Genomic DNA, 116,645 nt, shown 5'->3' with positions numbered 1-116,645 from the left:
CCGGCTTTTCCTCCTGCCCAGGGATCGCACGGAGCTCTCCAGGGCAGTGCGTGATGCTCCTGGCACGGGGCTGGCACAGATCCCGGTTCTGAGAGTCCATTGGGACTGGCACAACTCCCAAATCCAGGAGCTCACCAGGATTGACACAGCTCCCACACCAACAACCCACCAGGCCTGGCACAGCTCCCAAATCCAGGACCCCACTGGGACTGGATCATTTCCCAAATCCAGTAGCCCACCACGCCTGGCACAACTCCCAAATCCAGGAGCTCACCAGAACTGGCACAGCTCCCATCTCCCATTGGGACTGGATCATTTTCCAAACCCAGCAGCCTACCAGGACTGGCACAGCTCACACTCTGGCAGTCCATCAGGATTGGCACAACTCCAAATTCCAAAAGTCACCAGGCCTGGCACAGCTCCCAAATCCAGAAGCCCACCAGGACTGGCAGAGCTTCCAAATCCAGAAACTCACAAACTGGGATTGGCACAGCTCCCATCTCCCACTGAGACTGAATCATTTCCCAAATCCAGGAGCCCACAAGGATTGGCACATCTCCCAAATCCAAAAACCCACCAGGACTGGAAAAACCCCCACACTGGCAACACACCAGGATTGACAGAGCTCCCAAATCCAGGAGTCCACTGGGACTGGCACAGTTTCCAAGTCCAAGAACGCAGAGGACTGGCACAATTTCCAATTCCAAATTTCAGCAGACCTGGCACAGCTCCCACACCAAGATCCCACCAGGATTGGCACAGCTCCCAAACCCAAGAGTTCACCAGGCCTGGCACAGCTCATACACCAGCAGTCCATCGGGATTGGCACAACTCTAAATTCCAAAAGTCACCAGGCCTGGCACAGCTCCCAAATCCAGGAGCCCACCAAGATCGGCAAAAACCCCCACACTGGCAACACACCAGGATTGGCACAAGTCCCATTTCCAAGAGTCCTCCGGGATTGGCACAGATTCCAAGTTCAAGAACCCACAGGCCTGGCGCAGCTCAATTCCATGGTCCCACCAGGACTGGCACAGCTCCCAGCTCCAGGAACTCCCTGAGACTGGCACAGCTCGCACACCAGGACCCCACCAGGACTGGAACTGCTCTCAAATACAGGAACCCAGAGGCCTGGCACAACTCCTGTTCTAAAAATCACCAGGATTGGCACAGCTCCCAAACCCAGGAGCCCATCAGGTCTGGCACAGCTCCCAAGTCCAAGAGCCCCCCAGCATCGGCACACTTCCCAAATCCAAAAACCCACCAGGCCTGGCACAGCGCCCAAATCCAAAAATCCACCCAAACTCACAAAATTCCCAAATCCAAGGGCCCCCCAGAGCCGGCCCAGCCCCACCCCAGTAACCCCGGTGGTCTCTGTGACCCTTTCCCAGCGGGTGGCACTGCCGGGGGGGCACCGGGGGCCATGGGCATGTCCCTGCTGACTCAGCATCCCACAGGGCACGTTCCCACACCGCCGGGGCACGAGGTCGGGCACTGACCCCGAGGGGTCACCACGGGCCGGCCTCACCCTGTGCCACCAGTGCCACCACTGCCACCAACCCAGGGGTTCGCACCAACTCCAGGTGCCAGAGGTTGGATCTGAATCCTACTCCAGCAGAGCTGGATCAGCTCTACATCCCCACAGCCGCTGAGAATTCCTTGGGGAATTTCCTCTCTTGCCTATGGGGACACCTTCTACTATCCCAAGGCCCAGTGTCCAACCTGGCCTTGGGCACTGCCAGGGATCCAGGGACAGCCCCAGCAAATCTGGGAATTCCAGCCCAGACCCTCCCCACCCTCCCAGCCAGCAATTGCTGCCAAAAATCCCAGCCCAATGTCCCCTTTCCCAGTGGGAAGCCATTCCCTGTGTCCTGTTCCTCCAGGCCTTGTCCCCAGTCCCTCTCCAGCTCTCCTGGAGCCCCTTCAGGGACTCTGAGCATTCCCTGGATTTTTCCCTTCTCCAGGTTGGACATTCCCAGCTCTCCCAGAGCTGAGCTGCTCCAGCCCTTGGAGGGTTCAGCATTCCCAGCACAACCAGGATCCCTTTTGGTGACAAGGGAGGACAAACACCATCACTGCCAGCATTCCCCTTTTTCCTTCTCTCTCAGTTTATCCGCTCAGCATGGAGCCCACCATCCAGGATATCCCATGGCTGGGTTGGGATCAGTTTTCCCAGCCCTGTCCCCCTACTTCCCAGCAAAATTCCAACCCCATCCCTGGCAGGGTGAGGGCAGAGCCACCCTCGATTCCATCCAAGACACAACAAAAAACATTCCTGAATTATCAGCACCAAATACCAAAATGTTCCCGCAGGGAAGAAAAACACCAACCCAGCCCCACCAGCAGCACCCTAAACACAGAGGAGGCCTTGGAGCGCCCCCAAATCCCCACCCTGGCCCCCCAAGAAACACGGAATTAGGGAAAAGCTGCTGCTGCCGCCACTTCCCAAAATCGGGGCAGAGATATTAAAGAGGGAAGTGCTGCGGTTTGGGGCTCCTCACCCTCCTCCCCTCCCTCCCTGCTGATAAAGGGACGTCCCTGAGCGCAGGGACAGGCGACTTCCCGATGTCACCGCTGCCGAGGTGGCACCGCCGCAGCCGCCGCCAGGTAACGCCCGTGGTTCTCCAGGGAAGGGAAATCCCGGGAATTCCGAGTGGGGTCTGGGATGAGGGGTGGGAGTGGCTGGTGAAGGATCCCTTTGGGACGAGCCTCGTGCATCTCCAGGAGCCAGGGAAGCACCTGGAATTCTGGGAATCACATCCAGGCTTGGAGAAGGGTCACATCCATCCCTTATCCCCAGGAATGGTGTCCCGCCACCCCCGTGGTCCCTGTTTCTCTGCTTTTTTGGGATGCGAAGGGTCCCACACCAGGAATGTCCCCTCTCCATGCTCATTCCCATGCCAAAAAGTGACTTTTAAACTGCAGGGATGAGTGGGATGTTGGGAAAAAATTCCTCCCTCTGAAGGTGGGAAGGTCCTGGAATGGAATTCCCAGATTTGCTGTGGCTGCCCCTGGATCCCTGGAAGTGTCCAAGGCCAGGTTGGACAAGGTCTGGAGCCACCTGGGATAGCAGGAGGTGTTCCTGCTCATTCCCTTGGGATTGAGACGAAATTTCATCCTCTCTCATCCCAACTGATTCCCTAAATCCCATTTAGGGACACCAGGGACACCTTTCCCTTCCCCAGGTTGCTCCAAACCCCATCCAACCCCACACCAAAAAGAGTTTTCTTAGAAATCTTCACAACCCCTGGAATTCCAGGAGTGGCAGGGCCCCACTGTCCCTGCTGGGTCCATCCTGAGGGATTCCTGAGGAACCCCCAGGAATCGAAACTGGGACAAACCCGGGAGAAGAAACGAAACTTAGCCCCAGCACAAGTCGAGGGGCTGGATCCCGGCTCTTCCTTCCTCTTCCGGCACCAATCCCGTGACAATTTCTGGCTTCACATCATCCTCCCCTTCTCCTTCCGAGCATCCAGGGGCCACCCCGGCTGGGGGAAAAAAAAAAATCTCAAGCCAAGCTCTGAGGAGTGGGAAATGCAGCCCGAAATCCAAAGGAGCGGGGAGGAGGAAATTGGATACAGATGTGGGGAAAAGGAGGTACCGGCCAAGGAGGGGATGGTAGAGAGGGAAAGGCGGAGAGGGGGGCTGGGAGAGGCCCCGGAGTGCTCAGGGAAGGATGGGAACTGGGCAGGGATCTGATCTGTGATTTCCCTGGCTTTGGGAAGCAGTTCAGGGGGAAATTATTCTCGTTTGTCACGGAACGATGAGGGGAGGAATGGAAAGGGATGTCAGGAGTTTGTCTGGAGCTGCAAAAAGTCGTAAAATGTTTTAAATAGTTCTCTGTTTATTGGGGGGGGATTGTCTTCTTTTCCTTTTCTTGGTTTCCATTTCTCCTTTTTCTCCTTTTTCTCTTTTTCTTTTTCTCTCTTTTTCTTTTTCTATTTCTTTTTCTTCCCTTTTTGCTTTTTTTTCCCTTTTTCTTTTTCCTTCTCCTTCTCCATTTTTCCTTTTTTTTTAAATTCCTTTTTCTTTATATTTCTTTTTCTTTTCCTTTCTTCCTTTCTTTTTTCCTCTTGCATTTTTCTTCTTTCCCCTTTACCTTTTCCCTTTTCCCTTTTCCCTTTTCCCTTTTCCCTTTTCCCTTTCTCCTTTCCCCTTTCTCCTTTCCCCTTTCCCCTTTCCCCTTTCCCCTTTCCCCTTTCCCCTTTCCCCTTTCCCCTTTCCCCTTCCCTTTTGTTTTCCATGCTGCTTCCAGCGGTATTTACTCCACAGGGATCCACCCACACCCATTCCAAGGTCCTCAGCCACCTCCTCTTGTCCCCAGAGTCTCCTGTGCCGCCGTGACGCCGTGTCCTCCGTGTCCCCCGGCAGTGCCACCATGCATCTGCCCCGCTGTCTCATGCTCCTGGCCAGCCTCGTCCCACCAGGTATGGGGACAATGACACCCTTGAGATTGTGCCCTGCGGGACTGGAGGCCAGGATTGTCTCCACGTGGGTGGGAGTAGGAGTCCGGCAGGAATCTGGGGGTTCCCAAGGCTGCTTCTGGCACAGGGGAGGATCCTGGGGGGATTTGCTGTGATCCCACTCCTGACAGGCCAGGGACAGGGTGACAAGGGGACAGCCAGGCCATGGGAACAAGGACAAGGAGCCAGGGTGAGGAAAGGGGGTGAGGAAATAAATTCAGGCAGCCAGGAAGTGGCTTTCCCCTTTTTCCTCATTATTTAGGCCCAAAAGATCCAGCTTTTCCCAGTTATCTCCCCCTTTTCCACTCCAAAACCTCCTCTTGGGGGAGTTCACCCCAAATCCCTCCTCCCACCTTCCACGTCAAGCACAGGTGACGTGTCCCCAATGTGTCCCCAAAAGGGGACACTTCCAGCTCCCTGATCCCGATTTTCCCTGGCACAGCCCTGGGCTCCTGGGGGGTCTCCTACCCCGAGTCCCTCAAGGCCAGCGGCGGGTCCTGCCTGGTTGTCCCCTGCACCTTCAGCTACCCCGCGGAGGTGACAACCGCCGATGGCATTGTGGCCATCTGGTACAAGGACTACGACGGCCAGCGGGCAGTGGTGTTCCACTCCGCCACCCCCCAGGACGTGGATCCCCGTTTTGGGGGTCGTGCCCAGCTCTTGGGGGACCCCAGGGCCCGGAATTGCACCATGCTGCTGCAGGGGGTGACACCAGGGGACAGCGGGCCCTACAGGTTCCGCTTCGAGATCGTCAACGGCGACCGCTGGTCAGCATCTCGGGACATCATCGTGAGCGTTTCAGGTGGGTAAAAAATGCCAAAATTCCATAAAAAATTCCCGAAAAAGATCCCATTCCTCCCCGCTCCACGTGGTCATCCTGCTCTCTGCTCTCCATCCCAGAGGATCTGGATCCTCCCAGTGTCACCAGCAATGGGGAGCAGACCGAGGGACAAAAGGCCACTTTGGAGTGCTCCACGCCTTACGTTTGTCCCACGGGTGACGTCGTCCTGCGCTGGGAGGGTTACGACCCCCGGGTGTCCGAGGTGTCCGGCCACGTCCAGCTGGACACCACCGGGGTTGGCTGGCAGGTGAACCTGACCGGCTCCTTCTCCTGGAAGGACCATTCCAAGAAGCTGCTCTGCCAGGTGTCCCAGGGAGCCAAGAGGGCCAGCACAGAGGTGGTGCTGCGGGTCAGGCGTACGTGGGGTGGGGGCATGGGGACACCTCTGCCACTGCCACCTCGGCCAGGTCCCCTTCCTGCCACCCCCTCCTTCCCTGCAGCGTTTTCTCCCTCCCTTTCCTGCTCCCCGGCCACATTTGTCCCTTAGGTGCCACCTGCTGTCACCCACCTCCCCTTTTCCCTGGTGCCAACCACATCCCTCTGTCCCCTTTCTCCTGGTGACAGCGCCCTGTACCCATCACGTCCCTCTGTCCCCACCATATCCCTCTGTCCCCTATTCCCGGTGACAACGCCCTGTACCCACCATGTCCCTCTGTCCCCACCGCGTCCCTCTGTCCTCTTTTCCCTGGTGACAGCGCCCTGTGCCCACCACGTTCCTCTGTCCCCACCGCGTCCCTCTGTCCCCCCACAGACAGCCCCAAGGACACCCAGGTGTTGCTGAGCCCTTCCTCAGGGAACATCGGCGTGGGTGACACGGTGACACTGAGCTGCCAGGTTGGCAGCAGCCACCCCCCAGTCTCGGGGTACCACTGGTACAAGGACGGGGTGGCCGTGGGCACCCAGAGGGTGCTGGCCCTGCAGGGAGTGCGCCGTGAGGACCACGGGAGGTACCACTGCGAGGCCCAGAATGTCCTGGGGACAGGGGTGTCACCTCCTGTCACCCTCCGCGTGTTCTGTGAGTGCCACCGGAGATCTGGAGGGGTGGGATGTGGCTGAGTGTCCCGAGTTGGGGTGGCATGGACTGGGATTGAGATCTGGGAATTGGGGTGGCCATGCAAAAGGAGGGTGGTGGCCCCATTGTGCCACACCCGTGTCCCTTGTCTTCCCAGAAAATGGGGAGGGATTTCCAGCCAGGGAGAGAGCAGAGCTGGGAAAGGGGTTGGGAGCTTGGGGAGATCCAGAGCCATGGTGGGAAGGGGCAACTCCTGCTATCCCAGGTAGATCCAAATGCATCCAACCTGGCCTTGGACATTCCCAGGGATCCAGGGACAGCCCCAGCAAATCTGGGAATTCCAGCCCAGCCCCTCCCCACCCTCCCAGCCAGCAACTGCTGCCCAACATCCCAGCCCAATGTCCCCTTTCCCAATGTCCTTTCCCTGTGTCCTGTCCCTCCAGGCCTTGTCCCCAATCCCTCTCCAGCTCTCCTGGAGACCCTTCAGGGACTCTGAGGATTCCCTGGAATTTTCCCTTCTCCAGGGGAACATTCCCAGCTCTCCCAGAGCAAAAGAGCTCCAGAATCCTGGAATGGTTTGATTTGGAAAAGACCTTAAATCCAAACAATTCCACCCCATCCATGGACAGGGATAATTCCCACTGTCCCAGGTGATCCAGCCTGGTCTTGGGCACTTCCAGGAATCCAGGGGCAGCTCCAGCAAATCGGGGAATTCCAGCCCAGCCCCTCCCCACCCCCACAGGGATAAAGACCAGATACCCACCAAATCCCGCAGCACAGACCAATTCCAGCCTTCCATGCCTGAGCATCCTCCCTCAGACCCCCCCTAACTCCCCCATGCCTACCCCAAAATGTGACAGACCCTTCCCTACCCAGCATGAGTTTGGCCCCCGGGGCTTTGCTCTAAAGCCAGGTGTCCCCAAGCTGGTGGCAGGGGACAAACCCAAATGTCCGCCAGCTCTGTTGTCACCCCTGAGGGGCTCCCATCTTCCCCCAGGCTCTGGAATGGAGGATTTGGGGCGGCAGGGTTCTGTTTTCCTGTCCCCAGGGCCACCCTGACCGTGTCCCCTCTCCCTCAGCTGCGGAGATCTCAGCCAGCCCCGCAGCGGAGGTGCTCGAGGGGACGGCCACCACCTTGTCCTGCGATGTCCCCGGGCGGGAGGGACACCCCGAGGAGCTCACCTACACCTGGTACAAGAACGGGGCATGGCTCCAGGAGGGCGCGGCCCACACCCTCATCTTCCCCGCGGTGACCTCCGGGGACGCCGGCTACTACTCCTGCCAAGTGACCAACAGCCAGGGCAGTGACACTGCCCAGGCCATCAGCCTCAGCGTGACGTGTGAGTGCCACCACCTCCTGCCACGTGGGGCCGTGCAAACCCCTCAAAAATCCAGGAAATCCCCCCAAAAAATTAATGGCAAAGCCTCTCCCTGAGCACCCCAAGGGCAGATGGGGGAATAGTCAGCCCTATGGTTGAGTTTTATGGGAATACAATAAATTTTGGCCATGAGCCGGGTGTGAAGGTGACACTTAGTGACATTTGGGACATGTCCATCACAGCATCTCCCTCCGTTCTGTAAGATCTGAGGAGGTTTCTCATGGAGAATCCAGCGGGATAAGAACAGCTCAAGGAGGTTTTGAGGGGGAAAAATAACCCAGCCACCGGTCAGTTGTGACAATTTTGGGCTAAATCTGACCTGGTGACACATGGCACAAGCAGATTGTGACATCCAGGTTGGGTGGGGGGACATTTCCCATCCCTGGAAGTCCCCAAGGCCAGGTTGGATGGAGCCACCTGGGAGAGCAGAAGGTGTCCCTGTCCATGGGATCATGTGCAATTTAATGTCCCCTCCCCCCCAAACCACTCCGGGATTTTTCCCAAGGATATCCCAACCTCAGCCTCCTCTCCCATCCCACAGATCCACCTCGAATTCCCACCCTCACGCTCTTCCAGGACACCCAAGGTGGCCGGCTGGTCATTGTCCTCTGCTCTGTGGACAGCCACCCTCCGGCCACCTTGACTATCGACCACGATGGCACCGTGGTGGCCACCAGTGGAGCCGAGGTGGCCCTGAGCAGGCGGCTCCATGTCACCTCCTCCCGAAATTCCCTGCGGCTCAAAATTGAGGAAACGGGACCCTGGGATAACGGGAATTATGGCTGCACCGCCAGCAACGCCCACGGCAACTCCAGTGCCACCAAGCTCCTTGTCACCCATGGTGAGTCCTGGGGTGATGTGACACTCCTGGGTTCGGGGTGGGGATGAACCCCCAAATCTGGGGACGCGCACAGCCCACAGGGCTGGAGGGACCCCTGTGGTGGCACTGGGGACATTGGTGTCCTGGGGGCTCTCTGGTGTCCCCTCCTCAGCTGCTTTTGGAGGGTTTTGTTTCCCAAAAATGCCAAAAATTAATAAATCCATCCAAACTTTTTCTGCCCCATCCTTCCCCACCAGTCACTGACCCCCAGGTTTGGATAATTTGGGGTGACAGAGGCAGCAGAAGGAGAGAAGAGTCCCCCAGATCCATGTCCAAGAGGAACGTCCTTTAGGTTCCCCAAAAAAAAACCCAAAAGGGAGAAAAATCTCCAATTCCAGAGAAACCAAACCTGGATTTGGGTGTCCCAGTGGGGAACTGGAAGTCAGGCAAGGCCCAACCAGTGGGAAGAGGAGACTGGGAAAAAATCACCTGGATAAAGCTGGCACTTGGAAAAATGTGGGAAAAGGTCAGGAGAGGGTCAGGAAAGGCCCTGTTTGAAGCGTCCGCAGGGAATGTCACCCCACAAAGACCCCACGGGCTCTGGTGAGGAAGGGGACTCAGCTGGATGGATCCATGGGAAGCATTTCCCTCTTTCTCTGATATCCCACCCCTCCTGCAGCCACAGAGCTCCGGATCCAGCCCTCGGCGGAGGTGACGGAGGGGACTGCGGTCACCCTGACCTGCCTGGGGACAGAGGGTGGGGCAGAGAAGCCGCTCTACACCTGGTACAGGAATGGCCGGAGGCTCCGGGAGAGCTCCTTCGCCACCCTGGAATTCCAGTCCGTCCGCGGGGAAGACGCCGGCGCCTTCCAATGCTGGGTCCGGAGAGGGAACAGCAGTGACATGTCAGAGGTTGTTCCGCTCCGAGTGTTCTGTGAGTGTCCCTGAGGGAATTCCAAAGGGTCCTGGGGCTCAGATGGGGGTGGTCCCACCCTGAGGTTTCCCCCCGTCCCCACCAGGCACGGAGATCTTGGGTGGGGAATGTGAGGAGGGTGAAAAATTCCCTTTGGTGGATAAATCTGGGAGTTTGGGAGAGGAGGAATTTGGGGGATTCCCACCTTCCCAAGGGTTTTAAAACAATAAATGGTGATAGAAGCATGAATGGTTTGAGCTTTTGGGATCAAGGGGTCATTGTGACCCCTCTGCCATGGTAAGGGACACCTCCCACTAAACCAGGTCCAACCTGGATGTCCAAGAGTTTCTCAGGCAGCACTGCAAGCATCAACCCCTTGGATCCTGATGGATTTCCCAATGGATCCAGAGGTGTTTTGTCCCTGCTTTGGGTTCAGAGGGACCTCAAAGCCCTTCTTATTCCACCTCCTCTCCCCTTGACAGAGACATCTCCCACTTATTCCCAGATTATCCTAAACCCCATCCAACCTGGATTATCAGGCAGCACTGAAAGCATCAACCCCCTAGATCCTGAGGGTTTCTTGATGGATCCAGCCATGTTTTATCCTTGATTTGGTTCAGAGGGACCACAAAGCCCTTCTTATTCCAACCCCTCTCCCCTTGGCAGTGACACCTCCCACATATTCCCACTTTATCCCAAACCACATCCAACCCAGATGACCAGGCAGTGCTGGAAGCACCAATCCCTTGGATTCTGGGAATTCTCCTAACCTCACAGATGCTATTTTCCCCCACAGACCCCCCAAGGGAGCCGGTGCTGAGCTCGTTCCAGGGCGGGCGCCTGGGCGTCATCCAGTGCTCCGTAGAGAGCGAGCCCGAATCCAACCTCACCCTCTGGAGAGGGGACAAGGTTGTCATCTGCACCCAGGGCTGTCCCCAAGCTGCCAGCCCCAGGGTCCTCGTCACCAGGTACTACAACAGCCTGAGGGTGGAAATCCGGGATGTGGTTGTGGAGGACGAGGGGATTTACGTGTGCCAGGCTGAGAATTCCCAAGGAAGAGCCAGCGCTGTTGTGGATTTCAAGGCTGACAGTGAGTGGGGACAGGGGACATGGGACAAGGGGACAGGGGACAAGGGGGCAGGATGGTGGCATCAAGGAATGTTCTGGGAAAGAGCAGCATGGGAGGGGAATGCTGGGGAAGGGGGCGAGCTCAGGAGGTGGTGGCAGGAGGGGCAGAATTGTCACATGGAAATGGCACATGGAAATGACACATGGGTATGACATGTGGAAATGGCACATGGAAGTGACCCGTGGAAATGACATGTGGGTTTGACACGTGGAAATGGCATGTGGAGATGGCACATGAAAGCGGCACATGAAAGTGACACATGGAAATGGCACATGGAAATGGCACATGGAAATGGCACATGCTCATGAATCCAGACGTGGTGGCTCCCCCATGATATTCTAGCCCCTGGTAGGGCTTCCCTGGCAGTGTGTGACAGGAACATGGCAAAGGGACGTCCCTGGGCTGGTGGCACTGCCAGACTCAGAGCCGTCCCCACCGTGGCAGTCTGGGATCAGCTGGGATTTGCCCTCTGGGGTAGCCAAGCTGCCCTTTGGTGGCCTTGGGGTGTTGTCACCCCACTGTTGACACCAGACCCTGTTTCCTCCTGCCCACAGCTGCCAATGTCACCGTGTCCCCATCCCCTCGTGTGCTGGAGGGTGACAATGCCACCCTCACCTGTCACCTGAGCAGCGGCTCCACAGCTGTCCCCAATGTCACCTGGTACCACAACGGGCAGCGGGTCACCATGGGCTCGGCCACCTCGCTGGAGCTGCGGCCGGTGCTCAGCAGGGACGCCGGGCTCTACCGGTGCCAGGCCGGCACTGCAGGTGGCAGCCGGAGCTCTCCCGACATCCTCCTGGACGTGCTGTGTGCGTACCTTTCCCTTCCTCTCTCCCTTTCCCTTTCCCTTTCCCTTTCCCTTTCCCTTTCCCTTTCCCCTTTGCCTTTCCTTATCCATATCGATCTCACTTCTCTTCCCCTTCTCCCTTTTTCCCCTTTTCCCTTTCCCACTTTTCCCTTTCCCCCTTTTCCCTTTCTCTTTTCCTTTCACTTACCCCTTCCCTTCTGTTTCCCTTTTCACTACCCATTCTCTTCCCCTTTCCCCATTTTCCTTTCAGTTTCCCTTTTTCCTTTCACTTTGCCATTCCCTTTCCTTTTGCCATCCCTTTCTGTTTTTCTTTTCCCCTTTTTCCTTTCCTCTTCTCCTGTTCTTCCCCTTCCCTTTTTACTTTCCCTTTCACTTTCACTTTCCCATTCCCTTTCCCATCCCTTTCTGTTTTCCTCTTTCTTCTCCTTCTCCTTTCTCCTCCTTTCCTCCCTTTCATTTTCCCCTTTCCCCTTCCCCTTCCCCTTTTCGTTTTCTGTCCATCTTGCTTTCGCTTTCACTTTCACTTTCACTTTCACTTCCCTTTCCCTTTTTCCTTTTTCCCTTCTCCCTCTACCTTTCCCCTCTTTCCTTTCCCTTATCCCATTTGCCTTTTCACTCTCCCTTTTCCCCTTCTCCCCTTCTCCCCTTTTCCTCTTTCCCATTTCCCATTTTCCCTTTTCCCTTTCCCTCTCCTCTCCCCTCCTCTCCCCTCCCCTCTCAGCACACCAGAGCTGTGACCCCTCCCCAGGACCCCTCTCCCAGTGCCATTCCTGGCCTCTCACCCCATTTCCCCCTCACAGACCCCCCTCGGGACCCTCTCCTGGAGGTTTTCCTGGAGGCCCAGCGCGGCTCCCTGGCCATCTTCCAGTGCTCTGTGGCCAGCAATCCCCCGGCCCAGCTGGCCCTGCTGCGGGACCGGCAGCTGGTGGCCACCAGTGCTGGCGGGACCAGCCCTCGGGTCACAGTCACCGCTGTCCCCAACTCACTGCGGGTGGAGATGCGGGAGGTGACGCCGACTGACGATGGCAGCTACCAGTGCACGGCCACCAACGCGCACGGCTCGGCGGAGCGGCGGCTCTACCTGCGCGTGCAAGGTGGGGAGTCCGGGATCCGGGGATTGGGGGGGTTGTTGCAAGGGAATGAGTACATATGTGTGATCCCAGTGCCACCAGATCCCTTCCAGTGCCACCAGAGCCTTCTCAATACCACCAGATGCCACCCAGTGCCACTGGGTCCCGCCCAGGGATCGAAGTGGTCCATCCCATGGAAATGACCATGTGTGTGTGCTCCCAGTGCCACCAAATCCCTCCCAGTACCCCCAGATTCCTCCCAGGGATCAGAGCAGCCCATCCCACGGGAATGACCACGTCTGTGCTCCCAGTGCAGCCAGATCCCACCCAGCGGCTGGAGTGGCCTATCCTGTGGGAATGACCATCTGTCTGCAATCCCAGTGTCATAGATCCCTCCCAGTGCCACCAGAGCCCACCCAGGGCCACCAGGTTCCCCCCGCAGTGCCACCCCCTGCCTGTTTTCCAACACCTCAGCCCTGGGCACCTCCAGGAGGAGCTGGGGACACTCTAAGGGGACAGGGAGCACCAGTATGACATCGGAGCTGTCCCAAATCCTCAGAGTGGGAATGTCACACCTCACAGGTTATGGGAGTGACAAGGGGACACCGGCAGTGCCCAGCTCTGCCCTGTCCCCTCTGAGCTGTCACTGTCCCTGCTCCAGCCACCCGAGTCCTGATCTCACCATCCTCGGAGGTGCTGGAAGGTGACAACGTGTTCCTGACGTGCCAGGTGGCCGGAGAGCCACTAGGTGACACCGTCTACTCCTGGTACAAGGACAGCAAGTGGCTCCAGGAGGGTCCTGACAGTGTCCTCGTGCTGTCCCGTGTCAGCAGCGCTGCCACCGGGCTCTACCACTGCCGGGCCCGAGGCTCCGCAGGGACCAGCGCGTCCCCGGCTGTCACCCTGAGTGTCTGCTGTGAGTGGGACCCCCCAGGGACTGAGGAGAGGGAATGGGATGGTATGGGTGGGATCCATGGGATGGGGACGGGAATGGGGATGGGTTGGGGTTGGGATTGGATGGTCTGGGGTTGGAATGAGGATATATTGGGATTGCATGTGGATGGGTTGGGGTTGGGGTTGGGGTTGGGGTTGGGGTTGGGATTGGGATTGGGATTGGGTTGGGACTGGGTTGGGACTGGGATTGGATGGATTTAGGTTGGGGTTGGAATGGATTGAGATGGGATGGGCTTGGGTTGGGGTTCGGATTCGGATTGGATGGGTTGGGGTTGGGGTTGGGGTAGGGGTTGGGCATGGCATGGAATGGATGAAACAGAATTGGAATGGGAAGGAATTGTGACAATTTGGGATGAGATGGGATTGGGATGAAATGAATTGGATGGAACTGGAATGAGACAGGATGAGAGAAAATGAGGTGGAGAGGGAATGGGATGGGATGGGATGGGATGGGATGGGATGGGATGGGATGGGATGGGATGGTGTCGATGGGATGGGATGGTGTCAATGGGATGGGATGATGTCAATGGGACAGTGCTGGTGGGATAGTCCCACTGGAATAATTCCATTGGAATGGTACAAGTGGGATGGTGCCTCTGGGATGGTGCCGATGGAAGGGACTGATACCACTGGAATGATGCCATTGGGATGGTGCCAAGAGGATGGTGCCACTGCAATGGTGCTGAGAAGGGATGGTGCCAGTGGGGTGGTGTCAATGGGACGGCACGGATGGGATGGCACTGAGCTGGACGCTGGCACCTCGCTGTGTCCCAGGGGTCTCTGGGTACATCCTCAGGTCTCTCCCCCCACCCTGAGCAGACCCCCCAAGGGTGCCGGTGCTCACCACCTTCCTGGAGCCTCCATTGGGACAATGCGGGATCCTGGAGTGCTCCGTGGACAGCTTCCCACCAGCACAGCTGGCCCTCTTCAAGGACGGCACCCTGGTGGCCTCCACGGCACTGTCACCACCCGTCACCCACCCACGGCTCAGTGTCACCTCGGCCACCAACACGCTGCGTGTCCGTGTCCACCCCGTGCAGCTGCAGGACCAGGGCGAGTACCGGTGCGTGGCCACCAACCCCCACGGCAACACCAGCACCACCGGGAACTTCTCCGGAGGAGGTGAGTCACTGGGAATGGGGATGGGATGGAATCTATGGGATCTATGGGATTGATGGGATGGGGTGGGATCCATGGGATGGGATGGGATTTTTTGGGATGGGATGAGAATTGGGTAAGATCGGGATCTACATGATCTATGGGATCTATGGGATCTATGGGATGGGATGGGAATGGGGATGGGATGGAAATGGGAATGGGAGTGGGAATGGGAATAGGATGGGATGGGAATGGATGGGATGGGAATAGGGATGGGATCTATGGGATCTATGGGACCTATGGGATCTATGGGATGGGATGGGAATAGGAATAGGGTGGGAAGGGTATGGAGAGCTGCAGGCAGCAGACAGAGTGATGGGATTTGGGTTATGGTGACAAGGTGAAGGAATGGGGGAGGATGGGAATGGGGGAAGGAGCACGGAGACCAGCTGGAATGGGATGGACAGAATGAAAATGGGCGGGAAATTGGGGAAAATCCGTGTTTATGGGGGTGGAGGTATTCCCAGAAAGCTGCAGGTGTCCCGGGCATGTGGCAAAGGGACATGGCTCCTCTTGGATGTGATTCCAAGGGCTGTGTCATGTACCGCCCTGCTGCCATCACCCCAGGAGCCATGGAACCATGGAACCATGGGATCATGGGATCATGGGATCATGGAACCATGGAATGGTTTGGGTTAGGAGAGACCTTAAATCCTGTCAATCCCACCCTGCCATGGGCAGGGACACCTCCCACTATCCCAAGATGCTCCAATTCCAGTCCAACCTGTCCTTGGACACTTCCAGGGATGGAGCATCCCAAACAAATCCATGGGGACCCCATGGGAATGGTGTCACCTGTGGGTTGTGGTGGCCATTCCCTCTTTTTATTGTCCTGCCACTCCCTGACTTTCCCACCTTGGAGGAGCCCCATCCTTGGAATGTGGCACTTGGGGACATGTTCAGCAGTGGCCTGGGCAGTGCTGGGGGGACAGTTGGACTCAATGAGCTGCAAGGTCTTTCCCCACACAACCAATTCCATGAATATCCCATATTTTTCCCCCTTCCCATCCCCTGGAAAGTGAGGGATCACCACTTTTCCCTCTCGTGCAGCCACCCGGGTCTGGATCTGGCCATCTCCAGATGTGCAGGAAGGGGACAATGCCACCCTCACCTGTTTGGTGACAGGAGGCGACAAGGACGTGCTGAGCTACACCTGGTACCACAACCAGGTGTGGCTGGGCACCAGCTCTTCCCAAAATCTCACCTTCCCTGGGGTCACCGCCTCCGACGCCGGCTCCTACCAGTGCTCTGTCCAGACCCCAACCCGGAACCACAGTGCCACCCCTGCCACCCTCAATGTCCTCTGTGAGTCCCCAAGGGCATCTTTGTGTCACTTGGTGTCACTCGATGTCACCCCTTGGCTGGTTCCCTTGGCTGAAGACATGGGGTTTAATTGGGGGGGAGTGGATTAATTAGTTCATGGGGCTCAAAAAAACGTAGCCCAGAGGATAATTAAGCCAAGCTTTTGCACCTGGTACCATTTTCAAAACCTTCTTCAGGTTTCCTCGTGCTCCACACCAAACTCATCAGGAAAACCCTTGGCTGTCAGGAATTAAAGCCGGATTTAGGACTTTTTTTTTTTTTTTTTTTTTTTTTTTTATCCCTGATTGGGAAAATCAAAACCAGACTTTACTCTAAAATGAAAGAAAGAAAGAAGAAGGAAAAAAAAAAAGTTGTTGTGAGTCAGAACATGAGATTTTTCCCCCCTTTTTTATGAGAAAAAGATGGTGTTAATTTATAAATCTTCCTGATGAACGTGGGATGGAGGCACTGGAGCATGGGGAATCCCTGGCTTGAAGGGGGTTGGAGCAGCAGGAAAGCTAAGGGAGCTGGGAAAGGGGCTCAGCCTGGAGAAAAGGGGCATCAGGGGAGACCTCGTGAGGCTCTGCACAACTCCCTGACAGGAGGGGGAAAGGGACAGCACAAAGGGACACGGCCCCAAGCTGTGCCAGGGCAGGTTTGGGTTGGATATTGGGAATTTTCCTCCTGGGAACTGCAGTGCTGGAGCTCCATCCTTGGCATGTGGCACTTGAAGACAGTCTCAGCAATGGCCCGGGCAGTTCTGGGGGTGACACTTGGATTCGATAACCTCCGAGGGCTTTTCCCACCCCAAAAAAATCCCACGATTATCCCACGTTTTACCCCACCCTATTTCCGTCCCCACAGATCCCCCCAGGAACCTGCGGCTGCAATCCTTCTTGGAGAGCAGCCAGGGGACGGCTACCATCCTGCTCTGCGCCGTGGACAGCCACCCGCCGGCGCAGCTCACCCTGCTCAGGGAGGGACACCCGGTGGCCTCCAGCCCTCCCAGAGGAGGTGACAACCCCCGGCAGAGCATCCGGGTGTTCCCTTCTCCCAACGCGCTGCGGTTGGAATTCCGGGAAGCCTCCGAAGAGGACGAGGGTGAATACGAGTGCCAGGCACGGAGCGCCCTCGGTGTCAAACACGCGTCCCTCACGCTCCGCGTGCAAGGTGAGGAGGGGGACAACTGGGGACACCCCCAGGGGTGGAGGATTGAGGGATACCTAGTTTTGGAGGTTGGGCACCCCCCCCTGTGAATTTGGGGCTCGCGGCTCCAAAGGGAAAATTCAGCCAAATCCGCTCCCCGCAGCCACCAAGGTGCTGGTGCGACCCTCGGCCGAGGTGGCGGAGGGGACAGAGGTGACCCTGACGTGCCAGGCCCCTCACGCTCAGCCGGGCACCCTCTACACGTGGTTCAAGAACGGGCGGTGGGTGACAGAGGGACCCGAGCCCTCGCTGAGGCTCCCCGGTCGTCGCTCCGACGCGGGGCTCTACGGCTGCCGGGCGGGCCGGGGGTCCCGCGCCGCCCCCGTCACCCTCTCCGTGCTCTGTGAGTCAGGGGTGACATCTCTGGGAGGGGACGGGAGGGGACACGCCACCACCCCCACGGGGGATATCGCTGGCCTGTGTGTGTCGCCACCCCGCGACGACATGCGGCGACAGCGCATCTCCCTCCATGTGGAGGTGACACCTCCGTCCCCCTGCCGCTCGTCGCCCGGCGGGGTGTGGCGGGACACGCGCTGTCCTTGTCGCCGCAGATGCGCCGCGGGAGCCCAGCTTCGTGGCGCTGGTGGAGCCCCAAAGCGGGGGACAGGCGGTGCTGCTCTGCTCGGCCGACGGTGTCCCCGCGCCGGACATCGCCGTCAGCAGGGGACAGGGCCACCCGCCCCTGGCCACCACTCGTGGTCCCTCTGACCCCCGCTTCGAGGTCCGGGCCACCCCAACGTCGCTGCGGGTGGAGATGGCGAGGCTGGAGCCCGGGGACGAGGGGCTCTACCTGTGCTCGGCCACCAACAGCCACGGCTCGGCCACAGCGTCCCTGCGGCTGCAAGTGCCAGGTGAGATGTCCCCAGAAAGTCCCCAAAAAGTGCCCAAGTTGTGGGGTTGAGTGCCCCCACTGAGTCCCCCAATGTCCCTCCTTCAGGGGTGGCACTGACAGTGGAGCCCTCGCAGGATGTCCCCGAGGGCGCCAAGGCCACCATGAGCTGCTCGGCCACGGCCTGGGGTGACAAAGGTGTCAACTACACGTGGTACCGGGATGGGAGGTGGCTTTGGGAAGGACCATCCGGCTCCTTGGTCCTCAGCCCCGTTTCCAGCGCTGACGCCGGCTCCTACCAGTGCCGGGCCAGCGGGACATGGGGCACAGCCACCTCTGTCCCCCTCAGCTTCAGCGTCCTCTGTGAGTGTCCCCAGGGCCACCAGCATGACACAAGCGAGGTGTCCCCTGCCCTTGTCACTCATGTCACCTCCTCAAGGGGAAGAGGTGTTTCTTCTTCCTCTTCCCCTTCCCCTTCCCCTTCCTGCCCTGCTCCTCTCCCTTTGGGGATTTTTGGGCTTTTGTTTAGGCAGATATTTTTAGGCCAAAATGTTCTGAAACTGAGGAATTTCTGGTTGGGTGTGGAATGAAGGGTTGGGGAACACAGAATACCACCAGGGCAGGGTGGACAGGGTGAGGATGATCCAGGATGGAGAAGGGATGAGATAGGAAGCTCTTGGTGACAGGGGAAAGGGATTTTGGGATTGTTTGTTAGGACTGGTCCTTCAGGAGTTGGATTTGGAGCTCCAGACTAAGGGGTTCTGAGGGTGGAGGTTGTGATGATGATCCAGGCTGGAAGAGACATGCATTCAGAAGATTTCAGACAGGGATTTGGGTGGGGTTTTTTTTAGGATTGGTCCTTCAGGAGTTGGATTTGGAGCCAACAAGCTCCAGACTGAGGGGTTCTGGAGCTGGAGGGTGCAGTGACAATCCAGGCTGGAGGGGGGATGAGTTAAGAAGCTTTTGGGAAATGGATTTGGGGTTATTTTTAGGATTGGTCCTTCAGAAGCTGGATTTGGAGCCCACAATCTCCAGACTGAGGGGCTCTGGAGCTGGAGGGTGTGATGATGACCCAGACTAGGAGAGGGATGAGTTAGGAAGCTTTTAGGACAAGGATTTGGGATTATTTTTTAGGATTTGCCCCTCAAAAGTCAGATTTGGAGCCCAGAAACTCCAAGCCAGGAAGATTTTCCAGCTTTGGAGTGGCAAGACAAGGACAGGAGAGGGTTCCAAGCCCCCAGCCCCAGAATGAGCGGGATGGGACAAATCCAGGGACACTAACCTGCTTTTAGCGGCCAGCTGGGGGCTGTCCCACCCCATGTCCCCAGTGTCACCCCTCCCTGTCCCCTCGCAGACCCTCCTCGGGCCGTCTCGGTGAGCACCTTCCTGGAGAACCAGGAGGGGCGCGGGGCCATCGTGCTGTGCACGGCCCAGAGCCACCCGCCCTCCTGGCTGTCCCTGCACCACCGCGGCCACCTGCTGGCCACCAGCCTGTCCCCCGCTGTCACCCCGGGGCTCCGGGCTGTCCCCTCGCACAACGCCCTGCGCCTGGAGCTGGTGGCCTTGGGGGCAGCGGCCGGGGGACGTTACGTGTGCGTGGCCACCAACGCCCTGGGCAACGCCACGGCCAGCGCTGACTTCGATGTCCACAGTGAGTGGAGCCAGAGCCTCCAGGAATTTTAATTCCCTCATGGGAATCCTAAAAAAAAAATTCCTTGGAAGTGGGAAATGGAGTGGGAGGGGGCGAGTTGAGGGAGGAGGTGGTTTGGGGTCAAATGGTAAAATGTGAGGGTGGCGCTTGTGGCTGTGTTGGGGACATCTCCTGTCCCCAGGGGACGCTGTGGGTGGTGGGGCGGCCTTTAGGACAGGGGACAATGGCAGCAATTGTCCCCATCTGTAACCACCCCCTCAATGTGTGTCCTCACCCCAAATGCTGCTAGTCCCCACCCCTGAGTGCCAAGGGGTGTCCTCCCACTTTGACTGTCACCCTAGTGTCCCCTTCACCCCTTTTGGGGCACTCCAAGGTCTGGGGGGTCCTGCTGGCACTGACCAGTGACAGTGACAGTGACGGTGACACTGTCCCCACAGCTCTGAGCCACCTGCAGACCTACCAGGTACTGTCCTGGCTGCTGATAACCACTGTGGTCGTGGCCACCATGGTCCTGCTGGCCGTGAAGGTGTGGCCCAGGTGACGTCCTGGATGGGGTGAGGTGGGGGGACAGGGACATCAGGGCGGCACAGGGACCCTGGGATGGGGGACAAGGACCTTGGTGTAGGGACAGGGACACTGGAGTGGCACAAGGACACCAGGGTGGCACAGGGACACCAGGGTGGCACAGGGACCCTGGGATGGGGACAAGGATGTTGGTGTAGGGACAGGGACACCAGGGTGGAACCAGGGTGGACGAAGACCATGGGGTCAAGGAACAGGGACCCTGGGATGGGGGCACAGGGACACCAGAGTGAAAGGACAGGGACCTCACGGTGACATAGGGACACCAGAGTGGCACAGGGATCTTGGGGTCAGGGGACAGGGACCCTGGGATGAAAGGACAAGGACCTCAAGGTGGCACAGGGACTCTGGGATCAGGGGACAGGGATCTTGGCATCGGGACAAGGAGCTTGGTGTAGGGACAGAGACCCCAGGGTGGGAGGACAGGTGGGACAGTGACCCCAATGACATGAAAAGGAAGCCCAGAGTGGGGAAACAGGGATCCCAGGGTGGCACAGTGACCTCAGGGTCAGGGGACAGTGACCCCGGGTTGGGACAGAGACTCTAGAATGTAGGGACAGGGACACTGGGGTGGGACAGGAACTCTGCGATGGGAGGACAGGGACCCCAGGGTGGCACAGGGACCCTGGCATGGTGACAAGGACTCCGGGGTGGTGGCACAGGGCCAGCCCCAGGGGTTGCAGCTCCCTGTGCTCCCTGCCAGGATCAGGAAGTTCCGGAGGTGGTCCCGCGCCGAGGACACCCTGGAGCTGAGGAGCAAACAGGAACTGCCACAGGTGAGGACAGCACTGGGGACAGCTCTGGGGACGTCAGTGGGGACAGCCCTGAGGTCCCCTGAGCTGTCATGACCCAAAATCTCCATCTCAGCCTCATTCCAGAGAGTCTCCATGGCACTGATGGATGCCAACCCCACCAGAGATACTTGGGATGCTCCTGTGTTCCCATGGAGTGTCTCCAGCCATAGACAGGGTGTCACCAGCCACGGGCACAGTATTGCCAACCAAGGACAGGGTGTCCCCAGCCATAGGCATAGTGTCCCCAGCTATGGACCAGGTGTCCCCAACCATTGGCAGGGTGTCTCCAGCCACTCCCAACCTTTTCCAGATGGACGGACCATCCTGACCCGCTGTCTCTTGGACCCCGGACTAGTTGTGGCTACTGGAATTTCTCAATCCTGGCTGGATCCAGGGCCTCCCCTGGGGACCCCCCGGCCCCATTCCAGCCCCTCGTCCCTTCCCGATGGATTCTGGGCACCACCTCCCACTGACAGCTCCGGCCTGGGAAATCCTGGGAAAACAATAAAATCAAACCTCCCAGTGCTGGGAACCTCCTGTTTGTCACCAGCGTGTCCCTTTTCCCTGCAATAAATCCTGGTGTCACCTTAGAAAGGGGGACACAAGCCACGAGTGTCCCTTGGGTGCCTGGGATGAGGGGACATGAGGCTGGGGACTCCTCTTGCCGGTGGCAGCTGGCAGTGTCGCCTCTGGCCGTGTCCCCGCCGCCGTTAGAGGTCACTGTGCGGCCACCTGGCCACCGGACACGGCCGCGGGGATGGGGCTTTGGGATACGGAGCTGGAGCTTCCCGGGAATGGGGTTGGTTCTGGGGGCTCCCGTGGGTGTTTAATCCGCTCCTCTCCGCCCATTCTGCTGCCAGAGCAGGATGCCGGGCTGCCCCCATCGCTGTCACTGTTCTTGTTCCTCTCCCTGTCCTCATCCCTGTCTCTCTCTCTGTCCCCATCGCTGTCCCCATCCCTATCATTGTTCTTGTCCCTGTCCGTGTTCCTGTCCCCAGTCCTGCCTCCCTCCCTGTCCTGGTGCTTGTCCCCATTTCCATCACCAGTCTCATCCACATCAACATCCCCACTTCCAGCCCCATCCCTGTCCCCATTCCTGTCCCCATCCCTGTCCCCACTTCTCTCATTGTCCCCATCCCTGTCCCCACCCCTGTCCTCATCCCTGTCCCTATTTCTCTGCTCATCCCTATCCCCATCCCTATCCCCATCCCTATCTCCCTTCCTGCCCTCATCCCTGTCCCCATCCTCATCTCCAGTCCCAACCATGTCCCCACACTGGTCCCCATCTCTGCCCCCATCCCTGTCCCTTCTTCTTTTATTATCCCCATCCCCTTCCCCATTCTTGTCTTCATCCCTGTCCCCCTTCCTACCCTCATCCCTGTCCCCATCCCCATTTCCAGTCCCATCCTTGTCCCCATCCCTGTTCCCATCCTTGTCCCCTCTTCTCTCATTGTCCCCATCCCTGTTTCCACACCTGTCCCCATTCCTGTCCCCATCCTTGTCTCTGTCCCCATCCCTGTCTCCATCTCTGCTCCCATCCCTGTCCCTACCCCTGTCTCTGTCCCCATCCCTGTCCCCTCTCCGTCCCCTGTCCACGGCCAGCACGGCCGGCAGGGCGGTGGCAGTGTCACCAGCAGGGTGGCAGGCTGATGACAGCGCTCCGGCAAAGTGGTGACAGCGCGGAGGCGACAGGGCGGTGTCACCAACCCTCCCCTCCGTCCCTGCGAGCACCGAGAGGGCAGCGGGGTCAAATTCTGTCACCTGCGTCCAGCTGGTGACAAAGGTGACCCGGCCGCTCTCTCCCTGGGGCTGGCGGTCACCTTTCCAAGGACCCTCCGCTCCGGAGCCACTGCCGCCACCAGCGCCACCAGCGCCACCACCCCGCTTCCTGCTCGGCCACCTGCGCCCGCCGAGCCCCGGGCGTGGGTCCTTCCCCTCCTCCTGTCGCCTTCCCGGCCTGGAGCTCGGGAATTCCGGCCTGGATCCCCGGAATTCCAGCCTGTAACTCGGGAATTCCAGCCTAGATCCCCGGAATTCCAGCCTGGATCCCCCTCGGAGCAGGATGGGGATTCCGGCAGGTCCCAGCAGCGCGGCGGGATTGGGATCGCGGGGTTTGAGGGTGATCCCGGAGGTTTTGGGATCTCCATTGAGCCTGGAGCGATGAGGACAGGCTGGGATGGAGCAGAGCTCCGGCGATCCTAAAGCTCTGCCGAGGAGATTGGAAAGGGGGGGAGCAGCCAGGAGCGGGATTGGGGTGCCTGGATGGGTTAACCCGTGCCAGGGTTCTCTTAACCCCTGCCAGGGCTCCAAGAACTGGGTGGTCCGGCTGCTTTAACCCGTGCCAGGGCTGCAGGAAATTCCAGGACAGAGGGGGATCAGAAATTGGGGTGCCTAGATGGGTAAACCGTGCCAGGCTTGCAGGAGCCGGGGTGCCCGTCTCCCTTAACCCGTGCCAGGGCCGCAGGAAATCCCGGGAAGATTGGGAATTGGGGTGCCTGAATGCTTTAACCCGTGCCAGCGCTGCAGGAACGCCCCAGCCGCGGGCACGGAGCCAGCGATTACCTCCGGGCCCTCTCTCTGAGCTCCTTCTCCTCTCTGCCCTCCCTCTCCCTGCGCACGTTAAGCCAAATCCTGCCGTCACATGGTGCCCGAGGCAGGCCCGGGGAATAAGGGCAGGTCAGGAGGTGAACGGGAGGCCGCGGATTTGTCACCGGCCGGGAACGTGCTCGGCGTTTTTCCCCGCGCGGCGAGCGGGCCAGGAGGGATTTGCTGCCCGCCCGTAATCCCGGCCGGGAGCGCCGGGAGCTGGCCGCGAGGCTGTCACCGCGCTGGTGGCAGCCGATGTGGGTGTCCCCACTCTGGTGCCTCCTCTGTCACCACTCTGGTGGCTCCTGGTGTGGATGTCACCGTGCTGGTAGCTCCTGGTGTGGCTCTGTCACCGCACTTGTGGCTTCTAGTGTGGCTGCCACCGTGGTGGTGGCTCCTCTGTCACCGCTCTGGTGGCTCCTGGTATGGCTGTCACCATGCTGGTGGCTCTGTCACCATGCTGGTGGCTCCTGGTGTGGATGTCACCTTGCTGGTGGCTCCTGGTGTGGCTCTGTCATCGCAGTGGTGTCACCATGTTCCCATGCATTGACACCCCTGTGAGCGGTGTCACAGTGTCCATGAGCTTTGTTTTGGCGTTCCCATGCAGGTGTGACACCCCTGTGAGCGGTGTCACGGTGTCCCCATAAGGTGTGACCGCTGTGAGCAGTGTCAAAGTGTCCCCATACAGGTCCCAGGACTCCCCCCGCCACCGCAACCCTCCCAGGATGTCCCCAGCGGTGTCCCCAGCAGTGTCCCCTCTGTGTCTCCTGTCTCCTGCGGGGTTTATCTTCCCCGCTAAATCCATCCCGCTTTTCCCTCGTCATCCCTGACCTGCCGCGGGCTAGGGACAGCACGTCTCTGTGCCACCTCTGGGGACACCGCCAGGGGACACCCCCCGTCCTGCGCCACCCCTCTTCTGGTGGCGGTGACAGCGGTGACAGGCACAGGCCCGGGCACGGCGACCACCTCCCAGTCCCCCGTGTCACACTTGGCTGCCCCTCGTGGTCGCCTCTTGCCCGGGGGGGTGTCCCCAGCGGGGTCGGGGTGTCCCTGTCACCGCTCCAGACCCTCCCATCTCTTCTCTGCTCGGGGTCACCCCACCGAGGGGAGGTGCATCCCATGGGGGTGACAGAGCCCCGTGGGGGTCCCTCCTCGTCCTCCTGGTGCCCCCTTGCACTGTTGGGGTGAGACCAGGGTCCCCAAGAGGGGGGAGCAGGGTGGGACGGACCTCCTCATTCCCCCGTGGGTCCTGCAGAAGGGGGAAACTGAGGCACCGATAAGATTTGGGGGGTGTTTGGGGTTTTGGGGGGACACAACCGAGGCACTCCCCCTCCTCCCTCCCCCACTCCCCAAACTGGGATCCGGAGAGGAATTCCTGGAGCTGGGGTCCCTGAGGGGATCATGGAGATGAGGACGGAGAGGAGATCCCGGGAGTCGGGATCGGGATCGAGAGTGGGGATGCCAAAGGAGAAAGTTCCAGGAGAGTGATCCCGGGAGCGGCGATGGCAGAGGAGAAAATCCCAGGTTTAGGATCCCAGGAGAGGGATTCCAGGAACGGGGATGGCAGAGGAAAAAATCCCAGGAGAGGGATCCCAGGATCGGGATCCCAGGAGCAGGGATGCCAGCAGAGGAGATCCCAAGTTTAGGATTCCAGCAACAAGGATGAAGAGAAGATTCCAGGATCGGGATTCCAGGAGCAGGAAGGGATAGCAGAGCAGGAGGTCCCAGGTTTAGGATCCCAGGCTTAGGATCCCAGGTTTAGGATCCCAGGATCGGGATTCCAGGAACAGGGATGGCAGAGCAGGGGATCCCGGGTTTAGGATCCCAGGATCGGGATCCCAGGAACAGTCGTGACACAGGAGGAGATCCCAGGATCCGGATCCCAGCACCGGAACCCCACGAGCGGTGACACCAGAGGACACGATCCAGGTTTATGATCCCGGGAATGTGGCGGGATCGGGGCTGCCCGGCCCGGCGGCCCCGCGCCCGTTCAGGGCTGGGGACACGGCTGGTGACAGCGCTGGCCGTGTCCCCGCGGTGCCAGCGGGCTCGGTCCCGGGCTCGGTGTCGGGGCAGGGCTGCCCAGGGGGGCTGCGGCACCGGCCCCCCTTGATTTCGTTTAATTCTCTTTAATTTCGTTTCATTCCTTATGTTTTCATCACAGCGGGCGCTGCCAGAGGAACGCGGAGACCCTGTCGGGGTTGGGAACAGCCAGGCCCGGGGCTGGGGTGTCCCCAGGGTGTGGCGGGGGTGTCCCCAACCCGCCCGCACCCGGGGCACCCCGGGCTCCCCCGGAGCGGCCGCTGCGGTAACGAAACCGGCACTGCCCGGGCTCCGTGAGGGCCCGACGGGGCTGGACACACACGGGCGTGTCCTCGAGGGTGGCCCCGGGTGACAAAAGGCACCCTGATGTCCCTAAAAGCCACCCCAAGCCCGCCACTCACGGCACCTGGACGGGATGGCCGGTCACAAACCTGCCCGCGTGGCCGCGTAGTCGTGTGGCCGTGTCACCGCCCTCGTGTCCCTTCACTGTCCCCTCGTGCACCCGCACATTGTCCCCTCACCTTTACCCGTGTCCCTTCACAGTCCCCGTGTTTGTCGCGGGGTCCCCCCGTCCCCTCGTGTCCCCTCACAGTCCCTGGGGTTCTTCCCGGCTCACGGTGTCCCCACGCAGTGTCCCCCTGTGTCCCCACACAGCTCCCGGTGTCCCCGCACCGTCCCCCCGTGTTTTTCACCTCCCTCCCATATCCCTGAACTTCCTCCCGTGTCCCTTCACGGTCCCCTCATGTCCCTTCACGGTCTCCCCGTGTCCCCACAAAATTCCCTCCTGTTCCTACATTGTCCCTCTCTGTCCCCGCGCGGTCCCCCCATGTCCTTTCACGGTCCCCCCGTGTCTTCACAAAATTACCTCGTGTCCCCACACTGTCCCCGGTGTCCTCTCACAGTCCTCGGTGTCCCCTCACAGTCCCCTCGTACTCTGCCTCAGCCTCCCGTGTCCCCGCGCTGTCCCCCCGTGTCCCCCAGTGTCCCCTCGTGTTTTCTCACGGTTACCCTGTGTCGTCCCAGTCCCTCCGTACCCGTGGACGGATCCCCTCGTGGTCCCCTCACAATCCCAGGTGTCTCCTCAGTGTCCCCCCCGTGTTTTCACAGTTCCGCCGGTGTCCCCTCACAGCCCCCAGTGTCCCCCACACGGTTCCCCGTGTTTTCGCAGTCCCGTGTCCCCTCATGGTCCCCTCGGTGTCCCCTCGCGGTCCTCGGTGTCCCCTCACAGTCCCCCGTGTCCCCTCAGCGTCTTCTGTGTTTTCACAGTCCCCTCCTGTCCCTTCACGGCTCCCCCGTGTCCCCTCAAGGTCCCAGGTGTGTCCCCACAGTCCCGTGTCCCCTCACAGTCCCAGGTGTCCCATGATAGCCCCCTCGTGTCGCCTCAGTGTCTCCCCGTGTTTTCACACTCCCTCCGTGTCCCCACGCAGTCCTCCGGTGTCCCCTCACACTCTTCCCGTGTCCCTAGAATCCTGTGTCCCCTCAGTGTCCCCCCGTATTTTCACACTCCCTCCGTGTCTCCGCACACTCTCCTCGGTGTCCCCACACAGTCCCTGATGTCCCCCCAGCGTCCCCTCGTATTTTCACACTCCCCCTTGTCCCCACACTCTCCGCCGGTGTCCCCGCCGGTGTCCCCTCGTATTTTCACACTCGCCCCGTGTCCCCAGGTTGTCCCTGGTGTCCCCAGGCAGTCCCCAGTGTCCCCGCCGGTGTCCCCCCATATTTTCACACTCCTCCCGGTGTCCCCAGGCTGTCCCCGGTGTCCCCTCCGCTGTCCCCGCTCCCGCCGAGGCCCCGCACGGTTCCCGGGGCTCCGCCGCTCTCTCCCGGCCCGGCCTCGGCCCCGCTCTCCCGGGGCTCGCTCGGGGTGTCCCCACCCGTGGCTGTCCCCGTTCCTTGGCGGGGACAATGACAAGGCTCCCCGCGCTCTCCCGGTGCCCTCCGAGCCCCGGGACTCACCGGTTCGGTACCGGGGGAAACCCCGCACCCTCCCCGCATCCAGGCCCCGGGCCGAGCTCACCGAGCCTGGCCTTACCTCCATCTCCGGGACACCGGGGGGTTTCCAGGCGGCGGATCCGGGCTCTAAACCGGGCAAACCGAGGGGTTTGGGGATTCTTTTCCGCTCCCCGGAGCGGATGGAGCGGGGCGGCGGCTTTGGGAGGGCCCCGGGGGCTCGGCGGGGTGGGAGCGCCGGGAACGGGGGAGGATGATGCTCCGGGAGAACGCGGCCGCTCCCACCCCGAGCCGGGTTTCTCCTGGTTTGAGTGTGCTCGGAGCGAGGAAAAGCGGCGATATCGATAATTTAAACCCCCCGATAAATCTTGCTGATAGCGCTAATAGACCTAATAATAGGAATGGCAACACCACTAATAATAGCAGCGCCGGTGGTGACACTAATACCGCTAACATTAACGCTAATTAAAACAACAACAACAGAGCTAAACCCAGCGCAAAAAAAAAAAAAAAAAAAAAAAAAAAAAAAAAAGACAACGACGATGCCATAAAAATTGGGAAAATTTTTTTGGTGTTACTTTCATAATATTGTTGGTTTTGAGGACCTGGGAGCCCGCGGAGGAACGCGGATCGCCTCGCCTTCCTTTCCGGCTCGCACCCACCCGGCATTTCCCCTTTTCCCCCTTCTCCCGCGGAGCAAGTCCCTTCCCGTTTTTATTCACGTTAATCGCGGGGAGAACGAGGAGTGGGGGGGGAATTAAATAGCAATAAAATTTAAAAAGAACAACAAAGAGCAGGAAAGGAGCGGGAGCCATGAGGAGGCGGCGGGGGCTGAGCGGGCACCGGCGGCTTAGCGGGCACCGGGGCCGCTCCTCCGCCGCTCCTTCCAGGGCCTCAGCCGCCGCTCGGGGCCGGCGCTCGGCCAAAAGAAGAATTTTCGTTCCCGGGTAATCGCTGCCCTCCGCCTTCCCGGTGGGACCGGCCCGCAGCTTTTCCCCGTGGGCCCGAGGCCGCAGGGCGGGGCGGGTTTGGGGTAATTTTCCTTCGTTTTTGTATAAAAATCGTTGCTCGGTGGTCACATCCACCAGCGGGCCCGGTGGCGGGGCGTGGCAGGGCCCGGCTGTCTGGCTGTCCGGTTGTCCGGTTGTCCGGTTGTCCGGCTGTCCGGCCGAGCCGCAGCCCCGGCGCAGATAACCGGGAGCGAGGAACAGGGAACGGGGAACAGGGAGCGGAGAACCGATTTCGGCCTCCAGCGCCTTCCCGGGACCGGGGGCTCGGGCCCCGCTCGCCCCTCCGGGCCCCGCAGAACCGGGGCTGCGGCCCGGGACCGCCGGCCTGGAGCAGGGCCCGTTCTCTTCCCTCTCCCTGCTCGGCCTTTTTTCGTTCGCTTTATTTCCTTCCCCTTTCCCTCCCTTTTATTTTTTTAATTTATTTATTTCCTTTTACTTTCTTCATTCCTACAGGTTTTATTTCGCCTTTTAATTTTTTTTTCTTCTTTTTGAAATTTTATTTTATTTTATTTTTTTCTCCCTTCTGTTTTCTCCGCTCTGTTCCGGTTATTTCAGGGTCGGGCCCAGGCCGCGGCAGGCTCGGACATTCAGCCCAAGGCCTTGAACTCCCGGTGCCCGGTAGAGCAGGAACCGAGCACCTCCCGCCTCTACCGGGCTCTCCCCGGTTCCCGGGTCATACCCTAACCCTCCCAGCCCTCGGCCGTGCCGGTACCTGGCCGTGGGTGCAGCGGAGCTCAGGGGCTGTGAAATCTCTGGGCTGCTTCTGTTGATAGTTAATTTCTTTATTTTTATTTTTATTTTTTAATTTATTTTTTCACCCATCGCCGTCCCGATTTGAGGCAGCACCGGGGACTGGGACGGCCGCCGCCGCTTTTTCCGCTCGGTTCTGTCCCATTGCGGGGAAACCCCCAGAGGTGAGGGAGATTCCCGGGACTCCCCCGCACACCCCGGGACCGGCATTCCCAACTGGAAACCGGGAGCCGCCCGGCTCGGTCCGCTGCCGATGCCCCTGGAGCGGCTGTACCGTGCCAGGGAATTCCGGGGGTGGCAGCGGGGTGATCCCGGGAGCAGCGGGGACTCCCCCGGTAACTGCGGGGAAGACCGCCGGGACCGGTGTATTTCTTTTATTCGTTACCACCTCTGGAGGCCCTGCCCCGGTTGGACGGGGGGTCCCCAATGGTGAACCCCCCGCTTCGAGAAGGAACCGGGAACCGGCGGCGCTTTGGGCCGCCGAGGGGGCTCTTTGTTTACCAATCGGTGACACAGAACGGGAGGGCAGGAAATTGCGTCTGTACCGGGCACGTTAATTTAAAATCGCCTCTTTCCTCTCCCCCGGCTCTCTCCCCGAGCCGCTCCCCGGCTCGGCGGGGGCTCGGCCTCTCACGTTCCCCCGCTGCCGGCTCCGGGGATGCGCAGCGGAGCGCGGCGGCGGCGGGGGAGGGCCGGGCCGGAGGAATAAGGACCCGGCTTCTTCTTCTCCGGTCCCACCCCCGGCCGCTTCCTCCGCAGCTCCCTCCCCTCCTCGGCCTCCCATTCCCCTCCCGCCCCCCCTCCTCACCTCCCCACAACCCCCCTAAAATCATCATCCTCCCCCCCCTTCCCCTCCCCAATCTCCCGGTATTGATTTCTCCCGCACGCGAAATCCCGAGCTGAGCGCGGGCGAGCCCAGAGCACCGGAGGCAGCTCCGGTCGCTCTCTCGCTCTCTCGCTCCCGCCGGTAACCGGCACCGGCAGCGGGACCCGCAGCGGCACCGGCGCTCCATGGAAGGGCAGCGGCTGCGGCCGGAGCGCCTCAAGTTTGCCCGGAGCGAGGTGCCGGGGGGACGCGGAGCTGGGGAGGGGGCGCGGGAAGCGGGGGGAGCGGCGGAACGGGGGGGGCTCATCCGCCTGTCAAAGTTTCAAACTCCTTTTCCCCCCTCACCCTCGCACCCTCTCGGGACGCCCCACACCCCCCGGTACCTCCCCGGGGCGGGGAGGGGGGTGCGCTTTAAATCCCGGCCCCCCGGATGGGAGAGGGCGACAAGCGACAGGCGACAAACCCCCGGCGGTCCCCGGCCATGGGGGTGAGCTGGGGCGCCGGGGGGGTGGGGGGGCCGGGGAGGGGCGGGGAGGGGAAGGGGTCTGCGGAGGGTGAGGGGGGGCTCCCCCCGCCCAGCCTTGCCTCCTCTCTCCCTCTCCCCGTCTCTGCCTTTCCCTGATGTTTGATCCCGCCGCGGCGCCCGCAGGGATGAGCGATGGAGGGGCCGAGCCCGGCGGGAGCCCCGTGCTGTTGGCCGAGCCCGCGGCCACCGGGCGGGCCCGGGAGAAGCTGCCAACCCGGGCGGAGCTGGAGAGTGCCCTGCGAGCCGGAGGAGGCAACGGCGGGACCGGCGGAGGCTTCAAGGACATCCCGGGAACGTCGGCGGTCAGCCCCGGTTCTTCCAAACCGTGCGCCCCGGACACCGAGAGCCCGTCGGGGACCGGAGAGGCGGATTATTGCCGCCGCATCCTGGTGCGAGGTACGAGCTCGCGATTCCCCGCTCTCCCTTCCCCGGCACCGCTTCCCCCGGCCGGGTGTTCCCGCTCCGGGCACGGGGTATCCCCGGCACTGCTTCCAGCGCATCCCGAGCGTTTCTCCGGCCTCCCGGCCCCGCCGCTTCCCGCTGAGTGTGGGAACGGAGCGGGCCCCACTGCCCCAGCCCGACTACCCCCGGCAGCAGCGGGCTGGGAGCGGGGCCGTGCCCAGCCGCTTCCAGGGGAACGGTCCCGGGGTCACGGAGCCGCCGGAGCCCCGCGGGGGAAGGCGCGGGCGGCGGGAGAAGGGGGGACAGCATCAGCTCGGCGTTGGGAGCGATGTCGCAGGAGAAAAGCGTCACGGAGCGGCGGCGGGCGCGGGGGGGTTTCTTTTTTTTTTTTTTTTTTTTTTTAATTTTTTTTTTTTTTTTTTTAATTTTATAATATCACCGGCTCAGTCCCCGGGCTGGGGTTCCCCGTACTCCCGCGGAGCCGCCGCGTCCCGCGTCCCGCATCCCGCATCCCGCGCTCAGTCCCCGGGACTTGGCCGGGATCACTTCTGGCTTGTGGCGAACCCCGAGAAGTTTGGGGAGCCCCCGGTGATGCTGTGACAGGCGGGAGGGTCCCGAGCGCTCCGCCGCTCCGGGATCCCGGGGATGCTCCGCGTTCCCGCCGCTCCTCCGCCGCTACCGGAGCCCGGAGCAGCTCGGCGGCCGCTCGGTGATCAGGGCCGAGGCCTCCCGGTGCCCAGCGCAGCGCTCGGGCACCGGAGCGGCGGCCGTGACCTCCTCCTCAACGGGGACCGGAACCGGCTCCCGGTTCCATCATTATCCCAAGGCTCGAGCATCCCGGGGAAAGCTCCCCGCCGCTCACCGACAGCCTCCGCTCGTCGCGATAGGCGCCTTTCGCCGACAACCCGCCTGTCCCAGTCCGAACCGCGGACAGCGGCCGAGCGGTGCTCGGGGAACGAGCCCCGGGGTCCCGCCCGTGGTGTCCCCCGTATCTCCGGGGTTCTCCGAGCGGGGTTGCAGCCGGTGCCACCGGGGTCAGGCTGGGGTCAGGCCTCTACTCCGCCGCTTTCCGCCCAACCGAGGCCGCCTCTACGGTGCTTGAACCGGGAGAGGGGCGGGAGTCGGTGCCCGAGGCCGGGGCAGGGTCCGGGCTCCCGCCGACCCCGGAGACCCTCACCGGGAGCTCCTGGTTTCACCATCTTGCTGCAGCCGCCACCAACGGTGCGGACAAAATGGTGGCGGGGAGAAAAAGGCCGCGAATCACTGGGGTTGAGAAGCGAACGAAGCGGGGGGAAGGTGGCCGGGGACACCGGGGCTTCGGGGACACCGAGCCGCCCATCCCCATCCGCCCCGACCGCAGCCGGGCAGGGCCGGCACCGAGCGGCGGCTGGGCCCGGGCAGAGCCTCCTGCTCGGTTTTGTGCCAAGCGGGAGCTTAAAATGTTAATTTTTATGGTTTGAATTTTTTTTTCATGTATTTTGGGTTTCGCCATCACTGCTTGGCCCGGGAAAGGGGCTCCGGTACTCCCGGTAGCCCCGGTAGCCCTGGCCCCGGTGAGGAGCAGCTGCCGCGGAGCTGCCGCCAGCCCCAGGTGCAGCCCCGGTGCTCGCCCGCGGTGCTTTCGGGGGGTCCTGGTGACTCCCTCACATCGGCGGGGTCCTCTCCGGGTCTCGGTCCTCTCGCCGGTCCCGCGATACCGGGGACGGAGCCTCTCGGTCACCTCCCGGGGATAAACGGGACAAGGAAGGACTTGGGCAGCCCCGGGGCCTGTCCCGCTGTCACCACGGAGCGGGGTAGACATTCCGGGATGTTCCCCCCGTTCCTCCCGGTCACCTCCCGGGGCTGGCACTGCGCTGGGCCCGGTGGCTGCAGAGCACGTGGAGGGACCCCAGTGGCGTTTGGTGCCACCGTGGCCACCCCATGGCATGGAGGGGACATCCTGGGGGCTGGCAGGGGGGGTGGCGCACCCCAAAAGGTTGTGTCAGTGACAGACGTGTCAGCGCAGGAAGCCAGGTGGGCAGGGGCTGTCCCTGGGCCCACGTGGGGTGTCCCTATGCCAGGGTGAGATGTCCTTGTGCCAGCGTGGCAAGTCCCTGTGCCAGGGTGGCATGTCCCTGTGCCTGGAAAAGGTGTCCTCATGGATTTGGGTGTCCTCTGCTGTTTTAGGGGATTTCAACCTCAGCCCTGTCCTGGCTCCAGAGCCACCAGGTGTACCCTTGCCCCAAGAGCAGGGTGTGTCACCAGCAAGGCCCACGGCTCCAGAATCCCAGGCAGCCCTGGTAGGACCCGAGAATTCTGGGGGGCTCCAGAATGGGAAAATGCCTTCAGGAGGGATTTCCAAAGGCTGCAATGGGGGGATGGCCTGAGCACCCCAAAACCTCCACTAGGGAAGGCCCAGCAGGGCTGTGACCCTGAGGGGTTTGGTGTTCCCTGTGCTGAGCTGGCACCACGGCCGTGGCCTTTTCCCCGCCATCCCTCTGGAGCTGCTCCAGCTGCCGTGGGGGGGGATAACAATAAATAATGCCCGAGCCCAGGGCGCAGCTGCGGCCCCAGATCCGGCAGCCCCGGCGTTCCCGGCTGTTGTTGTGCTGGGGCTGCAGCGTGGGCGCGGACATGGGCACGAATGTGGGCACGGGAGTGCGGACGTGGCCTGGGCATCGTCACCGCCACGGCTCTTCCCGCACAAAATGGTTCCCAGCGCTGATCCGGCCGGAAAAGCCGCTGATCCGCCTACAACCCCTTTCCTTCCCGGCAGCTCCGCGCCAGCCTGTGGGGTTTGGGCTGTGGGTTCTCTGCCACCCTGGATGTCCCCAAGACCTCGGGACTTCTCCGGTGCCACATTCTGGGATGGCGGCTCAGCTGTGTCCCGCGGCTCCATGGTGGGAAAGCAGCTCTGGGATTGGGGTCCCTTTCCCAAATCGGTGTTTGGTTCCCATCCTCACCATCTTGGTGATGGATCCACTGCCCTTATCCTGGCTCCTCTGTCCTTGTCCCAGTTCTGCTGAGCCTATGGCGGTGCCATCAATCCCATCCTAGTGCCGCCATTCTGATCCCAGTGCCACCATTCCGATCCCAGTGCCGCCATTCTGATCCCAGTGCCACCATTCCGATCCCAGCGCCGCCATTCCTATCCCAGCGCCACCATTCCGATCCCAGTGCCGCCATTCTGATCCCAGTGCCGCCATTCCGATCCCAGTGCCACCATTCCGATCCCAGTGTCGCCATTCCAATCCCAGTGCCACCATTCTGATCCCAGCACTGCCATTCCAATCCCAGTGCCACCATTCTGATCCCAGCGCTGCCATTCCTATCCTGGTGCCACCATTCCGATCTCAGTGCCTCCATTCCAATCTCAGTGCCACTATTCCAATCCCGGTGCCACCATTCTGATCCCAGTGCCGCCGTTCTGATCCCGGTGCCACCATTCTGATCCCAGCACAGCCATTCCAATCCCAGTGCCAGCATTCCCATCCCTGCTCTCATTCCAATCCCAGTGCTTTTATTTCTCTCCCGTGTGTGCTTTGGCCCTCTCGGCATGTTTTCAAGGGAGCCCACCATCTTAGATCGGTGCTCTTTTCTTTATCTGTGCCCTTAGCCCTGTTATCCTGCTGTTTAGCCCAGTCCTTCCGATCATCGCCGAAGGTTCCCCATACTCGTGGTGCTTAAAAATATGCAAAAGGGTAACAGGCACAGCGTTTGGTGTTCGCTGAACATCTTCTAAAATGGAATCAGTGTAGTCCGAAGTAGCACTTGGAATACATTCTAACATGCAGTATGTGTTCTTAAATCTACTGTAAAGGAGCAGCTGGGATTTTTCAAATTTATGTCTCAATTCCAATCCCAGTGCCACTATTCCAATCCCAGTGCCACCATTCCCATTCCAATCCCACTGTCACCATTCCCATTCCGGTGCCACTATTCCCATCCCAGTGTCGCCATTGCCATCCCAGTGCCACCATTCCCATCCCAGTGCCATCATTCTCATCCCAGCTCCGCCATTCCCATCTCAGCGTCACCAATCCTATCCCAGTGCCATCATTTCCATTCCAGTGCCACCATTCCCATCTCTGCCATCCCCACCCCATCCAAAACACCCCGTTCCCAGCTTCTCCTCGCTCTTTTCCTCCTTCCTACCCCAGGAATTTTCTCATCCCTTCATGCCTGACTCAGCCGGTTGGACAGAGAGCCACGGACCTCCAACCGGGATCCCTCCAGATTTGGGATCCAGAATCCCTCTGGAATTGGGATCCAGCATCCCAAAATCAGGGCTTGGGGCTTGGAGCACCTTCCTGGCTGGATTTTAACCCTCTGAAAAAGCGCAGCAGGGAGACCTCACCCAAACCGAGTCAGGATTTGGGAAGATCCCAGGGGGTGATTCCCGAGGCTCATTTTATATCCTGGGAGCTGGGATAGAAGGAGAGAATTCCCTTTTTTTTTTTTTTTTTTTTTTTTTTTTTTTTTTAATGGAAATGGAGTTTGTCCTTTCCCAGTGGGAAGCAAAGCCACGGAGGCTCCTCCGGAGTGGCCACTTGGCTGAGATGTACCCAAACCAAATTCAGGCTCTTTTTTTCCCTAGATATTCCCAACTTCATAAAATCCCTTTTGAAAGTGCTTCCCAAACTTGTCCTTTAATAGGAAACTACCCCAAAATGGGAGCTGAGCTTTCCAAGGAAATATTTCTTTCAGTGAGGATAATTTTGGAGAGATGGGAATTGCCACAGAGGTGAATTTTTTTCCTAGTATTCCCAAGGAAGGACAGAAATAATAATAAAAAAAAATTCTATAAAATTACAGAGAAAAAAAATGCTTAATTCAAATTTTTCCTTGGCACAAATCTCCTTTTTGCTCCTGGCTTTCCAAATTATTTGGAAACTATCATTTCCAGGATGAAACACTCTTTTTCCCTAAAAATTTCATGGCTCCTATTTATGTCTTTTAAAAAACCCACCCTAATTCTGGAGATTTGTCTCCTTTATAAATTTAAATTTAAATTTAAATTTAAATTTGTCTTCGTGTAAATTTATATTTATAAATTCTCCAGCATTTGGGGCCAGAGGGAAGAACCAAGCCACAATTACTACTATTATTATTATTATTATTATTATTATTATTATTATTTCTGTTATTACTGTTATTACTACTACTATTATTATTATTGTTGTTACTATTACTACTACTACTATTATAATTATTATTACTACTACTACTACTATTACTACTATTACTATAATTATTATTATATTTAAATGCCATTATTAGAATTATTTTGCTAAGCTTCAAGCTTGTGGGAGTTCCATGGATGCCCCACACCCAACCACTCTTAAATTCCATTTAGTTCCCATTTCCTCCCTCCAAAAAAAATCTTTTTTTTTTATTTTTGGAACGATCCCTTCAAAGTTTTTTGTGGGTTTTTTTCCTGTTTTTCCCGGTGCAGATGCCAAAGGGACGATCCGGGAGATCGTGCTGCCCAAAGGGCTGGACCTGGACAGGCCCAAGCGGACACGGACGTCCTTCACGGCGGAGCAGCTCTACCGCCTGGAGCTGGAATTCCAGCGCTGCCAGTACGTGGTGGGCCGGGAAAGGACGGAGTTAGCCCGGCAGCTCAACCTCTCCGAGACACAGGTGAGACCCCGCGGGTGGCTTTGGGGACATGGCAGTGGTGGCTTGGGGACGTGGGGTGGCCGTGTCCCCGAGCCCTCGGTTGCGCATGCGGCATTCTCTGGGATGGTTTGGGTTTTTTTTCCTCCATCCTGTCCTTGGAATGGTTGGAAGGAGATTGGGGACAATGCTGAGGGGTCTTTGGGGACCTCCTCCAGCTGGTGGTGTCCACTCAAATGTCCGCCAAAGGGTCAAGGTGAGGTTGGATGGGGTTTGGGGCAGTCTGGGATAGGGGAAGGTAGCCCTGGATGAGTTCTGGTTGTTTCCAACCCAACTCATTCCATGATCCTGTGAAAAAGCGGGAAGACGAAGGAGCTGGAGGTGACAGTGGTGATCCGAGGTGGGACACAGTGGGGAAGTGGGGATGTGTGGGAGCTGCTCCCAATTTTTCTGCACCCCAATCCCAGAGGTATTGCCAATGGAATGCTTTAGATCTCTTCTGCATCGCCGTCCATGGATGACGGGAAGGGATTTTCCTGGTTTTCTATCACTGTTCATGGATGATGGGAAGGGATTTTCCTGGTTTTCTGTCACTGTTCATGGATGATGGGAAGGGATTTTCCTGGTTTTCTGTCACTGTTCATGGATGATGGGAAGGGATTTTCCTGGTTTTCCTCTGCTGGGAGATCCAGGAGAATGGATGGGGTGAGCTCCGGGATTGGTGTCTCTGATGAGGTTGTGATGGTTTTGTCTTGGAAATTTGTCATTAAATAGTGATAATCATTAATGAAATAATATTATTATTGGTATTTATACAATAATAATGATAGCAATAGTAATAATAGTCATAATAATAGTAATAACAATAATAATAATAATAATAATAACAATAATAATAATAATATATTTTAATTACTAATATTTTGCCCCATCCATCCCTTCTCTGCCTTGTCTGGCATAGCCTCTCTTGATTCCCACAGGAAAAAAATTCCAGTTTTCCCTACCCTTTTTATGGAACAAACCCATCCCGGCCATGGCCCTGGCTCCGAGGGGTGGGATTTGGGGGGGATCCTGCTGCTGCGTGAGGGGAAATCTGCGTTCTGGAAATTTTTTTGGTGGTGGAATAGTAGGATTTTGGTGAGGAGGAGGATTTGGTGGTGGGATTGGGCTGTGCCATGGTCGGGAGAAAAGTGGCCTTGGGGGTCCCTATTCCTGAGGTCCCAGTGTCACCTCCATGGTGCCAGGAGGAACATGGATGGCCTTTGCCGTGTCACTGTGTGGGAGCAGCTTTGTCCCCCTGGTGAAAAGTTCCCTTTTCCCAGTGTCCTTCTTCCTGAGGTCCCTCTTCCTGGAGTTCCTCTTCCTGGGATTTCTCTTCCTGGGGTTCTTCTTCCCAGGATTTCTCTTCCCAAGGTTCCACTGTTACCTCCACAGAGCTGGGAGTGACACGAGTGGGCTTGGCTGTGTCACACTGTGGGGACAGTTTTGTCCCCAATGCAGGCAGCCACTGATGGGTCTCTCTTCTTGGAATCCCTCTCCTTGAAATCTCCTCTTCCTGGGATTTCCCTTCCCAGGGTCCCAGTGTCATCCCCATGGAGCTGGGGTAGTCCCAGGTGGGCTTGGCCATGTCACACTGCAGGAACAGCTTTGTCCCTATGGTGAGAGGTTCCCTTTTTGCAGTGTCCTTCTTCCTGAGGTCGCTCTTCCTGGGGTTCCTCTTCCTGGGATGTCTCTTCCCAAAGTCCCAGTGTCCCCTCCATGGTGCCAGGAGGGTCACGGGTGGTCTTGGCTGTGTGACAGCTTTGTCCCCCTGGTGAGGGGTCCCTTTTCCAATGCCCCTCTTCCCAGTGTCCCTTTTCCTGGGATTCTTCTTCCTGGGATTTCTCTGTCCCAGTGCCACCTTCACAGAGCTGGGACAGTCCCAGGTGACTTGGCCGTGTCACTCTGTGGGGACAGCTTTGTCCCCTGGCACTGGCAGCCAGTTCAGGGTCCCTTTTCCCACTGTCCCACTGTTACCTCCACAGATCCGTGAGGAACCATGCAAAACAGGAGCTGAGGACTCCAGGGATGCTGGGAGCTGTCCAGAAATTCCCTTTTTGCCAGGATTCCTCTTCCTGCCATGCCGGTGTCACCTCCAGAGAGCCGGGAGTGACAGGGGCAGGGTTGGCAGTGCCATGAAAGGGGACAGGCTGTGTGTCCCTGGCAGGAGATCCCTCTTCCCAAATCCCACTTCCCAAATCTCCCTTCTCAAATTCCTTTTCCCAAATTCCCCTTCCCAAATTCCATTTCCCAAATTCCACTTCCCAAGATCCCCCTTCCAAATCCCCCTTTCCAGAATCCCCCTTCCCAAATTCTCCTTCCCAAATCCCATTTCACAGAATCTGCCTTCCCTGGACCCCTCTTCCCCAGTCTCACTTCCCAAATCCCACTTTCCAAATCCCTCTTCCTAAATCCCCCTTCCCAAATCCCTCTTCCCCAATCCCTCTTCCCCAATCCCCCTTCCCAAGCCTCTCTTCCCAAATCTCCCTTCCCAAATCCCATTTCCCAGGATCCCAAATCTCCCCTTCCAAATCCCTCTTCCTAAATTCCCCTTCCCAAACCCCTTCCCAAATCCCTTTTCCCAATTCCCCCTTCCCAAATCCCACTTTCCCAAACCCCCTTTTCCCAAATCCCATTTCCCAGGATCCGTTTTCCGAGGATTCTCTCCTTGGCCACTCAGGACCATCTTTGTCCCCCTCGGGCACAGAGGAAGGTGCCCAGAAGGGCGCCAGGCTCGGGCGGTCACAGCCTTTTCCTTAGGGACGAAATTCCCGTTTTTTCCCTCCTCCCTGCTGCCCTTCATCCATCCCTGGGTGAGAAAATTCCCCACCCCCCCCACCCCCACTATCGCTTCTCCCCCTTTCCCTCCTTCATTCCCTGTCTCCTTAAATTCCTTTCCCGCCTTTTCACACCGATTTTTTATTTTTCCTTCCCCGCAGCCAATTCCCAGTTCCCAAAACCTTCCCGGCTCCCTGATTTCCCCCCGGAATTCCCAAAATTCCTCCTCAGGATGCGGGGTGGTTTCACACTCAGGCATTGCCTTTTTCCTTATTCCTATATTTTTTAACAGCCTGAGAATGTTTTCCTCAGGAATTCCGAGAGCTTTGAACCGAGCGTTCCAAGCCCTTTTTTGGGTTTGGAAGGTGCTGATCCTACCTGGATGTGACCTGGAGAGGGAAAAGTCACTGTCAGCCTCACGCAAACTGGGATAAATCCAAACTTTTGCAGCGATCTCAGGATTTTGGGGCCATTCATTCCCAGAATTTAGGAGCAGCTCCCAGAATTTAGGGAATTTTAGTCGTAGATCCCGATCAGCAGCATCTTCCTGACTTTTTTTTTTTTTTTTCTTTTTTTTTTTTTTTTTGGGGGGGGGTGGGAGACAAGGTACAGTTTGATTTTTTCTCCAACCCCTCCCTGGGCTAGGTTTTGATTCCAAAAACATCTCCTGACTTTTCCCTGTGGATTTCCTGGGAACTCTGAAGGGAAAAGGAGCCACCAGGGCTGGAATCGTTTATTCTTTTTTTTTTTTTTTTTTTTTTTTTTTTTTTTTTTTTTTTTTGTGCCTGTGGATGTTTGGGAAGAGGGGAGGGGGGGAAGGATGATTCATCCCGGCGAGGAGGGAAATGTGACGAGATGGGAAGAGACACGGTGTGATCGCAGCTGGAATGCTGCAGCCTAACATTCCCGGGAGCCCGGGCTGGGATCTTGCAAAAATCCTGCTGGATACAGGGAAAAAAATAAGAAAAAAAATAAGATCTGGGGAGTCAGGCTGGGATTTAGCAGAAATCCTGCTGGAAATAGGGGAAAAAAATGAAGATTTAGGGAGCTGGGCTGGAATCTTGCAAAAACCCTGGTGGAAATTGGGGGGAAAAGAGATTTTTGGAGCTCAGATTGGGATCTTGCAGAAATCTTGCTGGGGAAAGGGGAAAAAAAGTGGGGGAAAAAGGGATTTAGAGAACTGGGCTGGGATCTTGCAGAAATTCTGCTGGAAATTGAGGGGGAAAAAGAAAACAGGGAACAGAAGGAAAATCATCCAGGGAACATGAGAATCGCCCAGGAAAGATGGGAATCACCCAGCAGTGAGTGTGGGATCACCCAGAAATTATGGGAATCACCCAGGAATGATCCCATCCAGGGGGGAGAGCAGGGATCACCCAGGAGAAATGGGAATCACCCAGCAGTGAGGGTGGGATCATGCGGAGAGAATAGGGATCATCCAGAGGAGAGAGGGATCAGCCAGGAGAGAATTTTGGAGCCACTCCTGCTCCTTCCACCCATCCATGGAATTCCTCTTCCCTCCTGGGATCCACGTCCCCCACTCTGTCTCCCTCAGTGTTTTTCCTAATTAATCCTCGGGTACAAATAGGTTTTGAGGAGTTTAATTAACCTGGGGAATGTTTCCATCGGGGAAAATTTCCATGGAGAGCTCAGAGGTCTTTGGGATGAGCGGCGGGGGTATCCCAAACCCATCCCAAATCCTGAGGGCAGCTCAAATCCATGGAAATTTTTTCGGGGAAAACCCTCGGGAACCCTGATTGGGAAAAGTGCCCCTTCCCAGTGTCATTATGGGATGGAAAATCCCAGGCAGAGAAAGCAGAAGGATCCTCAGGGGACAGAGGAGGGGGCAGAATTCCCACAAACCTCTATGGAATTGGATAGATTTGGGATTGGGATGAGATCTGCTCTCAGGGTCAGGAGTTCCATGCCAGGCTCAGGTTCAGGTGACCTCGGTCTTTTTCTGCCCTTTTTAGGGCCAGCACAGGGAGGTGACACTTGGGACAAGTCCCAAGTTGTGCCAAGGAAGGTTTAGGTTGGAATTTTTTTGGGAAAATTCCTACATGGAAAAGGTTTTCCAACTGCCCAGGGCAGGGGTGGATCCCCATTCCTGGAGGGATTAACCAGCCTTGTGGATGTGGCACTTTGGGGACACGGTGGTGGCCTTGGTGGATGTGGCACTTTGGGGACACGGTGGTGGCCTTGGTGGATGTGGCACTTGGGGACCTTGGCAATGCTGGATCCAGGAGCCTCCAAGGGTTTTTCCATTCTAAATCATCCCATAATTCCACAATTTCTGGCTGCTGGCAAATCCATAGGATTTTCCTGATGTCCCCACAGGGTCCATCTGGACCTTCTTGGGGACAGCTCCTGGGCCACCCTACAACTCCATCAATGTTGGTGACCCCACACTCCCTGGAGCATCCCGGGATTCCCAACATGGAGCAAAACATCTGGGACAGGATGGGAAGGTCTATTTATAGCCCAGCAATTAAGAGGAGGCCATTAAAAAATAATCACCTTGGCTCGTTAGTGAGGATAGGGGCTGGGGCTGCCACGGGTTTTCCTCTCCTGGGGAAAAAAAACCCCAAAAACAAAAATCCAGAAAGATGATGTTGGGGAGAGCTGGAAGCCCCAAACCCCCCGTGATTCCCTTTTCCCTCTGGATTGGGACACAGTGGAAGTGACGGGATCCACCCAATGTGGATTTTGGACCATCCAAAGGGCAGGGTGGGGATCTCAGGAAGGCATTCGTGGCTGGGAGGGTGGGGAGGGGCTGGGCTGAAATTCCCAGATTTGCTGGGGCTGCCCCTGGATCCCTGGGAATGCCCAAGGCCAGGTCGGATCCACCTGGGCTAATGAGAATGTCTCTACTCTTGGAAAAAATGCTCTAAGTTCCTTCCCAACCCAAACCAGTTGGGAATTCTGAATTCTTTCCTGAGGGGTCTCCATCCATCCCTCCTTCCATCCCTTCTGCCGGAGCTTTTTTGGGATGGGATGTACTCTCCCACCCTCTTTTCCTGGAGCACTTCCCTGACTCACGTCCAGGAAGGATCTGGGCAATTCCAGAGGATCTGAGATCCCACAGCTGCAAAATCCTTGGGAATAAGTGGGAACGGGGGACCTCATCCTGAAGGATCCCACATTTAACAGGATCAGGTCATACTCAGATGCTGAATGCACCCGGAATGAAGAGGGGATCCTAAATCCTGGTGCCCACTGGAGATTTTGGGGATTTGGGCACCTCCAGCAGGTGCTGGATCCCATTCCCACATCCCTGCGTCAGAGCACGTTTCTGGACCAACCCAGCTCACGTGGTCCCGCTAATCCCAGCTCTTCCTGGGGGGGACAATGAGGCCGGGCCTAAGCGGGGACAGCACGGTGGCACAGCCCTGGAGACTCCCAAATTCTGGCATTGTGATCCCAAAAACCCAGCCAGGGACCTGGGCTGGCAGGGAGGATAAATTCAGGGTTTTTAGGGAGCGTTCCTAAAAAGGGGAGTGGGAAAGTTGGGGTCCGTTGTGGGATAGATGAGTTGGATATTTGGGGTCCCAATATATCCAGGTGCTGCTGGAATTCTCCAAGTATGGAGTTAAATGATTGATGGGGGGAAAAAAACGGGAATAATTCACCAAGATTTTTATCAGTAAATATTTACAAACTATGCCCCACCCCCCCAACCCCCCAAAAAACAAAAATTAAATCCCAGGATTTCAGAACTTCTGATGGAAAATTTTGATTCCAAATGAAGCCGAACTGGATTTGATTCCCAGAGCAATCCCAGCATCCCCCAAATGGATTTAATTTAAATATTTTCCTGAAAAAGATGATGGGATTTAGGTTTGGTGATGGTTTTTATGAGTTTTGGAGCTGATCCCGATGCTGGGCCAGAATTCCCACCCACGGGTCCCATCTAAACCCTCGGGATTTCATAGAGGATGTCCCCACCCATCCCAGCACTTCCCAAAACTCCAAAAACAGGAGAATTCCCCTCCAGCTTCACCATCATCTCTGAATTTTTCGTTTCCAAAGGAACACTCGTGAGGTTCCCTGGCCTCAAAACCGGGAATATCCAGAATTTTGGAGCAGGAGCCAAACACAGGCTTGGAATTTTGCATCGGTGGCGGGAAAGGGGCTCCCAGATGAGGGTCAGGGACGATTCCCACCACGCTGGTGGCTGGAAATGGCTGGAAATGGCTGGAAATGCACTCCCAAAGGCCGTGGAGGAGGGTTTGGAATGGTTGGCGCAGCGGGATGTGCTGGAATGGCCGCTGAGGGATGAATCCGTCCGTGCTCGGCATGGGGAGAGGCGGAAAGGTCGCAGAGCTGTGGGTTCGGGCAGCGATCCTGATGGATTTACACAACGCCGGGATCCAGGATCTGAGCCCCAGTTGGCCGGGAGAGAGGAGAAAAAGGAGGGAAGTGAGGAAATGGAGGAAAAGGAGGAGGAGGAAGGTGATGATGCCGGCTCCCAATGGGCGTCAGCCGCCAGCGGTCGGGAGCTAATCCTGGCCAATTCCCGCTCGGCAGCCAGGAATAGCACGGGATGGCAGAGCTGGGGGCCACACGTGTGCCAGGAGCGCGTGACGGCGCCGGGGTCAACGCCGGGGCAGGGCTGCCCAAAACAAACACAGCTAAAAACCCCAAACACGGCCCTGGAGCGGCGGAGCGGGGTGGGAATTGTCCGTTCACTGGATAAACACCAGGAGAACACGCTCTAGTGTTTTTTTGGGAATGCGGGAGTGCCGGAGTGTGTGTGGGGTTATTATTCCTGGGATCTGACTGGGTGCGGATGGGGGTTTGGGGTCTCAGGGAGGAGCGATTCCCATCACGGCTTGGCCCCAACGCGATGGGAAGCAGCAGATGACGATGGAAAACGGGAGCCATAAGGAGAGGAGGAAGCTTCCGGTGCCATCCCTGCAGTGATTTGGGATGTCAGGATGGATGGACAGATGGATGGATGGATGGATGGATGGATGCATGGATGGATGGATGCATGGATGGATGGATGGGTGGGGTCAGGGCCAGGGCAGGGCTGCCCAAAAATAAACACTTAAAAATCCCAAAACATGGCCCCAGCCCCGGATTCATGGAGCTGGATAAAGATTCCCATTGGGCAGATAAACGCAGGGAGAATGAGGAGCTCTGATGTTTTTTTGGGAATGTGGGAGTGCTGGAGTGTGGTGTTGATATTCCTGGGATCTGGGCAGGAAGGGATGGGGGTTTGGGATCCCACCAGGATGGCTGGAAAGCGATTCCTAATGCAACTGGAAGCAGCATTTCCAACTGAGGATGGAAAACAGGAGACGTAATGAGGGGAGGGCACATCCTGGTGCCGTCCGTGCGGTGCTTTGGAATGCCGCAATGGATGGATGGATGATGGATGGAGGGATGATTAGATGGATGGATGGGTAGTTACTCGGCCAAAAAACTGCACAAATATCCAGATCCATGAGCTCCCACCCTTTGCCTTCCCAGATAAGGGCTTTCCATTGGGATTCCCTTCTTGGGAATAACTCCCTCTGTGTTTCCGAGGTATTTAGGGAAGGGGAGGGATGGGAACAGCAGCCCTGCATCTCCAGAGAAGGAATCCCGGGATACAGTGCACTCCGAGGTCACGGCACAGGATTCCAGGGATCCAACGCCTTGTGGGATCCATCCAGATGCCACAGCCGTGGAAAACTGGGATGGAGCCGATGTCGTGAGCTCCGGGTAATTCCATGGGCTCCAGATAACGCTGTGATCCCATTTATTTTATTTCCCATCTTCATGCGCTGCTTCCCCGCCTGGGATCAGGGAATTGGGATGATGCGGGAAATGTGACCCCATCCCAAGGCTCCAGATCAGGAAGCGCATTGGGCCCCTCGGATTTGTAAATCCTTAACGATAAAAATCTCGGTGAATTATTCCCTTTTTTTTTTTTTATTCCCATCTTCATGCACTGGGATCGGGGTGATCCCAAGGTTGGGAAGTGCATCCGACCTCTCAGATTTGTAAATCCTTAATGATAAAAATCTCGGTGAATTATTCCCCTATTGTTTTTTTGTCTATCAGTTCGGATGTGGATCTGAACTCCCCGGAGCACATTCCGAGCGCGGTGACATTTGGGATGACATTACAGGTGCCAGGGAGCAGGGAAGGCCTTCCTGCATTCCTGGAGTCAAAGGAATAGATGAATCCTTTGGGAAAGGATCCGCAGGAGGAGAATTCCAGGGGGATCCCGGGGACTCGTTTGGTGGTAGAATACGGAGTGAGAAATAAAAATGAAATGAAATGAAATGAAATGAAATGAAATGAAATGAAATTAAATTAAATTAAATTAAATTAAATTAAATGGAATGAAAATATGTTATAAAATAAAATACACAAGAAAATATAAAACACAAATGTAAATACAAAGTATTGTACAATAAAATTAAAAATATTTAATAAAAATATAAACTATAAAAGATGAAATGTCAAATATGAAATATGGAATATACTATATACAGTATGCAATAAAAATAATAAAAATTGAAAGCAAATTGGCTCAGGGTAAAGGAATAGAATGTAATAAAAGATGGAAAATAAAATACAATAGAATAAAGCAAAATAAAATAGAGTAGGAGAGAACAAAATAAAATAAAGTAGAAGAGAAGTCTAAAGATTCAATTGAAGACAAGAGAATGAAATAACTAAGTTAAATTAACTTTTAAAAAATTCAGTTTAAAAATTAACATAAAAAATACTTACATAATAAAATAATAAAGATATACTAAAATAATAAAATAATAGAAATTATAATAAAAGAAAAAATTAGTAAAATAATTTAAAAATTAAAATAATAAAATAAAAAAGGGAAAACCTCTATATCAATACCACAATATATAAATATATAATCAAAAAATACATAATATAAAATATCATATAGAACATATAATACATTGTAATTGCATTATATACAATACAATATATATATGTATACATATATGTATATATTGTATACAATACAATTATATACAATATATACAATTATATACAAATTTTTTATATATATACATAAATACATTATATACAATATATGTAAATTATGTATTATGTATTAAAGACGGGTTATATATTTGTATATTAATAATACCTATTACTATATTTATAAAAAATAAAATACCTGAATGATAGTGTATTTCATATATATTGGTATACAAAAATAATTTTAAAAATATGATTAAACATAATATAGAAAACAAAAAGTCATAAATAAATATAATATAAAAGAATAGCTATATTTATAGACAGATATAACTATATGTAGTCATAATAACTATATAATACTATATAATTGTGTATTTATATATGATCGAATAGCATGTATATACATATATTTTTAGATATATTTAATTTCCCATTATTTAAGATTTTAAACAATTTTGTAGCTCCCCATGGACCCTTTCCCAGCCATTTGGGGTCTCTGTACTGTGATTCCCTTTTCCCATATTCCCATTCTCTTGGTTGGTTGGGAGAGCTGGGAATGTTCCCCTGGAGAAGGGAAAATTCCAGGGAATTCATCCATAAATCCATCAATCCGTAAATCCATCAATCTATCCGTCAATCCATCCATGGATCCATTAATCCATCCATCAATCCATGACTGGGTTATCCTTGAAAAGGATCATTCACACCCCCAGAAAAGCCAGAGTTTGGGATGTTTAGGAAGTTTGGGAATGAGGAGATGAGGTTGAGGATGAGGTCAGGGATGATGGGAGAGCTGGGAATGTTCCCCTGGAGAAGGGAAAAATCCAGGGAATCCTCAGAATCCCTGAAGGGGCTCCAGGAGAGCTGGAGGGGCTTTTCCAAACTGGCTCCATGTGGCTCCTCCACGTGGCTCCATCCTCCCTGTCCCCAGAGTGTCCCTTGCAGGTGTCACCTCCCGTGTCCCCAATCCATGGGCACTTCCAGAGGCACTTCCCTGCATCCAAGTGCCACCCCACTGGAATGTCACATATGGGGTTGGGGATTTAAAGCCACCAAGAACCATGAGAGATTCCCAGGATTCCTCCCCTTTGTCCCCGTCCCCTCCCAGCTGGGTGTCCTGGCTGTCCCTGGAGCAAAAAAATCTGGGAACTAGGATTTTCTTGGAAAAGGATGGCCTTCATCTCGCTCCCCTTCCCACCAAACATGATATTCCAGAAGGCTGGAGTGATGCCCCCTGGGAATATTCTCATTTCCTCCAGGATAAACTGGGAATGCCACCACCAGTTGTCCCAGGGATGTGGATGGGGAAGGAATTCTTTTTTCAGGAAGGAAAACCCCACCAAAGCTGATTTGGGGGAAGATTCCAGCAGGATTTGTGGAAGAATCCAGAGTGGGAGGAGCAGGAGTTGGAAAAGGAGGGGAATGGAATGGGATGAGGCTGGAAGGGAATTACTCACGGATCTGTCAAGGCTGGAGCAGATCCGCGTCCACCGGCAGGAAATTGAGGATAATGGGGGATGAAAAGGACACGGGGAGGCGCTAACTGGGGACAGGTTGGGGACAAACTTCAGCCAGGGCCACCCTGCCGAGCTGAGATGTCACCAGGCTGGGCCTGGGCCACCTTATGAGATCAAGGGGACGTTTTTAGGGTGGAGTGTCGGGATCTTAGGCTGGGGTGACCCTATCGAATTGATGCGATGCTTTTGGGGTGCAGTGTCAGGGTATCTAGCTGGGCTCACCCTATGGGATCGAGGGGATGTTTTCAGGGTGGAGTGTCAGGGTCTTAGGCTGGGCTCACCCTATGGGACTGAAGGAACATTTTTGGGGTGGAGTGTCAGCATCTGCGACTAGGATCACCCTATGGGATTGAGGGCACGTTTTTGGGGTGGAGTGTTGGATTCCTGCCGGATCTTCATTAAGGTGTCGCTAATTAGATGGGTTTGGGATTGCCTGGGTCCTCTTTGGCCCCACTGCTGTGGGTTTGGGATCTGCAATTCCCAGGATTCGGCTGCAGGAGATGGGACAATTCCGTGTCAGGTCACCATGTCTGGGGACAGGGGATTGCGCCCAAAACCATCCCAGGGGTCAGTGTGGAGCGACCAGTGGGGTCATGGAGATGAGGACACAGTCCTGGGGCCACTGGGATGGGGACAAAAACCATCCCAGTGGTCAGCACAAAGTGACCAATGGGGTCAGTGACATGGGGACACAGCTCTGGGGACATCAGCCCTGGGGTCGCTGGGATGGGGACATCAGCTCTGGAGACCCGGCTGTGCCTGGTGGCAGCCAGCGCCCCGGTGTCCCCGTGCCGGGTGTCGCGGATGTCCCCGAGGGAAGGCGCAGCCCCGGTGGTGGCGGGAGGCGATGTCCCCGCGGTGTCGGTGTCCCCGCGGTGTCCCCCGGTGTGTCCCACGCTCCATTATCTCCGCGCCGTCACTCCTTTGTGCCGGGGCCGTGTCACCGCGGGCCTGGCCTGTCCCCAGCGAGCTGCCGGTGACACCGGCACCGGCCGGGGGCGCGCCTCGGGGTCCCCGCCGCGCTCTAACCCGAGTGTCTTCCCATCCGTGTCCTTCCCTCACCTCCGTGTCCGTCTGTCCGTCCCTCACCCTCTCTCTGTCTCTCTCTCTGCCTCTCCTGCCCCCTCTGCTCTGCCAGGGAGGGAGGGAAGGGGGGTGGGGGGCCGGGAGCCGCGGGCTGGGGGCCCCGGGGTGGGGCAGGGGCAGTTTTTGGGGTGCAGGGCTCGGCCTGGATCCCCTCCTGACCTCAGCCAGGAGCAGGATGGGGTGCGGGTGGCCCCAGCTGGGTGCTGCACACAGAAATCCAGGGCCACCAGAAGCCACCCTGTCCCCTCCACGCGTCACCCTGCGCCCCGGCCTGGGGAGGGTTTGCAGTCGGGGACACGGATTTGGGGTTCAGGAGGATCCTGTCTGTCCCATAGCTCAGAATTCCAGGGAAAACCAGCTCAGGGAGAGCCGAGCATGGTGAGGGGGGGCTCAGCCGTGAGCTCTGGGCTCCTTCCTGTCCCCGAGATCCCATCCTGGGGGTCCCATCCTGAGGGTCCCATCCCGGGGACAGGAGCCTGAGGTCCCTGGGATCCCATTCCTGGGGTCCCGTCCCAAGTCCCATCCTTTGTGTTCTCATTCCCGCGGCTCCCACCCGCGGGCTCCGGCCCCTCTCCCTGCCGGCCCCGCGGGAATTCTCCCTTTTTTTCGTGGAAAAGCCCCGCAGGAATTCTCCCTTTCCCTGTAAGCTGCCCCGCAGGAATTCTCCCTTTTTTCCCTGCCAGCCCCGCAGGAATTCTCCCTTTTTCTTGCACACCCGCAGGAAATTTCCCTTTTTTCCCCTGGAAAATCCCCACAGGAATTCCCCCTTTTTTCCTGGAAAAACCTCGCAGGAAATTTCCCTTTTTTTTCCTTGCCAGCCCCGCGGGAATTTTTTTTTTTTTTTTCCCGGAGGGGTCAGCGCCCGGAGCGGCGGCGGCGGCGGCGAGGGCGGATCTGGCTCGGCCGGTTTATTTTAATTTACATCTCTCTCTCTCTCTCTCGTATCTCTCGCTCTCTCCTCCCGGCTCTCGCCTCTCTCTTCTCTTTCCGTCCGTGCCTTCCTGTCCTCCCCCCATCCCCCCTAAAAACCCCTCCCCGTCCTCCCCCACCCCTTCCCTTCCCCAGGTCAAGGTGTGGTTCCAGAACCGCCGCACGAAGCAGAAGAAAGACCAGAGCAGAGACTCTGAGAAACGCTCCTCTTCCTCCTCCTCCTCCACCTCCGAGTCTTTCGCCACCTGCAACATCCTGCGGCTGCTGGAGCAAGGTCGCCTCTTGTCCCCTCCGAGCCTCCTGTCCCCTGTCACCTCCTCCAATCCCATCCCAAACCCGGCGGGGAACGGCGGAGCTTTGGGAGCGCCGGGATCTTCATCCCCGGCGTTGGGAGGTGGAGGCGGCGCCGCGGTTTTCAGCCTGCACGTCCCTTCTTCGTCTTCATCGTCCTCATCATCCTCGTCGTCGCCGCGGCTGCCGGGGAGGCCGCTGTGTTTTGGGGCGCCGTTTTTGGGGGGCCTGCACGAGGCGCCCGGCGCGTCGGCGTTCGAGCCTTACACGCGGCTGGAGAGGAAGGACAATTCTATATCCGGCAAGAAGCCGAGCCCTTAAAACTCATCGCCCTCACCCGCTCCCCCCCCCGAAATAACAAAAAGCAACAAACAAACAAACAAACAAAAAAAACCCCAAACGAACAAAAAAAAAAACCAGTGTCAAAAAAGTGTCACCTCCCCCGTGCCACCGCCAAGGGCACATTGTCCCCTCCTCTCCCCGGGAATTCCCTGGATGTCACCAAGGGTTGAGATGGTGACACTCCCAGGGGTCCTGTGTCACCCAAAATCTCCGCTCCGGGTATGGCCGGGAGTTGGGACAGGGAGATGGCGGCTGTCCCCGCGGTGTCTCTTACGGGTTGGGGACAAAAGGGACAGCGCGAGGTGGCGCAGGGCTCTGTCCCCGCCGTGTCCTGGGAAAAGCGCCGTGCCTCAGTTTCCCCTGGCTGAGGTAACCGCGGTGACCTGGCAGGGTCCCGGCGCTGCTCCTGTGGGATGTTTGTCACCCGAGGGGGCTCCGGTGATGTCCCCAAGCCCGCCGGTTGTCCCCATGATGGGGGGACACCCCCAGACACCCCCTCGCCCTGTTTTGGGGCCGCCAGGCCCCGTTTTGGGGTCGTTCCGCCCCGGCAAACCCCACAGGGCCTGTGGGTCACTGTCCCTCACCCCTGCTGGGTGACAGCTGGGGACAGTTGTGACATCTGTCCCTCTGGGCCACCCAGGGGGGCTTTTGTCACCCCCAAATCCACTCTGGGGTGACACAGCAGTGACCCCGTCCTGACACTGGCCTTGCAGCCCCCGCTACACGCCCCTTGTCACCTGTCACCTTGCCTCTTGTCACCACGGTCCCTTCTCGGAGCTGCCGGGGTCCCAGAGGGTGACAGTGGCCCCCTGCGGGGCTCGGGGGGGCTGAGGGTGGGCTTGGGGACATGGGGGGCTTTGTAGGAGGTGGCCCTTGGGGACAGCGGCAGCTGCTGGGGGTGTGGTGTGAGTTGTCACCTCGGCGGGACACCCTGAGGTGGCATCACCTCGTACAGGTGTCCTGCGGTGTCACCACCTTGCCACGACACCCTGGGGTGCCACCACCCCTCAGTGCCACCCCTCTGCCCGCGCTGTCCCCTCCTCCCTCGGGGACACCGTGACACGACCAGGGGGACACCCCGAGCCCCCTCCCCACACCCACACCCCCCAAACCCGCTGCTGTTGATTGGTTCATTAATTAATCATGGTAATTAACACCCACACCCCGGGGCCCGCGAATTCCCAGGATTTTGCAGGGAAATATTTAAAATAAATGATTTTATGAAAAACTGTTGCAGTTTGGTTTTTTGTTTGTTTGTTCGGCAGGGGGGTTTTTTTTGGTTTTCTGTTTTGGTGGGGTTTTTGGTCATTTTGCTTTTATCCCCCCGTTTTTAGGGTGGGGAAATTTAGGGAATTCTTATTTATTGCTCAGCTCCTTTTGGAGCGTTTTAAGGAGGTAGGGCGGGGAAACTGAGGCAGGGACAGGTGACAGGTGACAATCCTGCCACTGCCACCGGCACAAAACTAGCTTGAAATTGCCCCAACCATATTTAGGATTTTCCTCCACTCGTCCCCTCATCCCTTAACTCACGTTGATTAAATTAAAACTATGTTAATTCCCTTAACTTCTATCGATCCCACCTCTCCAGGCGGAGCCAGGAAAGGGAAGTGTCCCCGTGTCCCCATCTCTGGAATTCTGTTGCCCAAACCCACTCGGGCTTCACTTGGATTTTTTTTTTTATTTTTTTTCCTCGTCCCAGCCCGACTCCAGCCGGGGATTTTCCAACCTGGAAAATTCTGGAAAAATTCCTGGGCTCAGGGGGAAGAATCCCGTGGAGAATTGACCCTCCCAGACCCACCCCGCCCCCCCAAACCCTGCGTGGCTGGAGGGGATTTGGGGACATTTCGGGGAAAACAAAGCCCAAGGTTGGGTTTGGGGATGTGGGAATATCCTTGGGCTTTTCCTGCTTCCTCCTTTTGCTTCTTTCCCTTCCACCTTTGCTCCTTTTGCCCGTTTGACCCCAAAAGCTGCTCCCGCCAAAACCCCAAATCCCACTCAAAGCTTTCCCAAAGGTTCTTTCTCTGTCGCGGGGGTGTGGGGGGGTTGGGGGGTGGGGTGGGGACAGCGTGGGGACACCCGCGGTTTGTCCCACTCCGTACCACGGGCTCCTCAGGTTTGGGATGATTGGAAAACCAACAGCTGGATGTAAAACGTATAAGGAAAAAAGTGGGGGGTTTAATGGTTTCTAATCTTAATAAAAGTCACTTCCTGCGTCCTGCCGCCGCCTCCTCCTCCGCTTCCTGTGGGGTCCCTCAGCCCCGGCTCCGGGTGTCACCGGCCTCGGGGGTGACATCGCAGGGTGACATTTCTGAGGCCAACGTTGCCCGCTCTGCTCCGTCCTCAGAGCCCTCGACGAGCCGTGCACTCCCTTTTCCCTATTCCTTATCCCAACTCCTTATCCCTATTCATTTTTCCTTGTCCTTTATCCCTACCCCCATCTCCATCTCTTATCGCTATCCCGCTGTCGTTATCCCTTATTCCTTATTCCTATTCTTATTCCCTATCCCCTATCCCTCTCCCTCTTCCTATCCCTATCCCTTTTCCCTATCCCTTTCCTTACCTCCCACCCCTCATCCCTGTCTTTTATCCCTCTCCCATTCCCCGTCCCCTTCCCTATCCTTATCCAATTCCCCATCCCTCTCCCTATCCCTTATTCCTATTCTTACTCCCTATCCCTACCTCTGTCCCTATCCCTATCCTCATCTCTATCCCTTATCCCCATCCCACTCCCACTCCCTCTCCTTCTCCCTATCTATCCCTATCCCTATCCCTATCCCTATCCCTATCCCTATCCCTATCCCTATCGCTATCCCTATCCCTATCGCTATCCCTATCCCTATCGCTATCCCTATCGCTATCCCTATCGCTATCCCTATCGCTATCCCTATCGCTATCCCTATCCCTATTCCTATCCCTATCCCTATCCCTATCGCTATCCCTATCCCTATCGCTATCCCTATCCCTATCCCTATCCCTATCCCTATCCCTATCCCTATCCCTATCCCTATCCCTATCCCTATCGCTATCCCTATCCCTATCGCTATCCCTATCCCTATCCCTTTCCTTATCTCTTACCCTTTATCCCTCTCTCCCCTTCCGCATCCCCCTGCCTATCCTTATCCCATTCCCCCTCCCTATCCCTTATCCCTTTCCCTTTCCTTACCTCCTATCCCTTATCCCTGTCTTTTATCCCTCTCCCATTTCCCGTCCCCCCCTTATCCCATTTCCCATCCCTCTCCCTCTCCCTATTCCGTATCCCTCTCCCTATCCCTGTCCTGATCCCTTCCCTTATTTCATACCCTTTATCCCATTCCCTATACCATTCCCTATACCATTCCCAATCCCTCTCCTTATCCATATTCCCATCCCTATCCCTCTCCTTATCTCACATTCCTTATCCCTATCCCTAGTCCCATCCCTATTTCTTATCTCTATGCTTTTCCTTATCTCCTACCCCTTATTCTTGTCCTTTATCCCATTCCCATTCCCCACCTCTATCCCTTATCCCTCTCCATAGTCCCATCCCTATCCCTTTCCTTATCTCCTAACCCTTATCCCCATCCTTTATCCCTCTCCCTTATCCCATTCCCTATTCCCATCTCTCTCACTTATCCCTATCCCTTTCTTTATCTCATATCCCTTATCCCTTTTCTTTATTCCTATCCCTCCCTCCCTCTCCCTTTCTCTATCTATATTCCCATCCCTATCCCTTATCCCTATCTCATACCCTTTATCCCGTTCCAATTCCCATTCCCATCGCTATTCCTTATCCCTAAGCCATTTCCATTCCCACTCCTATCCCTCTCCCTTTCCCTTTCTCTACCCATATTCCCATCCCTATTCCTATCCCTTTCCTTATCTCCTATCCCATATCCCATTGCCCATCTCTATCCCATATCCCATATCTTATATCCCGTTCCCATTCCCACTCCCCGTTCCCGTTCCCTGCCCCCATATCGGCTCCCGCGATCCCGGCTCCGGCCGCTCCCTCCCTGCCGCTGTTTACAGCCAACACGGGGACACCTGTGTCGCGGCGCTGTGGGTGTCACCTTCGCTGCCGGTGTCACCTTTGCCGCCGGTGTCGCGGGCGGGACCGACGGGGGCCGGGCTGGGGCTACAAAACCCGGCGGGACCGGGACCGGGACCGGGACAGGGACAGGGACAGGGACATGGCCGCCACCAAGGTGACAGCAGCGGCGACAGAGCTGGCGGCCGCCCGCGAGCACGGGCTGGCCGTGACCCGCGACTTCCACAGCAACCCCCGGCTGAGTGAGTGGGGGACACGGGGACACCGAGGGGACGCCGAGGGAACACCTTGGGGACACTCAGGGGACACCGAGGGAGAGCCACGGGGAGGGTGGGGGACATTCCTCTGTCCCTGAACAGAGCGGTCGTGGTGGCAGAGGCCAGGGGGTGACACCGGGCAGGAGTGCGTGGGTAGCACTAGACCAGGTATGGGGACAGGTAGGTGACACTGGGCCAGGGAAGTAGGACAGGAAGGGTGAATGGCACTGGGACAGACAGGGAGGGACTGGTGGGTGACACTGGGACAGGCAGGGGTGACGGGGACGGGTGGGCGACACCGGCTCAGGAAGGGACAGAGGGATGGCACTAGGACAGGCGGGGTGACGGGGATGGGTGGGTGGCACTGGGACAGGCGGGGGTGACAGGGACGGGTGGGTGGCACCAGCTCAGGAAGAGACAGAGGGGTGGCAGTGGGACAGGTAGGGGTGACAGGAATAGATGGCTGGGTGACACCAGCTCAAGAGGGGACAGCTGGGTGGCACTGCAGCAGGCAGGGTGGCACAGGGGCCACGTGTGTCCCTCGGGGTGGGGGACAGTGTGGCGCTGCGGGGCTGTCCCCTCCTGGCCACCGCACCCACAAGAACCAGGGAATTGTGTCCCCATCCTGGGGACATCTGTGGAGAGCTGCGGTGACACCCCAGAGGTGCCGCCGTGCCCAGAGTGTCCCTTCCCGCTGTGTCCCCATCCCACGGCGACATCGGGACACCTGGCACCGCGCCAGGGCCACACCGGGATGAATGATCCTGCTGTCACCTTGTCCCCAAACCCCCGCTTGTCACCAAGCGCGTCCGTTGCGACCTTTGTTCTTTCCCTGCGGGGAGTTTAGGAGTCACCTCCTTGAGATGTCACCTCCCCTTGTCCCCAACCGGGTGACTCCGGGCTGGCACGGTCCCTTCCAGAGCCGAGCTGGCCCTGCCCGGCCACCCGCCGTGTTTGCTGTCAACAGCTGTCACACTCGGGTGACTCCTGCCCGGGTCACCTGGCCGAGCGCCAGCCCTTGGCTCGGGTGTCACCTGCCTGTCGCTTTGCCAGGAAAAACCGCCCCAATTTCTTCCCGCTGGTGGCGTTTGTCCCCCCTCGAGGGATGCGTTTGTCCCCTCCCCTCCGCCCAGTCGAACGTGGACACCGTCACCCAGATGGAGACAAAATCCTGTCCTCCGGTGTGTCCCAATTCCTGTCCCCCGGTGTGTCCCTGTCACCCAGGTGGGCAGCTGGAGGTGGGGACAGGCGGGTCCCCGCGCCCCAAAATCTTCTGGGAGGCAGCAGAAAGGGCACAGCGAAGTGGCACAGCTGAGGGGAGACCTGGCGGTGACATTCCGAGGGGTGGGGACACCCCCTGAATATGGGGGGGGGGAACAGCGTGGGGCTGTGGGTGCCTGAGCTCATGGGGGTGCGGGGAGCCCCCAGTTTGGGGTCCCAGTGTAGGGTTCCAGTTTGGGGTCACAGTGTGGGGTCCCAGTTTGGGGTTCCAGTTTGGAGTTCCGGTTTGAGTCCCAGTTGAGGCTCCCAGTTTGGGTCCCAGATTAGGGTCCAAATTTGGGGTCCCAGTTTAGGGTCCCAGTTTAGGGTCCCAGTTTGGGGTCTCAGTTCAGGCTCCCAGTTAAAGCTCTCAGTTTAAGGTCCCTGTATGGGGTCCCAGTGGGGCACTGGGAACAGGAGTAATGTCACTGTCCCCAGGCACAGCCCCGTGACCAGAGCTGGGAGAACTGAGAGGGTCAAACAGGCTGAGGGATGGGCAGGGATGAGTGGATGATGGAGGGAGGGAGGGAGGGAGGGAGGGAGGGAGGGAGGGAGGGAGGGAGGGAGGGAAGGATGGATGGATGGATGGATGAATGGATGACGGAGGGATGATGGAGGGATGATGGAGGGATGATGGAGGGATGATGGAGGGATGATGGATGATGGACGGATGGATGGATGATGGATGGATGATGGACAGATGATGGATGGATAATGGATGGATGGAGCAGGAGGCAGTACACCCAATTTGTGCCATGCATCCCCCATCCCAGTAAAGTGACTTTGGTGGGACACTGCCGCTTCCCTGGTGTCCCCATCATCCCTGACACTCCGTCATTTCAGACACAGGATGGTACCTTTGGGACCTGTGCGTGGTGGCCTTTGAGACACAGGAAGCAGCAAAGGAAGATCCAGGAACCCCTCCAAGCCTTTACCACCCTGCCCTGGGGGCTGTGACTCCACTGTGCCACATCCCATAACCTTCCTCTTTCCCCTTGCACCCACACCCTTTAGGACCCATCCCCAAATTCCTCTCCTCTCCTCTCCTCTCCTCTCCTCTCCTCTCCTCTCCTCTCCTCTCCTCTCCTCTCCTCTCCTCTCCTCTCCTCTCCTCTCCTCTCCTCTCCTCTCCTCTCCTCTCCTCTCCTCTCCTCTCCTCTCCTCTCCTCTCCTCTCCTCTCCTCTCCTCTCCTCTCCTCTCCTCTCCTCTCCTCTCCTTCCCTGCTTATTTTATTTTTTTCCTCCAGCAAAACCCACGGCGAGCCCGGCAATTTTTTTTTTATTGTTTCCCTTTTTTTTTTATTGTTTCCCTTTTTTTTTTTTCTTTTTTTTTTTTTTTTTTTTTCCTCCCTGCCTTCACGCTTGGCTGGGGCCGCCTTTTCTGGGGCTGCCCCCTCACATGACTGCTGCAGGTGTGTCTGGGAACCCGCGCGGGGCCCGCCGAGGCCCTAATTAGTGGCATAGAGTGTTAATCCCCCGCCGGGCTTTTCACGGCCCCTGCCAGGCCGGGGACAACCCCGCGGGGTTGACAGCGCGGCACAAAGTGACACAAGGCACAATGGGCAGGTTGGAGGAGGCGGCCGGGGCCGGTCTGGGGAGGGGGGAAGAGGTCACTTTAGGGACGGTCGGAAAAGTCCCACAGGGTGGCCTCGGGGGCTGAGAGGGATTCGCCCTGTGGGGTTGTAGGATGCGACAGATTTTGGGGTTGGAATCGGGAATTCCCTGCAATCCTAAAATCCTGGAATGGTTTTGATTGGGAGGGAGTTTAAATCCCACCCAGTGCCACCCCTGCCATGGACAGGGACACTTCCCACTGTCCCAGGTTGCTCCAAGTCCCATCCCTGCTAACCTTGGACACTTCCAGGGATGGGGGATCCATCCAGCCCCATCCAGAGCTCTGTGCCAGCATCCTCTGCTCCTCCCTGCCCCTGCCCAGGGATGCCAGGGCTGGGGATCCCCCTCCGTGCCCTCCAGGTGGGAGCTGGGGGACACCAGGGACCCTCCCTGTGGCCCAGGGTGGCTCAGGATCAGCTCTTGACCTGCTGGGACAGCCCTGCCTCTACAGCTTTGCTCTGGGATGGAGGATTTGGGGGATTTGGGGGTTGTTTATCCTCCCGTCTCTGCTCCTGAGCCATTCCCCAGCTCTGGAATTTGGGGGTTTGAGCATCGCGCGCTGCACACCCGGCGCGGAGGACGAGGTGACAAAAAAGGGGGGATGTTTTCCCACAGGGAAAGAGGAGATTTGGGTGAGATTTTGGGTAGCAATTCCTCCCTGTGAGGGTGAGGAGGGGCTGGAATTCCCAGAAAAGCTGTGGCTGCCCGGTTGGACATTTGAGGTTTGAATCCACCTGAACGGGTGGAATGGGACCATCTTTAAAATCCCTTCCACGACCCCAAAAACCCCTCGGAGGTGGTGACGAGTCCCCGACACACTTTAGAGCCGAGCCCTACGGGCCCGGAGGGCGGGAGGATCCGCGGGGGCTGCGGAGGGCAGGGCGGGCCAGCGGCAGCAATTAGCGGCGGGCGGAGCCGCCTCGGGTCCCCTTTTGTCACCGGGGGCCGCGGTCACCCCCGCGCGGCGGGGTCAGCGGTGCGTTGAGTGTCAGCGCTGACGGAGATGGCATCTGACAGCAGCTGTGAATTTGGGGCTGGGGGTGTGGAAAGGCCAGGTTGAAAGAGTTTTTCTTTTCCCCCCTTTTCGCCCCTCAGCCCGCCCCCCCGCCCTCGCCCCCGGCCGGCAGCCGCAGCCCACCCAGCCCGCCGCGGCTGCGGCTTCATTATCGCGGCTGCGGCTTTCCGGTGTTCGCCCCCTGCGCTTCTCGGCCCTCCTCCTCCTCCTCCTCTCCTCCTCGTCTTTTTCTTCTCCTACTCCTCATCCTCTTTTTGTTTTTCTTCTCCTCTTCTTCTTGTTCTTGCCCTTGTCCTCTTCTTCCTCACCGTTCCCTTCCTCTTCCTCTTTCTTCTTCTTCTTCTCTTTCTCATCCTTCTTCAACTCTTCCACCTGGTCCTCCTCCTTCGTCTTCTTTTTGTCATCTTCCTCCTCTTCTCTTTCATGCCCTTCTCCTCCTCTTCCTCTTCTTCTTCTTCTCCCGCTCCCTCTTCTTTTTTTTCTTCCTCTTCTTCTCTTCCTCTTCCTTCTCCTCCTTCTTCTCCTTTTTTCTTCTCCTCCTCCTTTATATTCATCTTGTACTTCATCTCCACCTCTTCCTCCTCGTTCTTATTCTTTTTCTTCTTCTCTTTTCTTCCTTTTCTTTATCCTTTTCTTTTTTTTTCTTTTTGCATTTCCTTTCCTTTCCTTCTCCTTCTCCTTTTCCTCCTCCTCGTCCTCCTCTTCCTCCTCACTCCCCATCCCAACCCCTTTCGAGGCTGTCCCTTGGCTCGGCTGTTGTGATTCCCCCCTGTCACAACAGAAGATCCCAAAGCCGGCCATGGATGAGGGGCTGCAGAAATCCCCGGCAGTGTCCAAGGCCAGGCTGGACATTGCGTCTTGGAGACACCTGGGATGGTGGGAGGTGTCCCTGGATGGAACAGGATGGGATTGAAATCCATCCAATCCCAAACCATTCCATGATCCTGTGATGTCCAAAAGTCCCTGCCTATGGATAGATGGATGGATGGAGGATAATGGATAATGGATGACGGATGGATGATGGAGGGATGGATGGATGATGGATGGATTAAGGATGGATTTCTGTGTCACCCAAGACCTCAGCCAATGATCAGATGTCACCCTCAGTGACACCAGTCCTTCCAGAAGAAGGACTCCCATATTCCTCCCATATTGCCCTATGGGAAAACCCAACCCAGTAGGAGCAGAGGACAGCCACGACTGTCCCCAAGGGGGTGGCAGCCCCTGGGACCCAGATGGACACTGCCATGCCGGGACAAGTGACACTCCCAATGTCCCTGTCCCCTCCGGGGCTGCCGAGTGGACGTGGGCCAGAAGAAAAGATCCTAGGAACTCCAGATGGGGAAAGGGAAGAGAGAGAAATTCCAGAAAATATCCCAGAAACTCCTGCCAGGGGAAGGGAAACAGGAGAAAATTGGGAAGAGTGGGAATGGAAATAAAAGGCCGGATGGTCACTTTGGGAGTAAAAGGGGACAAAAGGCGGCGAGGGCGCTCCCGGTGCCGGAGGCTGAATGGGCGAGCAGCGGGAGCGGGCTGTAATTGGGGAGAGGAAGAGAAGGCTAATTAGCTAATTAGCTCCCGGAGTGGGGCTGGGAGAACCTCGCGGGGGGGCTCGGCAAGGCCAAGGGCAGCGGGAGCTGGGATGGGGCACAAATTTGGGCTGGGAGGGGAAGGGATTGGGAAAAGGGCTGGGAGAAGGGTGGGAAAAGGGGGAATTCTGTCTCTGTGCTCCCATCAGGTGAGAGCTCCTGCAGAGCTGCTCCAGCTTCAGGAGGACCTGGAGCAAATGCAGAGCAGGTTCCAGAGCTGTTCCCAAGGTTCTGGAGCCCCTCTGCTCTGGAGCCAGGCTGGGAGAGCTGGGAATGTTCCCCCGGAGAAGGGAAAAGTCCAGAGAATCCTCAGAGTCCCTAAAGGGGCTCCAGGAGAGCTGGAGAGGGGCTGGGGACAAGGGCTGGAGGGACAGGACACAGGGAATGGCTTCCCACTGGGAAAGGGGGGATTTTTATGGAATACTGAGCAGCGATTCCTGGCTGGGAGGGTGGGGAGGGGCTGGGCTGGAATTCCCAAAGAATCCCTGGATCCCTGGCAGTGTCCAAGGCCTGGTTGGATCCACCTGGGCTGGTGGAAGGTTCCAGGGGGGTGGAATTCATGGGCTTTAAGGTCCTTCCCAACCCAATCCAGTCTAGAATTCCACGATCCCACCTCAGACACATCCGGGATCGCGGGCAGCGCCCTGGCTGAGGGAAGGGGACACCCGAGTGTCCCCATGTGCCACGGGGGTGACCCCACAGCGGCTCCGTGGCGTGTGACAAACGGGACCCATCGCTAGGAATGAAACCCCTGGGGCTGTCCCAGACCGGGGGGGGGCGGGGACAATGGGGACAACGCCACCACCCCCGCGGGGACATCCCGGGAGCCCCATCCCCGCGGCGGGAGCGCTCGGATCCGATTAGGATCAGGTGGGAATGGCAGAGGCCGGAGCCCGGAGCAGGGGGCAGGGGATGAAAGGGCCCGGCGGGGTCAGCGGGGCCGGGGCAGCGCTCGGGGCTTTGACACTTCCCGGCGGGATCAAGGCGCGGCTTAGAGCCGGATCAGTTCCCGCACACCTGCAGCCCCCGGAGCTGATCCCGGCCGCGGTGTTCCCGGGAGCCGAGCCCGGCCCCGGCAGTGCCGGGAGCTCATCCCAAACCGGGCATTCCCAGGGTCCGATCCCAATCCCGGCGTTCCCAGGATTTGATCCCAGCCCAGATATTCCCAGGATTTGATCCAAATCCTGCCACTGCCAGGACCCGGACCCGATCCCCACATTCCCAGGATCCGATCCCATCCCGTCATTCCCGGGATTTTCTGCCTCTCCCCGGCTCCATTCCCATTTGTCACCCTTGTCCCCTGTCAGCCTTTGTCACTGCCTGTCCCCTGCGGGATCTCCCCCCCGTTTCCCCACCCCCGTGTCACCCCCGCTGTGTCTCCGGGACCACCAAGGGCCCCCCAGCCCCGTGGGGTCTTTGGGAAGTGTCCCCACATCCCACCGGGCCGGCCAAGGGTGACAGTGGGGGACAAGGGGACACTTGTCCTGCCAGCCCTGGTGGCATTCCCAGCTGTGACACGTGGGGACACCTCCAGGAGGTGACACAATGGCAGGAAGCCGCCACCGAGTGACATTTCCTACAGGACTGAGGCTCCAGCTGTCACTTGGGGTGTCACTGGGATAGGGGTTGGGACACAGGACTTGGGACACTGGGACAGGGGATGGGACACAGCACTCCCAGTGTGACATCCCTGCCAGACACGTGGGGACACCTCCAGGAGGTGATACAATCCCTGAAGCCACCCCTGGGTGACATTTCCTGCAGGACCGAAACTCGGGCTGTCACCTGGGGTGTCACTGGGACAGGGGATGGGACACTGGATTTGGGAGTGACACCCACTGGGTGGCCTTGTGGACTGACGATGTCACCTTCCCCAGCCTACAGGACAGTGTGCGGTGTCAACGGGCCCCTGGTGGTGCTGGACAACGTCAAGGTAGGACCTTTGGGTGACATGGGGACAGCTGGGCTGTGTCACCTGGGGTTGCCTGGGGACCCCAGTGCTGAGGGTGTCACCACACTGTCCTCTGTCCCCTCCCTCCTGTCCCCTGCGTTGTCCCCTGTTCCTTCTTCTCCATCTCTTGTCCTCTGTCCCCTGGGCTGTCTCCATTCCCTGTCTCGTCCCTTGTCCTCTGTCCCCAGGGTTGTCCCCATTCCTTGTCCCATCCCCTCTGTCACTTGTCCCTTGTCCCCTGGGCTGTCCCCATTCCCTGTCCCATCCCTCCCGTCCTGTCACTTGTCCCCGGTCCCCAGGGCTGTTCCTGTCCCGTCCCTCCTGTCCCTTGTCCTCTGGGCTATCCCCACTCCTTGTCCCATCCCTCCTGTCCCCTGTGCCCTGGGCTGTCCCCTTTCCCTGTCCCATCCCTCCTGTCACTTGTAGCCGGTCCCTGTGCCATCTCTCCCATCCTGTCCCTTGTCGCCGGTCCCCTGGGCTATCCCCTCCTCTCCAGGGTCCGAGCTCCCTCCTCTGGACGCGTTGGGCAGCAGAGCCCCGTCCCCGCCTGCACGCGCGGGTGGCGTGTCCCATGTCCCCATGTCCCTTTGTCGCCTCGTGGGTGGCGTGTGCGCCGACACGGGGACACTGGGGACACAGGGGGGACTTTCCGTGGGACGTGTGTGCGCTCGGTCCGGGCACCCTGTCCCCCATGTCCCGTGTCCCTGCCTGAGCTCAGCCCTGTCCCCTGTGTCCCTGTGCCGTGTCCCCTGTGTCCCTGTGTCGCGTCCCTGTCCCCTGTGTCCTTGTCCCCACTCTGGCTCCTGTCCCTCACCCCCTGTCCCTTTTTCCAGCTCCATCCCCTGTCTCCTTTCCAAGCTTTGCCCCTTGTCCCCTGTCCCCTTTCTCAGCTCCATCCCCTGTCCCCCTACCCAAGTTCTGTCCCTTGTCCCCACGCCCAATTCCGTCTTTTGTCCCTTGTCCCCTGTCCCCTTTCTCAGCTCGGTCCCGTGTCCCCTGCCCAAGCTCTGTCCCGTGTCCCCTGCCCAAGCTCTGTCCCTTGTCCCCTGTCGCCTGTCCGCTCCCCAATCCCGCAGGGTCCCTGCTGTGAGCGGGGCCACCCCACACCCCTCCGTGTCCCCTTGATGTCCCCTTCTTGTCCCTGTCCCCCGCTCTCCCGGGTGGCCTCGGGCCACCTCGGTGACCCCCGGAGGGCTTTTGTCACCAGGCGTCGCCTTTCCATGGTCGCTGTCATTCATTAATTAATTAAGATATATCTTAATTAAGGGCGCTCCCTTGGCTCTGCCGCCATTTATCCAAAGGTTTTTATCCAAAGGAATTAAAGCCCAAAGTTCGCGGGGGTGGAGCCAGGAAGGAGGAGGAGGAGGGGGATGAAGATGAGGAGGAGAGCCCTGAACATTCTGGGCAGCAGCGACATTGGCCATTGTCCCCTCAGAGCAGGATGTGTCCCCTCCGTGCGCCCCACGGTGTCGCCATGAGTGCCACTCGGGGGTGGTGACATCCTGGTGGCTCTGGCTGTGACAACGTTTGTGTTCACCTACTTGGGAGCGGGAAACCCCAGCGACCCCGGGGAAACTGAGGCACGGAGCAGTGCCAGCTCCAGGATGGGACAGCGACAGGGACAGAGATAGGCAGTGCCACTCCTTTGCTGCCCGGTGTCCCCACCTCTCAGGGCTGTCCCCTTCAGGACCGAAGGGAGGGAAACTCAGGCAGCACCAGCGGGGCAGGCGGGGCTGAGGGGACAGCGGCACGGGCTGAGGGGACAGAGGGGACACCGCCACCCCATGTGACCATGTCTCTGTCCCCACAGTTCGCCCAGTACGCCGAGATCGTGAACTTCACTCTACCCAACGGCACCACCCGCAGCGGGCAGGTGCTGGAGGTGATGGGCGCCAAGGCCATCGTCCAGGTGAGCGACACGGGGACGTGGGGACACTGGCACATGCGGAGGCTGCGCGGCCCGGGGCCCTGCCCCAGGGCTCTGTCCCTCTCCAGTGGTGGCTGTCGGGCTCGTGTCCTTGTGCTATTAAGAGGCGGGACTGATGTCCTGGGATGGGCGGTGTCCTGGGACAGGGGACATTGTCCTGGAGTGGTCAGGGATGTCCTGGGGTGCTCAGAAGTGTCCTGAGATGGTCAGGGGCGTCCTGGGACAGGTGACAGTGTCCCGGGGTGGTCAGGGGTGTCCTGGGACAGGCCATGTCCCCTCACCCCAAAACCCCACACTGACCCCTCGCCCTTTCCTCCATCCCTGGACCCCGCTGCCACCATCCCGCAAAGCCACGAACCCTGTTGGGGGACAGGATCCCCCAAACCCGCCAGTCGTGGGGCTCTTTGGGCTCAAATCTCTCCTAATTAGCCCGGACCCTCCCCAAAAAATCACCCTAAATGGCGCAGCTGCCCCAAAATCGCCACCTGCGCCTCAGGGATGCCCTTTTAATCCTATTAGGGAATCGGGCGGGGGGGGGAAAGGGGAAAAAGGGGAGAGGAAAAAGGATAAAAGGATAAAAAAATGAGGATTTTTTTGCAGCCTCAGCATCGTTGGGGGTGACCCGCAGCCCCACCTGGGGGGGCTCCGAGCGTCACCTGTCACCATCCCCCAGCTCCCCCCTTCTCCCAGGGGCCACCCGGCTCTAATTAAAGCGGCCGGCCGGGGGTTAATTAACGCGGACGATGTCAAATATTATCCTGATCAAAAGGATTCCCCGTGGGCGCGACGTTCACGGTCCCACCCCCAAAAAAAATTCCCCCAAAAGCCTCTCAGGAGGGTTTTTTTAACCCCCTGTCCGCTCTTTTATGTCCCCTCCCGGGGGGGGGGGGGGGGGGTTGGGGTGAGGGAGGGTCACATCACCCTCCACCCCAAAACTCTTAATTAATGGGCGTTAATTGCCCTCCCCGGGGCCCCGCAGGTGTTTGAGGGCACGTCTGGCATCGATGCCAAGGCGACAACGTGCGAGTTCACGGGGGACATCCTGCGCACGCCCGTGTCCGAGGACATGCTGGGTGAGCCCCGGTGGAATTTTGGGGGTTTTTTGTGGGGGGGGTGTTTGGGGTTCGGCTGTGGGGGCTGGGAATGTCCCCAGGTCGCTTCCGAGGTGTGACGGTCACCTGAGGCAGGGGTGGAGTCCTTCCAGCGTGCTGTCACCCCATCCCTGGAGGTGCCACCCCTTCCCCGGGGGTGCCACCCCTTCCCTGGAGGTGTCACCCCTTCCCCGGGGGTGCCACCCCTTCCCTGGAGGTGTCACCCCATCCCGGCGGTGTCATCCCATCCCTGATAGTGTCACCCCACCCTGCCGGTGTCCCAGGCCAGCCTGGACAGCTCTTGAAGCCACCTGGGACAGTGCAAGGTGGCCCCACGGCAGGGAGGTGACATCCATGGGATTTTAGGTCCCTTCCCCTCCACAACCACTCTGGGGTCCAGCTGTGAGTCCCCCGTCCCCCAAACCCCCCCAGACCCCCCAGGGGTCACTCGGGGTCGGCCCGGGGGGGTGGCCCTGTCCCTTCGGTGGCCGCTTGTCCCTCGCGCTCCCATCCCGGTCCCTCAAAAAGGGCAGCTCAAAGGGCGGGCGGGGGGCGGGGGGAGCCCCCCCCGCTGTCACCTGCTCTCGGTGTCCCCCGGGAGTCGCCGGTGCAGTGGCCGCTGACCTTTCGTGCTCGGCGCTCGGCGCTGCCATCACCCTGATGCGCTGTGACACCGCTGACGTGTCCCCGTGTCCCCATGGGGGGGTGGGGAGCTCAGGGAAGCGTGGCTTTGTCGCCGATCGATGCCACCGCGCCTCTCCGAGGCGGTCGATGAGGCTGAGAGGGAGCGGCGAGGCCGTGTCACCTCCTTGGGGACGGTTTGGGGGGGTTTGGGGCACCCCGCTCAGCCAGGAGCTGGGGACCGCGGGAGGGACGTGGCTGGGGATAGGGACATGGGAACACGGGGACAGGGGGATGGGGACATGGGGGACAGGGTGAGAGAGGTGATGGGGACACAGGGACAGGGGGATGGAGACATGGGGACAGGGTGATGGGGACGTGGGGACAGGGTGATGGAGGTGGCTGGGGACGTGGAGGGGACATGGGCTCTTGTCCCCATGTGCTGGCGTCTTCCTGCCACAGGGGCGGCGGTGTCACCCAGCCCACAGGTGACACTTCCTGCCCCACAACCACAGCCCCTCGGTCCCTGTGTCCCCTCTGGGGGTGGGTGAGATGTCCCAGGATGGGGACTGTGCCCCAGGGCCGTGGGACCTGCAGGTGCCACCCTCGGTTAGTGGCATCAAGCACGGATAGTCCCTCTGTCCCCACAGGTCGGGTGTTCAATGGCTCTGCCAAACCCATCGACAGTGGCCCCCCGGTGATGGCCGAGGACTTCCTGGACATCAATGGTGATGGCTCTGGCTTGGTGGGATTCTGGGAGGGGCTTGGGGAGGGCCTGGAAATGGGGGTGACACTGACACCTGATGGCCACCGTGTCCCTGTGGTATCACCACTGCCATCCCTGCATCCATCCCTTCATCCATCCAACATCCATCATCCATCCATCCATCCTGGATGAGCCTGGGCATCTTCAAGTCACCTCCCAACCCCAACTCTTCCATGATTCCTGCTTTTCCTGCTCCAGGCCAGCCCATCAACCCTCACGGGCGCATCTATCCCGAGGAGATGATCCAGACGGGGATCTCTCCCATCGACGTCATGAACAGCATCGCCCGCGGACAGAAAATCCCCATCTTCTCTGCAGCTGGGCTTCCTCACAACGAGGTGAGACTGTGGGAACGGGAGGAGTTTGGGAAGGTGGGATCCCCTCTCCATCCCTTCTCCTCGTGGCAGGAAGCTGCTTGTGCCTCAGTTTCCCCACTGGTGCAGCCATCCCTGTGTGTTGTGTGGGGGAGGATCTGGGGTCCCTAAATCCAAGGGTTGGGGGGTTCCAGACCTTTCTGTCCCCACGGGTGTGACAGAGAGTACAGAGCAGGAGGGGCTGGAAATTCCAGAGGGGGGTGGGATTGGGATTGAGATGGGATGAGATGGGATTTGAATGGGTTTGGGAGTTTGGGTTTGGTTTGGAATTGGGATGGGATTGGATTGGGGTGGGATTGGGAAGAGATCGGGTTAGATTGGAATGGGATTGGGATGGCATGGGATTGCGATGGGATGGGATGAGATTGCAATGAGATGGGATTGAGATGGGATGCAACAGGATAATGGGACGGGATTGGGATGGGATGGTTTGGGATTGGGATGGAAACCATCCCTCACCACTCAGGAGTGACGACAGGCAAAGCTGGACACAGCAAAGTAGGACACCCAGCTGGCCCCTGACCCCTGAGGCCATGTCCTGGTCCCAGGGGGGCCATGGCCGCTCTGGGGTGTCTCTACTGCCACCCTTGTCCCTGTCCCCATCCCTGTCCCCTTGCTCAGATCGCAGCACAGATCTGCCGCCAGGCCGGGCTGGTGAAGAAATCCAAGGATGTGGTGGACTACCACGAGGACAACTTCGCCATCGTCTTTGCCGCCATGGGGGTGAGTGGGGGACGTGATGGTACATCCCAGGTGACCCCAGAACCACCCTGACCCCGTGTCCCCTGACCCCGTGTCCCCTGAACTCGTGTCCCACTGAGCAGGTGAACATGGAGACCGCGCGGTTCTTCAAGTCGGACTTTGAGCAGAACGGCTCCATGGAGAACGTGTGCCTCTTCCTCAATCTGGCCAACGACCCCACGTGAGGAGCAGCCCCAGTGCCACCTCTTCCTCTTCTTCCTTCTTCCTCCTCCTCCTCCATTCTTCTTTTCCTTCTCCCTCCTCTTCCTCCTCTTTCACCTTCTTTCGCCTCCTTTTTCTTCCTCCTCCTCCTCTTTCCTTTCATTTTTCTTCTCCTTTCTCCTTTCTCCTTTCTCCTTTCTCCTTTCTCCTTTCTCCTTTCTCCTTTCTCCTTTCTCCTTTCTCCTTTCTCCTTTCTCCTTTCTCCTTTCTCCTTTCTCCTTTCTCCTTTCTCCTTTCTCCTTTCTCCTTTCTCCTTTCTCCTTTCTCCTTTCTCCTTTCTCCTTTCTCCTTTTGTCTCCCATTTTTTTTCTCCTTTCTTCCTTCTCCCTCCTCCTCCTTTCCCTCTCTTCTTCCTTCTCCTTTTTTCTTCTTTTCTTTTTCCTTCTCCTTTTTTCCTTCTCCTTCTCCTTCTTCTCCCTTTTCCTCCTTCTCCCTCCTCTCTTATTCTTTCTCCTTCCTTCTTCTTTTCCTTTCTAATCCTTCTTTCTCCTTCTCCCTCCTCCTCCTTTTTCCTTCTTATTCCTTTATTATATTCTTTTATTATATTTTATTAATATAGTATATTCCTTTATTGTATGTCCTTCATATTTCCTTTCTTATTCTTTTCCTTCTCCCTCCTCCTCCTTTTTCCTTCGTTCTCTTTCTTTTCTCCTCCATTTTCCTTCTCCTTTCCTCTCTCCCTCCTTTTTCTCCTCCTTCTTTCTTCTCTCTCCTCCTTTTCTCCTCCGTTTTCCTTCTCCTTCTCTCCCTCCTTCCTCCCTCTCCCTTTCCTTCTCCCTCCCTCTTTCTCCTTTCCCTTTCCTCCCTCTCCCTCCTCCCTCTCCCCCAGGACCCTCCCAATCCCACCCGGATCACTTTTGGGGCTCTCTCCTGGCTCGCCCTGCCCTGCCTGGGGACCCCAAAACTCGGGGAGTCCCCCTGCCCTGGGAGGGAACAGCGCCAGTGGGGAGACCCCACACCTAGTGCCCCAAACCTGCCCTGCGGGGGGCTAATTAGGCTAATTGGGGGTGTCGCACAGGATCGAGAGGATCATCACGCCGCGGCTGGCGCTGACCACGGCCGAGTTCCTGGCGTACCAGTGCGAGAAGCACGTGCTGGTCATCCTGACCGACATGAGCTCCTACGCCGAGGCGCTCCGGGAGGTCAGCCCGGGGTCTCCCTGGGGTGCTCGGGGTGACACGGACAGCCCCGGGTCTCCCTGGGGGCTTTGGGGTATTCAGGGTGACAAGCATAGATGGGGGCCCCAGGGTTCTTGGGGTATGCGGAGTCTCTGGGGTACCTGGGGTGTTCAGGGTGACAAGGACAGCTGGGGAGGTTTGGGGTTTTTAGGGTACCTGGGGTGCTCGGGGTGACAAGGACAGATGGGGGCGCCAGGGTCCTTGGGGGATTTGGGGTGCTCAGGGTGACAAGCATAGATGGGAATCCCGGGGGGGTTTGGGGTGCTCAGGGTGACAATGACAGATGGGAGTCCCAGAGTCCATGGGAGATTTGGGGGTACCTGGGTTGCTGAGGGTGACAAGGACAGCTGGGGGTCCTTGGAGTGCCTGGGGTGCTCAGGGTGACAAGGACATTTGGGGTTCCCGTGGTTCTTGGGAAGTTTGGGGGGTTTTGAGGTGTCTGGGGTGCTCAGGATTTCCCAGCACATGTGGGGTTGCCATGGTTTTTGGCGTTTTCAGGGTGTCTGGGATGCTCAGCACAATTGGGGGTTTTGGGGCTGCCTGGGCTGCTCAGGACAGTCGTGTCCCTCATGAATCCAGTGGTTTCTGGGGTGTCCGGGTGTTTTGGGGTGTCCAGGGTGTTCAGGATTCTCAGCACACCTGGGGTTTCTGTGGGTTTCGGGGTGTTTGGGGTGGGGTTTCCATGTTTTTTGGGGTGTTCGGTGTGTTTGGGACACCTAGCACACCTGGGTTTTCCCTAGTTATGGGTTTTTTGGGTTGTTTGGTGTGTTTGAGGGCACCCAGCACACCTGGAATTTCCACAGTTATGGGATTTTGGGGGTGTTTGGGGGCACCCAGCAGACCTGGGATTTTTGGGTGCTCATATCCTTTGTTCCCTCCATGATTTTTGGGTTGGTTTTTTGGGGTGCTCTGACCCCTCCCTCCAACCCCTCAGGTGTCAGCAGCCCGGGAGGAGGTTCCGGGGCGCCGTGGGTTCCCCGGTTACATGTACACGGACCTGGCCACCATCTACGAGCGCGCCGGGCGTGTGGAGGGCAGGAACGGCTCCATCACCCAGATCCCTATCCTCACCATGCCCAACGATGGTCAGCGGGGCTGGGAATACCGGGAATCACACTGGGAATACCGGGAATAATACCGGGAATGAGATTAGGATTTCCCCACTCTGGGAAATGGCGGGGTTGGGAAATCCCAAATTGTTTTGCTTTTACCTCGTTTTGGAGAGCTGCTGGGGTGGTTTAGGGTCTGAGAGTTTGTCATGTTCCTAATGATGCCTCAACTCCTCCTGTTTGGGGTCCTTGGCACCAAGGGGGTGACACTGAGACCCCTCTAAGCCATCCAAGTCACCCCATCCCCTCCTGTTTGGGGTCCCCAGATCCAGGACAAGGAGGTGACCCTAAAACCCTTCTAAGCCATCCAAGTGACCCCATCCCCTCCTGTTTGGGGTCCCTGGATCCAGGACCATGGGGTGACCCCAAAACTCGCCCTATTGACCCCAGTGGTGGCTGTGGTGCCCCAGTGACCCCATAGATGTGACAACAGTGATGTTCCCTGTCCCTCTGAGCTGCCAGCCCTGCTTTGGGGTCTCACCAGCCCTTTGTCCCCCCACCCCAGACATCACCCACCCCATCCCCGACCTGACGGGTTTCATCACCGAGGGCCAGATCTACGTGGACCGGCAGCTCCACAACCGCCAGGTCGGCTCCCAAGCCCCTTCCCACCTCCAGGGATGGACCCAGGGATGGTTCCAGAACCCACCAGGGCTGGAACCCACCCAGGAACACCAGGATGGGGTTGGCTGGACATCGGGGCTGCTCTTACCCCACAGATTTACCCGCCCATCAACGTGCTGCCCTCTCTGTCTCGGCTGATGAAGTCGGCCATCGGAGAGGGGATGACCAGGAAGGACCACGGGGACGTGTCCAACCAGCTGGTGAGGCCTTGGGGACACTCAGGGTTTGTCACTTCAGGGCTCTCCCGTCCCCCTGTTTAGGGGAGGATCAGATGAGGCCTCACCTGCAGAGCTGCTCCAGCTCCCGGATCCCAAATTCAGGAGGGTGAGGAGCAATTCCAGAGGAGGTTCCGGAGGTGATCTGAGCACTGGAGTTGCTCCGGAGCCGGGGAATGTTCACCTGGAGAAGGGAAATTCCAGGGAATCCTCAGAGCCCTGGGAATGGCCACAGGATTCCAGAGGGGAGCTCCAATTTGGGGATTTTAGGATGATTCAGGATCGGATCACGCAGAACTCCATGGAATGTTCAAAATCCCAAATCTTTTATTGGAATGTGGGGGGAATCCAGGAAATGTAACAGCACCTGGGAACACTGGGGCTGCCTCAAATCCCTGGAATGTCCTGGACAGGGCTTGGGGCCACCTGGGATAGGGGAAAGTGTCCCTAAACATGGATGGAGTGGGAATGGGATGATCCTTAAGGTCCTTTCCAAACCAAACCATTCCGGGATTCTGGAGTCAGGCTGGAAGAGCTGGGAATGTTCCTCTGGAGAAGGGAAAAATCCAGAGAATCTTCAGAGTCCCTGAGGGGGCTCCAGGAGAGCTGGAGAGGGACTGGGGACAAGGTCTGGAGGGACAGGACACAGGGAATGAAAAAGGGGAAGATTTTAATGGAATATTGGCAGGAATTCCTGGCTGGGCTGGAATCCCCAGATTCATTGTGGCTGCCCCTGGATCCTTGTCCGTCTTGGGATGGGCTTGGATCCTCCTGGGCTGGTGGGATGTGACCTTTGGTGGCCCTGGCCGGGCTGTGGGGTCGGTGTCCATCCCGTTCCATACCTGGAATTTCGGGATCCCGCAGTACGCCTGCTATGCCATCGGGAAGGACGTGCAGGCCATGAAGGCCGTGGTGGGTGAAGAGGCCCTGTCCGCCGATGACCTCCTCTACCTGGAGTTCCTGCACAAATTCGAGAAGCATTTCATCTCCCAGGGTGAGTCCTGGGCCCTAAAAAAATCAGGAAGTCGGCATCTGGGAGGGTGGCCCCAAACCCTCCCGCGAAAACCGAAAAATTTGTAAATTAAAAAAAATAATAATTATAAGTTCAATTTTAAAAAATTATAAGTTTAACTTAAAGATTATAGATTTAATTTTTAAAAGTTTATAAGCTTAATTTTTAAAAATGATAAGTTTAATTTTAAATTTTATAAGTTTAATTTTTAAAAAATTAGAAGTTTATTTAAAATTTATAAATAAAAATTTATAAGTTTAATAATAACAACAATAATAATTTTTTTCTTTTTTTTAAAAAAATGACAATTTAGGAGAGAGAAAAGCAAAAGTCCCAGCTGGGGTCCCCTCACCAGAAAGCAAAACCCTCTTTCAAATGTCTTTAAGAGTCACCGTGTCGCATATTAAACAGTTCTCAATGCATAATTCAAGCATTATTTTTTAATTTTTAAATTAATTTCAAAAATTATTTTATTTTATTTTATTTTTTTAATTATTTTTTCATCCATTTCAAATAATTTTATCTGGTAGATTTATTTGAGGGTGGCTCCGCTCCGTCTGCTAACACGGGTCTCATAAATCTTTTTTCTTTTTCTGAAGTTTCTGGTTTATTTTCGTTTGGATAAGGAAAAAACAGAAAGTTGGCAGTCTTTTATGGAGGGATACAAGGTGAATCCCCAGACCTTCTGGTTTGGTCAGTTTAGATGTTACAAAAAGAAAAAAAGAACTCGTTTTTTACTATTAAAATTATGTTATAATCAGAAAATATAAATTTATCACCTTCCAAAGTCTACTAATAAAACATAATACAGTATGTATAATATACAATCTACTAATCTAATCTATTGCCTCTATTTTTAATATATTATATAATAATATAATATATAATAATTATGATATACAATAAATATAATTCTACATCCAGTATTCATTCTAATATTTGCAAAAAGAACTTTATAATATGTATTTTATATATCATATTTTATATATTACATATATATAATATATAATATTATATATATATTCTAATATTATATAATAGATATGCATATATTATATCATACATAATATTATATCTATTTTTTATATATTTATTTTTTTATATATATCTCCATCAGCAGGTCCCTGAGGATATTTTCAGAGCCTGAGAATTGTTGAGCTTTTTTCTAAGGGAAAAATTGTTAACAGTTTGTTTTCTCCAAGTGAGATTTTTTTAATAATTTAGGTTTTTTCTGAGGGAAAATTTTTAACTTTTTAAAGGGAAATTTTTAGCTTTTTTTTTCTAAGGGAAACTTTTTAATAGTTTGTTTTTTCTAAGGGAAAATTGTTAACAGTTTGTTTGTCTAAGGGAAAAATTTTAGCAGGTTTTTTCCTAAGGAAAACTTTTTAACAGTTTTTGTTTTTCTGAGGGAAAATTTTTAACTGTTTTAATTAAAGGAAACTTTTTAACAGTTAGATATTCTAAGGGAAACTTTTTAACAGGTTTTTTTTTCCTAAGGAAAAAATTTCTAACAGGCTTTTTTGGTGTTTTTTTTTCTCAAAACAACTCTGTGTAAACAATATTTTTTTCCCTCCTTAACGACCAGTTTTGTTTGCTCTGTCACTCAGAGGTGTCAACACCGTAAAGGGCTGAATTAATTGTAAATAAAGCACTTTTTTTTTAATTTTATTTTTGCTGCTTTCTAACTGAAGCCAAGTATCTTTAATTCCCATTTTGACAGGTCCCTACGAGAACAGGACAGTTTTTGAATCCCTGGACATCGGCTGGCAGCTCCTGAGGATCTTCCCCAAGCAGCTCCTGAAACGCATTCCCGAAAATATCCTGGCTGAGTTCTACCCCCGAGAGGCCAAAGGGCCTCAGCAGGGAACAGCCCTGTGACCCCAAAACCCCACAGATCCCCCTTTTCCTTAAATTGGATCCCCTTTTCCTAAATATGGATCCCCTTTTCCTAAATTCAGATCTCCCTTTCCTAAATATAGATCCTCTTCTCCCTAAACATGGAATTTCTACCCCCAAGAGGCCGAAGTGCCACAGCAGGGCACAGCCCTGTGACCTTAAAACCCCACAGATCACACTTTCCTTAAATATGGATCTCCCTTTCCTAAAGTGGGATCCTCATTTCCTAAATCCAGATCCCCACTTTCCTAAAATTGGATCCTTCTTCCCTAAATCGGATCCCCCTTTCCTAAAATCAGATCCCGCTTCCCTAAATCTGAATGGCCCTTTCCTAAAATTAGATCCTTCTTGCCTAAAATTGGATCCCCCTTCCCTAAACTGGATCCCCCTTTCCTAAAACCATGTCTACCTTTCCTAAAGATGGATTTCCCTTCCCTAAATATGGATCCCCATTTCCTAAATACAGATCCCCTTTTCCTAAAATTGGATCCCCCTTTCCTAAAACCAGGTCTCTCTTTCCTAAACACGGATCCCCCTTTCCTAAATCTGGATCCTCATTCCCTAAAATCAGATCCCCCTTTCCTAAATCTGGATCCCTCTTCCCTAAAATTAGATCCCTCTTACCTAAAATTGGATCCCCCTTTCCCAAATTTGGATCCTCTCTCCCTAAATTACATCCCTCTTCCCTAAACCAGACCCCCTTCCCTAAATACGGATCCTCCTTCCCTAAAATTGGAACCCCTTTTTCCTAAATCGGATCTCCCTTTGCTAAAACCAGATCCCCCTTTCCTAAAATTGGATCCCTCATTCCTAATTTTGGATCCCATTTCCTAAAACCAAGTCTCCCTTTCCTAAATATGGATGCCCCTTTCCCAAATTTGGATCCCCCTTCCATAAAATCAGATCGCTTTCCCTAATTACGGATCCCCTTTCCATAAATATGACACCCACCCCCCCTTTCCCTAAAATTAGATCCCCCTTCTCTAAAATTGGATCCCCCTTTCCTAAACAAGGATCCCCTTTTCCTAAAATCGGGAAAAACAACTTTTTAGGGTCTTTTTTTTTATTATTGGTGAATAAACCACTGCGGTCACCAAACCCCTTTCGTGCTCTGATGTTTCCTTCTGTGGCCTTGGAATTCCCACCTTTGGGAACCCCTGGGAACAGCTGGGGCAGCACCTCCTGACCCCAACCCGAGCTTCAGCTCCTCGCCAAACCCCATAATTCTGCATTGTTACCCCATGGAAAATCCCAAGATCCCTCTGAGGGTTTCACTTCCCCGCTTTGGGATCGGGGCCCCGGGAGGAGGGGGAGGGGACAGGGGACAGGGAGGGGAGGGTGGTTTCACTTCCCTGCAGGGACGGCGGAGGCAGCGCCGGGTCAGGGAGGCACCCCCAGATCTCTCGGGAGGGTTTGGGGGGTCCTGGACATGGCTTGGGCTGGGGAAGAATTTGGGGGAAGCCTCACGGGTAAGGGGGGATTTTTGGGGGTCACGAGTTTGGGGTTTGGGGTTGGGATTTGGGGTTGGAGGGAGTGAAACCAGCCCGGAATTTGGGCTGTGGGGGAGGATTTTCCCTCAAAATTTGGCACTTTGGGGAGACAAGGTCGGGACCAGGAAAAGGTTTTGGGGTTCCCCACCGGCTCAGGGATTGTGGGAATGTTCATGGGGGAGTCAGGGATGTCCCCAACCCCATCTCAGGGACCCCAGGGCTGTGTCCCTCCCTCTTGGTGGGACGGACCTGGGCAGGGGACACTCAGGGGTGCCAGGGACTGTCCTGTCCCCCACTGTCACCCTCAATGTTCCCACAGTCATCCTGGAGTCTGAGAGCAGCGAGGAGGAAGAAGAGGAAGAGGAGGAGGATGAAGAGACTCCTGGCCAGGTCTGGCTTCCAGGCTCCTTTTCCATTGGATTTCCCGCTCATGATCCCATAAACAGGGGGATGAAGCGGGGGGGGTTGCCCCATGTCCGATTCCGGGGGTGACATTGGCACGGTGTCCCCGGCATGGCTCAGGATCGGCCAATGGAATTCCGATGAAATACCCTGTTGGAATTCCATTGGAATGCCAATGGAATACTCTGCTGGTGCCAATGGAATGCCAATGGAATTCCAATGGAATAAGGATGGAATACCCTGCCCCTGCCAATGCAATTCCAGTGGAATGCTAATGGAATGCCCTGTGTGTGCCAGGCCAATGGAATTCCACCCCAAGGCCATTATCCCAAAGGCCATCCCAATGGCCATTCTCAATGCCCATTCCATCCATCCCAATAAAATTCCATCCCAAGGCCATTCAATGCCATGACAATATCACACCATGCCAACACCATGACGTTTGCCGATGGAATTTGATGCCGATGGAATTCGGTGCAAATGGAATCTGGTGCCAATGGAATCCAGTGGCAATTGAATTTGGTGCCAATGGAACTCCGTGCTGATAGAACTCTGTCCCCGTGGAATTTCATGCCAGCCCAGCACCTCATTCCCGTTTTTCCCACCACAGCTCTCGCCCCTGGATCTGGTGCCAGGCAACACCGAGGCTCGGCTGGCCCAGCTGGAGGAAGGTGAGCCCTGTCCCCTCCTGCTGTCCCCTCCTGCTGTCCCCTCCTGCTGTCCCCTCCTGCAGTCCCATCCCCGTGTCCCCAGTGTCCCTTGCCCCTCCCTGGCCCCTGCCAGGCAGATCACAGGCAGGACGCTCCGGTGGCACTGTCCCCTCGGTGTCACCGTGGTGTCACCCGCAGCATCTCAGGCACTGCTGGCTGAGCTGGCGGCGCTGGATGCCAAGGTGGAGTTGGAGCAGCAGTGTTGGCAGCGAGCCCAGGCCCTCACTGCCCAGGTGAGGCCAGGGACAGGTCCCTAAAAGTGTCCCCTCATGGAGACAAATGTGCCAGGACACCCTCAGGGCACGTCGGGCTCGAGGGGTGTGGGGAGAACCCCAAATCTGTCATTCTGGGATTTTGGGATCCAGGTGGAGCAGGAGAATATGCGACTGGAGAGGCTGAGCCTGGCCAGGACCCCAGAGGTGACCCCTGAGGTGGCCCCAGAGGAGGTGACACCTGTGATGGCCCCCGAGGTGACCCCACAGGACATGACACCTGTGATGGCCCCTGAGGTGGCCCCACAGGAGGTGACACCTGTGATGGCCCCAGAGGTGGCGCCACAGGAGGTGACACCCATGGAGGTGTCCCTGGAGGAGCCTCCTGTCCCTGCCCAGCTCCCAGGTGAGTTAAAGGTGTCCAATCCCATCCCGTCCCAAACCACCCCATCCCAATCCCATCTCATCCCAACCCCAACCCATCCAATCCCAACCCCAACCCAAACCCATCCAACCCCAGCCCCAATCTCAATCCCAACCCCAATCCCAACCCCAACTCAAACCCATCCAACCCAAATCCATCCAAACCTCAACCCCCACCCAAACCCATCCCAACTCCAACCCAAACTCATTCTCATCCCAATCCGATCCTCCCCCACTTCTGCCCCACTGTCCCCTCCCGCTGTCCCTGGAGCCGTTCCCAGGCTCCGTTTTGGTCTCACCGAGCGAAAGCGACACCGAAATACAACCGCGGCTGCTGAAACCCAAACCTGAACCCGAAACCCGAGCCAAACTTCCCCTTTCCCATCCCGCCTTCCCCAAGGCGCTGCTTCCACCTCTCGGCAGCCTCGGCATCATCCCAAAACCTCCCTGTCTGGGGAATTCCCAGATTTCAACCCTGGGATGACCCCTGGGGGGGGGGGGGGGGGGCACCCAGGGGTGTCACCCCAATGTCACCCATGTCATGGATCCCGTTCCAGATTCCAAGAGGGATGCTGGGGACACGGTGGGAATGGGGTGACCAGTGGGGTCACAGCTCTGGGATGGCTGTGCTGGCCCTTTTTCAAGCCTTTTTTTTTTTCTCCCCTTTCCAACCTTTTCTCATCCCTCAATTCTCCCTTTTTCCAACCATTTCCCCCACACACACATTTCCCACTTTTTTTCTCCTACGTTCCCACTCCCCATTTCCCCCATTTTTTCCCTCATTCCCCTTTTTCCCAGCTCCCCAGGAAGATCCGCCCCAGCTCCATGACCTCCAGGTGCAGCTGCAGCAGCTCCAAACTCAGGTACCCCCCGACACCCCAAAACCTTTCCCAGCTCCTCCTCCTCAGGAAGGGTTTTTGGGATCAAGCCCCACCACAATGTCCCAGAGCTCAGGATGGGATTTTTTTTAAAGGATTTTTTTGGAATTTTTTACGGATTTAATGGAATATTCACTGATTTGTTTTTTTCCACGAATTTTTCACAGATTTCTCACGGAGTTCTTGTGAATTCTTCATTAGGTTTTTTTGCAGAATTTTTTTGCAGATTTTTTTGCGGATTTTTCATTGATGTTTTTGCAGATTTTTCGGGGATTTTTTCAATGACTTTTTTGCGGATTTTTTTACAGACTTTTTGTGGATTTTTCAAGTGATTTTTTCACTGATCTTTTTTGTGATTTTTCATTGATTTTAGTGGATTTTTTCAGCTTTTTCACTGATTTTTGGGGGGATTTTTAATGGATTTTCCACGTGAATTTTGCATTAAATTTTCACTCAGTTTTCATTATTTTTTCGCAGCTTTTTCACGTGGATTTTTCATGTGGGTTTTTTTTCACGTATTTTTTGTGCATTTTTTGTGGAGTGTTTGCAGATTTTTCGTGGATTTTTTGCGGATTTTACACGGACTTTTTTGTGGATTTTTTTCATGGATTTTTCACATGCATTTTTCATTAATTTTTACTGACTTTTCCTGAAATTTTCATTGGTTTTTTTGCTGATTTTTCACTTATTTTTTGCTGATTTTTCACTGATTTTTTTAATGGAATTTTTGTGGACTTTTCATTGGTTTTTTGTGGATTTTTAATGGATTTTTCACATGGATTTTTCACATGGATTTTTCACGGATTTTTTCACGGATTTTTTCACGGATTTTTTTTGCGGATTTTTCACTGACTTCATGAATTTTTTTCCATGGAATTTTCGTGGATTTTTCATGGTTTTCATGTGGATTTTTTCACTGATTTTTCACTGATTTTTCACTGATTTTTCACTGATTTTTCGTGCATTTTTCGCGGAATTTTCACGGCTTTTTCTTGGTTTCCCAGATTTTCTCCCAGATTTTCTCCAGTTCTCCCCGGATTCCTCCCAGATTTTTCCCCAATTTCTGACTGATTTTTTCCCCCGGGTTTTTCCTGGAACTCTCCCACATTTCTCCCAAATTTTCCCCAGATTTCTTCCGGCTTTCTCCCTGATTTTTAACAGATTTTTCCCAGATTTCTCACGGATTTCTCCCTGATTTTCCCTTGGCACAGCTGGATCTGGAGCGGGAGGAGCGGCAGCGCCTGCGGGCGGCCCTGGGCGCCAGCCAGAGAGCCCTGAGCTCCTTCAAGAGAGGTCAGCGGTGTCCCCTGTCCCCTCCCGGTGCCACCAGGGCCACCAGTGTCACCTCGTGGGTGACAGGGACATGGCTGTCCCCACCCAGAGCAGGTGGCCATGGTGGCATCACCCTCATTTCCCCCTTTTCTCTCCCTTTTTTCCCCTTTTCCCTTTTTCCCCCCTTTTTCCCCTTTGTCTCCCATTCCCCACCTCTTCCCCATTTTCCCATCCTTTTCCTCCCTTTTCCCACCATTCTTCCCTCCCTTCCCCACTCCTTTTCCCCACCCTTTTTACCACCATTTCCCACATTTTATCCCACTCCTTTCCCCGCTTTTTCCATCCTTTCCCCCTCCTTTTTTCTTTTTTCTGCCTTTTCCCCATCCCTTTCCCAACTTTTTCCTTCTCGTTCCCCACCCTGCTCTCCCCCTTTTTTTTCCTGTTTCCCCCCCTTTTCTCCCCCCTTTTCTCCCCCCTTTTCTCCCCCCTTTTCTCCCCCCTTTTCTCCCCCCTTTTCTCCCCCCTTTTCTCCCCCCTTTTTCCCCCTTTTTCCCCCTATTCCCCCCTTTTCTCCCCCCTTTTCTCCCCCCTTTTCTCCCCCTTCTCCCCCTTTTCTCCCCCTTTCTCCCCCTTTTCTCCCCCTTTCTCCCCTTTCCCCTCTCCTCTTTTTTTCCTTTCCCTATTTTCCCACCATTTCCCTCCTTTTCCCCTTTTATCCCTGTTTTTTCCGCTTTTCTCTCCTGTCTTGTCCCCTCCCCGGTGCCACCCCCCACTGTCCCCTCAGTGTCCCAGATTGTCACCCAGGATTACTGCCAGGCCCTGGAGCAGCTGGAGCTGGAGCAGGAGCTGCGCTGCCACGCCGAGGCCTTCGCCCACCAGGTGACACCGAGGGGTTGGGGACACTCCTGGGGGTGACAGGGAGGTGACAGAGGCGTCACAGCACCCATAGGTGCATCCCAAAGGAATGGGATGATCCTAAACTGGGGAAAATTCTGGGATGGAGCTGGGTGGGATTGATGGAAGGCGACACTGAGGGGTTGGGGACACCCCTGAGGTGACACTGAGGGGTTGGGGACATCACCAAGGGTGGCAGCGGGGTGACAGAGGTGTCACAGCACCCTTAGGTGCATCCCAAAGGAAATGGATGATCCCAAAATTCTCCCTGGGGATGGAGCTGGGTGGGATCCACTGAAGGTGCCATCGAGGTGACATCTCAGTGACACCTTGGTGACACCTCAGTGACATCCCCAGATGCTGCTGGAGCAGAAAGAGGCCAACAGGCAAAGCTCGATCCTGCTCAGGAGCCGCGGGGCCGAATCCCAAGTCTTGGAAATGCTCCAGGAGCTGGGAAAACTCCACCGGGAACTGGAGGAGACACGGCGGGAACAGCGGGACACGGTGAGGGACTGTCCCCAAATTTGGGGACATTGAGGAGCATGATTTTCTGGGATTTTCCAGGATTTGGGGGGATTTTGTGGGATTTTCTGGGAGGAGCATGATTTTCTGGGATTTTCCAGGATTTGGGGGGATTTTGTGGGATTTTCTGGGATTTTCTTGGATTTGGGGGATTGGGGGGGGGGGGGGAATTTGGAGTGATTTTGTGGCATTTTCCAGGATTTTTGGGATTTTCCGCGATTTTCTGTGATTTTTCCGGGATTTTTCCTGGACTTTTCCTGGATTTTCCATTATTTGGGGGGATTTGGGGTCCCACAGGAGCAGGAACTGCGTCAGGCTCAGGAGTCGCTGCAGAAGGCACAGGAGGAGAAACAAGAACTCAGGGAGAGACTGGAAAAGCTGGAACAGGAAGGTGGGAATTGGAACAAGGAATCCCAGAGGGGTCCAAGGGGGTTCCAGGGTCATTCCAGAGGGATTCCAGAATCCAGAGGGACTCCGAAGGATTCCAAGGGGATTCCAGAGAATTCCAGGCAGAATCCAGAGGGTTCCAGGGGCGGTTCAGAGGAATTCCAGAGAATTCCAGAGCGATCCCAGAGGATTCCGAAGGAATTCCAGATAAATCTGGGGGGATTCCAGAGGATTCCAGGGGAACTCCCAAGGATCTCACTCCCATTCCCACCTCGTTCCAGCGCGGTCCCTGCGGGAGCAGCTGATGTCACCTCAGAGCCACCCCCAGGTGTCACCAGAGCCACCAGTGCCACCACCGCCACCGCCACTGCCACCGCCGGCTGTCACCGCCCCCGCAGAGTGGGTGACACCTCCCGGCCACCCCTGCACAGCGCTGTCCCCACCCTGCGGGGACACGGGGACAGAGCTTGCACCTCCCTGTGTCACCTGGTGTCACCTCCCTGGTGTCACCTGGTGTCACCTCCCTGGTGTCACCTCTGTCACCTTGTGTCAGCTCCTGACACGTGCTGTCACCTCGTGTCATCTCCCTCCTGTCACTTCCTGTCCCCTCGTGTCACCTCCCTGGTGTCACTTCTGTCCCCTCCTGTCCCCTCACTGTCCCCTCGTGTCCCCTCCGCAGTCCCCTGGCCGCCCTCAGGAGGAGAAAAGCGACGAAAACCCCGGAGCAAAGTGAGTGACATCGGAGTGTCTCCAAAGTGTCAAAGGTGACATCAGGAATGACCCCAAAGCGTTACAGGTGACATCGGGAATGTCCCCAGAGTGTCACAGGTGACATCAGAGTGTCACAGGTGACATTAGGAATGTCCCCAAAGGGTCACAGGAATGGGGGAAGGTGACATCGGGAGTGCTCCAAAAAGGGACAGAGGGGTGGTGACATGGTGCGGTGGTGACATCAGAGTGTCCCCAAAAGTGTCACAGGGTCAGGGGAGGTGACAGCTCCACCCTCGGTGTGACCTGAGCGGTGTCCCCAACACCCTGGGGGAGGTGACAACCCCAGCCCTGTCCCCACCATGGGGAGGTGACAGGAGGTGACATTGCCGGTGCCACCCCGCAGGTGCCGCGGGGCTCGGGGGCGCTGGTGACATCGGGGACATCCGCGCCAGGGCCGTGCAGGAGATGCTGGAGCGGATCCGCAACGGGATCGTCCTGAGGCCAGCCCGGGACAGGGGACAGCAGGTGACAACGGGGACACTGGGGACAACGGCCTGGGGCGGGGCTGGCACTGCCGAGCTTCCTGGGATCCGACATTCCCGGGTCTCAGCATTCCCAGAATCCTGCCATTCTCGGGGTTCAGCAGCTCCTGGGATTTGGCATTCCCAGGATGTGACATTCCCAGGATTTGAGCCGTTCCCGGAATTCCGATATTCCCAAATTTCCCGCAGGATTCCGTGGCCAGCAGGAGGCGCAGCGCGGCGCTGGAGCTGCGGGGGATCCTGGTGGGCGGCGCTGTCCCCTCGGTGTCCCCAAAGTGTCCCCTAAGCGTCCCCAAAGTGTCCCCTCATTGTCCCCTCTCTGTCCCCAGCTGTCGCAGTGTCCGAGGCGGAGCCGCCGGAGGCGCAGCGGGAAAAATTGGGATGAGAAATCCGGGAAATTCCGGGATCAGGAATCCGGGATAACCCGGGATCGGGAATCCGGGATAATCCGGCTTCGGAAATCCAGGGAGATCCGGGATCGGAAATCCAGGGAGATCCGGGATCGGGAGCTGGAATCCATCCTGCAGCGGAGGCGCCGGGCCCTGGACGATTCCCTGGATAACAATTCCACGGAAAATCCCCTGGAAAATCGTCCCAGCAGGAATTCCAGCGGGAATTCCGCGGGAGCAGCGTGGGATGTGGCGGGTACGGAACCGAGGATGTCCCCAGGTGTCCCCTCAAATGAGGGCGGAGAGGTGACACACGCAGAGATGTCACCTCCCCCTGTCCCCGTCGCTGATGTGGCGCTTTCACCTTTTCCTAGGAATCCGGGACCGGGACAAGGACAAGGATAGGGACAGCGACAGGGACAAGGACAAGGACCGGGACAGGGACAATGACAGGGACAGGGACAATGTCCCCTTCCGGCCCCGGGGCCTTAGTGGCCTCCCCAGGACACGTCCTGTCCCCTGCCGGGTTGGGGACAGAGGGGACAACGCCTGAGCCGCTTCCGGGGCATTTCCACCCTCAATTCCCGGGATTTTCCTCCTTCCTCTCCCAGAATTTCTCACTCTCAATTCCCAAGATTTCCCACCCTTCATTCCAGGATTTTCCATCTATTTTTCCCCCAACATTTCCCACCTTCAATTCCCAGGATTCCCAACCCTCCATTCCCAGAATTTCCAGCCTCGAATCCCGGAGTTTTCCAGCCTCAATTCCCGGGTTTTCCTGTCTCGATTCCCAGAATTTCCCGTCCTCGATTCCCAGAATTTCCCCAGGATTTTCTTAGAATTTCCCACCTTCAATCCCCAAGATTTTCCTACCTCCATTCCCGGGATTTTCATCCCTCGATTCCCAAAATTTCCCATCCTCTATTCCCGGAATTTTCCATCCTCAATTCCCGAGGTTTTCCTACCTCCATTGCCGGGATTTCCAGCTTCAATTCCCAAAATTTCCCACCCTCCATTCCAAGGGTTTTCCACTCTTTTTCCCAACGATTTTCCCCACAATTTCCCCATAATTTTCAAAAAAAATTTTTCCCAATTTTCCCCCAATATTTTCCTTCCTCAATCCCCAGAATTTTCCCAGAATTTCCCAATTTTTTTTCCCCAGAATTTTCAAAAAAAAAAGCTCCCAGAATTTTCCCAAGATTTCCCCAGAAACTTCCCACAATTTCCCACCCTTAATTCCGACAATTTTCCCACAATTGTCCGAGGATTTAAAAAAAAAAAATTTCCAGAATTTTCCAGAATTTCCCCAAAATTTCTCCAGAATTTCCCACCCTCCTCGCCCAGAAATTTCCAGAATTTTCAAAAAAATTTTCCCGAAGATTCCCCAAAATTTTCCCAGAATTTCCCCTAATTTTCCCAGATTTTACCAGGTTTTCCCCAGAATTTCCCACCCTTAATTCCCATTTTTTTTTCAGGATTTTCTCAGAATTTCCCAGAATTTCTCCCCATGATTTTCCCACACTTTCTCCAAAATTTTCTCACAATTTCCCACTCTTCATTCTTAGAATTTCCCCGGAAATTTTCCCAGAATAGTCCCAAAAGTTTTCCAGGATTTTCCCAGAATTTCCCTAGAATTTCCCTAGAATTTCCCCAGAAACTTCCCAGAATTTCCCCAAAATTTCCCACCCTTAATTCCCAGAATTTTCCCAGGATTTTTCCAAGATTCTCCTAGAATTTTCCCAAAATTTTCCTCCGGAACATTCCCAGAACTTTCCCACCATTTTCCAAAAAAATTTCCCAAAAATTTCCCCAAAGTTTCCCAAAATATTCCAAAATTTTCCCCAATATTTCCTCCTCTCAATCCCCAAAATTCCCCTAAAATTTCCCCAAATTTTTCCCAATATTTCCCCCTTCTCTTCCAAAAAAAAAAAAAACCCTAAAACCTCAAAATAAAACCTGCCTCCAAGATCCTCCCTCGTCTCCATCCCTGAATCCCCAAAAGCCCAAATTCGGGAATTTCACTCCAGAAAATCAGAATTAAACCCAAATCAAATGAAATCCCCCCAAAGCTCTGGGCCAGTTTCTCCTTTTCTCTGACATCCAAATAAAATCTGTTCTTTCCCCTCTCCGGGTTTGGAAATAATTCCTGGAAAATCCCAAAATCGCCAATTTTTTTTCCAAGAAATTCTGTTGGATTTGGTGGGTTGGGTTTGATTTTTCCCTAAAAATTGAAATTTTTTTGATCGTGGGATTGGAAATATTTCAAAGGTTGGAAATGAATTTTTGGGTTTTTTTGGGTGGTTTCCTCCTGGATTTTTCTGCTCTTTTATTTTAAGGAGGAAAAAAATAAAATAAAATAATAAATTAAACCAAATGCAAATGAAATGAAAGAAATTAATGAAATGAAATAAAAATAAATTAAAATTTAAAAAAACCAAAATAAAAAAAGAAATAAAATAAAATAGAAATAAATGAAATTAATTAAATTAAAAATAAAATAAAAATAAATTAAAAAGAAACAAAATAAATGAAATAAATAGAAATAAAATAAAATAGAAATAAATGAAATGAAATTAAAAATAAAATAAAATAAAAATAAAACTATATTAAATAAAATAAAAATTAAAATTAAATAAAAATTAAAATAAAGTTAAAATAAAACAAAATAAAAAAATAAAAGAATGGAAAAGGGAAATTCCTGCTGAGCAGGAAATTTTCCTGGATTTTTCCAAATCCTGAAGGGATTTTTGGGGGGAATTTTTCAATTTCTGGAATTTTTTCCTGGAGCTTTTTTTTCCCTGGAATTTTTCCAACTCCTGAATTTTTTCTTTTCCAAATTTCCCCAAATTTCCCTCTCAAAACTCCCGGAATTTCCGCAGGAAAATCCCACCCCAATTCCCCAACCTCAGCTCCAACCCGGCCTTGGGCACCTCCAGGAATCAAAAAAAAAAAAAAATACCCCCAAAAATCAGATTTTTTCCACTTTCTCCAGAAATTTCAGGGATTTTTCCCAAAAGTTTTTGGAGTTTCAGCCCAAATTTCTTTTTCTGGTTGAAATACTTAAAAGAAATTTCACATTTTTCCAGGAATTTGGTGGGAAAAAAAGTGGAAAAAAAAAACCCTGGAAAAAAAAAATCTCGACAAAATCAGGATTTAAAGGAATCAAAAATTGTTGATTTTACTTGTTCTTATCCCCCGAAAAAAAATCCAGGAATTTTTATGGAAAATTATTGAAAAAACCAGGAAATTTTTAATGGAAAAAAAGGAATTTTTTAAGCTCCTTTGGAGGATTTTTTTTTCATCTTTTTGGGGAAAAAAAATGGAAAAAAATTTGGAGAATACTGAGAATTCCCTGGAAAATTCTTTTCCATCAATTCCAGCCCAACGTTCTGCTGGAGAGGGGGGAAAAAAATGGGAATTTTCAGGATTAAAATCAGCCCCAAATCCTGATTTTGTTGGAGGAAAATTGAGAATTTCCAACATTTAAATCACTCAACAGATTTTTGGAGGGGAATTATTCCAGGTTTTTTCTCTCTGGAAAAAAAAAAAAAATCCAGAATTTTTTGGGTTAATCCCAAATTTTTCCTGATTTATTTTTCTTTTCCATTTGGAAAAAAAAAATTAAATTTTTCGGATTAATCTCAAGTTTTTTCCTGGTTTTTTTTTTTTTCAATTCCTGACACGGTCAGGGAAAAAAAGGGGAAAAAAACCCTGAGAAATTCTCCCCCCAAAAAATTACCAAAATCCCCCAAAATAATTCCTCAAAATAATGAATTCCCAAAACTAATAAATTCCCCAAAATAATTGGAATTTTAATTTTATAATTAAATGCTATTGTTAAATATTAAGTATTAATAATAATTCACTACACTAATTAAGTGTTATTCTTGTGACTGCTTATAATTATTAATTATTAAATTAGTGGGAGTTTTATAGGATTTTATTATCATATAAAATAATTCCCAAAAATAAATAATTTCCCAATTTTAATTTCCAAAAAAAAAAAACAATCCCCAAAGCTCCCAAAAAATAACTCCTAAAAATAATTCATCCCCCGAAAATAGTTCCCCAAAATTAATTTCCTCAAATCCCCAAAATAATTCCCCCAAAAAATCATTAATTCCCAAAAAATAATCCCCAAAATTAATTAATTCCCAAAAACAATTTCTGACTTTGGTTTTTTTCTCTCTTTTTTTTTCTTTTTCCTTTTTTTTTTGTCCCCTCCCAGAAAAACCCGACAAGGAAAAAAACCCAAATCTCCGACCGTCGCTGGTGCCTCCTGAAAGTGTCCAAAAAACCCAAAATTTCCACCCAAAAAATTGAAATTCCCGCAAAAAAATTCAGAATTTCCAGCAGGAAAAGTCAAAAATATTGAATTTTCAGAGGGATTTCTGTCAGAAGTGGAAAAAATTGAAATTTTGGAGGAATTTTCGAGGAATTCCCAGCAGGAAAAGTAAAAAAAAAAAAAAATCAGAATTTCGAGGAATTTCCAACAGGAAAAATAAAAAAAATATTAGAATTCTGATGAATTTTTGTTGGGGAAAGTCCAAAAATAATTGGAATTTTGGAGGAATTTCTGTTGAGAAAAGTCAAAAAATTGGAATTTTCGAGGAATTTTGGACAAATTTCCAGCGGGAAAAGGAAAAAAAAATGGGATTTTTGAGGAATTTCTGTCAGTAAAAATCAAAAAATGTGGAATTTTCAAGGAATTTTGGAGGAATTTCAGGCAAGAAAAGTCAAAAAAATTTGGAATTTTTGAGGAATTTCCAGTAGGAAAAGTCAAAAAAATTGGATGTTTTGAAGAATTTCTGGCGGGTAAAGTCCAAAAACTGGAATTTTCAAGGAATTTCTGCTGAGTAAAGTCAAAAAATTTGGTGGGGTTTTGGGGTTTTTTTAGGAATTTCAAGCAGGAGAAGTAAAAAAAATTGAAATTTTTGAGGATTTCCAGCAGAAAAAGTCAAAAACTTGGATTTTTTGAAGAATTTCTGGCGGGAAAAGTCCAAAAACTGGAATTTTCGAGGAATTTCTGCTGAGTAAAGTCAAAAAATTTGGTGGGTTTTTTTTTTCTTCCCCTTAGGAATTTCAAGTAGGAGAATTCAAAAAAATGGAAATTTTTGAGGATTTCCAGCAGAAAAAGCCAAAAAATTGGATTTTTTTGGAGAATTTCTGGCGGGAAAAGTCCAAAAACTGGAATTTTCAAGGAATTTCTGCTGAGTAAAGTCAAAAAATTTGGTGGGGTTTTGGGTTTTTTTTAGGAATTTCAAGCCGGAGAAGTCCAAAAAATTTTGGAATTTTTGAGGAATTTTCAAGGAATTTTTGAGGAACTTCAGGCAGGAAAAGTCCAAAAAAAAAAACTCAGAATTTTGGCGGGATTTCTGCTGAGAAAAGTAAAAACAAAACGGGAATTTTGGAGGAATTTCTATTGAGAAAATACCAAAAAATATCAGAATTTCGGAGGGATTTCTGCAGAGAAAAGTCCAAAAATTTGGGATTTTGAGGAATTTCCGTGAGGGAAGAAGAAGGGAGGTGGAATTTGGGGGATTTTGGGGGATTTGGGGGATTTTCAGTAGATTTTCTGGCGGCTGGGCAGGACGGCCTCCCGCAGGAAGGAGAAGATCTGGAGGATCCCGGAGCGTTTCCCCCGTTTGGTTTTGGTGAAATAGTTGGAGACGACGTCGTCTGAGGAGGGGATAAAAAATAAAACTATAAATTATAAAATAGAAATAGAAAAAAAAAAAAATTTTTTTTTGTTTTTTAAAATAGTGATTTCAATGTAGTAATGAGAATTTCAAAGTTAAAAAGTGGTAATTCAAGAAATGAGAGCTAAAATGAAAAGTAGCAATGAACATTAAAAATAAAACAGCGAATAAAAAATAAATAAGAGTGGGAAAATTATTTTAAAATTAAGATTATTTGAATATCAAAATGAAGATAAAAATAGAAGCATAAAAAAATTAAAAAATAAAAGTAAACCTAAAATACATGTAAAAGTAAAAAGGAAGATAAAAATATAAGCATAAAAAAATTAAAATATAAAAATCAACCTAAAATAAACGTAAAAGTAAAAATGAAGATAAAAATATAAACATAAAAAACAACTCAAAAATAAACCTAAAATAAACATAAAAATAAAAAAAAAGCATAAAAATAACAAACTAAAAATAGAAATAAAAGTAAAAGTAAATATACAGACATAAAAATGCAAATTTAAAAATCTAATATAAAAATAGAAATAGAAATAAAAATAAAAATTTAAAAGTAGAAATAAAAATAAAAATTAAAAATAAAAAAAAAGAAATAAACATCAAATAAAAAATAAAAGTAAAACCGAAAAATAAGTAGAAATAAGCACAAAAATAATTAAAAATAAATTCGTAAATAAAAATTAAAATAAAAGCAGAAATAAAATAAAAGTAATAATAAAAATAATTTTAAAAAATTAAAAAATAGAAACAAAAATAAAAATAAATTTAAAAATCAAGTTAAAATAAGAATTAAAATAAAAATAAACATTAAAAAAAAAAAAACACAGAGAATAGGAAATTTCAGAGGGAAAATAAAATAAAAATAGGAAATTCAGGAGAAAAAAAAAAGAGGGGGGAAATTCCACAGAGGGGAAAAAGGGGAAATTCCAGAGGAAAAATAAGAACAGGGCAGGGAAAATTCCAGAGGGATGGGGAGATTGGGGGATTTTGAGAATTGGGCATTCCTGGCTGAGAGCCCAAAAATCCCAAATTGACAGGACATCGAGCGGGATCGGAACGGAACGAGCTTCAAACCCTTTCGCAGCCAATCCCATCCCAACCTCGACTCCAGTCCCATTCCTGCCCCAATCCTGACCCCATCCCATTCCCATCCCATCCCGGCCCCGTTCCCACTGCCACTCCCACTCCTGATCCTGTTCCCAATCCCAGTCCCATCCCACTCCCCACCCCATTTCATCCCCACTCCCGTTCCCATTATCCCGTTCCCGTTATCCTAATCCCATTCCAAATCCCATCCCAATCCTCATCTCAACCCCATTCCTGACCCCAATCCCATTACCCCAATCCCATTATCCCATAACCATCCCATTACCCCATTGCCCCAATCCTGTGATTATCCCGTGACAATCCCATAACAATCCCATCATCCCATACCCAGGCCGCACGGTGGAGGATGTTCTCCCCAGGCCATTACCCCATTATCCTCAAATCCCACAATTATCCCATAATTACCTCAATCCCATTACCCCAATTACCCCACAATTACCCCGTAATTAATTATCCCATAATTAATTATCCCGTAATTAACAATCCCATAATTAATTATCCTCTGGGCTGCACCGTTGAGGGCAGGACGTTCTCCCGGCCCATTATCCCATTACCCCAATCCCACAATTACCCCGATCCCCTAATTAACAATCCCATGATTAATTACCCCCCAATTAACAGTCCCACCTCCGGGCTGCACGGTGGAGGGCAGGACGTTCTCCCCGGCCGACAGGGACACGAAGAAGGCGAAGGGGATCAGCCACAGGCAGAACGTGAAATAGGCCAGGACCTGCAGAAATCCCAACATCCCAATTAATTCCCAAAATTCCAGACAAAATTCCCAAAATTCCAGCAGGAAATCCTGCTGGAAAGCGTGACATTTCAGGCTGAAAATCGTAAAATTCCAACCAGAAATTCCAAAATTACAGATGACATTCCGGAATTCCAGAAGGAATTCCTGAATTTCCAGCCCAGAATTAGAAAATTTCCAACCAGAAATCCCAGAATTTCCACCAGAATACCAGAACTTTCCTGCAGACTTCCCAAAATTCCAGCCAGGAATTACATAAATTCCAGCCCAGAAATCCCAAAATTTCAGAGGAAATCCTGAAATTCCAGGCCAGAATTCCCAAAATTCAGAAAATTCCAGCCCTGAAGTCACAAAATTCCAGAGGAAATCCTAAAATTCCAGCCTGGTATGCCCAAAATTTCCAATGGAATCCCTGGAATTCCAGCCCAGAATTCCCAAACTTCTGCCAAAAATCCCAAAATTCCAGAACAGAATTCCGAAAAATTCCAACCAGAAATCCCAAAATTTCTGCCAGAATACCAGAAGTTTCCTGCAGAATTCCCAAAATTCCAACCTGGAAATCCCAAATTCCAGCCCGAAATTACAAAAACTCCAGTCCAGAATTTCCAAAATTCCGGCCCAGAATTCCCAAAAATCCGGCCCAGAATTCCCAAAAATCCCAGGATTCCAGCCCGGAAATCCTGAAATTTCCAAAATTCAAACCAGAATTCCCAAAATTCCCTGAAGAAATCCCAAAATTCTCATGGGAATTCCCAGAATTCCAGCTGGAAATCCCAAAATTCCAGAAAAAAATCCTGAAATTCCTACTGGAAATCCCAAAACTTGAAATAGAATTCCCAAAAATCCAGTCCGGAAATCCCAAAATTTGTGCTCTAAATTCCCAAAATCCCAGCAGAAATTCCAGCACAGAAATTTCAAAATTCAGATTTTCTATTTTTGGAATTTTTTTTTTTTTTAAGGAATTTGACCCAAAAATTGGGATTTTTTCCAACATTTTCCTGCCTGGGAAAGTGGGGGAAAAAATCCCCAAATTTTCCTCCTAAGGAAGGGGAAAAGTCTCACCTCGGAGAAGAGGAAAAATTCTTCGGCGAAATATTGAAAAGCCAAATAGTGATTGACCACGACCAGCACTGCGGGAGAGAAACGGGATAAAAATGGGGGGGAAATGGGATTTCAATAGGGGAAAAACGGGAATAAAAACAGGAAAAAAACCCCCAAATATCCCAAAAAATTCCCCCCAAAAATCCCCAAAATTTAAAAAAAAAATTCCTCAAAATGTCCCCAAAAACTCCCCAAATCCCCCACAAAGTTCCCCAAAATCCCCCAAAACTCCCCCAAAAAATCCCCCAAAATCCCCAACAGCTCCTAAAAACTCCAAAAAAATTCCTTAAAATTTCTCAAAAAATCCCTCCAAATTTCCCAAAACTCCCCCCAAAACATCCCCAAACCCCACCAAAATTCACAATAATCCCCCAGAAATCCCTAAAAAAAAAAACAAAACCAAAATCCCTCAAAACGCCCTAAAATTTGAAAAAAATTCCCCCCCAAAATATCCAAAAATTTCCAAAAAATTCCCAAAAACTTCAAAAAAAAAAATTTCCCCAAAATTCCCAAAAACTCCCCAAACTCCCCTAAAATGCTCCCCAAAAAAACCCCCAAGACCACCCCAAAACTCCCTAAAATCCCCCCAATAATCCAAAAAACTTCCAAAACCCCCCTTAAAATTTGCCTAAATCCCTCCCAAAAAAATCCAAAAAAATCCCCCAAAATTTAAAAAAAATCCCCCAAACTCACAAAAGCCCCCCAAATTTTCCATAAATCCCCCCAAATTTTCCCCACACCCCAAAAACGCGTGATAAAGACGCGCAGAGCGCCCCCGAGTGCCGCGGGGCGGGGGCTGACCGCAGGAGAGGCCGAAGTTGGGCGAGGTGAGGACGATGCAGGGGAACGTTTGCAGCAGCCCGAAGTGAACCAGGTTGGTGAAGAGCCCCACGGCCACCAGCGACACCGGGAACTGCTCAAACACGTACAGGCCCAGCAGCACCCCCGACGAGAACTGGGGGGAAATATCAAATTTTATCATGGAAAATACAAAATCCCACAATTGGAGCCCAAAATCCCAATGGGAAAACCCCAAATCCCATCCTGGAAACCCCAAATCCCAGCGGGGACACAGGAACTGCTCAAACACAAACAGACCCAGCAGCACCCCCGAGGAGAACTGGGGGGAAATGCCAAAAAATCGGGGGGAGATATTAAATTTTATCATGGAAAACACAAAATCCCACAATTGGAGCCCAAAATCCCAACAGCAAAACCCCAAATCCCATTCTGGAAACCCCAAATCCCACCCTGGAAACCCCAAATCCCAGCGGGGACACGGGAACTGCTAAACACGTACAGGCCCAGCAGCACCCCTGAGGAGAACTGGATAAATTTTTTTTTTAATTATTTTAATTTTTTATAAAATAGGAAATTCTCTCCTAAAAATAAAAACTTCCATCATAAGACCCAAAAATTTCACCATAAAACCCCAAAAATTTTGTCATAAAAACCCCAAATCCCAACCTAAAAACCCCAAGTTCCATCATAAAACCACCAAATTTCACCCTAAAAACTCCAAATCCCATCATAAAACCCCAAATCCCACAGTAAAACCCAAAAATCCCAACTGGAAAACCCCAAATCCCACCCTGGAAACCCCAAATCCCAGCGGGGACACGGGAATTGCTCAAACACGAACAGGCCCAGCAGCACCCCTGAGGAGAACTGGATAAAAATATAAAATGTTGGGGGAAATTGGGTGAAAATACGAAATTCTCTCCTAAAAATAAAAACTTCCATCAGAAAACCCAAAAATTTCACCATAAAACCCCAAAAATTTTGTCATAAAAACCCCAAGTTCCATCATGAAAACCCCAAATTCCATCATAAAACCCCCGAATTTCACCCTAAAAACTCCAAATCCCATCATAAAACCCCAAATCCCACAGTAAAACCCAAAAATCCCACAACTGGAGCCCCAAATCCCACCCTGAAAACCCCAAATCCCAGCGGGGACACGGGAACTGCTCAAACACGTACAGACCCAGCAGCACCCCTGAGGAGAACTGGATAAAAATATAAAATGTTGGGGGAAATTGGGTGAAAATACGAAATTCTGTCCTAAAAATAAAAACTTCCATCATAAACCCCCAAAAATTTCACCATAAACCCCAAAACTTTAATCATTAAAACCCCAAATCCCAACCTAAAAACCCCAAGTTCCATCATGAAGACTCCAAATTCAATCATAAAACCACCAAATTTCACCCTAAAAACTCCAAAATCCCATCATAAAACCCCAAATCCCACAGTAAAACCCAAAAATCCCAACCGGAAAACCCCAAATCCCACAATTGGAGCCCCAAATCCCACCCTGAAAACCCCAAATCCCAGCGGGGACACGGGAATTGCTCAAACACGAACAGGCCCAGCAGCACCCCTGAGGAGAACTGGATAAAAATATAAAATGTTGGGGGAAATTGGGTGAAAATACAAAATTCTGTCCTAAAAATAAAAACTTCCATCAGAAAACCCAAAAATTTCACCATAAAAACCAAAACTTTTGTCATAAAAACCCCAAATCCCAACCTGAAAACCCCAAATCCCAACCTGAAAACACCAAGTTCCATCATAAAACCACCAAATTTCACCCTAAAAACTCCAAATCCCATCATAAAACCCCAAATCCCACATTAAAACCCAAAAATCCCAACTGGAAAACCCCAAATCCCACCCTGAAAACCCCAAATTCCAACGGGGACACAGGAATTGCTCAAACACAAACAGACCCAGCAGCACCCCGAGGAGAACTGGATAAAAATATAAAATGTTGGGGGAAATTGGGTGAAAATACAAAATTCTGTCCTAAAAATAAAAACTTCCATCATAAAACCCAAAAATTTCACCATAAAAGCCCAAAAATTTTGTCATAAAAACCCCAAATCCCAACCTAAAAACCCCAAATCCCAATCTGAAAACCCCACGTTCCATCATGAAAACCCCAAGTTCCATCATAAAACCACCAAATTTCACCCTAAAAATTCCAAATCCCATCATAAAACCCCAAATCCCACATTAAAACCCAAAAATCCCAACTGGAAAACCCCAAATCCCACAGTTGGAGCCCCAAATCCCACCCTGAAAACCCTAAATCCCAGTGGGGACACAGGAATTGCTCAAACATGAACGGGCCCAGCAGCACCTTGAGGAGAACTGAATAAAAACACAAAACATTGGGAAATTTTGGGTTAAAATATTCCATTCTATCATTAAAATATAAGATTCTATCATAAAACCCAAAAATTCCATCGTAAAAACACCAACTTCCACAACTGGAGCCTCAAATTCCACCAGGAAAACTGGGGAAAAACACAAAAAAATGGTAATTAAACCCCAAATTCCAACATAAAAATACCAAATTTCGCAATTAGGGCCCACAATCCCAACCTGAAGACTCCAACTCTCATCAGGAAAAAACACCAAAAAATGGGAAAATGGGGATTAAAACTGAAATTCCGTACTAAAAATAAAATAAAAAAAAATCCACCATAAAATCCCCAAATTCCATCATAAAACCCCCAAATCCCACAACTGGAGCCCAAAACCCCACCAGGAAAACTGGAGGAAAACACCAAAAAAATGCAAAAATTTGGGTCAAAACGGGAATTCCTACCCCAAACCTCACAAATTCTATCCTGCAAACCGAAGATTCCATCCTAAAAACATCAAATTACATCACAGAAACCCCAAATTCCACCCTAAAAACCCCAAATGGCCCCAGGGACGCGGGAACTGCTCACACACGAACAGGCCCAGCAGGATATGTGAGGAGAATTTGGGAAAATATAAAATATTAGGAAATTTTGGGTTAAAATCTAAATTCCTACACTAAAACCACAAAGTTCCAGACTGAGAGAACCAAATTTCATCCTAAAACCTAAAAATTCCATCGTAAAACCACTCAATTCCATAATTGGAGCCTCAAAAATCACCAGGAAAACTGGGGAAAAAACACCCAAAAATGGGGGAAATTGGGTTAAAATGGGAATTTCTACACTAAAAACCAAAAATCTCAACATGAAAACACCAAATTCCACCCAAAAAAAACCACCCAAAATCCCACCAGGAAAACTGAGGAAAAACACCAAAAATTTGGGAAATTTTGAAATATTAAATTTTACCATAAAAAATGCAATATTCCATTATAAAAACACCACATTTCACCATTACAGCCCCAAATTCCGTCATAAAAACCCCAAATTCCATCCTAAAACCACCAAATCCCACATGAAAAACCACAAATCCCAACATTAAAACGTCAAATTCCACCCTAAAAACCCCAAATCCCACAGTTCCAGCCCCAAATCCCACCAGGAAAACTGGGGAAAGAACACCAAGAAATGGGGAAAAAGGGAATTATAATCCCAAATCCCAACCTGAGAGCAACAAATCCCACCCCAAAAAAACCCAAATCCGACCCTGAAAACCCCAAATCCTATCCTAAAAACCCCAAATCCCTACATGGCAACCCCAAATCCCACCTGAGAACTCAAATCCCATCCCAAAAACCCGAAATTCCACCGAGAGTCCTAAAAACCCCAAATCCAACCTTAATGCGCCAAATCCCACCCCCAAGACCCCAAATCTCACCCTGAGAGACCCAAAAACCCCAAATCCCACCATAAAAACCCCAATTCCAACCCGAAAAACCCCAAATCCCACCCCGAGCCCAGGGTTTGGGGGATTTTTAAGGGATTTTTGGGATTTCTGGGGGATTTGGGAGAATTTTATGGGATTTTTGGGGGTTTTTTGTGGGATTTGGGTTGATTTTTGTGGGACTTCTATGATTTGTTCAGTGATTTTGTGGGATTTCTGTGGGGTTTGGAGGATATTTATGGGATTTTTGTGGGATTGAGGGGATTTTTGTGGGGTTTTTGTGGGATTTCTGTGATTCCTGTAATGATTTTTGCAGGATCCCTGTGGGGGTTTTGTGGGCGTTTCTTTTAAATTTTGTCAGATTTTTATAGGATTTTTGTGGGGTTTCTGCAGGATTTCGTGGATTTTTATGGGATTTCTGTGATTTTTGTGAGGATCGGGGGATTTTTTGGAATTTTGGGGGATTTTCATGGGATTTTTGAGATTTTTGTGGGATTTCTATGACTGCTTTAATGATTTTTTATGGGATTTCTGTGGGATTTGGTGGATTTCTTAGATTTTAATGTGTTTTTTTGTGAGAATTTGGGGGGATTTTGGGGGGTTTTTGTGGGAGTTCTGCGCTTTTTCAAATTCTATTTGTGGGATTTCTGTGATTTTTTTTTTTAGTGATTTGTGTGATTTTTATGGGATTTTTATGATTTTTGTGGGATTTTTGTGATTTCTTTCATGATTTTTACAGGATTTTTGTGAGGCTTTTGTGGAATTTCTGTGGGATTATTGGGATTTTTATGGGATTTTTGTGGGATTTCTGTGATTCCTTTAATGATTTTCATTGATTTTCCCGATAATCTGGACCTTCCCAGATTTATCTCAGCATTCCCGGAATTCCCCAGACTGCTCACCCAGATCATGTATTTGATGATCCTCCTGGTGACCACGGTGTACTCCTCGATCAGCTCCGCCAGGTAATAGAGCCCGGCCGCTGGGGGACAGCAGGGACACGGCTGTCACCTGTGTCACCTCCCCAGCGTCACCTCCCCATGTCACCTGCGTCACCCATCACCTGTGTCACCTGTGTCACCTCCCCAGTGTCACCTGTGCCACCTGTCATCTGTGTCATCTCGTCGTGACACCCTGTGTCACCTCCGTCACCTGTGTCACCTCCCCTGTGACATCCCTGGGGACACTCTGAGAGCTCAGGGACACTCAGGGACCCCAGATCTCAGGGACATTCTAAGCCCTTTGGGGACACTCAGGGACCCTCAATCTCAGGGACACTTCACAGGCTTGGGGACACTCAGGAACCCCCAATTTTGGGGACACCTCAGTGTTGGGGTCACTCTGAGCCCTTGGAGACACCAAGAGACTCTCAATCATAGGGACACCCAGAAACCTCAAATCTTGGGGACAATTTAAGGGCTCGGGGACACCCAGGGACCCCAAACCTCGGGGACATCCTGAGGGCTTGGGGACACCCAGGGACCCTCAATCATAGGGACACTTCACGGGCTCGGGGACACCCAGAGACCCCCAAAGCTGGGGACACTGAGCCCTCAGGGACACCCAGGGGCCCCAAACCTTGGGGACACTGAGAGCTTGGGGACACGCAGGCACCTCCAACCCCTGGGACACTCAGTGACCCTAAATCTTGGGGACATTCTGAGGACTTGGGGAAACCCAGAGATTTCAGATCTTGAGGACAATTTAAGGGCTTGGGGACACCCACACACCCCCAACGTTAGGGACACTCTGAGGGCTTGGGGACACCCAAAGACCCTTAATCTCGGGGACACACAGGGACCTCCAGTCTTGGGCACAATTTAAGGGCTCAGGGACACACAGAGATCCCAAATCTCAGGGACACCCAGGGACTTCCAATTCCTGCTGTGATTTAAGGGTTTGGGGACACGCAGGGACCGCCAGTCTCAGGGACACTTCACGGGCTTGGAGACACCCAGAAATCCCCAAAACTCAGGGTCACTCTGAGCCCTTGGGGGGACACCAAGGGACCCCCAATCCTGGGGACACTCCGAGGGCTTGGGGACACTCAGGGACCTCAAATCTTAGGGACACTTCACAGGCTTGGGGATACCCAAAGAACCCAAACCGTGGGGACACTCCGAGGACACACAGAGACGCCAAACTTTGGGGACACTCTGAGAGTTGAGGAACACACAGAGACCCTAAACACTGGGGACACTTTGAGGGCTGGGGGACACCCAGGGACCCCAAACTTTGGGGACACCCTGAGCCCTCAGCACCTCCCAATTCCGGCGGCTCCCTCCTCCCCTCAGCCCTTCTCGCCCTTTAACCCCTTCCAGATATATCGCGACACACCCGGAACGGGCCCAACCCCGTTTTCCCGCGCGCCCCGGGGCGCTCTCACCGATGGCCAAGGTGACAAAAGCCACCTGCACGAGCAGGGACAGCCAGCTGAGCACGTACATGAACCACATGGCGGGGCCGGGCCGCTCCCGGGGCCGCTCCCGGGGCCGCTCCCGGTCCCGCTCCCGCTCCGGGCCCGGCACCGGAACCAACGAGACGCGGGGAAGGGGCGGCACCGGAACCAATGAAACGCGGGAAGGGGCGGCACCGGAACCAATGAAACGCGGGAAGGGGCGGCACCGGAACCAATGAGAGGCGGGACGGGGCGGCACCGGAACCAATGAAACGCGGGAAGGGGCGGCACCGGAACCAATGAGAGGCGAGAAGGGGCGGCCTTTTTTTCCGGCATAGCGCCCCCTGCAGACTCGGAGAACTCCACAGACCCCAAATGTGAGGCGGGCCCTCAAAAGTGTGTGTGGGGACCCCAAAAATGTGTGTGGGGAGCTGAGAATGGGGATGAGATCTTCCACAATCTGTGGGACCATGGAAAATGTATCAAGAGCCCAAATTTCGAAGAAAACCCTAAAATTTTACAAGGACCCCAAAAGGTGCAGAGATCCCAAAACGCGGCGGGAGGGACCCCAAAACATGGAAGGGATCCCTGATCTGGGCGGAGAACACCTAAAATGTACAGGGAAGGTCCCCAAACTCTGCAGAGTCCCCCAAAAAATCTACAAAGTGTGAAGGAAACACCAAAACAGTCAGGGACCCCCCAAAATTGTACTAGGACCCCAAAATTGCACAGAGACCCCAAACCGCAGAGTCACCCTCCCAAAAAGTGTGTAGGGATCCCCCAAAACCATTTAAGGACCCCCAAACCCCACACTGGTATGTACCGGGAGGGGTTTGGGGTGCGTCTTTTGAGGTCCGGGACGGTTTTATTTTGGGGTGCGGGTTTTGGGGTCTGGGGGGTTCATTTTGGGGTGCTCGTTTTGGCGTCCTGGGTCGTTTTTGGGGTGCTGGGGGGGTTAATTTTTGAGGTTTTTAAGGTTTTCATTTTGGGGTGCAGAGGGTCTCGTTTTGGGGTCCTGGAGGTTTATTTTGGGGTGTTGAGGGGTCATTTTAGGGTGCTGGAAGGTTCGTTTTGGGGTCCTGGGCTCATTTTGGGGTGCGGGGGTTCGCTCTGGGGTGGTTACATTTTGGGGTGCTCGTTTTGGGGTCCAGGGGGACTCATTTTGGGGACTTCGTTTTTGGGGTACTGAGGGGTCATTTTGGGATCGTGGATGTTTCCTTTTGGGGTCTTGAGCTCATTTTAGGGTTTCTGGAGGTTCGTTTTGGGGTGTTCGGGTGCTCATTTTGGGGTCTAGGGCAGTTTTATTTGGGGGTGCTCGTTTTGGGGTCCTGGAGGTTCATTTTGGGGTGCGGAGGTTCGTTTTGGGGGTATTGGGGGCGCATTTTTGGGTCCGGCATGGTTCCTTAGTGAGGCGCTCGTTTTGGGGTCCTGGGGTTCCTTTTTGGGGTTTTGGGGTTTCATTTTGGGGGGTTTGGGGGGCTCATTTCAGGGGTTCTGGGGGCTTCATTTGGTGGGTTCTGGAGGGGTCATTTTGGGTGTCCTGGGGGGGTTATTTTGGGGGTTCGTGGGGTTCAAGAAAAGCGGTGTCAAACCCCACAGCCCGCAGCGCCCCGTTATTTTCGGGGTACCCCCCAAATGAGGCATCCCCGGGGATGGCAGGACAAAAAGGGGGAGACAAACGGGGGGACAAAAAGGGGAGGGGGGGCAAAATGGGGGGAAGAGACAAAGTGTCCCCGCGGACGGAGGGAACAAAAGCCGGCCCGGGGGGTGACAAAGTGTCGGGAGGCGCTAACGCGGCCTGGCACGTGTGACCCGGGGGGCCGCCGTGACCGAGCGGTGACACAGCGGTGACCGAGAGGTGACCGAGAGGTGACCGAGAGATGACCCCTAGCGGGGGGCTGCGGCCGGACGCTGTCCCCTCCCCTGTCCCCATGCCCGTGTCCCCCATCCTGTCCCCGTGTCCTCAGTCCTGTCCCCATGTCTCCATCCTGTCCCTGTGTCCCCATCCTGTCCTGTGTCCCCCTCCTGTCCCACTGCCCCATCCCCGTGTCCCCAGTCCTGTCCCCAGTCCCGTCGCCATGTCCCCAATCCTGTCCCCATGTCCCCAATCCTGTCCCTGTGTCCCCATCTCTGTGTCCCCATCCTGTCCCCTTGTCTCAATCCCATCCCCGTGTCTTCATTCTGTCCCTGCGTCCCCAGTCCCATCCCTGTGTCCTGACCTGTGTCCTCATTCTGTCCCCATGTCCTCATCCTGTCCCTGTGTCCCCATCCTGTCCCCCTGTCCCGTCCCCGTGTCCCTCCCACCCCAATTTTCGCGTTTTCCCCACAAATTCCCCCCCCTTTTTTTTTTTTCTGCCTGTTTCAGGAGCCAGCTGAGGACTGCAGCGACCCCAAAACTCCGGGCACGGCAGAAACCCCAAAATCCCTGTGAACCTCAGGGGTCCTGGACACCCCAAATACCCCAGAGACCCCAAATATCCCGAACACCCCAAAACCTCTGTGAACCGCTCATGTCCTGTGCACCCCCAAAAACCCCAAACACTCAAAACCTGGAGCACCCCAAGTACCTCAAACACCCCAAATATCCCAGACACCTCAAACATCCCAAAATCCCCAGCTACCCAAACCTCGAGCACCCTGAACACCCCAAAGCCTCTGTGAACCCCAAATACCCCAGACACCCCAAAACCCCCAAATACCCCAAAACCTCTGTGAACCCCACGTGTTCTGGGCACCCCAAACAGCCCAAACAAACACCCCAAAAACCCCAAACACTCCTCCCCTGGTCCCCTCTCTGTCCCCCCAAATCCCCACATCCCCATCCCCGATTTGGGATTTTCAGCCTCTTCCAGCCGGGTTATTTTTAGGGCTATTTTGACAGTTATTTTTAGGGCTATTTTCTCCTTTTTTCTTCTTTTTTTTTTCTTTTTTTTTTTTTTTTTTCTTTTTTTTTTTTTTCCTTTTAGGATTTTTTTTCCTCTTCCCTGCGTTTTTCCCATTTCCACACCAAACCCAAAACCCCGTGAAGTTCCTGGCAAGCCCCTCCGGGAGCTGCAGGCCAATCCAGGCGTGAAAAATTTGGTGGTTTTCCCTTTTTTCCCCCTCCCCTTTCCCAGCTCCTGATGGAGCTTTTGGCTGCTCCCGCCCCCAAATCCGACCCCACAGCATCCACGGCCTCCCCCATCCCGAATCCGACCCCAAAAGCCCTGCAGGGATCTGGGGTTGGAGCTTCCAGAAGTTTTTCAGGGTCCTTGGGGAGGAGTTTGGGGTCTCCCCCATATTTTTTGGGATCGTTTTTGGCACCTCCAAGGTTTGGTTTGTCCTCATGGCGGGGGCGGGCTTTGTTCCCCCCAAATCCTTCTGGAGGGGTCTTTCCCTGCAAATCCCATAAATCCCATAAATCCCCATGGATGGGATTTTGCCCCCACCAAAATCCTGAGTCTCCCTTGGGAAGTTTGAGGTTTTTTTCCCAAGCCCCCAAATCCCTGCAGATGGGATTTTGTTTCCAAGCCCCGTGGATGGGATTTGACCTCAATCCCACTCACATCTCCCTGTCCGGAGTTACTCACCCTCCTTCCACCCCCCAGACACAATTTCTGCCCTCCGCATTCCCACATTCCCAATTCCCACATTCCCCATCCCACTGTTCCCATTCCCCATTCCTGTTCCCATTCCCACCTCATCCCATCCCATGAATCCCATTCCCATTATCCTGCTCCCTGTCCCCACAGGCATGGCTACCCTGCTTTCTCCTCACTCCATCCCATGGATCCTATCCCATAGACCCCAGTATCCCATTATCCTGCTCCCTGTCCCCTCACGCATGGCTGTGCTGAGCTGAGCTGGCAGCCGGGCATGCCCCGCTCTGCCCTTGCTCCATCCCTATTCCCATCCCATGGATCCCATTGCCCCAGTATCCCAGTATCCCAGTATCCCATTATCCCAGGATCCCATTCCCGTTCCTATTATTCCATGGAGCCCATTATCCCTTTATCCCTGTCCCTGAATGCATGGCCTCGCTGACGGGCACTGACAGCCGGGCACACCCTGCTCTCTCCCTGCTCCATCCCTATTCCCATCCCATGGATCCCATCCCATAGATCCCACTATCCCATAGATCCCAACCCATTATCCCATCATCCCAGGATCCCATTCTCTGTCTCTGCACGCATGGCCGCGCTGAGCGGCGCTGACAGCCGGGCACGCCCGGCCCCGTCCCCGCTCCATCCCATGGATCCCATCCCACCCTATGGATCCCATTCTCACGGATCCCATCCCGCCCCACAGATCCTATCCACCCCGTTATCCCAGTATCCCGTTGTCCCGCTGGCTGTCCCCGCACGCGTGGCCGCGCTGAGCGGCGCTGACAGCCGGGCACGCCCGGCCCCGGCCGCGCTCCCTGCCCGCTCCCCGCCCGCCGCTGATCGGCTCCATGCGGAGCCGCGGTTCAGGCTCCGGTCAGCCCTGCCCGATCCGCTCCTCCCGAGCTGCTGCTGTCAGCTCCGCTCAGCGCTGACGCGCCCCCCGAACCGTGAATGAACCGCGGCCGGGGACCGGCCCTGCCCGCCCGCGGCGGCCGAACGGCGGGACGGGGGAGGGAGACCCACGGGACCGCGGCAGCGGGCGGGGAAGGCGGGGGATCGATCAGGAGTGATGGATCAGGAATGATGGGGAGCAGTCAGGAAAAGGGGGAGCAGTCAGGAACGGTGGGGGGATTGATCGGGAAAGGAGGTGAGATCGATCAGGAAAAAGCGTGGGGCAATCGGGAAAGCTGTGGGGATCGATCAGGAATCATGCGGGGTGACTATTCAGGAAAAGGGGGAGCAGTCAGGAAGAAGGGAGGATCGATCAGGAATCATGGAGGGATCAATCAGGAATGATGGGGAACGATCAGGAAAGGTGGGGGGGATGGATCAGAAAAAGGGGAGCAATCAGGAAAAAGGGGAGCAGTCAGAAAGGATGGGAGGATCAATTAGGAAAGGTGGGGGATCGATCCGAAATGGTGGGGAGCAGTCAGGAAAACGGGGATCGATCAGAGAAAGGGAGGGATCAGGAATGACGAGGAGCAGTCGGGAATGATGGAGAGCAGTCAGGGAAAGGGGGATCAATCAGGAAAAGGGGGAGCAGTCGGGAAAAGGAGGATCAATCAGGAATGATGGGAGGATCACGAAAGGTGGGGAGCAGCCAGGAGAAGGGGGATCGACCAGGAAAAGGGGGGATCGATCAGGAAAGGTGGGGAGCAGTCAGAAAGGAGGGGGGGGATCAGTTAGGAAAGGTGGGGAGTCGATCAGGAATGATGGGGATCAATCAGGAAAACGGGAGCAGTCGGGAAACGGGGGGATCAGGAAAAGGGGGAGGGGGTGGGAAAAGGGGAGTGATCAGGAAAGGTGGGGGATCAATCAGGAAAAGGGAGATCGATCAGGAAAAGGGGGGATCGATCGGGGGAGGTGGGCTGATCAATCAGGAAAAGGGAGGGCGATCAGGAATGATAGGGGGATCGATGAGGAATGGCGGGGAGCAGGGAGGAAAACGGGGATCATTGGTGGGGGGGGTCGATCAAGAAAAGGGGGATCCATCAGGAAAGGTGAAGGATCGATCAGGAAAAGGGGGATCAATCGATCAGGAAAGGTGGGGAGCAGTCAGGAGAAGGGGGATCTCTCAGGAAAGGTGGGGGTTTGTGGATCCCATTGTCCCCTCAGGCGGGTTTGGGGGTGCCATTGTCACCTCAACCGGGTTTGGAGGTCACATCTCCCCTTGTCACGGCTTCAGGGGTCCCGTGTCCCTTCAGCCGGATTTTAGGGTCCCCTCGGTGGGGGCTTGGGGGACCCACGGTCACTCCAGCCGGGTTCGAGGGTCCCATTGTCACCTTAGTTTGGCTTTGGGGATCCCGTGTCACCCCAGCCGGGTTTTGGGGTTCTGTCTGCCCTCGGTGGGGGTTTAGGGGTCCCATTGTCACTGTCATTGTCACTGTCGCGACACCGCCAGGTGGGCAGTGCCACCAGCCCCAGGTGACACCGGGAAGGTGCCTCCAGCCCCGGGTGACATCGAGGTTCATGTCACCAGCCTCGGGTGACGCCAAGGAGGTGCCACCAGCCTCGGGTGACGCCGAGGCTGGTGCCACCAGCGCGTCCCCAAACGCCTCCGGTGAGGCGGAAGAAGACAATCCCCTTCTCGGGAGCCATTAACTCGTTTTCAGCCCGAAATAGGTCAGGCGTGTGACACCGCCGCCAACCCCGGGGTGGCCCCAGGGGACAGCCCGGTGTCGCCTTCCCTCCCCGTCCCCCCCAGCACGCGGGGACGTGGCGCAGGGCGGGGCAGTGACATCGCCACGTGTCCCCACAGGCGGGGCGGGGGAAACTGAGGCACAGGGGAGGGTGTGGGGGGGGGCGGGGCTGTTCCGGAAGGTTCCGGGGAGGTTCCCTCCCCCCCACCACCACCCCCCCCCCCGCTCATTAGCGGTAATAATATCAATTAGCGATGCACCGATCAGCTTTAATGAGCGGCGCCTCTCAGTCCCTTTGACTTTGACCCCATTAATGACCCCTGCCCCAAGGGAGGGGCCCCGATCCCAGCAGAGACGGGACATTCCCTGTCCCTGTCCCCATCCCTATTTCCTGTTCCTGTCCCCATTCCCTGTCCTTATTCCCATTCCCGATTCCCATTCCCTGTCCCCATTCCCTGTCCCTGTCCCCAGCCAGCATAGGGCCAGCGTGGGCGAGTGCCCCATTGGTGACCACGGGTGACATTCCCAGACGGAAAGGTCACGGTGACATCCCAGTGCTCATCCCCAGCCCTCAGAGCCGAGGCTGCTCCATGACGTACATGACAGCACCTGGGACAGGCCGGAGCCATCGGTGTCCTCAGTGCCGCCACCACAGGGCACAGCGCTGTCACCTCCCTGCCCGCCATTCCTGGATGGGTGATGGATGGATGGATGCATGATAGATGGATGGATGATGGATGGGTGGATGATGGATGGGTGGATGATGGATGATGAAAGATGGATGGATGATGGACAGACAAATGGACAAACAGACAAATGGACAATTGGACAGATTCTAGAAATGGCACAGATAGCTCACCGCCTGGGATCTCTGGGGTTCCAGAGCTGCAGGAAGGTCACCAAGCACAAGGAACGACAGACAGACAGGCGCCATTCCCTGCATCCCATCTCTCCTGGGCCGTCCTTTGTCCCAGTACTGGTGGCTGTGATCCTGTGTGGTGCCAGAGCCCTCGGGCACCGCCACGGCTCCGGTGCTGCTGGGCCAGGGTGGGGATGGGTGTGGGATCATCAGGATGGGATAGGACCACCCATATGGGATGGGGACGAGTGTGGGATCATCCATTTGGGACGGGTATGGGATCATCTGCTCTGGATGGGAATGGGATCACCCATTTGGGATGGGGGCAGGATCACCCACTCGGGATGGGGGCGGGTGTGGGATCATCCGCTCAGGATGGGGACAGGTGTGGGATCATCCATTTGGAATGGGGCTGGGTGTGGGATCATCGGCTCAGGAGGAGTGCAAGATGATCCATTTAGGATGGGGACGGGTGTGGGATCATCCACTCGGGATGGGGACGGGAGTGGGATCATCTATTTAGGATGGGGACGGGATCATCTGCTCAGGATGGGCACCCCAAATCCAACCCAAACAGCCGCCTGGCCATGGAGCAGCCGCCTGCCCCACCCCACCACTGCCCCATTCCCGTTTCTCCGCTCACCATCCTCCTCCTCAGGCCAGAATGTCCCCGGGATGTCCCTGGTGCTGCTCTCATCCCGACTCAGCGGCAGCCGTATGGTTCCAGACCCCAAAATTCAACCCAACCCCTCCAAAATACTCCAAAATCCACTTTCCCACATGGAATGGAGCCATTCCTGGCTGGGCCTTCCTCCCTTCCCTCCCTTCCCAGCTGGATCCACCGTGATCTGGGCACCCAGGGGATGCTCAGGGGGTGGAGCGGGGCTGAGCCCAGGATAATGGAGGGGTCTCAGCCTGGCTTTGGGGTGCTCAGCCCAGATTTGAGGGGCTCATCCCAGCTTGGAGGCATTCAACCCAGTTTTGGGGACTCAGCCCAACTTTGGGGCACTCAGCCCAGCTTTGGGGTCTCATCCCAGATTTGGGGATCTTATCCCGGTTTTGGGGGATCAGCGCTGCTTTGAGGCACTCAGCCCAGATTTGGGGTGCTCAGCCAGGATTTGGGGTCTCGGCCCAGATTTGGGGGCTCAGCGCTGCTCTGGGGGTCTCAGCCTGGCTTTGGGGATCCCAGCCCGGCTTTGGGGCGCTCAGCCCGGTTTTGGGGACCCCAGCCCGGGTTTGATGTCTCATCCCGGCTTTGGGAGTCTCATCCTGGCTTTGGGGTCTCTCGTGCCCATGTCCCCTCCCCACCCCACTGCCCTCGCTCTCCCTCCGTTACCCACAGCAGCTCCGGGGATGGATCCACCCGGGAATCCCGGGGCTCCCGTGGGGTCGGGGTGTCCCTGGAGCACCCTCAAAATCCCGCACCCCCTTCCCGGGCTGAGATTCTCTGCCCGTTCTCCCCAAAACCTCCGTGTCTTACCCCGTGCCTCTCATCCCGCCGGTCCCCACCTCGGCCGGGTTGGGGACACAGCCAGGGGGTCCCGGGGACCCTCCTGTCCTGGTCCCCGAGCGGGTGGCAGCGGGGACAGCGCTGTCCCCAACCCTCGTGGGGACGCCCCGGACTCACCGGCAGCTCCGCTCCAACTTTGCCACAAGTTGAGAGACAAAAGGCGGCGGTCCCCGTGTCCCCGCTGTCCCCAGACTGGCTGGTGCCACCAGGAGTTAATGAGGGCACGGGGGGCTCGGGGGGGGGCTGCGCACTCCGCGCTTTAACCCTTCCCCTGCCGCCGCCTCCCCTGCCTCGGGGCCTCTGGGACCCCCGGGCTGGAAATTCGGGATAATCCCGGGGGTCTCCGTGGCCGGGGAGGGGCCGTGACTGTCCCCAGGAGGAGGTGACAAACGGCAAGGAGAGGTGACAGCACCCAGGAGGAGGTGACACAGGGTAAGGAGAGGTGACAGTTTCCAGAAGGAGGTGACATAGGGCAAGGGGCACCCCTAGGCCCGGGGGTCACTGTCACCCCCCACTGAAGGGCTGGGGGAGCCCATCCCAGTCCCAGGAAGGTGGTGTCACCATCCCGGTGTGTCCCCATCCTTCCCCCATCCTGGCGTGTCCCCATCCCGGCTGTGTCCCTGTCCCCGCTGTGTCCCCATCCAGTGTCCTGGGACCACAGGAGGCCTGGCAGTGGCGATGTGGCTGTGTCAGGTGTGGGATATAGGATTTGGGAGTTGGGAATTGGGATTTTGAGTGGCCTGGCTGGAACTGCCAGGTGGGAAGGAGCTCCTGCCCATGCTGGGTCACCTGTCCCCTCCTCTGGTCTCTGTGCCATTGTCCCCAGCTGGGGACAGCTGTCCCAGCTCCTCCTCCTGCCTGTCCCGCATTGTCACCTTTACTTTCAGTTTGGTGTGCCCAGAACTCCTGTCTGTCTGTCCATCCATCCATGGATCCATCCATGCATCATCCATCCATCACCCATCCTCCATCATCCATCATCCATCATCCATCCATCATCCATCCATCATCTATCATCCATCCATCATCCCTCCATCATCCATCCATCACCCCTCCATCATCCCTCCATCATCCATCCATCATCCATCCATCACCCCTCCATCATCCCTCCATCATCCATCCATCATCCCTCCATCATCCATCCATCATCCATCCATCATCCATCCATCATCCATCTATCGGTCACCCATCATCCATCCATCCGTCCGTCATCTACCATCCCTTTTCCCATCATTTTCCCCTCTTCCCCTCTCCCTCCTCTCCCTCCATCCATCCCTCCCTCTCTGTCCCCAGTGTGGGTCCAGCTCTGGCTGTCACTTCCTGCCATCACTGTCACCTCTGTCCCCCACACTGAGCTGTCACTTCTGCCATCAGTGTCACCTCTGTCCCCTGCCGAGCCCTGCCCCCTGCAGGGGCTCAGCTGTGACCTCGCTGGCCTCGGGCACGGGGGGGTCCCGCAGCTGCTGTGGGGGGACACTGGTGTGAGGGGACACAGGTGACACTGATGGGTACAGGGGGATTTGGGGATTTGTCACGGTGGGTACAGGGGGGATTTGGGGGATTTCTCCCACTCCGGGGCCCTACAGGGCGGGGCAGAGTCCTGACGTGTCCGTGGGATCAGCAGCGGCCCCGGGAAGGGACAGGAGGGGACAGGGCGGAGACAGGGAGGGGACAGGAGGGGACAGAGGGACCTGGGGCGGGGGGAGGACAGGGACGAGCATCGCAAATGACCATATATGGAGTTGGGCGAGTCAATGGGCGGGGCCACACCTAAGGGGCGTGTCTATGGGGAAGCGGCTCGTAGTGGGCGTGCCCACGATCCATAAAGGGCCATGGGCGTGTCCCTGCGCGGGCGTGTCCCGGCGCGGTGGGCGTGTCCGGGCGCGGTGGGCGTGTCCGGGCGCGGTGGGCGGGGCTAGCGGCGGCCATGGCGTCCCTGTTCGGCGGCGTGGAGGGGTGAGGGGTCGCGCCGGGGGAGGGGGGCGCCCCACGGGACCCCCGCACATCAATTCCCTGATCCCCATCCCAGGGGGGCGCGGGGGCTCCGGGGGGGCAGCCGGGGGGTCCCTGCGAGCCCTGCCCGGGGCGGGGCGGGCAGCACCCGAAATTTCGGGACCCTCATCCCGGGGGCGGAAGCCCAGGGGAGCGCTGAGTGGGGTCCACCCGCTCGCCGGGACAGTGGGGTGGCACTGGCAGTGTCCCCACTCGGTGGGATGGGGGACAATGGGGTGGCACTGGCAGTGTCCCCACTCGGTGGGACAGTGGAGTAGCAGTGTCCCCCCGCCTCCCCGCAGCGGGGGCACCCACTCCAAGGTGGTGCTGGTGTCCGGGGATGGTCAAATCCTGGCCGAGATCGAGGGACCCTGCACCAACCACTGGGTGAGCTGGGGGACAGCCCTGTCCCCAACCTGGGCCGTGGGACACGGGGGACATGAGGAACGGGGTTTGGGACTTGGAGCTGGGTGTGGGGACATGGACCTGGGCTGGGGACACGGACCTGGGTTTGGGGACACAGAGATGGGTTGGGGACATTGAGCTGGGTGTGGAGCTGGGCTGGGGACATGGAGCTGATTTGGGGACAATGGAGCTGATTTAGGGACACAGAGCTGGGTTGGGGACACAGCTCAGGGCATCCCCTCACCCGAAAACCCGCATAGGACCCCCGGGGTGGAACCTGGGTGACGTCAGGGTACCCAGAATCCCCGTGGGACCCCCGGGATGGTGGCAGGGTGACCCCAGCGTGTCCCCCGGGCCCTGTCCCAGCTCATTGGCTCCGAGAAGTGCCTGGAGAGGATCGAGCGTATGGTCAGCGAGGCCAAGAGCAAAGCGGGTGCCGACCCGCGGGTGCCGCTGCGCTCCCTGGTGAGCCCCGTCCCCAAACCCCGTGTCACCCCCCCAGGGCCACCACGGGGGTGACAGAGACCCTGGGTGTGGCACAGGGGCTGTCGCTCAGCGGAGGGGACCAGCAGGACGCGGTGGGGAAGATGAGGGAGGAGCTCCAGCGGCGCTTCCCGCACCTCAGCCAGAGCTACTTCATCACCACCGACGCCATGGGGGCCATGGCCACTGCCACCGACCACGGTGGGGACTGCAGCTGCATGTCCTCAGCCCGGATGCGTGTCCCCAGCCCAGCTCCGTGTCCCCAGCCCAGCTCCGTGTCCCCAACCTAGCCCTGTGTCCCCAGCCAAGCTCCATGTCCCCAATCCCAGCCCCATGTTCCCAACCCAGCTCCATGTCCCCAGCCTAGCCCTGTGTCCCCAGCCCAGCTCCGTGTCCCCAGTCCCAGCACTGGGGTCCCAACCCAGCTCCGAGTCCCCAGCCCAGCCCCGTGTCCTCAACTCAGCTCCGTGTCCCCAAACCCAGCTCCGAGTCCCCAGACCAGCCCCGTGTCCTCAACTCAGCTCCGTGTCCCCAAGCCAGCCCTGTGTCCCCAGCTCAGCTCCGTGTTCCCATCCTGATCCTGCCCCATTCCCATCCTGCCCCATTCCACTCTCACAGCCCCACACTCCTGTCTCCATCCTGTCCCATCCCCTCACTCCTGGTCCCTTCCAGCCCCATTCCTGCTCCCTCATTCCCACTTCTCTATCCCCATTCCCGCTCTCCCATCCCCATTCCAGCCCCATCCTCTCCTCCTGTTCCCTTTCTCTCCCATCATTCCCTTTCTCTCCCATCGTTCCCTTTCTCTCCCATCACCATCCCCATTCCCACTCCCTCATCACACCCCATTCTCACTCTCCCATTCCCATCCCCCTTCCCAATGCCCATCCCACCCCATTCCACTCTCCCATTTCAGTGTCCCATTCCCACTCTCCCACCACCACTCCCCCATCCCTATCCTGCCTCATTCCCACTCTCTCAGTCCCATCCCACTATGTCCACGGCCCCACCACGGTGAGGACACCTCCCGGGGTGGGGACAGCCTCGGGGCCATCCCGGTGACACTGTTCCGGTGTCACTGTCGTCCCCCCCCCACTGCAGGTGGCATCGTGCTGATCTCCGGCACCGGCTCTAATTGCAAACTCATTAACCCCGACGGCTCCGAGACGGGCTGCGGGGGCTGGGGCCACATGATGGGGGACGAAGGCTCCGGTGAGGGTCTGGGGGGGTCCCGGGGGGCTCTGGGGGTGCCGGGGAGGGGCTGACCGCAGTGCTGACCCCCCCTCAGCGTACTGGATCGCCCACCAGGCCGTGAAGATGGTGTTTGACTGCATGGACAACCTGGAGGTGCCACCCCACGATGTGGGCTACGTCAGGCAGGCCATGTTCGACTACTTCCAGGTGTGCTGGGGGTCATGGGGGAGTTTGGGGTGGGTTTGAGTTGGGTTTTGGGGTTCCAGAGGGGGTTTGGGATGGGTGTCAAGGTTCTGGAGCAGGTTTGAGATGGGTGTTGGAGTCCTGGAGGGGCCTTGGGATGGGTATCAGGAGTCTTGGAGGGATTGGGATGGATTTTGGGGTCCTAGAGGGGCTTTAGGATGGGTATTAGGGGTCTTGGAGGGTTTGGGATGGGTGTTGGGGTTGTGGAGAGGGTTTGGGATGGATTTTGGGGTTCTGGGGAGCTTTGGGATGGGTTTTTGAGGTCCTAGAGGGGTTTGGGATGGGAGGTGCCACCCTATGATGTGGGCTATGTCAGGCAGGGTGTCAAGGCCGTGAAGGTGGTTTGGGATGGGTTTTGGGGTCCTGGAGGGGGTTAGGGAGGATATCAAGGTTCTGGAGGGGTTTGGGTCGGATTTTGGGGTTCTAAAGGGGGTTTGGGATGGGTGTTAGTGTCATAGAGCAGGTTTGGGATGGGTGTTGGAGTCCTGGAGGGGCTTTGGGGTGGATGTCAGGGTCCTGTAGGGCGTTTGTGGTGTGTGTAAAGGTCCTGGAGGAGATTTGGGGTGGGTGTTGGTGTCCTGGGCTGTGTTTTGGGGTCCTGTGGTGGCCCTGGGCTGTGTTTTGGGGTCCTGGGGGCTCAGGGCAGTGTTTTGGGGTCCTGGGGGGCTCAGGGACACTCCCAGCTGCCCCCAGCACCTCGGGGTGCCCAGAGAGGTCCCCAAACGCCCCCTGTGCCGACCCCACAGATCTCAGACAGGATGGGGCTCCTGACCCACCTCTATAGAACCTTCGAGAAATCCAAATTCGCCGGGTTTTGCCAAAAACTGGCAGAGGGTAGGGACCCTTCCTGGAGACATCCTTGTCACCTGTCCCGTTTGTCCCTGTCATCTCTTTGTCCCTGTCACCTGTTTGTTCCTGTCCCATTTGTCCTTGTCACCCCTTTGTCCGTCCCTGTCCCATTTGTGTACTTCCCGTTTGTTCCTGTCACTTCTTTGTCCATCACCTCTTTGTCCCTGTCACCCCTTTGTCCCGTCCCGTTTATCCTTGTCCTATGATTGTCCCTGTCACCCCTTTGTCCCTGTCCCATTTGTCCCTGTCCCGTTTGTCCATGTCCCCTTTGTCCGTGTCCCTGTTCTGTTTGTCTCTGTCCCCTTTGTCCTTGTCCTGTCTGTCCCCATCCCATTTTTCCCTGTCACCTGTCTGTCCCTGTCTTGTTTGTCCCTGTCCCCCTTGTCCCTATCTCTTGTCCCTGTCCAATTTGTCCCTGCCGATGCCACTCCCTGCTCTCTGCCCCGGGCACCCTCTGCCCTCCTCAGGGTGGTGACACCTCGGTGCCACCCCCTGGGCTGGTGACACCGTCGGGGTGGTGACAGCGGGGTGTCCCATGTCCCTGCGTGTCCCCACACGTCCCCGTGCCACCCGCAGGTGCCACCCTAGGTGACCCCCTGTGCTGCCACATCTTCACCAAAGCCGGCCAGGTGCTGGCCCGCCACGTGGTGGCCGTGCTGCCCAAAATCCACCAGGTAACCCCTTCCCTGTGGCCACACCGCACCTGGGGGAGGTGACAACGGTCCCATTGTTCCCTGCTGAGTGTCCCCACCCCGGCAGAGCCTTTTCCAGGGTGACCTGGGGCTGCCCATCGTGTGCGTGGGCTCAGTGTGGAACAGCTGGGAGCGGATGCAGGACGGTGAGTGTAGGGCCGGGGAAGGGATCTGGGGTTTGTTTTAGGGTCCCCGTGACCCCCTCGGGGTGTCTCCGATGTCGCAGGGTTCATCCAGGTGCTGTCACAGGCTCGGGATGAGGCTCTGGGCCGCGTCTTCTCGCGGTTCAGCCTGCTGAGACTGAAACGTTCCTCGGCGCTGGGAGGGGCCAGGCTGGGAGCCAGGAGCGTGGGGATGGCGCTGCCGCTGGACCGCCAGGGCAACGTGGATGTCTTCTACACGCACGTCTTCTGAGCCCGGAGACCCCCAAAATACCCCGGGGGAGGCCCCAAAATTCCCGGGAGTGTCCCAAAAATACCCCCGGGGGGCCCACAAACCGGGGCGCCCCGGCAGCAGGGTCAGGGTGAGGGGTTTGTGTGGTTCGGCAATAAAACGGTTGCACTGCCCCGAGGGGAGCGGGAATGGGGAATGGGGATTGGGATGGGAGAGTTGGGATGGGAATGGGATTGTGGAGATGGGGCAGAGTGGAGCCAGGAATGTGGGGATGGGAATGTGGGAATGGGGCAGGATGGACAAGGGATGTGGAGCTGAGGCAGGATGGGAATAAGAGCATGGGAATGGGATCCGGATGGGGTCAGGATGGGGTTGGATGGGATCGGGATAGGATCGGGATGGGGTCAGAAGGAATGGGAACAGGAACACTTCTGCATTCCCTACTGGGACAGGGAACATCCCAAACGGGGGTGGGGCTGTGGGAAAGAGAGGAAAAGGGACCTGGGAAATTCCTGTTTGGGTGCCTGAGGAGGCCGGGCTGGAATGGGATTGGGAGTGAGTGGGATTGGGAATGAGATTGGGAATGGGAACGGGATTGGAATGGGACTGGGAACGGGGTTGGGATTGGGGTGCTGGGCCTGCCAGCACAGGAAGGAAAAGCAGGAAGAGGAGGAAATCCCAAAGTTTAGGATCAGGGGTGTGACATCCATGACCTGGGAATGGACGTGGAGCTGCTGGAGCAGCTTTTGGGGTGATTGCCACTTAAAAAAAAAAAAAAAAAAAAAGAAAAGGGAAAAAAAAACCCTTTTGGGTTATTTTTACCAGAGGGAAGAAAAAAAAAAGTGCCCAGAAAAGATGGAAAATCCTGTGGGAGCTTTTCCAGAAAGGAAATCCAGGGAAATTCCCCTGGGAGGGGCCAAGGAGACCCCACAGTTTTCCAAGGAAAATCCTGGCCCTGCTCCCTTCCAAAAAAAGTTTATTTGGGATAACACCTCGTCCGAAATTTACAACATGTGGGGAGGGAGAGTGGGGAAAAGAGGGAATTGGAGGAGAAAAATCCAAGGAAAACCAGGAAAAGGAGGAGGGGAAAAATGTGAGATTGCGCCAGGGGATGGATCCCACCCATCCTGCCCAGCCTGGGGAAAAATGGCCCCAAATGGGGTTTTGGGGTTGGGAATTCCATGAGCTGGGGAATTCCATGAGCTCAACCCTGTTCACGCTCCGGTGGCTCCTGGTGAATGGATGGGTGAGCCCTGGCTGATCCAGCAGGAAATTCCCAGGATTCCCCAGCAGCTCCATCTTTCCTCTGGAGAAGGAATTGGGGGCCTGGGAAGCTCCTGGTTTCTTCTGGTTTGGGATTTGTCATCCTAAAAAGTTCCTGGTTTCATTGGATAGGGATTCCCAATCCCAAAGGGCTCCCGATTTCTCTGAATAGAGATTCCCAATACCAGAAAGTTCCTGACTTCTCTGGCCAGGGATTCCCAATCCCAAGGAGCTCCTAATTTCCCTGAAAAGGGATTTCCAATGCCAGAAAGTTCCTGATTTCCCTGGATAAGGATTCCCAACCTCAAGGAGCTCCTATGTTTCCTCTGTAGGGATTTCCAATCCCAAAACCTCCTGATTTCTCTGGACTGGGATTCTCAACCCCAGAAAGTTCCTGATTTCACTGGATAGAGATTCCCAATCCAAAAAGTTCCTGATTTCCCTGGACAGGGAATCCTAATCCCAAGGAGCTCCTGCATTCCCTGGATATGGATTCCCAATCTCAAGGAGCTCCAGTTTTTCCTCTGCAGAGACTCCCAACTCCAGAAAGTTCCTGTCTCCTGGATAGGGATTTCTCACCCAAAAAGTTCCAAATTTCTCTGGCTAAGGATTCCCAATTCCAAAGAACTCTCACTTTCCCTGGATGAGGGATTTCAGACCTGGAAAATCTCCCCCTTTCCCTGGATTTCTGAGCCTTGGAAGCAGGTAAGGATTCCCAATCCCAAAGAGTTCCCACTTTCTCTGCACAGGGATTCCCAATGCCAAAAGTTCCTGATTTCCCTGGATAAGGATTCCTGACCCCCAGGAGCTCCTATTTTTCCTCTGTAGAGATTCCCAAACCCAGAACACACCTGTTTTCCCAGAATAGGGATTCCCAATCCCAAAACACTCCTGATTTCCCTGAAAAGGGATTTTCAATCCCATAAAGTTCCTGATTTCCATGGACAGGGATTTCTGAGCCCCAAAGAGCTACCACTTTCTCTTGACAGGGATTACCAATCCCAAGGAGCTCCTGCATTCCCTGGACAGGGACTTCTAATCCCAAAATACTCCTGGTATCTCTGGTGGTCCCAAATAGCTCCTGATTTCCTCGGATAGAGAATCCCAATCCCAAGGAGTTCCCAATTTCCCTGGATAGCACTTCTGACCTTGGGAAGCTCCTGCTCTCCTTGGATCAGAATTTCCAATCCCAAAAAGTTCCTGATTTCTCTGGTGGTCCCAAAGAGCTCTTGGTTTCCCTGGCCAGGGATTCCCAATCCCAAGGAGCTCTTATTTTTCCTCTGTAGGGATTCCCAATCTCCAAAAGTCCCTGATTTCTCTGGACAGGGATTCTCAATCCCAAGGAGCTCCTGCATTCCCTGGATAGGGATTCTTGAGCCCAAGGAGCTCCTGTTTTCCCTCTGTAGGGATTCCCAGTCTCAACAAGCTCATGATTTCTGTGGATAAGGATTCCCCAATCCCAAGGAGCTCCCACTTTCTCTGGAATCTTTGGGATTCCCAATCCCCAAAATTCCCGATTTCCCTGAACAGGAATTCTGAATCCCAAGGAGCTACGACTTTACCTGGACTTGGGATTTCAGACCTGGAAAATCTCCCCCTTCTTCTGGATTTCTGAACCTTTTAGACACTTGGAAGCATTTGGGAATTATGGAAATCCATTGGGGAAGGAAATTCCCAGGATTAAATTCTGATGGAGACACAAATCCCACTCCAGGATCCTAGGGAATGGGATCAGCACTAGGATATTCCCAAAATACCACATCCCAAAATATCAAATCCCAAAATATCCGTCATCCCAACAGAGGATTCCCTCTCCTTTCCCAGGAATTCCAATCCCTCCCTGGTTTTCCTTGGAATTTTATCCACGAGGAATTAGGGCTGTAGTGTTTGATGAACTTAGGGAATTCCCTGAAAGGGGGAAAAGGAATTTGGGGAAAATCCCTTTTAAAAAACCCTTCAGGAATTGGGCAGGATTCTCCCCTTTGCTCAGCTTCCAGCTGGAGGAATTTTGGGATCCAAAAAAAAAA

At 54.7% G+C, this 116,645-nt stretch overlaps 7 protein-coding genes across 10 annotated transcripts in view; 5 read left to right on the top strand and 2 right to left on the bottom strand.

Annotated features, from left to right (window-relative positions):
* Positions 1 to 2,565: 2,565 nt before the first annotated feature.
* Positions 2,566 to 21,279, top strand: SIGLEC1 (sialic acid binding Ig like lectin 1). Its single transcript, XM_066318444.1, has 22 exons — positions 2,566 to 2,607; positions 4,325 to 4,427; positions 4,906 to 5,265; positions 5,364 to 5,660; positions 6,056 to 6,319; positions 7,396 to 7,656; positions 8,237 to 8,536; positions 9,195 to 9,449; positions 10,225 to 10,518; positions 11,112 to 11,366; positions 12,166 to 12,459; positions 13,097 to 13,351; positions 14,209 to 14,511; positions 15,598 to 15,852; positions 16,714 to 17,019; positions 17,159 to 17,398; positions 17,607 to 17,906; positions 17,993 to 18,247; positions 19,239 to 19,535; positions 19,973 to 20,072; positions 20,821 to 20,893; positions 21,222 to 21,279. The coding sequence occupies exons 1-22, from the start codon at positions 2,566 to 2,568 to the stop codon at positions 21,237 to 21,239; spliced, it is 5,127 nt and encodes a 1,708-aa protein (XP_066174541.1). The 3' UTR covers positions 21,240 to 21,279.
* Positions 21,280 to 30,248: 8,969 nt separating this feature from the next.
* On the top strand, positions 30,249 to 50,572 carry VAX2 (ventral anterior homeobox 2). Of its 4 annotated transcripts, none has more exons than XM_066316813.1 (4): positions 30,249 to 30,312; positions 30,726 to 30,998; positions 36,439 to 36,626; positions 50,036 to 50,572. In XM_066316813.1, the coding sequence occupies exons 2-4, from the start codon at positions 30,728 to 30,730 to the stop codon at positions 50,510 to 50,512; spliced, it is 936 nt and encodes a 311-aa protein (XP_066172910.1). In that variant the 5' UTR covers positions 30,249 to 30,312; positions 30,726 to 30,727; the 3' UTR covers positions 50,513 to 50,572. The 4 variants fall into 4 exon arrangements, with proteins under 4 accessions (XP_066172910.1, XP_066172911.1, XP_066172909.1 ...); XM_066316814.1 differs by lacking the exon at positions 30,249 to 30,312 and adding an exon at positions 30,530 to 30,563; XM_066316812.1 differs by lacking the exon at positions 30,249 to 30,312 and having other exon boundaries at positions 30,670 to 30,998; positions 36,439 to 36,565.
* Positions 50,573 to 54,673: 4,101 nt separating this feature from the next.
* Positions 54,674 to 74,021, top strand: ATP6V1B1 (ATPase H+ transporting V1 subunit B1). The gene is made up of 14 exons (XM_066316810.1): positions 54,674 to 54,802; positions 62,173 to 62,228; positions 64,057 to 64,155; positions 65,153 to 65,246; positions 66,536 to 66,613; positions 66,850 to 66,989; positions 67,647 to 67,748; positions 67,850 to 67,947; positions 69,007 to 69,130; positions 70,101 to 70,251; positions 70,781 to 70,863; positions 70,995 to 71,099; positions 71,979 to 72,108; positions 73,847 to 74,021. Exons 1-14 carry the CDS (start codon positions 54,703 to 54,705, stop codon positions 74,002 to 74,004), a joined length of 1,518 nt encoding a protein of 505 aa, XP_066172907.1. The 5' UTR covers positions 54,674 to 54,702; the 3' UTR covers positions 74,005 to 74,021.
* A 1,430-nt stretch (positions 74,022 to 75,451) lies between these two features.
* Positions 75,452 to 84,130, top strand: LOC136360822 (shootin-1-like). The gene is made up of 16 exons (XM_066318443.1): positions 75,452 to 75,491; positions 75,622 to 75,902; positions 76,525 to 76,585; positions 76,763 to 76,857; positions 76,990 to 77,242; positions 78,058 to 78,122; positions 79,349 to 79,430; positions 80,194 to 80,288; positions 80,661 to 80,807; positions 81,123 to 81,216; positions 81,494 to 81,611; positions 81,892 to 81,941; positions 82,327 to 82,448; positions 82,655 to 82,708; positions 82,795 to 83,110; positions 83,229 to 84,130. The coding sequence occupies exons 1-16, from the start codon at positions 75,452 to 75,454 to the stop codon at positions 83,405 to 83,407; spliced, it is 2,052 nt and encodes a 683-aa protein (XP_066174540.1). The 3' UTR covers positions 83,408 to 84,130.
* A 2,513-nt stretch (positions 84,131 to 86,643) lies between these two features.
* On the bottom strand, positions 86,644 to 98,659 carry TEX261 (testis expressed 261). Its single transcript, XM_066317519.1, has 6 exons — positions 98,504 to 98,659; positions 97,020 to 97,099; positions 92,320 to 92,473; positions 91,480 to 91,547; positions 90,294 to 90,396; positions 86,644 to 88,533 (listed from the first exon to the last, which is right to left on the bottom strand). The coding sequence occupies exons 1-6, from the start codon at positions 98,571 to 98,573 to the stop codon at positions 88,418 to 88,420; spliced, it is 591 nt and encodes a 196-aa protein (XP_066173616.1). The 5' UTR covers positions 98,574 to 98,659; the 3' UTR covers positions 86,644 to 88,417.
* A 10,362-nt stretch (positions 98,660 to 109,021) lies between these two features.
* Positions 109,022 to 113,404, top strand: NAGK (N-acetylglucosamine kinase). Its single transcript, XM_066317517.1, has 10 exons — positions 109,022 to 109,063; positions 109,402 to 109,486; positions 109,871 to 109,969; positions 110,047 to 110,188; positions 111,086 to 111,196; positions 111,273 to 111,385; positions 112,168 to 112,255; positions 112,847 to 112,944; positions 113,030 to 113,108; positions 113,189 to 113,404. Exons 1-10 carry the CDS (start codon positions 109,035 to 109,037, stop codon positions 113,374 to 113,376), a joined length of 1,032 nt encoding a protein of 343 aa, XP_066173614.1. The 5' UTR covers positions 109,022 to 109,034; the 3' UTR covers positions 113,377 to 113,404.
* Positions 113,405 to 114,314: 910 nt separating this feature from the next.
* Positions 114,315 to 116,645, bottom strand: part of PAIP2B (poly(A) binding protein interacting protein 2B) — an 8,689-nt gene continuing 6,358 nt past the window's right edge. The window contains exon 4 of the mRNA XM_066317516.1: positions 114,315 to 116,645. This exon is cut by the window's right edge and continues 427 nt beyond it. The gene's annotated coding sequence lies outside the window, so the exon portion shown is untranslated.

Source organism: Sylvia atricapilla, chromosome 4, assembly GCF_009819655.1.
Source record: "Sylvia atricapilla isolate bSylAtr1 chromosome 4, bSylAtr1.pri, whole genome shotgun sequence".
NCBI classification, from domain to species: domain Eukaryota; kingdom Metazoa; phylum Chordata; class Aves; order Passeriformes; family Sylviidae; genus Sylvia; species Sylvia atricapilla.
The sequence above is the reverse complement of the archived record's forward strand: the minus strand, read 5'-3'. Positions and strand labels throughout refer to the sequence as shown.

Excerpts from the sequence above, each read along its gene's own strand:
- SIGLEC1 (XM_066318444.1), top strand. The coding sequence starts at position 2,566 with ATGTCACCGCTGCCGAGGTGGCACCGCCGCAGCCGCCGCCAG. Across the intron at positions 5,266-5,363 it reads CATCATCGTGAGCGTTTCAG|AGGATCTGGATCCTCCCAGT; the intron begins GTGGGTAAAAAA and ends TCTCCATCCCAG. Across the intron at positions 15,853-16,713 it reads TGCCACCCTCAATGTCCTCT|ATCCCCCCAGGAACCTGCGG; the intron begins GTGAGTCCCCAA and ends CCGTCCCCACAG.
- VAX2 (XM_066316811.1), top strand. The coding sequence starts at position 30,698 with ATGTTTGATCCCGCCGCGGCGCCCGCAGGGATGAGCGATGGAGGGGCC. Across the intron at positions 30,999-36,438 it reads CCGCCGCATCCTGGTGCGAG|ATGCCAAAGGGACGATCCGG; the intron begins GTACGAGCTCGC and ends TTCCCGGTGCAG. Across the intron at positions 36,627-50,035 it reads TCAACCTCTCCGAGACACAG|GTCAAGGTGTGGTTCCAGAA; the intron begins GTGAGACCCCGC and ends TCCCTTCCCCAG.
- ATP6V1B1 (XM_066316810.1), top strand. The coding sequence starts at position 54,703 with ATGGCCGCCACCAAGGTGACAGCAGCGGCGACAGAGCTGGCGGCCGCC. Across the intron at positions 54,803-62,172 it reads CCACAGCAACCCCCGGCTGA|CCTACAGGACAGTGTGCGGT; the intron begins GTGAGTGGGGGA and ends CACCTTCCCCAG. Across the intron at positions 67,948-69,006 it reads AATCTGGCCAACGACCCCAC|GATCGAGAGGATCATCACGC; the intron begins GTGAGGAGCAGC and ends GGTGTCGCACAG.
- LOC136360822 (XM_066318443.1), top strand. The coding sequence starts at position 75,452 with ATGGCTTGGGCTGGGGAAGAATTTGGGGGAAGCCTCACGG. Across the intron at positions 75,903-76,524 it reads ATGAAGAGACTCCTGGCCAG|CTCTCGCCCCTGGATCTGGT; the intron begins GTCTGGCTTCCA and ends TTCCCACCACAG. Across the intron at positions 81,612-81,891 it reads GCTGTCACCGCCCCCGCAGA|TCCCCTGGCCGCCCTCAGGA; the intron begins GTGGGTGACACC and ends TCCCCTCCGCAG.
- TEX261 (XM_066317519.1), bottom strand. The coding sequence starts at position 98,573 with ATGTGGTTCATGTACGTGCTCAGCTGGCTGTCCCTGCTCGTGCAGGTG. Across the intron at positions 97,100-98,503 it reads TTTTGTCACCTTGGCCATCG|CGGCCGGGCTCTATTACCTG; the intron begins GTGAGAGCGCCC and ends GCTGTCCCCCAG. Across the intron at positions 88,534-90,293 it reads CTCCACCGTGCAGCCCGGAG|ACGACGTCGTCTCCAACTAT; the intron begins GTGGGACTGTTA and ends TCCCCTCCTCAG.
- NAGK (XM_066317517.1), top strand. The coding sequence starts at position 109,035 with ATGGCGTCCCTGTTCGGCGGCGTGGAGGG. Across the intron at positions 111,197-111,272 it reads GATGGGGGACGAAGGCTCCG|CGTACTGGATCGCCCACCAG; the intron begins GTGAGGGTCTGG and ends ACCCCCCCTCAG. Across the intron at positions 111,386-112,167 it reads CCATGTTCGACTACTTCCAG|ATCTCAGACAGGATGGGGCT; the intron begins GTGTGCTGGGGG and ends CCGACCCCACAG.